Here is a 144,179-nt window from a genome sequence, read left to right as displayed (position 1 = left end):
AGAATGAATATCGTTTTCCATAGGCTGCCTAAACACTAACACATTAAAGACTTAAAAAGTAAAAATAAAAATATGTAATTAGCCTTGGCAGGTTTGATTCAGGGATTACAGCATCGGCCTGAGGACCAATGAGTCTCGTGTTCGATTCCGGTCAAGGGCACTTACCTCGGTTGCGGTTCGTCCCTGGCCCTGGTCGGGTTGTGTGGGAGGCAGCCAGTCAATGTGGCTCTATCACGTTGATGTTTCTCTCTGTCTCTCTCTCTCTCTCTCTCTCTCTCTCTCCCTCCCTCCCACTCTATCTGATGATAGATAGAAAAATATCCTCGGGTGAGAAATAAAAAATAAAATAAAATAAAAATACATAATTAGTTTTCATTACAGAACACAAAATAACTGATTTCTTTTGAATTGCCTAAGTTACTTTTTTCTTTTTTTTATTGTTGAAAGTATTACAGATGTCCCCCTTTATACTCCGCTGACCTCCCCCCTCCCCGCTTCCTCCCCCCTCCTGCTTTCCCCAACCTAATGTCTGTGTCCAAGGTCGTGCATATATACATATAAGTTCTATTTTTTTTTTTTAATTTTCACCTTTATTGATTTTAGAGAGAGAGAAAGTGAGAAGGAGAGAGAGATAGAAATATCAATGGGAGAGAACATCAATTGGCCGCCTCCTGCATGCCCCTCACTGGGGATCAGGCCCACAACCTGGGCATGTGTCCTGACCGGGAATTGAACCGGTGACCTCTTGGTGCATGGGTCAATGCTCAACCACTGAGCCACACCAGCTGGACTGCATATAAGTTCTTTGACTTATGTCTTCCCACCCCTCCCATCCCCCATCCCTCTGAGGTTTGTTAGTCTGTTCCCTACTTCCATGACTCTGGATCTCTTTTTGTCAACAGCTTATTTTGTTCATGATGTTCCATAAATAAGTGAGATCATGTGATATTTGTCTTCCTCTGACTGGCTTATTCTTCTCAGCATAATACTCTCCAGGTCCTTCCATGTCATCTCAAAGGGTAAGAGACCTTTCTTTCTTACAGCTGCATAGTACTGTTACTTTTTCTTTGGACTATACAGAATACACAGGGATAGAATTCTTGCTAAAAGGAATTTCTGCTTTTGCCTACTTAATTTCATGAATGTGCGTGTAATTGTACAGAAGGGTTATTTGTGGGGATGGGCTGGGAGAAGTGAAGATTTTGTGAATACCTTAAGATCTTTAATACTCTAACAGGATCTATGAAACAGCCTTGTGTTTTCCACTAACTCGTAGAAACTACATTTGCAATAGTGAATAAACCCAGAAAATTCTGTGAGGTTACTGGGCCAAGGGGCCACACACGTTCCTCCCAGGAGAGGCATATTACCAAGCTAAAGTCTTCATGCAGATCATGTTGTCTAAAGAAGGAAGCAGGTTGGTAGTCACTATCTGCAGGATGGAGAGCAAGGCGGAGACATGATATAACTACACTGTAAGCCCCCTTGCAATGTGCAAATATTGCGCTCTTTGCCCAGCGTGCAAACCGAAATGCCCAGGGGGACTAGAAACATTAAAAAGAAGAAGAGCAGGCGGTTATGAGAGAAGACTACAGCCCAAATGCTAATGTAGCTACTGACACTGCTTCAGTGTCTGGGGCCGCAGGGAGTCTGACGAGTGTGGAAACTGGCGTCCATGCTGCCGCGGGCCCTTGTTGGCTGTGCCACGTGAGAAAGTAGGTTCAGTAGCCCAAACGTCCAAGATTTGTAATGCCCTGATTTTTAAAATGTTAACAACTAACTTTAAAAGTTGAAAACAAGGCGCTCTAGTTACATCGTATGTGATACATTTTTTTTATCACATAATAACTCAATATTGTTCAGATTCCTTTATAGTGCTTTATAATGTCTGAAACTAAGCCCTTCACACATTGATCTTTTAAATGCAAACTAATACAGTTGACCCTTGAACAACATGGTTTTGAATTGCACAGGTCCACTTCTACAAGTGGACGAAGACATCTGAGGTTTTCTACCAGAAACTGGGGGGCTGTGGGTGTGGAAGGCTGATTATATGCATTGATCTAGCCATTTTCTGCAGGGGACCGGCGCATCCAGGATTTTGGTGTTCGCAAAGTGGTGCTGGAACCAAGCCCCTGCAGATCCCTAGGGACAACTTAAGTTTTGGGTGAGTTGCAAGTTAAATTCGGACTTTTCTCTGCCCGGGGCTCAGAGGACCTAACCCTCTGAGAGTCCATTGCTTATCGCACCACATTAACAACAAAAGGACTGAGTGTACATTTCACAGCTTACGTTTTCGCGTTTCGAGTAAAAATAATTGACATGTAAATAATTCTACATACCTGTCATGGATTTCTCTTCATTATATCCTAACCACCGAGAAGGCCCTGGAATGGAGACTGGCTCAAACAGGGCCTCGTCTGCCCTGATAAGATGAACGTGGAGAACTCGTGAACAGTTATGAAAATACTTCTGAAATCAGACCTATTTATCAGCTGCGCCTCTCGCTTCCTGCCCAACACTGCGTGAGTGGTGAGAAGTTCGTAGGCATTTGAGAACGATATAATCCACAATTTCTGAGAGTCGTGATATTGCCATCTCATTGTCTGAAGCCAAAACTCAAATGAGCCTGGCCGGTGTGGCTCACTGGTTGAGGGTCGACTCCTGTAACAAGAGGTCATGGGTTCGATTCCTGGTCAGGGCACGTGCCCAGGTTGTGGGCCCCATCCCCGGGGAGGGGGGGGCAGGGGGGGCAGGAGGCGGCCAATCGATGTTCTTTCTCATCCGTGTTTCTCTCTCCCTCTCTCTAAAATCAATAAAGAAAAAATTATTTTTAATTGTTTAAAAAACAAAACAAACAAAAAACTTGAATGAAGCAAGTTCACCCTTTCATAAAAGATCTATGAAGGCGACTCCCCTGAAAAAAACACCAAAAATCTTCCTCCCGCAGTGACTGAAATATCCCATTAGGTCCTCTTTCCCCTAAATTTTACCCATTTTAAGCTCTTTTGAAATAACAACAACAAATAGCAAATTATCTTTGAAAAGGATAATATATCAAATGCTAAATAATATAATATGGCCTAATTTCCCTGGATTCTCTGAGATGGTATATAAAACATTTACATTAGGTTACAGGAGGCTAGTGGGGCTGAGGGGGGAGAGTTGACGAGGTGAAGGTGCCTCTGAGAAAGGGAGGGACAAAGGTTAAAGGTATGTATTTCACTCTTTTTTTCTTTTTTAATTAAAGAAATGTAAAATGTATATTTGTATCTGCATCTGAATTATAAATGTATTAAATTTCATACAGTTAACCAAAAATTTGAGCAGTTCTGTGGACTATATTTAAATCAAAATAGGTTTCCCAATACATGATATAGTCCCACTGATGTTTATGATGTATTGAGCTCATAAGTTTTACCACTCTGCATCACCAGTAGCCTTTGCAAATACATAGTCTCTCCCTCCGAAACACAGAATGGCATCTTTCAAATAGAATGTCCATTTGTTCTTGCTTCGATGAATCTTGTCATACTGACAGACAATTATCCATGTCAAACAGGCCTGGCACATCCTGCTCACTGACTTCATCTCCAGAATTTAAAGGGTCCTCTTCCACAATGTCTATTTGAGGGTCTTCATTATCACTGCTATTAGCAGTTGAATCTCCATTTGATATATTGTCAGCTTCTCCCTCAGGTCTCCTGCATCAATAATCTCTAGAACTTCATTCTCACCTCCATCTCTTGTACTTCCTATGTCATCATTGGAAGATGTATCACCAGTTCTATCTATTTGAATTATTTCCTAAATATCATCATCAGTTACCTGAATGTTTAAACCCATCTGAGAATTATAATCCTTCTCTGAGACAGGCAGGCTGCTGGGCTCCTCTATATTTCTTGGCTGCTTTACAGAATCACATCCAAACATCTTATGTTTAAGAAAATGAAGCTGAACATCAGGCATGTGCTGGTGCTGAGCCCCCGAGGGCCCATGGAGATGGGCCCACATGCAGATTTTGAGTCCCTTTGAGAGACCTGTGGAAGACTGTTATACTGAGAGCTCTCTGGATGACTCAGCAAAGCTTCAGACTTCATTTTATGCTCATTTCCAGGACGTACAAGTGTATCCCTGGTGGCATTTTCTAACTGCTTCCTATCCACTGTCCCAGAATGAAGAATGGTGGGTTGTTGGAGCAGTTTCCATTCTCTGTGATTTTTCAATAGATGCTTGAAGAGAACATGGGTTCAATCGTGGAACATTGGTCTGTATTTTCAACAACCAATTTTACAACTCTTTAATTAAATGTATTTTTTAAGGTATTCGTAGAGATAGCATATACAGGAAAATTCCATTTTAAAAGTTTTTGTGGACTTCCCAAGTCATTTAATTATAATGGAATTGAATTATTGTGGCTATAATAAAATCAACATTAGAAGTAACCTTTTCCGTTTGGAGGTGAAATAGAATTGATATCCAGTTCCTGGAATGAACTAGTTCGCAAGTGTCTTGATCTCAGTAGGAAGTATAGAGAGCTCAAACCTTCCCCTTCCCAATAGCTGTCATTTCCCTAGGATTCAACACTGGTTTTGATGTGCTACTTTGGGTGTGGGGAGAGGACAGTTTCAGAGGTTTCCACTTGGCCTTCCCCTGGGCTGTTTGATAGGTCTGACCCCACAGGCAGCAGTCAGCCAGCTGCCAAGTGCATCTATTTCAGATATATATCTGGGGACCAGGGAAGTGACCACTGGATGGGTCCACAGTCCCAGTGGGCTCACTGGTGGCCAGACATGGGCCAGGACTCCATTTGTGATCTGTCCCCATGTGACCACATGTTAACAGGGGTCTCTGGGCGTGTGTTCCTTCGCCCTAGTAAAATGGCCTGGGTTTCCCTAAGGAAGATCCAGGGAATCGTTTGGTGCTCATTTACTGTGGGACTGCAGCGTCCTTCTTCCTGAGGACCTGACTCTTCTTCAGCCACTGGGTTCCAGGTTCAAAACCTGACTCAAGTTCAAAAACATTTTATGGGATGCCTGCTCTCAGTCTCCTTATCATCCATCCTTGATTTCTTTTGATTTTATGGATTGAGTAGTACCCTTCCTGGCTACCTATCTATTTTGCCCTTAGTGACTCTGTAGTCTATTCACAACATCCATAGTAGTCTGAATATAGACCTCTCTGTATGACTTCATGACTTTGCTCCTCATGACAATAATTGTGTCTACCTGGGGTTCCTATCACCTCCTTTGCTACTGGAGTTGGATTCTCCTACCATCAGCCCTGTCCCATAAGGTGACAGCCACCACTGGACTTCTTAGGGATGCTGGCACCCCTTTTACCAGCATGTCCCTGCTGCTGGGCAAAAGATGCTCCTCCTTTGTTTCTGTGGAACAAGGGCCTCTGGCAGTTTGGGGCCTTGCATAGCAAACCCTCTTCAACACTCCTATATCCCTGGGCGTTTCAGCTCCTCCCACTGTCTGTCAAGGCAGTTCCGGCATGTCTCGGGTCTGCTTCCATGTGCTCCACTGCTTCTTCTAGGGGGCATCTTAGATGTGTGTCTGTGCATGTCCCAGGGTCCTTGCCAGGGTGTTAAGTCCTACGTCCCGGATAAACCCTCCCTATACAGCCTTCCATTTCACTACCCTTCATCAAGCTGCTCCAGACCCAGACAGCTATACCACCATCTGCTCCTGCCCATTCACCAGCACCTCGAGGTCTGGCTCCTTTCCGCCCTTGTCAGAGCCAGTATGCCCTTGGCTGGTTAGGTTGTGACTGAATCCCAGCTATTGAACTCATAGCAAACAAGGGGAAGTGCTCGCCCTTCAGTGGGAACTGTGGGCCCCTTGTGCAGGCTCAATGGGTCCAGGGGAATCTGGGAATTCTTAATTATCATGCACATTAATCCAGCTTTCCTGTCCAGGCGTTGGGGTCACCCCAACCCCCCACCCCCTACCCCCACCCTCATACCCAGGCCAGGCCCTGAACTTGACATAAGAGATTTGCATTGTTTGGGAGTGGAACCTTCTTCTGAGTTCTGCTGCTGTTCTGGTTACTTCCTGGTCTGGTCCCCAGCTTTCTCTGTCTCCCTCCAGGAGGTGAGAGCCTCTTTATGCTACCAAGGAGGCTGTCTCTGATTTTCACTCTTCTCTTTTACAGTCTGTCACTCTTGTTTTTGTTGGTGGTGGTCATAATTGTTTTTTCTAGAGTGTCAGTTGAACTTAGCATTCCCCCATCCCCACAGTTTCTCTGTGTCACACATTCTCAAACTCCTACTACGCTGCATCTGTTAGTTCTTTCCCTTCCATCAGTCACTGCTATGCTATCCCAGTTCACCGCCGGCAAAGGTGGAAACAACCGCACTGCTACCTTGTTCTAGAGGTTACACGGGGATCCCCTACCCCCGTGATGGAATTGGAACTGCCAGCCAAGAGCTCCAAAATTTCATCCCAATCTGCTTTCTCACCCATTCCTGGAACTAATTGGAGCTGGCTGAGTTCCCCAGGAGGCAGACTGAGAGGGAGATTAGGGTTATTATTATGGAGCCTCTTGAGATGACTACCTGCTTTCTCTCTGCTCTTCTGCAGGCAGTGATCCCAAGAGGGTGAAGCCAACTGTGATACGGTTTCAACCAAGTCTGCAGCCAACCCAACAGGGACCTCTAAAGCCAGGACGGCCCTTCTGTGTTGTCCTGAGTTGAGATGAGAGGCCAGCCTTTATACCCCATCCCTGATTGTCATTGGATGCAGGTGACCTGGGAAAGGGTCATGACTGGGCGAGGCAGCTCTCTTCAGTGGTGGGACACAGTCCCCATGGTGGACTGACCACTACGAGTGCTCTGCTGGCAGCACCCCTTCTGAGATCCTTCACCCCTGAAAGGGTTCCAGGTTGTGCACCACAGTGTCCACCACACCCCACCTTCAAGGCTATGTTAGACAGTTCTTCCTGGCTCAATGGGTCACTCTTTGCAAAGGTGAATATTAATATTAAACATTTGCAGATATGAACTAAATAACACTGTGGTTCTGAGTTTTAATTCCGAGGTAATTGCCATTAACTTTTCAGCTTCATCTTGCAGAATGCTTTGTCATCGGTGGCGTTCTCGATTCACACAAGCATTCCTGAAACCCCCAACTCAGGGTCAGGACTCTGTGCCTTGGGAACACTCAATTTCCTTTTTCCTTTGTCCATCTGGCTAACTCCTGGTGACCCTTTTAAGTCCTGGCTCAAATGTCAGCTTCACTGTGACACTTTCCTCTAGTCCCCCAGACCAGAACTATTTCCAATCTTCTTTTCTTTCCTACAAGTATCTGGTAGTATAGCACTTAGCATGCCATGTTCATAATGATAAGAGCTAAACTTGGGAGCCAGACTCCCCTTCGATTTGAGTCCTAGCGCTGACATTTAGTCAGCTGTGTACCCCTGAGTGAGTTATTTAACTCCTTCCTATGTCAGTTTCCTTGTGTGTAGAAGAGGGATCTGTCCCATGGGGTTATTTGGGGGTGTGTGTGTAAATGAGTTAACATGCACAAAGAAGTTAGAACTGTGCAAGGCACATAGTTTATACTCTAGGTATTTGCTGTTACCTCATTGCAGCTTTTCCATGTTGTTGCTCATCGGAGCACTGTGCCCACGGGGCCTGGTACAGAAGAGAGTAATAAATACTCATTGACTAAATTTGACTATCTAAGGCCTAGAAACTTGTTATCTAGCACCAGGATAATAATGAATTGCTATCACCAAAGCTAACAATACTATATATTGTAATCCTGAAGAAATACATGTTTTTCTTTGTGATGGTAATGTTAAACCTGTGTGTCCTAAAGTGTCTCCAATGGAACATCAGTTCTGCAAAATAATCCACACAAAAAATGAGTTCAGTGGTCAAATAAGCTTGAGAAATGGTACACACACTATTGGATTCACATTAGAGTATGAACGGCTCTGAGAAGTTCTACAGTGATGCGTTATAGTTTTAACATATATTCACAAATCATCCGATACATTTCCCTTCAAGAAACAGAGGTTATTTCCCCTCTGGTTGCGTATGAACTTAGTGACTGAATTCTAATGAGTAGATTATAGCAGAAATGACAACATGTGTCTCCCTAGTCTTAAGATAGGTCCGAAAAAGTACCAAAGCCTTCTCCTTGTTCTCTCTCTTGGATCACGAGGTCTGGGCAAAATCAGTTAATATGTGTCAAAGAAAACCCCACATGGCAAAGAATTATTACATCCCTTCAGCAGCCGCATGAGTGAGCTTTCTTTTTTTTTTTTTATTGATTTTAGAGAGAGAGGAAAGGAGAGGGAGAGAGAGATAGAAACACTGATGAGAGAGAACATCAATTGGCTGCCTCCTGCATGCCCCCCACTGGGGATCAGGCTACAGCCTGGGCATGTGCCCTGACCGGGAATTGAACCAGTGACCTCTTGGTGCATGGATCGATGCTCAATCAGTGAGCCACTCTGGCTGGGTGAGTGAGCTGTCTTGAAAGTGGATCCAGTAGCCCCAGTCAATCCTTCAGATGACTGCAACTCTAGACAGCATCTTAACTGCAACCCACAAGAGACTTGGAGCCAGAATCACCCAGAGAAGCTGCAAGATTTGTTGTATAGCAATTGATAGTGCAGAATGAAAATGTTTAACTTTATGTAATCAGATGTTTGACACAGGACACTCATCCACACAATAATCCTTAACTTTGCATCCCACACTCTACTTGGAATGTTAAAAATCACTGCACAAGTACGTGTTATCAAGTTTCTCTGAAGTTCTGTTTTCACCATTTGCAAAGAAACAGTTTTTCTTTTTTAAAAAAAGTATTCTACAATTGATCCTTTTTTTTTTAAAATCCGCACCCAAGAATATGTTTATTGATTTTAAAGAGAGAGGAAGGAAGAGGGAGAGAGAAAGAAACATCAATGTGAGAGAGAAATACCAATCTATTGTCTCCTGTACCCCGTACCAAGGATCAAACAGTAACCTAGGTATGTACCCTGACCTGGAATTGAACCCCAGAGTTTTTGGTCCACAAGACAATGCTCCAACCAACTGAGCCACTCAGCTGGGGCTACAATTAATTCTTTATATAAGCCAACAACACTGTCATACCATTATTTCCAGGTTTTCTGAAAATCAGACTTAACATCTTTGCTTTGCTAAAATACCACCTTCTTCCCTGGCCAGTTTGGCTCAGCAGTTAGAGTGTGGGCCTGTGGACCAATGAGTTGCAGGTGCGATTCCGGTCAGGGCCACATATCTCGGTTGCGATTGGTCCCCGGCCCTGGTCGGGTTGTGCGGATGGCAACCAGCGAATGTGGCTCTATCACATGTATGTTTCTCTCTGTCTCTCTCTCCCTCCCACTCACTCTATCTGATAATAGTAAGAAAAATATTCTCAGATGAGGAATTAAAAAAAATAAAATAAAATACCACCTTCTTCTTTGGAGAATAGTTTATTTCACTTTTATCAGCAATAGATTCACGTGACTTTAAAAACACACTGTAGGTTTTATTATTAAAGTGCATTTTAATGTGTCTTATTTAAATTATTTTTATCAGATGGAAATCAAGCATTAAGTATTTTATCTAAAATAAAAGAATTTGAGAATTTTCTGGACGTGTCTTTCTAAAAAAAGATAGATATGTATATGTATATATGTATATCTTTCCAGATTAATGTTGTTATTATATCAACATATAGATGCTCACTTAAAAATAAATTAATACCTCTAAATAAATAATAAAATCAGTGGTGCAGGCTTTGTTTTAGTATATTCAGATCCATGCCTCATAAATATTCAAAGCACATGGAGGTTAATCAGCATTGTCCTTGGGTGGCTTAGCAGAACTCTAAGTTATCCATAATAAGCTTGCTTTCAAGTTCAATGCAGTTAGTATGGCATTTGCTTAATTATAGCTTTTTAGACATTTCAATTTTCTCTATTTAGTTTGCATGAAGAGAAGCCCTTTGAAGCTCAAATACTCAGCTACTTCCCTGCTTTAAGGAAGTTTTGAGCAAACACAGATTTTTCATCAGTTAAGAGAAAGCAGACATTTCCTACCACTGCACTAAGGGAAGAGCTGGGGATAGAGAAGATGGGTAGGGAGATGGCATGTTTCTCTGCGCCTGAACCATGTGTCCTCAACGTACCTTCCTCATTTTCTTTGAAGTGACTATCTAGACCACCAGATGCACCGATCTTCAAATGTAATAGCCAAACACATTCCAAAGCCAAATGTAAAGATTTTTTTAGTTTCATGGCTGTTTTATATTAACCTAATCTCTGATCTTCCCAAATAGTTTGAATAATTGAGAAGATCTAAATAACAGTTAAAGAGTACAATTTCTTCATAGTTGGGTAATTTATTGAGTTACTTTTCTTCAGTTTCACAACCAAAAGAGTAAAAATCAATGTACTATAACATGTATTTCGATTATTTGTGGCTCTGGGCTTTCAAGTCGTATGGGTTCCAAGATAACAGAGAGCAAGGAGTTATGTACACGTGTTAAACCATTTACATAAATCATTTGTCTTTATCCCCCAAACAAGAGATGAGATATAGTTCTAGCTCTGTTTTATAGGAAGAAAACCGAAGCTCAGAGAAGGAACTTGTATAAGAGCTCACAGATGAAAATAGATTTGCCATGACATCAAAATCACAAATAACTATTGGAATCATCCTTTTAACCTTATTACAATAATTTTTGTCCTTTTAAATAAAAAGAATTTGTTTATAGGAAGTCCTTTCAATGATAGAATCATTATATATAGCAACAGACTCCACTATAAAGACAGAAGGTGCAGTTTGCACAACAGATTGTATCTGCTTTCCTGTTATACCTTTGAGCACGTCAGGTATATCAGCTTCATAATCAACTATGATAATTAGAGAAACAACAAATGCCCAAGAGGGAGCATTTTCTAGTGATTATATCATAGATACATAATAAAATCTTTATAAGCCAAGCAGAAAAACATTCTCAGAAGCATATTGTTCAGGTCAGTGATTTTAAAAGAATTCCATAGGCTGAATAGATCCTCTGTCAGAATAAAAGTTGTGGAGCAAATTCCATTATAATTCTCTTTTCTCAGTCACTTGGAACTTTCTCAAAAAGTCTCTTTCCAAGTGAAACTGTCCCTGGTGGCTGCCTCTCAAATGTGATTTTTTTTTTTTTAAGTTAAAGGAAAATTTGTTTCTCCATCCAAGAAGGAAATAGTTATCCAACCACTTTTCCCCCCAAGCTTTTCAGTGTAAAATACCTCAAAACACAAACTTATTTAAGATTTTATATAAAATTAGGTATCACAATTATTCTTTTTGTTACATCATGTGAGAAATTAGAAACAAAATTCATCTAGAAGTTAAAAAGTTTAATCAATTGTTTGCTATATGCGAATCCGGAGTGAGCAGGACAGGTTCGCTGGCGCTACCGGTGGGCTGACCTTGACTAAACATTTGGCTGACATTTGATTCACAGTCGTTTATCCACACAACCAGTCATGAGGTCGAGATACAGCATCACAGGCTCCTCTGTGCAAGTGCCATCAGGCCTCTGGCAAAGCTGACAAGGCTATCCCTCTAATATTTGCCTCTGTGCCTTCACTGACTTGCCTCTTTTGAGGAGGGTCTTCCTCAAGGTGGGCTTGGCAGCTGCCTAGGAGCTCAGAGGCCAACATCTCCTTAGGCTTAAAATGTACCAACTAAACATCTCCACTCCGCCTACCAAACCTGAGAATGTGGAAGGCTGGTTCGTTCCATGAGAATTCATTCCCGGTTGTTCACAGAGTGTCATTTTAGAAAACTTTGTAAGGTAAGGACACACACATAGTTATTTATTTCCAGGAGCATGTCATCTGCATGATCTGTTGACTGGTCATTGTCAGATATTATTCAGAACAAAGGAAAATCACTTTGTAGCGTGTGAAGTACAAGGAGAGGAAGCCAGCCAGCACGTTCATAAGCGATGGAGCCTCAGCACTGTTCTGACCACCACGCTGTTGGCGTCTGCCTGCTATCGGAATGCTCGAACTGCACTGTGCCAGTCACTGTCATGGCACTTGTAAGCAATGATGACCAAATGTGATAGTGCATTGTATGTTGTTTTAGATACACTGATTTGGCTGTCAGTTACCCAAAACATGTAGAGTAGGCAGTCTGGAAATATTTCCTTTGTGTTTAAAATGTCTGAAGGCAATCCATCCTGGTTGGAATAGCATTCCCCTGTGGCAGGGACCACTCTCTTCCAGGTGGCTGCCTCGCTGTGTGAAGCCTCCATTTCAAGATCACTTCATGTTCAAAGATGCCTGGCAAAGCTTCAAATGCTATAGCTCCGTTTCAGTGGATGGGAAGAAAACACAAAAAGGGGCATGCATTGGCTCCTTACTTCCACGTACATGCCCTGGGCTAGAACTTACTTGCAAGGTCTCACCTAGCTGTGAGGGAAACTAAGAAACGTAGCCTTTACTCTGGAAAGTCACGCATGCAGCTAGGACTCAAGGTTTCTCTTTTTGAAGAAGATGGGAAGAATGGATATTTGAGGTAAAACTGTGATTAATGAATAAAATGAAATAGTAAAGTTGCAGCAATTACCAAAAAATGAGGAGAACCTGGAAAGAGGCATTTGAATCGAATTAAGCAAGAACATAAAAATCAATGACTATGGACTATTTATTTTAGGCATTGCTTTCACAAGGTCTTCTTGAGGTCTTGGAGGTCAAACATCTAGTCAAAATCTAGCTTCAAGATCTGCACATTCCAAACAAAAGTGGATATTTGGCAATTAATGAGAAATTCAGGTTGTGTAGCCAGCAATCTAAAGGTTGAGAAAATTCCACATTGAATCAAGAATTGTCTTGGCTGCCAATCTATGGTTCGTTTAGGTTTAAATATTTATGATCTCTCAGGAAGATTTTATTCCTAAGAAAATATGTGTAATGTCATCCTGGCTATTTAGTACTTGGCTTTAGTGTACATTGCTCAAATATTTTAACAACCTAAAATTCTAGTTTTTTCCTATATTTTTCTGTTTAAACAAGAGAAAATAACTTTGTTCAATTAAATATAAAAATAGAGTATATGATATTTAAGAATGCAAGTAATTTCCTTAGGAAATATATAATGAGTAATTTGAATCATCTTTAGAAGGCTGTGGTTAAGAATATAGATGCCATCATTTGCTAGATGGGATGTTGGACAATCAGACTTCTTTGAATTTCAGGGTTCTTTGTTTGAAATCTGCAAGATACCTATTTCAAAGGATTTTCATGAGGATTAATGAGCTTATGTATATATACTTGGCCTACGCCAAGAAGTCAGTAAAATTTAAAGATATATTACAAAACAATGTTGTCTGTTTCAATTGAACTACTCATAATTTTATGTTCATGCTCACCATTTTCTATAAAACATTTCAAAGAAGTAGATTAAGTGTTCTCAAACTGGTCTTATCTTTTTAAATTAAAAAAAAGATTATGAAACATTATGTAGATAATTATATACAAGAACATATATTGATATCCTTTAATGACAAATTAAACAAGTGGAGGTTAAAAGTATATTATTCTAGTGAAATCTATAAGTTATAGAACTACTAGAATATAAAAAATCAAAATAAACTTTACTTTTTTTCTTGTAAATCTCATTTAATTTTTAAAAGTGACATGTTTATAATTTTCTCTTTGCTGACAAAGATGTACCCTTCAAAGATATTTTAACAGTTAGTGCTTTGGAGTAAATCTACCTATGTTCACATCTACAGGGTGGGCAAAGTAGGGTTACAGTTGTTTGTATAAAAAATAATACAATCACTAATAAATAATAATACAGGAATAAACTATTTCGAGTACTCACAACTGTAAACCTACTTTTGCCCCATCCTGTATATCTATATCTACATCTATATATTTAAAATGTTTTGATACTTGCATGGAAATAATGTCTTTTAATAACTTATCAGGGGTCCAAGACCTACCCAAAGAGCCTTGTTCAAGATATAATGAACACATGTACAAAGACTGCTTTAGCTTCAGTTCCTGAGCCCAAGTCATAATGCATTTGCAAAAATGGAGCAATATATTATCTTGAAACGAACTAGGGAAGCACTCTTTTTTATTGCACTAACATAAAATTTTAGAGAATGAATATATCATAGTGAAAAACTGAAAAATGTGAAACATTGCATCATTTGTTTGCATTTCATATAAACATCAATATTACTATTTCCAAAGAAAATATGGAAGAATATTAATTCTGATAAAAAATAAGTATTGTTAATGAGCCAAGCACGACATATTTGTCTTACAGTTTTATTAAATAGAAAAGCCAACTAGTAGAACAATCTTGTTACCTTTGGGTCCTTTTTGCAATTTTAACGTAGGCAAACGTCCTCTGTTTTCTTGGGAATATGTTTCAATTAAGCATGATGAGCATATTTCAGTTAAGGTTTATATTGCTTATGTATTTTCACAGGTGTTGGTGCCTAGATCCATAAATATACTCAAGAGTCACATGATCATATAAGAGGGTCCCATTCTGTGTTTCTGATGTGCATATATATAACTCCAAATGTCTACGAAGCCAGTAGTTACAACTGACAAATTTTTCTTGTTGAGGTCATGTCAACAAAATGCCAAACTACTATATGTTCTTGTCAAACTGCTGCCAGTTTATCTAGTTCAAAAATCTGGGCAATGCCTCATCTTGAAAGTCACCTTTACATGGGAACTAACAGTAATGCATCAATTTAAATCATTTTCTGGATAATGGTTAGGGTTGAAATGTCCCTAGAGGTAAGTGCAAAGGTAAATTCATTTCTTAATAATTTACATTGTTGGAGGGATCCAGATGCATGGGTCTTCCCGAATGTCAGATGGTGGGAAAGTCACTTCAGTGACATGCATTGTTGTGGTCGTATTCAAATATGAACTGTAAGAATTCAATTCTAAGGTCCCATGAAGTATTTACCCAATGTCTCTCCATCTTCCAGACTGATCACAAGAAGTGCTCATTGAACCATCTCCCCGAAGTGTTTGCATTCCAAAAGACTTCTTTGCATACAAAGTCAATAGTAGAGATGTCAAAAAATATGTAGGGAAGTAAATGTGGGCTGTCACTCAAAAGTATCAAATGAGTTCCAGTGAGTGAATGTATTTAAATGTCAACAAAGTAGAGAAGACTGCAAACACAAGACTTGTCAGCAATCAGCAGAGCGCTGGCTGGTTTGCTTACCACAAAGGCTAACCTATCAGAGCCACTTGCTTATCTTTTTCTCTGCTCTGAGGCAGGGGTATAGCACCATCACAATATTAGAAACTTGATAAAGTTATGATCTATCAAAGGCTCTCTGATGATTAAATAAAACCTATCATTTGCATTTAGTTTAAGATTAAAACAATGAAGCTAACAGATTTTTTTTTGAAACTGATCATTTGACTTTTGTGTATGAGAACTGTTAAATCGAGGTAATCAATATCGGTCTTGACTTTGTCTGAATTGTGTCTCCTGAGAAATAGTCTCAGCTAATAGAGCATGGTTTCTTAACCCCACAATAATCTTTAGTAAAACCATCCACATGATTTTTCTCTTTGCAATCATTAATTTTTTTTTTCAGTAAAACATTTGGAAGTAACTTGGCAGCATTATTTGCCTCTATTGGGTTCCTGAAATGATTGTAAACATGACATCAGGGTTTAAGGAGAGCATTCTTTACAAAGCTCAACAGAAATCCTTCCAGGTAAAAAGATGGAGAGCAAAAATAGTTTGTTTTCTCTTTTGTTTGGTGACAAGTCTCAGACTAATCCTGGAGCTCAATGTTCCTTTTCCATTGGCCTAAATGTGGATTTGGTTTTGTAGAAGCTTTATAGATTTCGATCTTTGATATTTTAAGATACCAGTGTATAGTGGGTTGAATTTTGTCCCCTAAAAATGTATGTCCAAGTCCTAATGCCTGGTACCTGTGAATGTGAGTTGAGCTGGAAATATGAAAATATGGTCATTTCCCAGATTATTAAGGATCTCAGGATGAGATCATCCTGGATTTCGGTGGGCCCTAATTACAATGACTGCTGTCTTTTTTTTCCCCATTAAAAAAAAGTTTCAATTACAGTTGCAATTCAATATTATATTAGTTTCAGGTGTACAGCATAGTTGTTAGACATTTATATAACTTACGAAGTGATGCCCCCAATAAGTTTAGAATCCACCTGGCACCATGCATAGTGATTATAATATTCTTGACTATATTCCCTATGCTGTACTTTACATTTCTGGGACTGTTTTATAGCTTTCAATTTGTACTTTTTAATCGCTTCACTCCTTTCACCCAGTCTTCCAAACCCCTCCCATCTGGCAACCATCAGTTTGTTCTTTCTATCTATGAGTTTGTTTCTGTTTTGTTTGTTTATTTTGTTTTTAGATTCCACATAATATGGTATTTACCTTCTCTGTATAACTTATTTCACTTAGCACAATACCTTCTAGGTCCATCCATGTTGTTGCAAATGGTATGATTTCATTCTTTTTTATGGCCAAATAACATTCCCTTATAGATATGTACCACATCATCTTTATCCAATCATCTATTGATGGACACTTAGGTTGCTTCCGTATCTTAGCTATTGTAAATAATGCTGCAATGAACATAGGGGTGCACATGTTTTTTTCAGATTGGTGTTTTGGACTTCTTTGGATAAATACCCAGAGGTGGGATTGCTGGGTCATATGGTAGGCTCCTTAAAATATTAAAAATAGAACTATCATATGGCTGCTGTCTTTATAAAAGAAAAGAGAGGAAAATTTAAGACAGACACACAGAGGGGAAAACCATGTGAAGATGGAGACAGAAACCGGAGTGAGGACTCTACACGCCAATGATCACCAAGGATTGTCAGTGGTCTCCAGAAGCTAGAGAGGAAAGAACAGATTCTCCCTCAGAGCTTGCAGAAGAAACTAATCAGGCTGACATCTTGACTTCCGACTTCTGGCCTCCAGAACTGTGATAACGTATCTGTGTTGTTGTAAGCCAGCCAGTCTGTGGTAATTTGTTACAGCAGCCCTAGGAAATAAATACACAGTGTATGTTCCTTGTGTGGCTCTTGGTACAGTTCTTTGTCCCTACATGCCGTCAGAATATGTTACAATTGCAGCCGCAGAGGCAGAACACCCGATGCTTCACCACCAGCTACTGCAGTCGTGAAGATGGGTGCCTGTACAAGACAATCGTTGTTGGCATCAGTTGGTGGAAACAGGTAGCCAAGATCAAAGCCTGTGGTTTACTTGCACATATCAGTGTCCTACATACACCGCACACTTTCTCCTATGCCTTCAAACTACAGCTTCCCTTGACCAGGAATGCCCATGCCAATTGTCTACATTTGCAAACCTGACCAAGACAAACCTGTCTTCTGTGACAATGTAAGTCAGATGACATCTACCATTTCCTGAAGGCAGCACAGTGTTTCCTGAACATAATACAATTCCTCAATTTCTCTTAACATGCATAATATGAAATGACTTAATGCCCCCTCAAAAAGAAAAATAAAGGGTGAAAAGAAGGAAGGAGGGAGAGGAAGGATATAAGAGGAAAGGGAGGGAGGCAGGGAAGGAAGGAAGCACAGGGTGATGAAGAAAACAGAAGGAAAACAGAGAGGGAGGGGGAAAAGGAAGAACCCTATTGATATGTGGAATATGTCACATTAAGTATTAAAATCAGATTATTCTCTTGGCAATGCTCATCAGTAAAAATATTTGAATATGTTGTTAAACCTCGACTCTCTTCTTAGTTGACTACAGAAAGGTAAGGGAATAGACACAGTTGAGCAATATAAAATAGAGGACCCCCCAAAGGGAACACTGGGGAGGGCGGCCGGCAGCCCAGCCTCTTACGAACAGCAGCAAGTCATCACACACTTTAGCTCAGACCCAGCCCTGGGTAACAGAGCAGGTGGGCCACTTCCGTCAGCACATTAGGCTGAGATTTAGTGCCATCGCGAAGCGCTTCAGCGTGCTGTTGAAATTCGTGCAGTCCATATTTTTCATTGTATAGAAGAAGTGAACCAGTGCCAGGTACAACACTGAGGGCTTCTGGCTAATCAAAAGTTTTCTTTGTAGTGGTATTTACACTAACATAGTTTTCTTTTATTTTTGGATGAGGTCTTTAGTGGAACAGAAGAACTTCCTCTGCCTTTTCCTCTTCTCCCTCCACGCCCTTCCCCCTTTCTTCTACTCCCGAGAGGGCGGGAGGGGAAACCACAGGACAGGATATCTGGCCGTATGCCACTATGTCCTGCAATTGAACAGTCAGCAGATGAGTAGAATGATGGTATTTTTAAGAACAAACAAAAGGAAAATATAAATCCTTTAGGCAGCAGATATGTGTAATTTACTCTAGTTTTCTGTTTCAACTTTTGAAAGAATGCAAGATCTTAGACAATAGTGAATCAGAAATAGGCCAGCTACAGAACTAAATCTCTCTTGATTAGGGTCGTAACAAAAATGCTATTTATAAACAGATGGTGCACCTTGGTGGGATTAAAAGAATGGTGGATCCAATTTGCCATCTCCACCCATAATGTCCCAGGAGTGGTGAAAACTCTGCTCCTTGTAGAACTATCTTTTTTTTTTTTTTAATTTTTCAAAATATGTTTTTATTGATCTTAGAGAGAGAATAAGGGAGAGGGAGAGAGAGTTAGAAACATTGATCAGCTGCCTCCTGCATGTCCCCTAGTGGGGATTGAGCCCACAACTGGGGGCATGTGCCCTGACCGGGAATCAAACCTGTGACCTCGCAGTGCATGGGACGACGCTCAACCAACTGAGCCACGCCGGCTGGGCAAAGACCTGTCTTAAGCATTCTCAGCAAATCTTTCGGAATTCCTTGGTTCCGTGGAATGACTAGACCTGTGACAGCTGACTTGGCTTCCAGCATCATCTCTCCATTCTCTGCCGGCCCCAGTATGTATGCAGAAACGTTGTTTAGTGGTGCACCAACGTTGGTGGAAACTCTACATCTACGAGAATTTAAATATTTCGTACAACATCACCACAGTGCCTCTAGTTTGTAACCATTTGCATCCCATTCTGTATAATTTCTGTCAGATTTAAATCTCTAAACCCCAGATTCGATCCTTTGAGTCCCTACAAATAACCTCCGGCTTTTGTCAACCGTGAAATGCTCAGACTGGCTTCCAAGAGCCCCCGTGGTGGGGCTCAGTCTGCAGCTCTCTGCCTGTCCTGTTACTCTGCGCTTCGAACCTGCTCTGGATGAAAGGGTTTTAGGTCACACACACGCACCCTACGTTCCTGCTTCTCTCTTTGTTTGACCTGTACTTCTCTCTCCTTGCCTTATATTTAGTATCTCTACATTATTTATTTTATTTTATTTTTTTGTATGTTAAGTCTTGCTCCCAATCAACTATAAACTCTTTAGGGGAAGGGACTTTCACTTCTGTCCCCCTCTCTCCCCCTTTTCATCACCTAGCACAGTGCAGCTTTGCACAGAGCAGACGCTTCAAAGGTGTTCACTGCACATATGAGCTGATAACTGATGAGTGGATTAAAAGTCAGAAGATGACCACTAAATAATTGAAACAGTAATTTGGGAAAAATAAATTCGAATTACATGTAGTTAGTGTTTCATGAGAAAAATACTGTCCTCTGAATCATTCTATGTCTTCGCTTTGCATTAAAATTTAAACTGGAATGTTCTCACTTAAAATGTCTATGGATATTATATGTCCCAAGGGAAGTCAGATGAGCAATCAAGACTGTATTATATTCATAAAATGATATTTTATCATATCAACACGAACGTGATTTTTATGCTGTCTCCTGGTAATGAGAGTTTGGAGAAAGGTACATTTTAAGGCTGAGACGGCACCACACAAGAAATCTGATGCTGAGCCACGAAGAATCCAGTTGCCTCTTCTGTGAGGCCGTGCAAACACCTCAGTGGAATTCTTCCCTTGTGCTACATGACTACTCATCTGAACACAAGCGGAATACTTGCGCATTATAAGTATTTAATGGAAAGTTTTGTCTGAAAAGGAAAATACTGAAGCCAGTGTAAACCAGTCCAGACCCCTCAGCGAATGACTGAATCGACCGGGTGTGCATTCAGGGAACGTGGGAGCAGCTGTGCGCTTTCAGTGTGGTCAGATATGACTTTAACTTTTGATTATTGTTTGTTTATTAACAACAAAGTCTTTGGAGTCGCCTGACTCTACCAAGGTAGAAGAGAGAGAAACTAGTTTGAGTACAAGGCAGAAAGAGATCTAGCTGGGAAAGGCCTGAAAGGATGATCGTCCCCTTCCAGAGCCTCTCTCGCTGCTTCTGGACTGAGTCCTCCACCACTCTGGGCCCTGGGGAGGGAGAGGAGGAGAGGAAGATGATGTGATGCGGGAGAGGACAGGCAAGTGGGAAGGAAGGTGAGCAAGCCGCGGTGGCGCTCAGGAGCCGTTAAAACACGCAAAAAGGGGACTAGAATAAAAGCTACTGTGAGCATCGGAGACAGACAAGGCAAATGGGGGATTTGGGTATCATGTATGATGCCGTATACCTACTGCTTCTGCTACCATGATCTAATGGCTGCCATGTTTAGGCATGATCCTAAGCATTTACATGTATTGCACATTTAACTTCATGACAAACCCATGGGGTGGAAGTCAACAGAAAGCCGGACCTCTGTCTTAAACAAAACGGGAGATATGTTGGGCCACATAAATGAGCAGTCCTTCAGGCAGGGCTTTATCCGGGGCATGGAAAATGTGTCACTTGCTCCACTTCTTTGCTCTGTTGCACAATATTGACCCCAGGCCCTAGCAATATACTTATAATTTCATATATGTATATATCCATGTGCTTGTTTCTATACTGAATTGCAAGCAAGAGAACCTAACTTAGGCTAATTTAGACAGAAAGGGGGATTTGTTTTATTTTATTATTTTTATTTTTATCCTTACCCAAGGGTATTTTCCCATTTATCCTCAGATAGAGTGGGAGGGAGGGGGGAAGGGAGGAAAAGAGAGAGAGACACATCGATGGGTTGCCTCCTACACCACCCTGGGCACTGGGGATGAACCACAACCAAGGTACCTGCCCTTGGCTGGAGTCAAACCCAGAACTCTTTGGTCTGCCGGCCGACGCTCTATTTTTTTTTTTTTTATCCTCACCCGAGGACATTTTCCCATTTTTTTTGTTCAGGTAGAGTGGGAGGGAGAGAGAGGAACAGAGAGAGAGAGAGAAACATCGATGTGAAAGGAACACATCGAGTGGCTGCCACCCGCGCGACCAACCAGGGCCGGGGACAAACTGCAACCGAGGTACATGCCCTTAGCGGGAACCGAACCCGGGTCTCTCTGGACCGCAGGCCGACGCTCTAACCGCTGAGCCAAACCGGCCAGGGCTACACAGAAAGGGGGATTCAATAAAGGTTTGTCTGGTTCAGAGTGTCCAGGAAGCTGGCTGTCTTAGGTCAGGTTGCTGGGAAGTGGCCCCAGGAAGATGCATGAAGCCGGGAGAGTGGGGGAGCAGAGCAAGGAAGGGGAGGCGGCCCAGCCAGTGTGCAGTCTCCCGGGGTAGTTTCAGTCTGATCCCAGAGAACTCTACAGTATTGTCACTCCTCAGTGATGTCCCAACACAGGGCCTGGGGGCGGCCTCTAAGTCACTGGTTAGGGCTGCTTTCCGGACTTCTGGTCTCCAGGCAATCCAGCAAAACCTCGCTGCAGGAGCCGACGGGCAGCTATTGAGAAAGAAATGTACAGTAGTCCCCCACCCACTTATCCATGGTTTCACGTCCACAGCCCGAAAATATTAAATGGAAAATTCCAGAAATAAACAGTGTATAAGTTTTACATGCCTCCCGGTTCTGAGCAGTGTGGTGAAATTTCGCACTGTCCCGCACGGTCCCATCTGGCGTGAATCATCCCTTCGGCCGGCGCATCCAGGCTGTAGCTGCCCCCCCACCCCCCACCTGCTGTCCTGGCCGGGCTGTGCTTACATTCAAGCAACCCTAGTTCACTTCACAACGGCAGATTCACATAACCTTCATTAGAGTATATGTTATCATTGTTCTGTGTTCTATTATTCGTTTTGTTGTTAATCTCTTACTGTGCCAAATTTACAAATTAACCTTTACCATAGGTATGTATGTACATGAAAAACATACAGTATATATAGGGTTCGGTTCTATCTGAGGTTTCAGGCATCCACTGGGGGTCTTGGAACATGTCCCCCAAGGATAAGGGGGCACTGCTGGTTTTTGGAAGGGGGAGGGCCTTGAGCTGCTGGGGAGGAGAGGCACACAAAACAGTAAGCAGGGATGCAGTGAGACCCGGGCCATAGCAAACATGATGCACTACTTTGCAGCAACCAGTTTCGAGCTAAGTAGCAGTGACAAAGCTCCAGACCACACCAGGCAGCTGCCCTTGGAATCTGGGTGCTGCTGATCCCCCCCGCCAGCTCCATGAGCTCCCTGCTGCTTCCAGCTGCTGGCTGTAGCGTTGCCTCCGCGGCAGAGTCCTGGTGTTACGTGTCCGTGGAGTCTCTCTCTTCTAAATGCTACGGGGCGAAGTGAGGGATGCTCGATGTGTGCTTACACCTCTGCTGCAAGAGGGCCAGTAAAAGGAGCACCTGCCATTTTTACCTTCTATATTAAGAGACAAGACGTGCTCCATTACTTATTATGTCGGAATTTCCAAAACACAGGGAGAGGATGCTGATCTTGTGTGGCCAAAAAGAATTAGGAGGTGTTTATTATACATAGACTCACAAATGCAAAACAAACAAACAAACAAAACAAAACCACAAACAAACAAAAAAAACCCACTTAGAATGAGCAAAAAATTGTTAACAGAAATCACCGCTGGAAAGTGGAATCAGAGCTAGAGTTCAGGGAGTGGGGCAGAGAGACGCTTCTCATTTTGTATCTTTCCATAGTATTCCAGAATTTTATAAGGGACATGTATACATGTCCCCAATTTTAAAGAACTAGTTTGCTTTGTAAAAGATCTTTCTCTTTTTTAAAAATGTATTTTAGAGAGAGAAGAAGGGAGAGGTGGAGAGAGAGAGAGAAGCATCGATGAGAGAGAACATCGATTGACTGCCTCCTGCATGCCCCACACTGGGGATCAAGCCCACAACCTGGGCATGTGTCCTGACCGGGAATTGAAGTGGTGACCTCTTGGTGCATGGGTTGATGCTCAGCCACTGAGCCACACTGGCTGGATTGATCTTTCCCTTTTTGAAGAACTGCCTTTAGGAGGCCACAGTGTTTTAACTGAATTATTTACTCTCTGCTTTCAGATTTGGTGGCCATCATTTACTTTTTTTAACTCATTTATTAAAGATTTATTGAATTGTATGCAAGGCACAAGGGATATAAAGATGGAAGGCACAGCTTCAGCTCTCAAGGAAGAATAAATGGCTGTGACAAGAAGTGGGAATAAGATGTCTGTAACTGTTGGGGAGTTTTATTTTCTGAAATATTGACCAGACCTCAGCTTCCAATAATGAGTGCCCCAGCTATGCCGCTTTAACTGGCTTTGCCGATTTCTTTTCCTGTAAAATGGAATTGAGGACTATACGTTGTCTATGTTCAAGATAATGGCCAGGCTAACTAATGTTGGTGTCTTTGAAAGGAGTTGCTGTGGAAGTATTTTATGCTCTTGAACTTAATTTTTTAAAGATTTCACTTATGTTTTGTGTTGGCATGCAAAAGACTTATTGCTATCCAGATGTATTCCTTTAGCTGATGGTAATATAAGCATTCTAAGATGTTCATATTTCTAAGGCTGGGATTTAACACAGAACCATAGGTAAGAAAGATGTATAAAATCTAGCGTCCGAATTACTCTGTCGTCCTGACATCTAGTTTTGCTTCGTGAAACATTGACGATATGGTCAAGCCAAGTGGTAGCTTGAAAGGGACGCTTTATTCCCGCCCCTCCCCCACCCCCTCAGCTCCCAGAGCCACCTAGGCAGGCAGCTTGCTATGGGACACAGCAGCAGGGTCCAGCCCCTTCCTGCAGTCAGCTGGCCTCCCCCAGGCCCTTCTCTAGCAACTCTAGTCACCACTGGTTCTGCAAGTCATCCTGGTTGACAAGGGTCCAGCTGGTTGACGAAAACACAGAAGTAGCTAAAACTCTTTTATTTGGGATTAATTTGTTATACCAACCCTGCTTGAAAATCTATCGTTACATTCTGGAATAAACATGTCAACGGGGTTGATTAAAGCAATGTTCCCGACCTGAACTCTGGAACCTTGGGGCTCCGTGAAGGTGCCTTGGGCCCTGAAGGCAGAGGCTGAGAGGGAAGCTGAGGGGTTAGAGCTTCGGAGTCTGCTTTGCTGCCCCAGATCCATGATTCCTCTCTTAACTTTCTGTAGACTGGGCTTCCGTGGAAAGGTTAATTTGGAAAAGGTTTCTACCGATTAAAAAAAAAAGTGACTTACATTTAAGATGTGTATTCTCTTCAACTCAGAAATGTAACTTTTAGACACTTTCCTGCAGATATACTTGTACACGCATGTATGTCAAGAATTCCTTTATTATTGTTTTGCAATAGCAGTCAGTTGGGAACAATTTAATGTTCTAGTTGTTCAATAGGGGAAGGAACAATCAGCTACTGTATAAGCATACTATGAAAATACTACACAGGTGATACATATGCGTGGAAAGATCTTCAGGACGTGATACGTTTTTTAAAAACAAGTTTCAGGGCATTTTGCATAGTATAGTCCAACTTATGTAACACTGGGCTGTATATCTCCCTATATATTTATGCAAATGCTTAGAATAAAAAATTAGAACACTATACATCAGCTGTTTCCAGTGGTTACTTCTGGGAATGAGAATATGTAGAATTGGTAGGCTGGTAAAGAAAGATGTTCACACTTCTATGTTTTACTCCATAGATTTCTGACATGTTTGGGTGTTCTACAACTAGATTTTATTCAAGTATAGTTTGTGTGCATAATTAAAGGAAATAATTATTACAAGGGCTTGAAAACCACTGGGTTAGATAATGGTGCTACTGGTGAATATCTGCCTTGCTACTGCATCGGCAAGTTCGTGCCACATACAGAGAATATCTGTCTGACAGAGGGGTGCACACTAACCCCAGCCAGGTTTTGCAATCACAGATGCCGTTTGTCACAGTCACATCACGTGAGAGCAGGATTGGTTTTCTGCTCCCAGCTCCAGCATGTGTCTTATTGGCAGTTTTGTGGCGTTTCCCTTTGCTCTTTGTTTTAAACCATACCATACAACTTATCCATTTACAGAACACAATTCAGCGGTCTTTATATTGTAGGAGTTGTGAAACCATCACCACAATCAATTTTAGAACGTTTTTTTTATCACGCCAGAAGAAGTCCCTTGTCCATTAGCAGTCATTCCTCCTTCCTCCTCCCATCTTCTGCAAACCTCAAATCTATTTTGTTGTCTCTTTAGATTTACTTATTCCGGATATTTTATGGAAGTGGAATCATACAATCTGTGACCTTTTCTGGTCTGGCTTCTTTCATTTCACATAATGTCGTAGCATGCATCTGTACTCATTCCTTTTTGTTGCTGAGTAATATTCCGTTGTAGAACACAGCACATTTTGTTTGTCATTCATCCCTTGATGGACATCTGTGTTGTACCCACTACTTTTTGGCTATTGTGAGTAATGCTGCTGTCCACATTCACGCATACATTTTTGTGTAGACCTATGTTTTCATTTCTCTTGCTAATCTAGGTATGAAATTACAGGGTCATATGGAAAGTCTGCCTTTAATGATTCAAGGAACTACTAGACTGTTTTCCAAAGAGGCTATCCCATTTTACATTACCACTAGCAATATATGAGTGTTTCAATTTCTCCATGTCCTTGCCAAAACTCATTTTATCTGTCTTTGATCATAGTCATCCTAATGGGGGTGAAGCCGTTTCCATATTTCCTTGTGTCTTTGGAAATGACCAGCTGTACTAATTAGGCTTCCGCTACAATAGCATTGCATCACAAAACCACCTCAAACTTCAATGGCTTCAACCGCAAGCATCTATTTCTACCTCATGAGTTTGCACACTGACTGGGCTTGACTGGGCATTCGTCCTGATTTACTTCGTGAATCTTTGTCCTAGGATCAGGGAGTTCTCTTCTCATAAGGGAGCTTAGAATCTCAAACAGCAAGCAGAAATATTTCAGTCTAAAATCGGCACATGCCAGTTCTGCTCTCAAACCATTGCTCAAAAAATGTATGTCACCAAACCCAACTTTCATGGAGCTGGTGAGTAAACTTGGCTTGCCGTGGCAGAGGGCATGCGTGTATAATTTTATTAACTATAGAAGTAAAGAGTTAGAAACAATAATTCAATCTATCATACTACTCAATTCTTTATCTCCGGTCCTATCCTCTTTCCTGTTTTGCATCACGGCTTAGACATTATGTTACATGTTGCTGTCACTCCAAATTCAGTATGTGTCAAACCTCAGAAACCCTCTTCATTCTTTTTTTTATCCTCACCCGAGGACATTTTTCGATATTTTGTTCAGATAGAGTGGGAGGGAGAGAGAGGAATAGAGAGAGAGAGAGAAACATCGACGTGAAAGGGACACATCGAGTGGTTGCCACCCACACGACCCAACCAGTGCCGGGGACAAACTGCAACTGAGGTATGTGCCCTTAGCGGGAACCAAACCCGGGTCTCTCCAGACCGCAGGTCGACGCTCTAACTGCTGAGCCAAACCAGCCAGGGCTTCTTCATTCTTTAAATAACTCCTCCTCCCAACTTTTCCACTGAGGCAACAACACCCACATTTGGAATTACTAGAAGCTCAGAAAATTAATAGAGTGCTTTCTCCCATCAAGCTTTTTTTTCTCTTTTATGTCAATTGATGCTAACTTCCACCCAATAATATTTTTCTCTTTTTTCTTTAAAAGAAAACCCTAACCTAATTTTATTCAGAGTAACAATATGCTTTTCCCCAATTGAGGTTGACCCTGTGGTGAAAATTTGCTGTGGATCTGGGGAAAAGTTTGGTGTTTTCGTCATTTTCTTCTTCCTACTGTTGTCTAGAAGTGGAGATAAAAGGAGAGGTGGAGTGGACCTAGTTTAGCAATGAGGTGACTATAGAGGCGAAAGCCACATGGTAAGAACTGGGGTGCAAAATGGCAGAAGGAACAGTGAACACTGATAACAACATGGAGTTCTGCCCCTCTGGGCTTGCCCACTTCTGGAATTTGTGTTATATCACACGCTTGTTGATTAAGTATCAGTGTCTCTACATTAACTATCAGATCATGTAGAAACAGTTTAATTTCATCATTAAGATGATCCAAAGTCTTCTGTAAGCTTCCCATCTTTCATCTAATGGTATTCTGTGTCCTTCTCTGTCCTGTTCTGTGCCCTACCTGGAGGCTGATGCTGGTGGCCTAAGTCACCCAGGATCCCTTGCTTGTTGGCTTGTGAGCTTGGCTGATGGGCTGCACTGACATAAGAAAGCAGAGAAGCAGAGAAATCGGGGCATTTCTTCCAACTTTTGGCTTTGGTGCCTCTTCTTTGGCTGTGGTCATACACACCTCCCTGACCTCAGCTCTTATCAGATCACCCCTCCTCCAGGGCCCTCACTAGGGTCTTTAACAAGAAACCCTCTGTTTACCCCTTCATCCCTGGAGTGGTAATGGCTCCCCCATATTGCTGGGGTCTGGGTGCCTCAATGTGCCTGTTTATTCCTATAGCTCTGCCCAGCATCTATACGCGGTCCTCGCGGTAAAGCGCCTTCGAGAGAACATCTGCGGTGAATTGTTTCCAGCTGGCATCTGACTAGCGCAGTAAAACCTTTCTTGGTGTATGCGTTTCAGGTTTGCATTTCAGCAACTTCTCTCCTAATCCCTTTGCTTGAAATCCCTTTCCTCCCACCTCTGTGCCGAGCTGTCCTGCAGAGCCCTCTCAAACACCACTGCTCCCAAGTAGCCTCCCTAATCCCCACACCATGGAAAGCTCTTCTCTCCTTGAACTCACTCAGCACATACTTGAGAGTGATTATCTTTCTCTGCTTTAAATTATAGTGACTTATGTACATGTAACTCTGGCCAGTTTGTAAATTCTTTGAAGTCTGAACCCACACCCAGGTCTGGTTTGTTTTTGTTTTTCTCTTTCTCCTTTGGGCTCCTCCCTGAACTTTGCCTCTCTCCCCAAAACACTGGAAACAAGACCTGGTACCAAATGGTCATTCTGTCATTTATTCCTATTACTATTCATTGCTACTTATTACTGTTTCTTATTGTATTATAATAGATACCAGTTACTGATTTATTATAATATACAGTTTATAAAAAATTATCAAAATGATGGCACAGACTAAAATTTCACTTTTGTGATAATGTAGCTATTACCTTTAAAATATGCACTAGTCATTCACCTCCAATACATATATGACGGGGATTTTGTTTTTATTTAGAAGTTTTCTGGTGATCAACCTGGTTTTCTCCCAATACTTTTTTTTGAGTGTCAAAGAAAAAACATTCATATGTGGGCAAATAGTCACCTGTAACCAAGGCCATCTACAAATTGGAACCAGAGTTACAGAGTTATCTTCTAATCTGGTCTTTTTAAGCTCTGTTCCGGGAAGTTCTAGAGAGTCTCTCCAGGGATGGAGACAGACTGAGAAGTCCTCAGTAGGCTTTCACCTGAAGAAAGGGCTCCAGCCGTTCAAAAAAAGTGAGAACAACCCTGGCCGGTATGGCTCAGCGGTTAGAGCATCGGCCCTCCGACTGATGAGTCTCGGATTTGATTCCAGTCAAGGGCACGTACCTCAGTTGCTGTTTGTCGCCAGACCTGATTGTGGTCGTGCAGGAGGCAACCACTTGATGTGTGTCTCTCTTTCACGTCAATGTTTCTCTCTCTCTTCCTCTCTCTCTCTCCCACTCTATCTGAACCAAAAAAAAGAAAAAAGAAAAAATTTCCTTGGGTGAGAATTTAAAAAATAAATAAATAATAAATAAACAAATAAATAAAAAGAGTGAGAACACTTTCTCTAATCACATCTCCCACTCCAAACATCCCCACAATGTCCCTGTTTAGTTGCCAAGTCTCTGCCTAAACATCACTGACTGGAAACCCACTCGCTGCACAATACAATTACATAGTATGTTATAAAAAAAATTTTTTTTTTAAATCCTCCTCTGAGGATATTTTTCCATTTATCTTCAGACAGAGTGTGAAGAAGGGAGAGAGAGAGAGAGAACCATTGATGTGAGAGAGATACATCGATTGGTTGCCTCCTGCACGGCCCTGACAAGAGCGAGGGACAGAACCAGATCTGAGGCACGTACCCTTGACCAGAATTGAACCTGTGACTCTTTTGTCTGCAGGCCAATGCTCTAACCACTGAGCAACTGGCCAGCGCTACACAGTATTTTTTTTTTTTAATCCTCATCTGAGGACATTTTTGCATTTCTCTTCAGACAGAGCGGGAGGGAGAGAGGGAGGAAGAGAGAGAGAAACATCGACGTGACAGAGACACATCGAGCGGTACACAGTATTTTTTTAAACAACCCTAACTTTAGAATGTTCTAGCTTATATTTGGCTACAATCTGGCTACCCATCATTCTCCTACTTGAAACAAAGACTATATCCAAATGTACTTCCTCACATTGCAATACTTTAAGATGGTGATCATATTGCCACAAGTCTCTCTTTAGGCTAAAAACTCCATTTTCTTCAAATGGTCTTCATAGGACACATTTGGAACACCCACTTGGGTGACATGTTAGTTATCAAAATCCCTCTTAAAACACGATGCCTAGAACTGAAAATAATTTTCCTGATGTACATTGACAAGGGCACAATAGAATGATATTATTGCCTTCTTTATTCTGAGTATTTAAAAGCCAGTTACAGAGACAACAAGTTTCTAGTCTGGCATGTAAGGAGCTTACAAGTTGCCACTCTATCCTAACAAGTGAAAAGCTGAACAAGTTGAAAAAACAATTGTTCTCAGAGGCATCAGAGAAGGGAAGCCATAGGACAAGCCACTGCCTCAAAAACTGGAGAGACTGGTGAACACAGAGAATTATAATTTCCCAGAGCTAAAACCACCACAAGACCAGTGCTGGGATAAGGAAACCTAAACTGTAATTGTTAATGTAATAAGACAAGAAAAGGAAATAAAAGGTATATGTATTTGGAAGGAAAAAATAAAACTGTTTTTGTTCACATATGACATGATTATCTATGTAGAAAATCAAAAACAATTGACCAAAATACTCCTGGAACTAATAATTGATTATAGCAAGATTGCAGATACAAAATTAATATATAAAATTTAATCACTTTCCTATATACCAGCAAGGAACAATTTGAAATTAAAATATTTTACTATTTATAGTAGCACACCCCAAAATGAAATACTTAGGTATAAATCTAGCAAAACATTTACAAGATCTACATGAAGAAAGCCATAAAACTCAGCTGAAAGCTATCAAAGTAAATGAATGAAAAGGTATTCCATGCTCATGAAAAGGAAGAGTCAATACAGTCAATATGTCAGTGTTTCTAACTTGGTCTATAGATTCTACATAATGCGTCTCAAAATCACAGAAAGCTATTTTGTAGATATCAACATGCTTGTTCTAAAGTTTACATGGAGAGGCAAAACGCCCAGAATAACCAACTCAATATTGAGTGAAAAGTACAAAATCAGAGAACTGACACTACACATCTTCAAGATATACTACAAAGCTATGGTGATCAAGTCAGTGTGCTATTCACAAAAGAATAGACAAATAGATCAATGGAACAGAAAGGAGTATAGAAACAGACCCACACAAATATAGTCAGCTGAAGCAAAGCAAATATAATGAAGCAAAAACAGTCTTTTCAATACATGGTGCTGGAGCAACCAGACATCCACATACAAATGGAGAAGCCTCTCAGCTGAGTCGGTCCCCCGGCCAGGCTTTAAAAAGCTTCCTCAGAAGTACTTTCCAAAGACTTTTGCACGCACCTCATTGAGAACCCTAATCTCATCTAGAAGGGAGGCTGGGAAATGTAGTTTTATGGTTGGGCCATACTCAACACTGTAGGTGTTCTTTTACTAAATTACAAGGGCAGAATGGATATTAGGTGGGAACCTAGTAATACCTGCTTCTTAACTTTGTTTGTTTTTCTTCCGCTAAGTTTTTAAAACATTAAGGCATAGTTGACTTACAACATTGTATCAGTTTCAGGAGTACCACATAATGATTTGATATTTGTATCTGCTTCTTAATCATATATGTAATGTTAGGAATTATTTTTAAGTCAATTTTCTACTCTGTATTGGTATGACAGATTTTTTTTCCCCCTCTCTTGAAACTAATTACATACCTTATACTAATCTTTTAAAATTGTATTATAGTTTGTTGAGATCTTTTTGAATCTTAATTTGGGCATCAATAGAATAAATTATCCCTTCTACCTTTAGGATATCTGAAAATTTGAAAATTATGCCAAGATGCTGATAGAAGAGATCACCTTTGAAGTTAATGTCAGCAGAAAGGAATACATAACACCCAAGCCATATTTCTTCATCTTTTCATAAGGATGTCATAAAAATGTTTATCAAATGCTTACTTAATTTCAGGTGTTTTAATATCTAAATCTAAATCTATCTGCCATAAAAAACAATGGAATCATTAAAATATTCATTGACATGAAAAAATATTCATGATATATTATTTACATAAAATATAGGTTATAAAACAGAATGTGCAGCATGAACTTATACTTCATTTAAAGTCTAGAAGGATTAAAATGGTACAGGGTATCTATGACTGGTGTGATTACTGAGGGAGGGGGGAGAGAGAGAGAGAGAGAGAGAGAGAGAGAGACATCTATGTGAGAAAGAAACACCGATTGGCTGCCTTCTGTATGTGCCTCAACCAGAGATTGAACATGAAACCTTGGTATGTCCCCTGACCAGATTGAATTGGCAACTTTTTGGCACACAGGGCAAAGTTCAACCAACTGAACCCCTTTGGCCAGGCTACAATGCATTTTTTTTTTTTTTTTTAATCCTCATCCAAGGATATTTTTCCATTTTTTGTACAGACAGAGTGGGAGGGAGAGAGAGGAAGAGAGAGAGAGGGAAACATCGATGTGAAAGGGACACATCGAGTGGCTGCCACCGCACAACCAACCAGGGCCGGGGACAAATTGCAACCGAGGCACGTGCCCTTAGAGGGAACCGAACCCGGGTCTCTCCGGACCGCAGGTGGACGCTCTAACCGCTGAGCCAAACCGGCCAGGGCAACAATACATTTTATATCATATTTGTGACAAGAAAAAAGGATAATAAAGATAACATTAAAAAAAAAAAAAAAGGACATAGGCTCTTCTAGAAGCATTGTAGAGAATGGATTTTTTAAATGTAAGACCGAAGGCTAGGAAGCCAGGGAAAAAGATATTAGCATTATCCACATGACAAATGGAGAGAGCCCCACAGCGGTGACAGTGGAGGAGGAGAGCAGACAGGTTCAGGAAATATTTAGAAGGTAGAACTGGAAGGACTGATCATTGGATGTGGAAAGAGAATGAGGATTTAGTGAGTCCCAGCTAAGAGTGGTTTCTAGCTAAGCAAATCACTCATTTGACGTTATTAATTTGTATGAGGTAAAGAAAAAGAGAAACTAGTTTTTTTGGGGGGGGAGGTTGGGGGGCATGGGCCAGTTTCTATGGATATAAAAAACCATCCAACTCCTCAGTGGCTTAAGAACAAAAACAACATTTATTTTTTACTCATAAATCTGTAGTTAGGGCAGGGCTCAGCAGGAGTCTCTCCACTCTGATCTATTTCACATCAGTTTGGGGTGGTTTAGAGGCAGGGGGTTGGGGAACCTGGAATTATCTGAATGTGTGATCTCCCCATGTGTCTCCAGCATGGTGGTTTCGAGAATTCTAAGATACCGACACAGAAAGAAATGAGAGAGAGATAAATAGATGATAGATAGATAGATGATAGATAGATAGATAGATAGATAGATAGATGAGAGATAGGGAGAGAAGGAAAGAAGGATGAAAAGCAAGGTGATGTGTTGTCATGCTGGTCATTGCTTCACTACAAGCCCAAAGAGATACAGTGAGTGGCTTGGAAGGTAGGTGTGGTGCAACCACTGGGCACATCTCCAAACTGCGCGCGTAATTGTATTTTGGAAGCAGTCCATGAAGTGGAGAAAGGAGAGAAAGTTTTCTGACCAGATACCTCTTATATCAGTTTTCTATTGCTGTCTAACAAAATTATCATAAACTCAATGATTTAAAATACCAGTGAAATAACCCATTTAATAGCTCACAGGTTTGTAATTCAGAAGTCAGGTATGGCATGGCCGGGTCCTCGACTGGGGGTATCATAAGGCTGAAATCAAGGTGCTGCCCCAGCTGAGTTCTCTTCTGGAGACTCTGGAGAAGATTCCACTCTCAAGCTTATTCTTATCAGAATTCAGTTCCTTGTGGTTCTGAAAAAGAGGTCCCCGTTTCCTTGCTGGCTGTTCCCGGGGCTTCCCGCAGCTCCTAGAGGCTGCCACATTCCTTGCCATGACTCCTCTCTGTCTTCTCACCAACAATGCTGAGTCAGGTCCCCCTGAGCTCCAATCTCTAATGTCCTCCCCTAAAACCCACTAGAGAAAATTCTCTGCTTTTAAAAATAATAAAATAATAATAATAATAATAATAAATAAAAGCACACATATAGTTCTGTCAGGCTCCCCTGGATAATTTTTCTTATCTTAAGGCAAACTACCATCTAACATAGCCTAACCACAGGAGTAAAATCCATCACATTATAGTCCCAGGGGGTATGCACAGCAGGTACACCAGGTGGGGGGAGGCAGGAAATCTAGGGGCCATTTGAGCATTCTGCCTACCACCCCTCCTATTCCTAAATCTGATGTAGAAGCCACGTTTCTCCTGCTACTCAAAGCGGCTTGATAGTATATCTAGATCAAGGTTGTTTGGGGATGATTGTGTAATGGCAACAGCTGAGAGATGGAAATAAAATTATTCAATTTCTGCTCTGCTTCCATGACTTTCATCTGAAAGAATGTTCTGTGGATTCTAGCACACTTTGGGTACTCAATAAATATTTGCTGAATGAATTATGGATTGGATAGAGGAAAATAAATATTTGTAAGGGTAAATTAAATGCTTAACATAAGAGGTAAATAAATTTTAAATGATTACCTAGCTGTTTCAAAAGAGATTCTTTCCAGTTCTGAATGAATTGTATTACTGTGTCCTGAGACAGAGAGAATGGCAGATGAGATTACTGCAAGACCAACTCAATATATGTTTGTTGAATAAGTGAGCGGGCAAATTTATTTTGTTTGGTGATCTTCTGTCTAGGGAATGAGAAAGCCTGTCCACGTCACTTCCCTCCCACAAACCACCAAAAGGTTAAGTTGGCAGCATATATTCTTTCTTGGTTATACTGTAGGAAAGATTTTAGAGGTAATCTCTCCTACATTTCATTAAATATGAAGCATATTTTCTTCTTTTCTTTATTGATTTTAGAAAGAGAGGAAGGGAGAGGGAGAGAGAGATGAAACATCGATGACAGAGAACATTGATTGGCTACCTCCTACATGCCCCCCACTAGGGATCGGGCCCACAACCTGGGCATGTGCTCTGACTGGGAATTGAACCCACAACCTCTTGGTGCATGGGTCGGCGCTCAACTACTGAGCCACACTGGCTGGGCAATACTAAGCATATTTTAAAAGACACAATCTCTAAAATTGTGAGTTTGAGCAGTACAAATGAGTTCATGTTAAAACACTAGAAATATTTTTTAGAAATATATATTTACCTTGTACTATACTGAGCTTCTATATACTATACATTCATACATATGTGTGTGTGTATATGTATGTGTGTGTGTGTGTGTGTGTGTATAGCATTGTTCCATAAATATTAGTGGTAATTTTTTTCTGTGGCCTTATATAGATTCACTTCCAAAAATCTGGTTATAATCAATCTGTTTAAATACATATAAAATACATTAATTTAATCAGTTCCAATCTGAGAGAATTCTTAAATTATTCTTTAACTTGTGTATTATTAAAGTATAAATATAATATGATAAAGTGCAGTGTGAGAACTTCACCTCATCAGAGATACATCTTCCTTTAGCAAAAGGACTCTGAGGGTATTTCAGCACATGTAATGCTTTTATCCTCCTGTGGTACATTTGTAAAATGGCAACTTAGTAAGAGTAACTTTGTCACAGCAATAAATTAGTAAGGACCAAAAGTCTGTTATGAACACTACCAAAACAAAACTAGTACAAAGGACAGGCATTAGAAATATTGCCTATTTCCACAGAATTTATGTACAATTCACATATAAACAGGACACAGTTAGAGAACAAGAGAGTATATGTGTTAGAACTGAAAGAACCTTCAGAGAGTATACTGATCTTTCATTTTAGAGATGAGAACATTGAGATACAGGGAGGAGAAATGATTGACCGAAGGCCACAGAGCTGGTTTGGTGAAGTTGTAAGGAAACCAGTTCTCACAACAAAGTCAGCATCATTTATTCATGTGACACTGCAACCCATGCTAAGATACAGATTTCACATGCATATATTTCTCTGATCTTTGGTGCTATTGATTATAAAACACATCAGTATTATGTATGTTACTAAAATAGAAAAGATGCTGTCTAGAATGTGATAACACAGTGCTAAGATATCCTGAACTCTAAGATACATCCCAATTTCCAAAATGTGAAAAGGTGGAAAAAAGCATCTGGATACAACTTTTATACACATGTACTATATAACTTGGTACATGGGATATTATTTATTGCACTCAATTTATTGTTTCTAAATGATGTTATGGATTCACTGAGTTCACTTTACCACTCACTAATGAGGGGACCTAGTCTAAACATGAAATCATATATTGCAGATAATTAAAAACCTTTAACATATACAACCAAGGTGCTAACTGTTTGGTTTGATAGTAAGCGCAGAAGACAAGAAATAGTTTTATATGGAAAAAAAAACAAACAAAAAAAAACCCTACCTGGAAAGTTTTCAAATTAGAAATAAGAGTTTAGTCTTGAAGTATAATGAGATAAAGGAAAGGAAGTGAACAACTGAACAACTCAAACTGGAAAAAAAAATCCCTCAGATGTAAATGTAAAAAAAAAAAAAAAATCCATTCTTTAAATTAAAATATAACCATTTAACTTAATAAGATATATAATACCATTTTAAGGTCTCAAATAATTTCAAAGATGAAAATAAATTTTAATGTTTCCCTTACAGAAAATATACAGAAACCTAAAAAAATTAAATAAAAAACTAGACAAAACTGGATGAAATATATATTTTTATATTCTTGTTATAAATTCAGAAGGAGTCAAGTAGTCTGATATCTAAGTGACAGGGACCTGAAAACAATTGGCTAGACACTCTCCTAATCCCAGTTTTTCTGTGCTTTTCTTAGAGTTAAGGATTAATCCAAAAATAAAATTTTGGAATCTCCTCCTTGCTGGCCTCCGTGAATATTAAAAAAAAAAAAAAAAAAAATCAATCAAACAACAACAAAAATTCGAGGATATAATGCACCCAGTATAACACTTGCTGGCTGAAATCTTCAATGATTACCCTTAGATTGGATCTTAGAATTTTATGTGTAGTCCTTGCATAAAGGAAGCAAACAAAAACATACCCAGAAGCCCATTTGGTGTGTGTATGTAAAATGTGCACCACAGTGCGAATGTGATCACATGAAAAAACGTGCAAACTTGGCAGTTAGGCAGTGTCACTGCAATTGTTAGTAAGTGAAATTTCAAACCCTTTGATGAAGATACCATCTTTCAGCCAAGCCCTGGCAGAAAACCTTTCGTTCCTGTTAGACTCTCCCTCCCCAGTCAGCTGCTGGGCTCCATCCGGAGGGATGGGGGCTCTCCGTCTCTATCACAGCTAAGCGTTCCCAGACCCAGGAGAAACCCTGGGTTTCTGCAGGGCACTCAACGTGCAGCTAAGTGTCCCAGCTCTGCAAAGGGCAGCTGGAAATGGATTTAAAATGGCAACGCGGACCAATCAGCGCTGCCGTGCCGAAGCAGACATTTACACGCACCTCCTCCACAGGCTCAGCGGAACCTGGCGGTGCCTAACTCCCTGCTTAGGGCTGTAAAGTAGGCGTTTTTTATTCCACGGTGGTCTGTATTTTTTTGTGGAAAAAAATACTTCCTCGGGTGAAAGCTTTTATTTTGGAATTAATCCAAAATAATTTTGGGTTTGATGTGTGAAAATCTGAACCTAATTTTTTTTGAGTGTTTTGTTATTCAAGGATGAAAAGAGGCACATTTTAAAATGTACTCCACCTTTTTAAAACGGACTGTGGTCATTATAGTGTTCACATAACTCTGAAACAGCCCAAGCTATAAAATTAGGACTTGGCAGAAAGGGAGTTCCTAAGGAGAAGGTTAAATCGAGGTAAATTGAAGGGAGAGTTGGACAGTTGGCACAATTGTGATTTAGGAAGCTCAGGAGGTCCCCGCGCGGGGTAAACCCTCTACTCTGAAAGCGTCGGAACCGGGTGTTTAGCGCCAGCCGGTGGTGGGGGTGGGGTTTGGGGGAGCGGGGCGGGGGGTGGGGGGGAGACTTTACGTCGCCTCTAGTCTTTCCCCGAGAAAAATTTCAATGAAGAGACCGGCGCGCTCAGTGTGCGTGTGCACATTGTTTGCACGTGTGTATGTATCTGCTAATGTGCATGTATATCAACGTGCATGTGTGCGTGTAAGTTTGCGCATGTTTGTTTACGTGCGTGTTTATGCATGCATGTGCCTGTGCGAGTGTGCACGTGTATCTGCTTGCACTTGTGTGTCTGCGTGCATATCTGTGTGTGTGTGTGTGCGCGCGCGCGCGCCGCGTCCTGCGGTCTGTGATGAGGGCATTCCGAGGCAGAGCAGGGCTGCCGCAGGCTAGCTCCTACTCCTCTTCAGTTCCTTCCCACTCACAGGGACCTAGAACTCTGCCGCGCGTGCAGCTAAACGCTTCCTGCGGAGTGTTGGCTCCGCATCGTGGAGGTGCAGGTAAAGGCCAAGCCCCTAAAGGCGGCTCTGGGACCATCACATTCCCGCGCCTTCCTAGGACAACCGCCCAGGGGCGACCTCGGGCGGCGGGAGGGGCGAGGCCGGCGGCGAGCCGGCCGGGGATTCCCGGCCTGTCCCTTTAACCCCGCCGCCCGGCGGGAACACGTGAGTGGTGCTCCGGGTGGCACCCGGGCGCCGCCGCCGCCGAGGCAGTTGTATTTCGAACGCTGCCTCTGGCCCGAGGCCAGGCGCCTTGGCTCCGCGGTCCGCCTGGCCTCCCTCCTCCTCATACTTTTCCTCCTGCGCAGCCCCCTCCCCTTTATCCGCCCACGATTAGAGGTGGGCACTACCCCCCACCCCCACCCTACCGCCCCCTCCCCAAGCACGCACACACTCATCCCACTTGAATCCTGGGGCAGGAACTCAGAAAACTTCCAGCCGGGGCAGAGCGCACTTGGTGCAGGACGCAGGAGCGAGCAGCCCGTCCCCCTCCGACTCTTCGGTGCCGCTGCCGCCTGCTCAAGCCACCCGAGGAGGCGCGGTGCCACCCACTGCTCGTCCCTTGTCTGCGCTCAGTGCCCGACCCGGTCCCGGCAGAATCTCCCCATCCTCCCCGGCTTCCCGACTGCCCAAGGCGCTATTTGTTTTCTCTCTTTCTCTTTCTTGCTCTGCGAGAGCGGAGCGGGGGGGAAGAGGAGGAGGAATTCTTTCCCCGCCTAACGTTTCAAGGGACACAATTCAATCCAAGTCTCTTCCCTTTCCAAGCCGTCTCCGAAGTGCTCCCGGTGATCGCAACTCCTGATCCCAAACCGAAAGGGGAGCCTCCCAACTTCAAACCTTCTTTTTCTTCTCCCTTGCTTTCCTCCTCTCGCTACCTCCACCTCCACCGCCACCGCCACCGCCACCTCCACCTCCGGCACCCACCCACCGCTGCCGCCGCCACCAGCAGCGCCTCCTTCTCTCCTCCTCCTCCTCCCCTCTTCTCTCTTTTTGGCAGCCGCTGGACGTCCGGTGTTGATGGTGGCAGCGGCGGCAGCCTAAGCAGCAGCCCTCGCAGCACGCCAGCTTTCGCTCACCCTGCCTCATTCTCCAGCCCTATCAACCACTCTCCCGAAAGGTGCTGGGCCGATTGGGGGCAGCTGAGGCGAAGCGGCTGCAGCGGCGGTAGCAGCGGCGGCGGCAGCGGTAGCGGCGGCGGCGGCAGGCAGGATGAGCGCACGCGGTGAAGGCGCCGGGCAGCCGTCCACTTCAGCCCAGGGACAACCTGCCGCCCCGGCGCCTCAGAAGAGAGGACGCGGCCGACCCAGGAAGCAGCAGCAAGTCAGTACCCAGGCGGGGTGGGAGCACCAGCCCACCTCCGCGCCCTCTGCAAGGGCCCCGCGACGCGCAGCCACCCGAGCGCGGGAGTCCAGTCGCCGCGGCCGCCACACGCTGCCCGCCGGCCGGGGGGCGGGCTACGGAGTCCGGTGCACTGCTGAGCCCCGGGTCGCCCGCGCCTCTCGGGGCGGGGATGTGGGGACCCGAGGCGGGCGGCCGGGCAGAGGCGGGAGGTGGGGTCGGGAGAAGCGCGTCCTCGGACTTTCGCTATTGTGCACCGCCCTGCGTGTCGCGGTGGCTCCCGGTGACTGGAAGCGGCGGGGGTCCGACCATCCAGGGCTCGCCAGGCGCTTTCCTAACTGCTTTACAATTGCCCCGGAGGCAGGAAGTGCCGGGGGGGGTGGCGAGGGTGGAGGGGCAAGGGTGCTCCGGAGGGGCAGAGTTGGTGGGGCTGAAGTCCTGGGGGCAGTTCGTTGGCTCTTTCTCCCGCCAACCCGGGCTGCTAGCGGGCCCGGTCTGGCACGCCGCAGCCGCCCCCTTGGCGCCTTCTCCAAAGTTCTCTGTGGCTCGAGACTCGCGCCCTCCCGACAAAGAACTCGTGGGCCCGCTCGGTCCTCTCCGGGCTCTTTAAACGCGGCGGCGCCGCCGAGGTGTCCCGGAGAAGGGGCTACAGGAAAGTCTGGGTCCGCAAGGGACGGGATTAGCTCGTCTGGCCAGGGCGCGATGGAAAGTAATGTCCGAAAGGGTGCACCGTAGCTAGGATCACTTCCTCGCCAAGCGCCCCGGGTCCTTTTTGCCCCTGGATCCCGCGCCTCAGAGCTTCAGACATTAAGTGCGTTACTCCAGGGCCATTGGCTGGGGGTTGGGAGGGGACGATTGAGGGGCGCCCCGGACCCCGCGGAGTGGAGGGTTTTGTCTGCGGATGCAACCAATTAAGCGTGCAGCCGGCGCTTGCAGGGCTGCGCGCAGCGCCCAGGGCGGGGGTTTTGTTCGCTGCAATTTCCAAGCCTTGGCGGGCAGGGCTGGAGCCGGACATGTCCATTGAAAACATTTAAACTTCGCTTCCGCGGGCTTTTAAATTTTCTTCAGTCCTTAGCCTTAGAAGTGCTTCCTTCGTGGCAAATTGGCCGGTTAGAAAATTACCCTAGAGTCCCAAAGCTGCCCGAGAGCAAGGTGGGGATATCGAACAATGTTTGCTTGCCGGCGCGTTTTAGAAAAACTGAGAGGGTTGTACCTTTTTGAAATCATCAAAGGAAACAAGCCATCTAGAGGCCCCTGAGTTTTCCCGCTCTGCCCAAACGACACTTTATACCGCGTTAGGATCCTGTTTTACACCTCCCAGGAAGTCTCTGCCTGTCCCCCCGCCCTTGCTTCCCACCCGCCACCCAACTCTCTCTAGCTCTTCTTAATTGCCTCCCACCTCCAAAAAATAATCCAAAAGAAATTGCAGTGAGGTCTGGAGGTGATTGGAGGTTTTACCTTTGAGTTAAGGCAGAGTTCACAAAGAAAGGAAAATGTGTCTCCGACGTGTTTGCTCCGGGATATGCCCACTGGTGCTAGTGGCCCCACAGAAGCTTTTCAGTAACCTTCCCCAGATTCTCTAACTAGGATGCGAATTTTCATTGAAGACTTTCATGAGTTTTAAGTTAATTAGTCTCATTTAATCACCGAATCTGAATGAAATGTAATTCGATGATTCACTGGGTAAATATTTAGGAACTGGAAAATTAATCATCGCATTCTCTTAACCACTTGAGTATTTACTACTTGGCATAGAAGCCATTTAAAGTTTTGCTAAACCTATCGATAGTTTCAATTTCTCCTTCCCAGACACTTCCATTCCTCCCCACCCCCCCCACCCCCTTTAGTTTTCTCCAGTTCGCCCCCATAGAAGTTTTCTCAAAAGAAAGTTTTGGAGAAATTGTTCATTTTTATCAAGAGATATTTAAATTTAGACGAGAGACCATGTTTGAATCTCTAAGAGGAAGTGGAGAATTGAAGCAATTATCTAGATAATTCAAGCAAAACCTCCCACAACAGATTTACCATAATTATTTGGAAATTTTAAGGGGAATGGAGTTGTTTTAAGTTGAAGAACTTGGATAATTGCTCCAGTATTTCACTCAATGTATTGACCTACAATGCAGATATGTAGAGATGACTGAAAACCATCTTTCAGTGGGGAAGATTGTTGAAATATTTATGGTGTTAGCTTCGTATTTCTGTTTGAAATGCTAGTACAATGGTTAGTAGTATTTGTGTAAAATGCTTATTGCTGAGATGCCATGCAACATTTTCACCTTAATGTATGACTTTATTTTAGAACATGGAAACTTGTCACCCTGTGTTACCTTCATAGGGTTGAAATAGAATCTAGTTTTCATATGTAAAATACAATTTCTTCTTTGAATCTTTGGATTAAAAGTATAGTTATCTCCCCTTTCTGAAAACTCTGTACCATCATCACTATTTATGCTTGAACAGAGTGTGTTCCAACAGTTTGGTGGAGCAGCACATACAGAAAATGTAACCATAGAGTCAGGGTCAATTTCTTGCAGACATTTGCCACAACAGCATTTCTTTTTTTCCTCCACAATTAGGAGCCAACCGGTGAGCCCTCTCCTAAGAGACCCAGGGGAAGACCCAAAGGCAGCAAAAACAAGAGTCCTTCCAAAGCAGCTCAAAAGGTGAGATTTCTCAAGTCCTTCCAACTTTCTCAAAGACCACAGGGACCTCCCTATGATTTTCCCATTCTAGATCCACACTTAAGGATTTGTCCTAACTGGTTAACCCAAGACTCATTTTCTACCCCTAATATTAGTAAGATTTCTAAGCAAATGCTTAGCACAAAAAGTTCATGAAGAGGCTTCAGTGTTTTTAAATAATCACTAAAAGGAAACTTAGAATGGGGTTGGAAGGGTGGGAGTGGGAGGAGTGGAGAATGACACCATTAAGATTTGGGCCAGTTGTGAAATAGTTAAATATAAATCAAAACCATAGATTTTGCAGTTTTTGTTAAAAATAATAAAGATTAATTTATTTGTGCCTATTTACAAGACTACCAAATCCTCCTATTAAAGTACTTTGCTAAATAGATAATGATTAGAAGTAAATCCAATTTTGGGATACTGTAAAAAATTATGAATTTTATAGCTTTAGAAAATATACTATTTGTTTATAATAAGCTTGCAATATGCTATATCATAATCTCTCAGAAAGCCTTCCCATCAGGTGATAGAGAAATGCTCTAAATGATGCAGTGAGTTTTTTAAACAAATATTTGACTCACATTATATTTTTGGGGGTAGGATAGAACCCAGTCAGACACAACTTCAGTGTTACTCTTTATAACTTTAAATTACAGTGTAAAATAACTTAATGTTGCTTTTATTTGAGCCAGGAAAGAGGAAATATCTCAGGGTCAATGCATATATAGAAAAGTGAAGGTGACTATAAAATTCACATTTTTTTAGTTTATAAATAAATATGAAAAACTTTTTTTGTGTTTTATCTGTAGGTTTGTATGTTAGTTAAAAACAAAGGTTTAAAATTCAGGAGTAAATTTTGATATATCTTTTAAGTAGATCTGAATACACCATGTACAGGATTTGTTAGAAAGGACTATAAATGCTCATCTTTGGGGATTAATGTTTTATGTGGTTTTCTCTGTGATTATGGGCACTAACCATATTATATGTGATGGTTTTCATGTTGTAAACTGTCATAGCAACCAGTGATACATATAAAGTTATTTAGGGTGTAACTGTGATTTCTTGTCTGTTTTATTTTAACAGTCTTGAACAGAGTTGAAGGAGCAGGTTTCTAATATATTTATATGTAACTGCTTCTCAGAATGAAGATTCATGACTCACATTTAGTCAATAAACTTTCAAGTAGCTCTAAATTACCTTGTTACTTAAAAGTGACAATACATAATCTTATATTTCTGACATGAATACTTTCTGTGACATTTTACCTAATTTATTTAATTAACTAAAAAAGGCTAATTTAACAGGAGGTGGGGTTTTTTTGTTTGTTTGTTTGGTTTTTAATGTTGCATCGTGTGGGGTTTATTCAACTTAATTTTACTTTAGTGAGATGGCAAAGGGATATCTTGGTAGGTAGCTAACAAACATTTAGACTATGATGTAGTTCCTCTGAAAGATGCATCATTATAACATCTCCCAGGAAGAAATCTGTAAATTCGATCATAAATAAATTATTTAGAATTTAATACGGAAAAGGAATTGCCTTTCAGATTTCATAGTGTTACTTGTTTTCCAATGGGGAAGGAGATGCTTCCTTCAGCAGTTTACCACTGACTAACAAAATCTTTATGGACAAGGAGAGCTGAGGCTTGTGCCTAATTTACCACCTAAAACCAAATAATAAAAAAGTTTTATCTCTTCCCAAGTAAGGTTTGATTTCTTTTTAGTTACTTTTATGATAGGCATTTACAAGGACCCTAACCAGGCCACTCATCTCTCTGATAGTTCTGGCTACATACATATTACAGTTTCCAAAACACAAGGAGGCTTTCTTGTTCCCAAAGAAATACTTCCCTGAACTCTTCCATTCTTCCAGACAAAATTATTTCACACAATTGTTATAGAAGTCCCCCTTCTAATAAAAGTGAATAAACATATTTGCTAATAACATGACTGTTATATTTCTTCAGTTTTATAATTACGCTTCATTTGGAGAAGATAATACTTTGAAAAACAATGAGTGACATTGATGAATTGTTCATGGCATGTGTAAACTTAAAGTATTTTCACTTTCAAATCAGTATTTATTGAGTTTGCTACTACCCTATATAAACATGATTATCAAACATATTTAGCACACATATATGTATCAGACATAGATTGTATTCTACCAAAACATATGTTTGTAAGTATTTTGAAAAGGAATATTTTAAAAGAAATTGTTACATTGTTCAGAACATGTAAGGTAAACATACCCTGCTAGACTGAGCAGAATAGATATGAGAAGTCTTCTATGATTAATAAATTGGTGTGCTCCTGAAAACTGTGACTCATCAAAATGAAAACAATATAACAAAAACTGGTAAGTATATAAGAAAATAAAATTCTAAAATGAGAGGAGATGCAGTGAACACTGGAGTCCTGATGATGTTGTGTGTTTAAACGTTCTTGCTGCTTGGAGTTTCTTACAGAGTGGATGTTTGGTCTCAGTGACTGGCCTTGGGGCATTTGAAAACAAAACCTTGTTGGTAATGTGAAACAACAATGCATGCAAGGTGTTGCGAGACCAAGTGCTTGACTACTAAATTAACAATTACTTTAATTTCAGGCCATATTCAATATACAGTTGATTTGTGTAATATAAAAACAAACATTTCTAGAAACACAATTTGTTATGCTTGGAACTTTTGGGAGAGAAGATAATTATTCTTATGTGTGCTTCTGTTCCATTATGACAAATTCCCATAGATGACCATAATGGAGCTATTCTAGTCATGCCTTAGAATTCCATTCTGAGTACCCAAAATTTGTCCCTGAACCAGTTTCATATTGTTATCTTAATAAAAGAAACCAGAAGTTAATGTTTTCCTGAATAAATAAATTATTTATGTGTGTACGTGTGTGTGTGTGTGTGTGTGTGTGTGTGTTGACCCTTTTATTTATGTTTTAGTTTGAGATATACGTATGGCCAGTTGCCTCTTAATTTCCTTTTGGTTTGGTTTTGTTTTCCTCTCATGTTTGTGCTAGATGGAAATAGTTTGTATTTTCACATTACCCACATTTGGGGAAAAGAAAGAGACCCTCTCCTTAATGTTTGGTTTAAGGTTTTTGTTCTGGCTTTTTAATCATGAGAGAATACTAGAGGGGGTGTCATCAGCTCTCCAGTTTTTAAGGTCACAGCTCAAATTCATCTCTAATTCTCAAGCCAATCCTCATTCAGGCACTTTTAGGAGAAAAAATTTTATATTGAGTTACATTTTAATAGAAGGAAATTGCATAAAAAAGATCTCGTGTGTGAAGTAGCCCTATTCATAATGTCATAGATTTTCTTGAGCTTCATTTTGACCAGACCTAGAGAGCAAAGTGCAGAATGAAAATTATCTAGGTAAAGGATATATGATTCAACTAATGTGTTCAGGTAAAGATTTAAGGCATATCTTCTATTTGCCTGATACTAATTGGGTACTATAAAGGCAGATTTGTGCTTCTTCTAATCACATTCCCAGAAATGTCTTGATATTTCATAAATGATCACTAACACCAATGTTTTAGGATGAGAAAATGTGGGTTTTACTCATTATATCAGATAAATGTTAGAGCATAATGCTGAGTGAGGACAAGATTCTTTTCCAAACACAGTAGGCTCAATTAGAGGGAGTAACCAAAGGTATCATTATAGGTAAGTCGGGGAAAGATGGTTTTGGAAGCTATACAATTCCCACCTATGGTTTCTATGTTACTAGTTGTATGATTTAGTTTGATTCCTCTGTGTTTTTGTGGGAAGGTAATTTCCACTGGGATCTAGGGCCTATCTAAGTATGCAAATGAGTCCAGGCAGGTAGAATTAAGTAAAGCCCAGTTACTGTCTCCATTGTCTTGATATTTTAGGCCAGCGGTTCTCAACCTGTGGGTCGCCTAAGACCATCGGAAAACACATATTTCCAATGGCGATTCATAACAGTAGCAAAATTACAGTTATGAAGTAGCAACAAAAATAACTTTATGGTTGGGGTGGGGGGGTCACCACAACATGAACTGTATTCAAGGGTGGCGGCATTAGGAAGGTTGAGAACCACTGTTTTGGGCTGACTTACCTAAACAATTGACTTTTTTTTTTTTTCACTTCACTTTGCTAGAGAGAACCAGGCCTTACTGCATCAGTAAATTTTATCTGGCAATGCCTTTGAGTCATCATAGATTATGATCCAAATATAGAACATTTGAGTACATTTGAATTATTGAATGAAGTAACTTTATTTCAGAGGAGCCATAATTCCCATTCTCTGCAAACTATCGTTCTTCTCAACTTCTTTCACCAAATCTTCTTGATACTTTGACTGATCTACCACATTGGCTTGTTTTTTTTTGTTTTGTTTTTGGTACGTGCCCCTACCGGGAACTGAACCCAGGACACTCTGGTGCGCAGGCTGACACTCAAACTGCTGAGCCAAACTGGCCAGGGCCACCCTGGCTTGTTTTTATCTCCAAGTCTCAGCAGATCATTTTGCTAAGGAGGTAGAACATACCAGACTGGTATTCTATTGCATTCCATTTCTTTCTTGAGAATAGATGGATGCTAAAGAGCATTTTATGTCAGGTAAGTCATTCAAACCTATCTTGTCTTATTAGTGACTTTCTGCATTTTCCAGAGCTCACCTTGGGACAACATAACTTGGTACAGGGTAGAGCTATTCCCTGCCACTATTTCACATTCTGAAGATTTTAGTTATGAATCTTTGTTTTGCCAACTAGGAGGAGAAGGTGAATGGAGAACTTATTATATTTTGGGCTATCACTTTTTTTTCTTTATTGATTTTAGAGAGAGAGGAAGGGAGAGAGAGAGAGAGAGAGAAACATCAATGAGAGAGAACATCCATTGGCCACCTCCTGCATGCCCCCCACTGGGGATTTGGCCCACAACCTGGGCATGTGCCCTGACTGGGAATCGAACCAGCAACCTCTTGGGTCATGGGTTGGCACTCAACCACTGAGCCACACCTGCTGGGCTGGGCTATTGCTTTAATACACTGAACGGTTTTGAAAGGCATCTTCTAATTGATTTAGCGAGGAGTAATGCTGTCATTCTCTTTTCTCCAGGAGAAAAGTAAGGGGCAGTTTGCTCAGAAGGTAACCCCTGTGAACTCTGTATCACTGATATTGAATTTTCTGATTACAAAAGAGGTAGAGGGACAGTTTAAAGGAAGAGAATCTTAAACTTTGAAAATAACTTTTCTGGTCATTTTGACCTTGGCTTGAATTTAGAGTTTGAATAAGCGAAGACAGAGTGTGTAAATAATGGTATGGGAGCTGACAGTGAGGGCTTCCTTGGGTAAAGGGAGCACAAACTCCAGTGGAGGACAGAATTTACGTATAGCTCCTGTTGGAAAATCGAGTGCTGGCAAACTTGCAACATCTTTTTAAGACTGAAAATGGTTGCCCTTAAACTTTGGAAACCCATAGAACTGGATGATTAAAAAGGAAAAACGAGAGTTAGTCTAATGAATTAGTCCAGGTGATTTTGATGCCAGTGAACACTGACTTACACTGTTTATATTTGTAAGAGAACCACTGAAAGAAACAGAATGTGACTTTCTACACTTTGGATAGTTGGCTCCATAGGCTCTCAGGTCTGCAGGTCTTAGGCTGAAAATAGCTGTCTGTCTATGTATACAATTATACATACATAGAGATACAAGAAAAAAAAACAAGGTACTACTATGCCTAAATATTTTTCAAGCTCTTTTTGTTGTTGTTGCTGTTCAGATGCACTGATTGATTAAGGGGGTGGGGGATAATACTTTTATGCATTATCACAGTACATATAAAATATGATGAGAGTATTTAGATTAGCAACAAATGAATAGTTATCTAAATTTGACCCAGAAGTCAGACCTGGATAATTCTCTTGGGTCTCAATCTCAGCTCCTGTCGTGCCTTTATAGGAAACTTGGCAATGTTTTACTTTTAACTGTTCATTTGTTTCTCACCCTAGAAGGTTTTGATTTTTTAGAATTTGTCCGTGGCTATTGCATTTTATATGGGAACATCTCCCAGAAGAACAAACCCTTTATTGCCTTGAAATCAGATTGGGTCTCAGTTTCACTACTTGTGAATGTGGGCAGATGGCTTAACCTCCCATTTGTGAAACGGGAAGTAACAGCTGCCCCACTGAAGTAAGATGATGCTCAGAAAATCACTGTGGACACTGAGAGAATGGGGATGTCTTTTAAAAAAATTTTTTCTTAATTGATTTTAGAGAGAGAGGAAGGGAGACAGAGAGAGAGAGAGATAGAAACATCGATGAGAGAGAACATTGATTGGCTGCCTCCTGCATGCCCCCCACTGGGGATCGGGCCCACAACCAGGGCCTGTGTCCTGACTGGGAATCAAATTGGCGACCTCTTGGTACATGGGTCGATGCTCAACCACTGAGCCACACTGTCCAGGCTGGGAGGTATTTTTTAAGGGGAACATTTAAAAACGTGGAGGGAAGAAGTTACATTTGAGGACCTACTACATGCCGTTGCTTTTGCCAGGCACTTTATGTATACATTAGCTCATTCTATCCTCTGATGTAGGCATTTTGGTCTTTAGTCCATAGGTGAGAAACGGACATATCTAATGTTCAACTCTAGCAAATGGTGGTACGTGGATTTGGATTCAAATCTCATTCTAAAGCTTATGATCTTTCCTCTACTATATGCTGTCAGATGTTTTGTAGAATATTTGCTAGAAGGTGGAAGTTAGGATTTGAGAAGCCTTTGGAGGTTGCAGTGGGTGCCAGCTTCAGCCACTACCCCAGCCTTCTGCCCCCCAGTAAACCACCGGGCTCTGCTTTGGGAGATCATGAGACAGCCAGCCGTGTTCTTACTTGTTAAATGAAGGAGCTAGATGAAATGCTTTCTAAAGTCTTCCCCGGAAGTCCTACCAAGTTGTGGAATTCTGATAGCAAGAGGGAAACAAGACACACACATGATGTAAATAGCAGGATTCTTCCCTCCCTCCCTCCCTCCCTTCCTTTTTTCCTTCCTTCCTTCCTTCCTTCCTTCCTTCCTTCCTTCCTTCCTTCCTTCCTTCCTTCCTTCCTTCCTTCCTTCCTTCCTAAATATGTGGTGAGCATCTCTTGTGCACCAGGCAAAGCATTGGTTCCAAATTCAAGAGCTACATTTGCCACGTGAATTTTCTTTCCTAATCATTATTATTATTGTTATTGTTATTATTAAAGTGCAGAGTATATTTAAAAGACTGGGGTATCAGAACATCTTAAAAAGAAATGATTACATTTCCCATTTAACATTTCTCCCAGCCCTCATGAACTTGCTTTTAAGCATATTATAAAATTAACGATACAGTTCTGAATCTAAACTACTTCGAAAATCAATATAAATGAAGCAGTGACACTAAACAAGACATGATATGATAGCTGCAGATATTAGTATATCAGTGCCAGTCAGCCATAGTCTGAAATTTTGGTTCTTACAAATGTAGAACTTCTGCCTCCCACCGCCCCCACCCCCTGCCAGATAAGCAGGAACTTAGAATGAGTGTTTATTCACATATACATAGGTTTGCAGTGTAGAACCCAGTTCCATTCTGGCAAAGGAAAACCAAGTATACATCTCCACTGTGTGGATATGTTGACATTAAAAACAAAACAAGCCCCCAAAACATTTTGTTTGTCTTCTATGGAAAAATAGTAATCCGAAGAGCATTAAACACAGGAAAGGAAAGTTAAAGCCTGTGTTTTGCATATGGGAAAACCCCGGATCTATGCTGTTTACAAACTAAAATCCTAACTTGTTTTGCAGCCTTTGTGAAGTTTGATCAGAATGATTAAATAATGTGGGTTTTAAAGAACAATGAGAACCTCCCAGCTCGACCCCGCACGGCACAGCTAATGTGTTTCTTCTAGATGTAGTCTCAGAAGAGGGTTTCGGTTTACATGTAACACTGGCCCGAAGACCATGGAGCAAGTTTGCTTTTAACAAGTCCAAGTGACAGTCCTGATATTTTGCCCTTTAGATAATGGTGCAAATTTTGTTTTTGAATAGGCTTTTTGTAAATGAGATGCTTATTTTGAAATCCTCTTATTTGCAGGGCTTTCTCTCTCTTTGAGAGATTTGCTTTCTCTGACTTTGAAATGCAGTGAAACCCTTTTAGAAAACAACCCTCTCTTCAATAGAATTCTGATACACCCGGATCACATCATGGCCCCTGAAACATAACAGCCGTGCAGAGAAAGCCTGGTGTAGCACTGTTAGCCTTTAAGGTCAATAGCCTCCTCCCCTCAGCTCCGCCTATCATCCCCTGGCCCATTAGGAAGGATTTCTATCTTCCATGTTTGTGTAATTTACTGCTGGGTAAATTATGCTCCCAAAGGCTAAATCAGACACTGCTTCTGTTTTAGGCAATTTTGTACTTGTGTAACTCACTATGTACCAGCCAAAGGGTTTCTTAAAAGCTTCATTCTAAAGGTGACAGGTGGGTGTAATGGAATATTTGCATTGACCGAACCTTCTGTGAGACGGGACAAACCTGAAGGAAAACTTTCCCTTTAAGAGTTCCACCTTGTTAGGAGGGAAAGAACATTTCTCGAGCACCTCATTTATGGCGGGCACTTCACTCCTCACAGGAGGCATTATCTCCATTTCACATAGGAAAACAAATTGGAGTTTTCAGAGACCTGCCCAAAGTCCTAGAGCTGAAATGTCAGAGCAGGGGTTTGAGTCTAAGCTTTCCAAAGTGGAGCCTGTGTTGAGATACCTCCCTCTCTCTGAGACAACGTTCAAAGAGAGTGTGGCTTGCTGGGCACTCCCTGCTCTCAGTTTAATTCATGCCCTCAAGACTGAAGTTAAGACAATGCCACAGCCCCCTAACAAGACGTGATTTCTCTGTGCAGCCGCTGGAAGCTAAACAAGTAGTCTGAGCTCCTGATGACGGTGACAGGCAAAGGCTCCACCAGCTTTTCCTTCTGTTCTGGGAAATTCTCTGAATTGGTGATCATTTTAGTTCACTCAGATATCTCCTTATGGTAGCAAATGCCCATAGAAAGGCAGCAACACTACTAGGAGGGTAGGAGCCCCATCCTTAGAGCCCAACAGAACTAAGGAATCCCAGGTCTACTGTGTACCAGCTTTATGTGTGACCTTGAGTCATGTACCTCCCCCACCTAGAAGTTAGTTGCTTATCTGCAAAATAAGAGGGGAAAAAATAATACGTACCTTGCAAGGCTGTTGTGAGGATTAAAATAACATGTGAATGACTTTACCTGGGGTATTTTAAATGCTAAATAAATGTGAACTAACATTATAATTATACAAGGTTTGGGTTAATTCATGGGCCCTGATGGATACTAATGCCAGGCCCGGAAGATATTATTTGGTGAGAAATCTTGTGGCTTACTGTGTGTGTCTGTCTCTATCTATCTATCTATCTATCTATCTATCTATCTATCTATCTATCTATCATCTTTTATCTATCATTCATCTCCATCTATTTTTTACCAAACAAATTGAAGAGAGAAAGAGGAAATTCTCATTTGGCAGTGTAGACAGTTATAACAGGTAATTTTAGTATTATTGTATTAAGTACCCACTGGCTACTAACCCAGGTAACAAAAGCAAAATGCAAAACAAGTTATTCTGGCTCAGGTCACCTATATTTTGTGTTTATGCAGCCTTGGGATGATTCTCATACACAGAAGAGTATATACTAAGTTTTCTTTGTTTTGTTCTTATGGAGGGTGTATGAGATGTGTGCCTGTGTGTTGGTGTATTTGAGGACTTGAAAAGGGGTGATGAACACAGGGACATTATTTAATAGGAAAATTTAAATTTTGATTCAAAAGGGAAAAAAATATCGGTGATACCAGAAAAATCTCTGAAGTAAAGCAATGAAACAAACTCTCAAGGTAGTTAGAAAATATATTTATGTCACATCTGTGTTGAGTGTGGAATTATGGTTAATGTACATATTTATTACTTATTTTTTTTGATGTCCTTAGTTTCCATTTCAGGGACAAACACTGAAGATTTCTTCTGGTTTTTTTTTTCCCTCTGCTTTAGGTGAACTGATTGTTTTTTGGCAAGAAATAGGAAATTAACTACATAGAAATATGCAATTAAAAAAATCAGAATCCGCCCTGGCCAGTTTGGTTCAGCGGTTAGAGCGTCGGCCTGCGGTCCTGAGAGACCCGGGTTCGGTTCCCGCTAAGGGCATGTACCTCGGTTGCAGTTTGTCCCCGGCCCTGGTCGGTCGTGCGGGTGGCAGCCACTTGATGTGTTCCTTTCACATCGATGTTTCTCTCTCTCTCCCTCCCACTCTACCCGAACAAAAAAATGGAAAAATGTCCTCGGGTGAGGATAAAAAAAAAAAAAAATCAGAATCCTGTGTCTTTATGTCTAGACTTGTTTTGACTAGCAATGTAGTTAGAAGTACTTTGAAAATGATAAAGCTACATATCAATATTAACTTTTGTAACGTTAGTGACATGGAAGGAAATCACTTAAGAAACATTAATTTTCTAAAATACTTTATATAATTATGGATATGTAGGAATAATTTTTTTTAAATTATGGATAGAAATAAAAGAAAATCACTTTGAGGGAGTCTTTTGCGGTAAGGGCTGTATAGATATCTGTTTACATCATACAATGAAAAACAAAGGAGTCAAAAATGGAGAAGATAAACCTAAAAAGAGAGACTATTAAAATAGTCTTAATACGGCCTCTGCAAATCTGAGTGTGCTGACTTGAAATGTGACCCTCGATGCAGCACTTACATAACGTCAGGTAGGAAACCATATGACTTCCTTTTTCATTTTGCAGAAAGCAGAAGCCACTGGAGAAAAACGGCCAAGAGGCCGACCTAGGAAATGGGTGAGTAATAAGATACCATTTCTATTTTTGTTTTTCAATGAAAATTCTGTTTACTTAAATGAAAATGACTTTTATTTTATCAACTACACATGAATTTCTAACTTCTGGTTCCATGAATCTCTGAAAGGGTTAAGGCAAGTGAAAGATTATCACCACTCCTTACCATTAGGCTCCCGGTTGACTCAGAACACTTTTCTTTCCTGGGAGTGACTCCTTTTTCTATCTCTTATCAACATGAAAAGAGTCCCCACTCTTCCTTCCAGTGGGGTAACAATGAGATGACTTGTTCAGGGGGTTGTGTAACGGAGGTGAAAGGGCATTATGAAACATTAGAAGTTGATTACAAATGGTGATAAAGTTCAGATGAAATGTGTTTGAGATAACATCTTAACATTTTCTTTTTGTTGTTGTTGCTTTCGTGGTTTTGCTCCAGACACATCTCATTTTCTAGGTGGTTTGTCTGTCCCTCCACCCCCCACCCCCACCCCTGCATGGGCCTTGTTAGGAAACCAGGTTTTAATTTTCAGTTTTTCTTGCTTCCTTTCGTCATTCTTACATCCTGACGTGATCCACAGTGGCTTCCACGCAAGCGTGCTTGGCCCTATGGATCTACATGAGGTCAGAGCTTCAGTGATCGCTCGAGAGCTTCGCTCGTTTTACCACGTGAACCTTGTGCCCTTTGCTTCTACGCCACCGTGGTCTTTTGGTTTGTCTTTCCCATGGACAGAAGAGAACAGTCTTAAAATCCTCTTGTTTATGTGAACAAAGTTGTTCAGTACTTACAGCTCTAAAAATAAAAATAAATATGGGGGAATAAAAGAAGAAAACCATTTCTCAAGAAAGAGAAAGGCATCCTCTCTACCCAGCATCATCTGTGATGAGATCTTTTTCTCTTCCTTGGTTGATGCTTTATGCATCATTTTTTTAAAAAGTGTCTTTGCTGTTATGCTGGATTCTGTTTTCCTGTTAGTTTGCCATTTCTTCCTCCAAAGTTCTGCATCACTTTCTATTTATACCTGGGTATTGCTTTTCATTTAATTTATTCATCTTGTATTATTTTTCCTCTGCTCAACATGTGTTGGATTAGATTTCTTAGCACAAGGAAATAGGGTTGATCTTCAGATTAAACACATCTCAGTGTTACAGTGTAACCTTAAAGTAAGAGCATGTCATTCAAACTTCTGGTCAATAAATGAGTTCTCTCTAAAGTCTCGCTAAACCCACCTTCCAGGTGGTGATCATCTAGACCGTGATTGATTGTCTTAAATGTTAGGGAACTCACTACCTTCTAACACTGACTCTTCTCTCCTGGAAAGCTCTGAACATTCGAAAATTCTTCCACCTGATTGCTTCTGGCTTCTGCTCAGTCCCTAGTCCTCTATTCTGGGAATATACAGAATAGTTGTTTTCATTTTCACTCATGGTAGCCCTTCAAATATTTGAAGACAATTAACATATACCATTGTTCTCTCTCTCTTTTTTTCCATATCCTCACCTGAGGACATTTTTGCAATTATCTTCAGATAGACTGGAAGGGAGAGAGACAGAAACATCAATATGAGAGAGACACATTGACTGGTTGCTACCCACACAGCCCCAACCGGGGCTGGGAACAAACTGCAACTGAGGTACATTCCCCTAGTGGGAACCAAACCTGGGTCTCTCTGGTCCGCGGGCCAGCGCTCTAACCGCTGAGCCAAACTGGCCAAGGCCGTTGTTCTCTTTAGTGGTTTGAATATATCTCTCTCTAATCGTTCCATTTCCCCCCCCCATAAATGAACATTCTTGTTACTCTCTTCTGAATATGTTTGACTATTAGTCTTCTGAAATATGTTACCCAGACTTGTGTCCTATTCTAGATGTGGGCTCCACAAACAGCGATTTATCACCTTTCTGGTACATAGGGTTCTAGCCACCTATTGCTGTTTAATCAACCACCCCAAAACTTAATAATAAAAAATGGCCATTTTATTGTGCATGTGGTTTCTTTGGGTCAGGAATATGGGCTGGGCACAGCAGAAAGGCTTGTTTTTGCTTCATGATGTCTGGGACCTCAAGCTGGGAGGACTCAAGCCCTGGAGTCTAGAACGTGGAGGCCTCCTCCCTCACAGGTCTGGTGCTTTCATAGGATTGACTTGAAATCTGGGTGCATCTGGGAGGGACCGGAGCACCGACACGTGCCCTTCCAGCCCAGTGGTCTCAGGGTAGGCAGTCAGCCTTCCGACATGCACTTAGGCCTACTGGAGAGAGTTCTGACTAGTGAGGAGGAAGCTGCAAGGCCTTTTTTGACCTCGACCCAGTCATCAAAAACTGCTGCGTGCATTATACTCTACTGAGCACTCTGTTGACTAAGGTGCCATTGGCACACACATTAAATACAGGTCTGTCATTTTCAAGCATCAGAACTTTGAAAGGATATTCTATCTCACTGCACTAATCAATAACAAAGACCTGTATAAACTTTCTAATAGGCAACATAACAGAAAATAAGTAAGTTCCTTGAAGTCATGAGACTCATTTTGCTAAAACTCAATGAAATAAATGATAAGCAAATGCAATGAAAGTTAACCAGCACCACAGCTATCCAGTTCCCCCAGCTTTATTGAGATATAATTGACATATAACATTGTGTATGTTTAAGGAGTACAACATGTTGATTTGATACATTTTATACATATAAATGATTACCATAGTAACATTAGTTAATACCTCCATCACCTCATATAGTTACTATTTCTGTTTTTGTGGTGAGAACATTTAAGATCTACTCTCTTAACTTTAAAGGTATAATACAGTATTGTTAACTATAATCACCATGATAGATCCCCAGAACTCATCCTATAACCAAGTTTATACCTTTGGACGACTATCTCTTCATTTCCCCCACCCACCAGCCCTGACAACCACTATTCTACTCTCTGTTTCTAGAAGTTTAGCATTTCTAGATTCCACATATAAGTGATATCATACAATATTTGCCTTTCTCTATTTAACTTATTTCTCTTAGCACAATGTCCTCAAGTTCTACCCATGCAAATGGCAGGATTTCCTTCTTTCTCATGGCTGAGTAATATTCTATTCTCTCTCTCTATAGATAGATAGATAGATAGATAGATAGATAGATAGATAGATAGATAGATAGATCGATCGATCTATATATCTCACATCTCCTTTATGCATTAATCCATAGATGAACACTTAGGCTGTTTCCATATCTTACCTTTTAACTGGTCTTTCTACCTTTTATCTCTGCTACCTTTGAGCTATCCTATAATGTTTGCTGGTTAATCTTCATAGGTTATAGTCATGTCACTGCTCTTCTCAGAATCTTTCTGTGGTTCCCCAGCTGGCCACTGAATTAATAACAGCCTGGTAGCACTTTGAGATCCTTACAGTTTGTACCCACCTATCCTTACAGCTTTATTTCCTACTACTCATCTTCACACAATTGATGTGTCAGCCAAGCTGGAATAAAATATGGATTAATGAAAGGATCTATGCTTTTTGCCCCTCAATGGATTCTTGCCCACTTGGGGGGAGATCTGGATGGCAGGCAGTGATCTTCATGCGAGGCACCCACCACAGAAACCCTTGCCTTTCTGAGAATAATTGGGTCATCCTCATTGACTCTCATGGTTTCTCATTTTTACTGGCTGTCAGAATGGAAAATATTATGTAGTGAATTGCCATAAGCTCCTGATTTGTTCCCCAAAGAAGAGTTGTTCTACTAAGAAGAGGAAATAAAAGGAAATTGTATATTTTTTCTAGACAGCGTGTTTCCTCTTTGCTTGTATATATCCTGTTGGGTAGAGTCTGTAGCCAGTCACAGCAATGCATCCAGTTTAATGGCATTCTTTAGTGGAAAGCTTGTACTAAAGAAATAAATTATTGCATTTTCCATAGGAAATGGGTTTTGTACTTTATAGCAAGTTCAATCCTTTCCAACAATGTCCTTCACTGATTTCCTTATATTAGAGAGATATTTTTCAATTGACTGGATTTACTAAGTACCTGGCCCAGTAGCCAAATTGCTCCCCTGTTGTTCTTTTGGGTGGTTTGTTTTGTTTTAAAATTCTTTCGCTTTAAAAAAAAAGTCTTGTAAATCTTATAATGTCATGGAACGGGTCTGGAAAAACATATCTACAGTGTGACCCCCTCATCGCATGTGATTGGGATCTGTATTTGGTAGGTGATTCCAAGGCTCATTAACTAAAAGTGTGTAGATATAGAAGAGAAAGTTGTATAAAGTTGGAAGAGAGAAGTAGGACCTAACTTTTCTCCTGGCCTTAGTTGGGAGCTCAGAGTCTGCATTCAGATGGCTTGGGTTCAAATTCTAGCCCATCATTGGACTCACTGTGTGTAATCTTGAGCAAATTACATGACCTTGTAAAGGTCCAGTTTCTCATCTTTAAAAACGTGGTAAGATCAGTACATTTCTTATGGAGTTGTTTTGAGGATTAAATAAGAAAATGCATGCGAAAAAGGCTTAGTAAAAGGCACAGCACACAGTAGAACTCAATAAGTGCTCGAAATTATGCTTAACTCCACCATTCACTTTTATGTGGATACCACTGACAGCCTAAACCCTAATTATTTGTAGCTACCAGTAGTTGCACATGGAGTGAGGTAACAGTCATGCATCAAACTAACTAAGTACCTTGGTGGTATCATTATGTCATCAATATATGTATGCTGAATATTATCAAGTTTAAGAATTGCTAATGAATAATACGAAAGTACATTGTAGATCTCTTTATAGTTAAGGGAAACATTTTAAATTATAGCTTATAGGCCTTTCTTCTAACTGTAGAGGTTTGGTGTCCTGTGTTGTTTATCAGTTTGAAAAGTAAGGTTTCTGCTGTTTGCCTCAACATGCACACGAGAGATGTCCTGGTTCCTCAGAACATGCAGAGAGTTCCATTGGTCAGTCCTTCTTCCAGTTGAATCTAGGCATTTCATGTTTGCACTTCTCAATATTTGCCTAGGAAAGGAGCTCATCACATATCTGATTTAGTGATGGAAAATATTTGGAAAAAGTTTTAGAGAATGGAGCTACGGCTCAAGAATACGATGAAATAATAAAGATGTTAACCTCACCTATGAAATGCTCCATCCAGATGTTGCTTAGTGGAGCAACTGGTGCTTCTGGGTAAAAAGAAGCAAGGACAACATAATCAAGAATAAATCAATGGGAAAATGTGTTTTTAGATGTTTTGTTTTCAGAATATCTTTTGGGGGAAGGAAATGAACAACAAAAGAGAAATACTCTCCAATGTGAATTAATGATTTTTAAAGAAAAAAAATCATTCTGGAGATACTGAGATTGACCTAGAAATTGACCCAAGGACCAGATGCTGAAGCTTAACTTCAATTGGTCACTAGGAACTTACTAACAAACCCCAGCTGTTGTCTGGGGTTGCTGATTCTCTTTATTTGGTAATGGGGTGTGTGCGGTAGTACGTCGATTTAAAAATATGCAGCCCAGTCCATCTCTTTCTGGGGACAGTTGTCTTTTTATTAAAGAGCTTGTGATACACAGGAAAGTGATGTAATTTCATTTGTTAGTCAAACATATGAGGATTCTAGATAGACAACAAGGGCTTTTTGTTTTTCCAAGTTTGTAGGCATCTAGAAACTTAAGTGATGATTTGAAAATCAAGTAAGGGGACTAAATCAGAATTAAAACCTATTAAACTATACTGATTGAAGCACTGGGCTTCTTTTAAAGATCCCAACCATTAATGCTTTGAGAAACCTGGAAATCTAATGTGGAAGTTAAAACCTTAGGCCTTCATTTCCATTACTTGTTTCCTCCAGATGTTTGTTACTTTAATAACACACACACGCACACACACACAAACCTTCAGCAGTTTGGAATTTAACACTTGCCTTGTTTAAACTGAAATATAGCTTCGATGTTTAGAAAAGACTGTTCAATAGTGCATATTGCAGATAATTGTAACTTTTCACTGGAGTCAGAGGGAAAGAAATGACTTTAAATGAACATCAAAATTGTCTGCTAATGGAGTGTGTGAAGGCGAAATCATTTTCCCTTAGAAATCTGTAACCATAACATGCTTTAAGAAATGAAGATGATCCCTGAAGCACATATTCTGATATATGCGCTGCAAATAGAATATAAATTTTCTGATGCATATAACGTGTTCAAAATTAGTGAGCAATATTTTCTGAAAGTATCTCCTCCTTTGCAATAGTCTGTGATAAAATGGAATACTTTGTAGTACAGAACTCTGTGGGAGAAAAGAGACTTATTTATTCTGTTTTTTAAATAGCATACTATAAAATTCACTAAAATGATTATTTAAAATTATAAGATTAAATGTGAAGACACTAAGCCTGGCCAGTGTGGCTCAGTTGTTGAGAGTTGACCCATGCCCCAAGAGATTGCGGGTTCGATTCCCAGTCAGGGCACATGCCCAGGTTGTGGGCCTGATCCCCAGTGGGGGGGCATGCAGGAGGCGGCCAGTCGATGTTCTCTCTCATCGATGTTTCTATCTCTCCTTCTCCCTTCCTCTCTAAAAATCAATAAAGAAAAATAAATAAATAAATAAATGAATAAATAAATAAATAAATAAAATAAAAAATAAATGTGAAGACACTAATAAATCATACTCAAGAGGCAAGAATTGGGTTTGATCATTAATATTTTGTCTCCAGATTAATCCTTTTTGTTTGTTTAAATATTAAAGTGCTGTTCTTAATTATCCTGTTAAATGAAATCTTGAAAAAAGAGATTGATCACCTGCCCTGCTTGGTCATCCAGTTCAGTTTGGCATGGCCAGTTTCTACCACATCCTGTCCATTAAGGATTATCAGACATTGACCTTGCGGTCTGTGGTTTAAGTGACCTTGCCACAGTACCACAATAGCCATGTGGTCTTACTAAACTGTTATCAAGGAAGAACATGTGGTTGAGTGGCAAGTTATAGACAGAGCGTAGTTCAGATAAATGTCCTGTTTCTCTACAAAAGAATAATCAGATCGATAGAATCCTGGCCAAGAGAGTGATCTCAAGTTCATTCTAATTGGATGACAAGTATTGTGGAATTCAGTGAACATTTTATGTGACAATACATGTGTTTAAGACTTTATCTACACTACCATACACATATTTACCTATGCTTTCCCAAATCTGAGTATTCGTGGTAAATATTTCTAAAATATTGGACACCCTCATGTCCTATATAAATAAAATTAATATGTCATATAGATGTTTTAAATTAGGCAAGATAGGTAATACTATCACTTCATATTTAAGAGAACATTTTTGTTCTGTTTTTAAGAGTGGAGTCTGCTTTTATGTTAAGATTTTTTTTTAATCAAAAAATTTTTTATTCTAAACTCATCAGTATTTGACACAAACAGTTAATCATTTGTGACAAAATCTCAACCCCGTGGGATTTCATCAGGCCTTTCTCTAGTCTGACTGAAATAAGGGCCTCTGTGTTTTGATGAGCCGAGTACCTTTGGGCAGCTTGCTTAATCTACCTAAGCTTCCCTCCTGTTTAGGTGTCTGCCAGGCATGTTCTATCTGTAACTAATGGTGATCAAGAGTTGTAAAACACAAAAACTTTTCTCACCACAACCAGCTCTATCTATTATCCAGGGACTGATTATTGAGTTTGTAGATGATCCAGCCCCCTGTCCCCTTCTCTGCCCTGTTTTCCCTGCTCCCACCTGCTGCCTGCCCTTTGGCCATTTCACTGCTCATTAGCGCCTCCACCAGCTGTGGGCAGGGCCAGGAGCAGGGGGTCAACTCTGGTAAAATCTTTGCGGGGAAGGAGGCTGGGAGTAATGGCAGACATACGGTTTTCAGATTACCTGTGAATTTGATACATCCAGGTTCCCCCCAAACCCTGTCTTCAGGACTAAGTCAGTGCGGCCATGACACTGAAATGTGATTTTCATTTATTATTTATTCATTCTTATGATAAGTGCAATTTTAGACGATCAGATGTCTTTTTCAGGATGCTGTAGGAAGCAAAGTCTCAGTATTGACGAATGGCCGCAGAACAGGTGTGGTGTAGCAAGTCTTTGCCCGCTGTTCAGACCCAGAAGAATTGGACCAAGTTTGCTCTTATATGAGACTCAGGTTGTGGAATGCTAGTTCTTTAAATTCAGGCAAAGGAAGGTTGCCTTATGATGCTGAAAGAGGCCTATTTGGGTATTAAAAGATTATATAAGGCACTCTAGCTGTATGACCAAGGGGAGCCCATGTTATTGCTCTGTGCTGTGGTTTCTTTGCATTAACTCAGAAAGTTCACTTGGAGCGTCTCCTTGAACACAGTATTGTGCGGAAGGCTCAGCATGTAAGACAAACACCACAGATATGGAAGAAACTGCTCGAACACTTTTATTCACTTTGTTTGCTTCTCTCTTGCTTGACTGGACCAGGGAAACCCTAGGTCTCTAATTGCAAGACCCTTTGATTCTGTGATTTTCCATTTGTCTAAAGGTGTTGCAAATGTCTTCTGACAGTATTACGGATCAAGCCCTGTGGGAGGTCCTGGGGCTGCAGAGGCCAATGGGCTGCCTTTGGGGCGCTTACTGTCTTGGGATCTGAAGAGGAAAATCTGATACCAGCCCATGAGATTACTGCTCTGTGCTTTGGATGTTGTGAGGGTAAATTAAATTCCAGTTCTCAAGTACTCTTGAACTCTTTAGAATTTAACAGTCCTTCCATAGAAGTGGTGACGTTGCTTTCCAAATCCTAGTAACACTATTATTATTTGAATTCAGCTATATGTAAGTTATGAAATTGTTGTATTAATGGGCCTGAGGTTACATTTTCTTATTATTGCCATAGCAGATATCCAGGCAGATATCAAATGTATACATATTTGATTTATTGAAATCGGGAGCCAAATTTCATCTGGCTAAGAAAAGCTTAAAAGCCCTGGCTGGTTTTGCTCAGTGGTTAGATCACCAGCCTGTGGACTGAAGGGTTGTGGGTTTGAGTCCCAGTCAAGGGCACATATCTGGGTTGTAGGTTTGATCCCTGGCCTAGTCAGGGTCGTTGGGAAGGCAACCAATTGATGTCACATCAGTGTTTCTCTCTCTCTCTCTCACTCTCGCTCTCTCTTCCTTCCACCCTTTCACACTCTAGAAATCAGTGCAAAAAGAAGTATCCTTGGGTGAGGATTAACAACAACAACAAAAAGCTTAAAAAGATAGGTGTTTAAGTGTCAGATATTAAAGTGTCCGCTTCAAAGAGGAGTTGACTGGGAATCAGGGAGACCAGGATAGTTCTGTTGTGCCACCACCTCAACATACGTTAATCTTATTTTTTCTCTTTGTTCACGCTGTATATATTCTATGTGCATCAAATAACATTAAAATCACTAGGTGTTAAAGCAGCTAATTATATACTTTAATATTTCTGGAGAGTGCTACCCTTTGTGTTGAGAATGAACTCTTGGAGGGTAGAAAGCATATCATTTATTTTTTTACTCAGCCAATAGGACGGAGGAGGGAATTCAGCAGAGTGATTAAGAGCTCAAACTGCCTGGGTTCAGTTATCAGCTTATCAAGGCAACTCGCTTATTGTCGCCAGCTCCAGGCTCCCTGTGCGTAAAACAAAGGGTAATAATAGTTTTCATTTCATAGGATTATTTTGTAAGAACTAAATGACAAGTCATCAAAAAATGTTATTCAACATGTAGCAGGCACTCAATAGATCATACTTGTTGATGTCAGTACCGTTCCAGGCTCATAGCAGGATTTAATAAATGTTTGGCGAACGGAATAGTATTGCTGTCGTGTATATAAAGTGTGGTCCTTGAATTTTTGTTTTCTGGTAGTGACTGTGGATTTGAATTGCATTCTTTGGCCTTTCTTTTGAATCTCATGATTTGTACGCTACTCAGGGGTTAAAAGCACAACCTGTAGGCAGTCAAAGCCGCGCCTGTAAAAATTCTGAATTCTAGCTCACGTCTTTCCACTTCAGAAGCACGCCGTGAGCCACTATCACCCAGGCCCAGTACCGGCTTTGAATGCCTTGCCCTATATTCATGTTTCCATTCCCTCACTCCTGGAAATAGCATTCTGCTTTCCAAAATAGACTCTAGTTCTGTACCTTGAAAGAATTTTTGTCACAGCTTTGGGTCATCACAGAAACAGAAGAGAGCCTTGTTGGCAAAAAAATAATCTTCTAAGGTCGTTTCTAATTTTTTCCCCGACAATCACACATTTTCATTGCTTGTCTTCCATTTCCTTTACTCCCAGTCTTAGTATCTACATAGAAATCAAGAAAGGAGGAAAGTCAGTTCGTGGCTCTGTTGCTTCTGTGACTTCTTTTGAAGGCATCCCCAAGCCTCTCGCGGGGTGCCAAAGGCAGCGGGTGGACAAGTGGGGATTCACTGAGGGAAAAACCCAACGTCCTAGGTTTATGTCGCTGCGGGAATGAGGACTTCACGGTCAGACCCACATAGGTAGCAGTGTCGGATACCTCAGAAGTGAAAACATTAACATTACCAATAAAGGAAGTGCGGATCTGCCAAGTTCCCAGAACATCCAATGTTTTCAGTCTTGAGGGAGCCCCTACAGGAAGCACCAAAGCCCAGGGAGGTGAGGAAATTACCCTCTGGAAGACCAGGAAGTCGTAAGATTATAGCTGATAATGTTCTATAAAGTACCATTTGCTTGGTATTCTTTTATCATTTCCTGTTCCAAATGACTCTGATGTCAGACAAGACACCTATCAGCACCTGATGCTGGAGCAGAATTTCCTTATTACAGAATCTCAGCCCTGACATTCTTTTTCCTATGATTCTCTCCGGCGGTCCAGTTTTAATGCTCTTTAAATTCCCTGTTGGGATTTGATGCAGCATTTGCAGGCCTGGGCCCACTCTGCGTGGATAGATCGGGGTGGAGCTGGAATGTATGGACATGGCCCTCTCTGTGGGCTCCTGTGCTCCTGAGAGACGGACGTTCAGCAAGTAGTGCTGTTTGTGCCACTGGGCATGTGCCACTGGGCGTGTGCCACTGGGCATGTGCCACTGGGCGTGTGCCACTGGGCATGCCCGTATGAGTTTCCCGGAAGACATGGAAAGGCAGCGTGTGGTAATGCTGTCCATCCTGTAATGTTTCCATGTTTGTATGCGCTTACTAAATTTTACATTTCTGTTTTTAGGAGTAATTAAAGTTTGGTTTTTATATTCTTCATTCCTCTTTCTTGTCTTTGGACCCTATTATTTCCTTCATGCATAAAGTGAAAATGACCTTATTCCATCCCTAACACTCCTCCCCACAATTCCTTTCAGAGCAGTGCACAGAGTCTAACGATGTTCCTTTTGGATCGGCCATTTGGAGTGTTTTTACTCAGCCATGCCCTTCTTCCAGTAATGGCCTGTTTTTCTGGTGGACATAACATTTATCAGTGACCAAGCCAGGCTTATGGTTTCGTGTGTTGCTTTGCATCCTGTTGAGACCATTGATGAGCTACATGAAGTCATTTAAAATCCGTAATTTTATAAACAAGAAAATGGTGACTTTTTCTAATACATAGTCTTAATCTTCTTTTGCTGTTAAATCACTAATCTCAATGGATATCAATTGGGACCCCTTTTCAATCGTTAGCACCTAGAGGAACAAAACAAAATCGTGTGTTGTTGAAACCTCTTAGGGGTTCCTTGGGATTCACGGGGAACTGAGTCATGCCATAGTAACTTGTACCATGTCGTTTTCAGCTGTGATAAAGCGAGTGGACTTAAGTACATTGTGGGATTAATTGGATGCTCAGTGTACAGAGATTGTATAGTGGGGCAGGGCTTGGCCATACATGGTCACAGTATGAAGAATTCCCTTGTGACTGAAATTTTTTTGCTAAAAAAAGAGTTTTCTGCCAAGGATCATTATAATGTGGTATGCATTCAGCATTACTATTTGTAATTCTTTTAAGTAAATATGTTAAAATAAAAAATTAGACACGCCCCCTTCCCCCCACCGCATTTGGGAAGCTGACATTTTATATCCACAGGCAAACACACATGTAAAATTTATGTGAAAACTTAGGTGGCATATTTTATGGTTTTATCTTTTTATGAATTTTTTTAGTCTGAGAAAATGTTTAGATTGATTTACTTACAGTTTTGAAAGTATCTTTGTTAGAAAAATCTACTTATATAAAAATACCCTTAAACATTATAGAGAAATTTCCTATACATCTAGAGAGGAGATTTCATTGGTACCCTTGGTAATGGTGTGACAGGAGGGTCTTAATACATTCAAACTGAATTTATCCTTATATGGTTTTCAGTCCATTTCCTCTTGTCTTGTTCTTAATTGTGATAGAGAACATCTGGTATGTCCCTCTTCAAAATAAATTTCCTCCTTGGGGTAAAGTGTACACACTTTGGGTCCTAACTGATCCGAGTTTGAGTCTGGGCCTTATCACTAACTAGCCTGAGGCCGTTATTACCTCTCTGAACCCAAATTTCTTCTTTTGTGTAATGAGGCTGATAATTTTTCCCTTGCAGTTTTAACCTCAGTGTCCAGTTCCTAGTAAACGCTCAAAATAGGGTACTTTGTATCATTATTGCTTAAATCTGTGAAAATTTATTAAGTCAGCTTTTCCATAATAACATTCCCAGATCTTCCTGACTGCGTCCTGTTTTTCTAATCCCCCAAAAGGGTTCTAAATGAGATTTCAGGTGGTGTGGTAGATGGAACCCTACGTTTGTAATGAAAGGCCTCTCTGACTTGCTCTCTGACTAATGAATTTCTTCCGGGTGACCATGGACAAGGCACCCCACATCCTCAAGCCTGCTTGTTCACGTGCAAGATGGGGATGATGATTATCATCTCTTCTGTGCCTTTCTCTCCGGGTTGTAGTGAGGATACGTAAGAGAGTTATTTATAAGTCATGAAGCACTGTCCCATCATAAGGTGATAGCAGTAAATATAATCAGCAATTAAAATGTAACACTTTTATAATAGGGTTAATGGAATTGGACTTATTATTTATATGACTTTTAAAACGTTGCTCACCATCTTCAGCCTCACTCTTGTCCTACACGGCCGTTACAAGGCATTTACTCTTTTTTTTTTTCTTTATTTCCATTTCCACCTGCTTGTATGGTTGGAAGGCTGAAACCTACAACTTTCAGAGATGTGACAGACACCTATTAAAACAGTTCCAACATTAAAGGTATTGACTTTGTGGGCGGAGAGTGAGTCAATAGCAGATGTGGGTGAAGTTAAGAGAGGGCCAGGTGGTCTAAGTGGGGGAGGGGCCCAGGAGAGGTAGATGAGCAAAGCGATCTCTCCAGTGATGGACATGAACAGAGAGTATTGTAGACCTCTATTTCCTGGGGTAGTCATTGCCAAGTTCCAAACAGAAGCATGGCGTGGCCAAAACACATCTGAGCAAGAAGGGAACTTCAGGGCATTGGGCATTACTTAGCATGGAAGTGACCTTGGAGGTTACAGTGATGCCAGGCAGTGTAGGATGATGGCCATGTCTGCAGAGATACGCTGTGAGGGGGAAGGACGGGCCAGCCGACGTATGTGGGGAAGTGAGAATGAGGTACTGGAGAAGACCAGTGGGAAAGTTGGGTGTCCCATCTGTGTGAGGGGAACCATGGCAACTGTTCACAAGTGCTGAAATGGAGGGGAAAGAAAGTAGAGTGGATATAGTCATGTGTAAAAAGAGTCTTTATCTGTGCGGTGGGTTTTTGTTTTTAACACTATCGAATGGAGTGACTGCAGAAGCAAGATGCTTTCCCTGTATGTGTACTATGTTTTTGTTGCTGTTTGGTTGCTGCTATTCAGTTTGTTTTCATGTTTAATTGTAGGGCTGAAAGAGCTTAACTTTGAGTGTGGAGAGTGGAGTTTGATTAAATATCCCCATTGATCACTTTATATGTTTCTATGTTCTAAAATAACGATTCACAGTGATCCAACTGTCCATTTGGGATCTGCAGATGCTGCTTTCCTGGGGCCCTTTCCTCCTTGGCTGTCTGTGACCTTAGCCATTGAATCATGTAACCGTCGTTGGCCTCCTAAGTCAGTGATTCTGAGTGGGCAGAGTGGTAGCGTGATGTCATGTCTGGAGCACGGGCCTGCACCCTCACCACACATGGCCCCCGCCCTTCCTGGTCTGGGCAGCTCAATACACAGTGCTTGGCCCATAGTGGGTGCTCAATAAATTTAGTTGTTTTTCCTGTCTCTCTCTGGATTTCAAACAGGAATGTCCAAATTTGAGAATACCACCATAGGATTAGTTTCCCCAATTAAAATCTGTAGCGAAAGCTGAGGAAGAAGTGTGGGAAAGCAATTCCAGACTCTTGTTAGTCGAGGAAAGATGATCGCACTGGGTTTACAACTAGGCTTCCCGTGCTAATGAATCATAATATCTTTTATGGGGTTAATGACTTTTAACTTAATGCAACACGGATAAACTGTGTGTAATACTGTGATATTCGAAAGTGTTCAGTATGAAAAGTAGCGGATGGGGGTATGTATTTTGAGATACTTTGTGTTCTACCAAGATTGTTTGCATTTTATTGAACCTCCCCGCCACCCCCCCAAAATGGTCAGAAGAAAGATCCTCCACATTATTCCCAAATTCCTAGATGGGAAAAATATCGAAGTATTGATAGTCTTACACATTTATATTTTTTTAAAATAAAAGGTGTCTTTCTTGCCTTTTCTCTGGGAGAGAGAAAAGTTAGACTCCCTTTCTTTCTCCTTTACCTCAAATTCCAGAAACTATATCCATATTTTTCTTTTTAATTCAGATAATTGGAGGTTCACATGCAGTTGTAAAAAAATCATGCTGAAAAATCTCCTGTACATTTTGCCCAATTTCCCCTCAATGGTGGCATTTCGTAAAACTATATAGTGAGGTCTCTCAAATAGGATATGGTATGAATACAATCCAGCCACCGTCTTCAGATTTCCCCCGTTATGTACCTGTGTGTGTGCCTTACATTCTGTCCAGTTTCACTACCTCAGTAGATTCGTGTCCACCACAAGACGTATGTCCTTTTAAGACTATGAGTTTGGGCACATTGAGAACCGGGACTATTAAGATGGGTCTTCTCTAAGTACACAAGAGCTTTGCATGGCTGGAGAAAGCTGGAGAGTGGAAATCTGGCCCATGCTTCTGTCTGTGGCTGTGTGGTAACTCTTCCACGGCCCCTCATTAGAAAGGGCTGGCTGGCCCCGGCTAAACCATAGGTGGGCTTGGCACACAGCTCACTACTCGCCTGGAGTAACTTATGCTTTTGTACTGTGTTAAGCGTTCTGCCAATTTCAGACACCGGGAAGCCAAGAGTTGGCCTAGGCATGTAACACACCTGCTTTTCCCGAGGCCACTTACAGCAGGCAGATTGGAGGACCTGTTTGCCTTCCTGGGATATATTGAAACATGTCTCCAGAGTCCTGATGGTGTGGAAGAGACTCTGCCCCCCAAAATTTGTTTCACACAGATTTTAAAAGCCCACAAGGACAGATATTTATTGGGGAGAAATGTCCTGTTAATTGTACTTTGGCTATCTGGTCCAGCCTCTAAGATGAACTTTAGTAGAATTCTGCTACTTTGAGACCTTTGGGAATATACACATTTGGCAATGCCACAGTAACATTAGGTTCCCGAATTGAAAATACATTTGCAACTGTCTGTTGCACACGCGTGTGCACACACACACACACCCCCCAAAGCTGTGCTGAGGTGCAAACACTTGGAGATGACCACGCTGCCTCACCAGCTGACTATCTCAGTCCTGTGCTACAGTCTATAAGAAAAACTGGATTTGCAAATAGCTTAAACTGTGAATATTAAAATTTGAGAATGACAAAGGTCTGTTGCGTACCACTCATCACTCCTAGAATCTGTTTAATTAGATGACCCAAATTTATGATGATGATGTTTGGGCATATTAACCCGTGAGCAAAAACTTATAAATTTTGATCAGTGTGGGATCCTTTTAGAGAATAAGTTTAGTAAATTTATTACCACCATCATATTGGATCCTAAATCTCAACTGTGCCTTGGTTATTGTATAAAGCATTTCTTTCCCTCTTTGGCCTAATACTTTTCCTATTAACACTTTCAAAATTCATGCTTTACAAATGACTGTTTTATTTTTGCTGTTGACAGTTATCTTTTTTAAACAAAAGCTTACTTTTAGTCAGCTAGAGACATTCTGAAAATCTGGGAAGTGTGGGGAAAACTGTGTATTAAAGGGAAGGTTATAAAAGATCAGGGCAGGCTGCTATTACTTCCATAGCACACTTCCTCGGGTCTTACTGGGTCCACGTAGATGTGGTTGAACTGCTGGTGCGGTCATGGAAGTGGAGAATGGAAACCCGAAGTTCTGCCCCCTGCGTCCCGCCGTCTGTCACTGGGGCCTGTCTGAGCCATGCCACAGCAGTGACTTTTGTAACTATGAAAATATTCATCTATTTGGCATTTGATCTTTCCAACGATAACCCTAGACTTAGTTTAGAGATTATGTAGTTGAATTCTCTCAATATTCTGCTGGTGACAAAATGAACACTGAGGGCAATTAAATGTGCTCAGTCCAAGGTCACCCAACCGCATTTGCTAGGACGAGAACCAGGTTTCCTGACTTCTAGTCCATCGCCTTTCCGTTCTAGGGAGCAGCTTCCTGCCACCCCACCAGTCTTTCCTCACTTTTCCATTTGTAATTTGATAGTTCTTTTGACAACCTCTTCCTTCAGGTCCTGTATTAGTGTCCTGGCGCAGCTGTAACAAAGTAAGGCGAACTTGGGTGCCTTAACACAACGGAAATGTATTCTCTAATAATTCTGGCAACCAGAAGGTCTAATCAAGGTGTAGACAGGGCCATGCTGTCTCCAAAGGCTCAGAGGGGAGTCTGTTCCATACCTTTTCCTTGGCTTCTGGTGTTGCTGAGAATCCTTGATGTCTCTTGGCTTTTAAATATATTTTTCTTTATTGATTTTTAGAGAGAGCAGAAAGGAGAAAGAGAGAGAGAAACATCGATGAGAGAGAACATCCATTGGCCGCCTCCTGCATACCCCCCACTGGGCTTTGGGCCCACAACCTGGGCATGTGCCCTGACTGGAAATCAAACTGGCGACCTCTTGGAGCATGGGTTGAATTTTTTATAAATATTTTTTTCCATTTCTTGGCTTTTGGATGCATCACTTTAGTTTCTCCCTTTGTCACCAGGTGACAGTCTTCCTGTGTGTCTGTGTGTCTCTTCTTTTAAAAGAACACCCGTCATATTGGTTCAGGGCCTACCCTAAGGACCTCATTTTAACTTGATTACATCTTCAAAGAACCTACTTCCAAATAAGGTCACATTCATAAATACGCAGAGGATTAGGACTCCAACGTCTTTTTAGGGAACACCCTTCAACCTGTAACAGGTCTCATTAGCTTCCAAACCATTTTTAGAACCAGACAGGTATTTCTAACACACAATGAGAACCTGCAATGAATTTCATTAAATGTAAAGCATCATATCCAACATTTGTAGTTTGTTACAATAACACATTGAAAAGATTTATAGACTGTTTTGGGTGTGATTTTTGGATTAATTCCCTGCTTTGAAACCATTTGTTGGACCCCGTTTATTTAAAGGAAGGAATGAATAGACCTGAAAACACCTCATTTTCATTTTCATTTCAGCCTGGAAGCCAGTAAAAAAATTTTTTTAGAGAATTGAAAACTGTTACAGAATACCAGCACAGTAGTTTTTTTTTTTTATCATTTTGATCTTCAGTTATTGATCCTTGTTTGCATGTGCTAAGCCCCTAGCTAAGATAATACAGAACTTACAAACATTTTTTTGTAGTCAGAAAGTCTAGAACAAAATATTTGCTATATAATATTTAACGGTGTGTATACAGTTGAAAAAGCAAGAAATCCTGCTCTCACTGAGCACTTTAAACTGTGTGCATTCCCCTAGTGGAACAGAGTAATTGTGTTCACAAACAATCTTTCTGTCCTCGTTCTCTTTAATATGATTTGATCAGTTTGGGAGGAAATGTCCATATAACCTTAATTTGTATCTTAAAAAAAATTTTTTAAAACAAAGTAATGGGAATGGATGCCATGTCTTTTATTAACTGTTATATATGTGATTCCAAATCTCCCTTAAAATTAATGTCTTTTAGCTTCAAATACACTTCTTCCCATAAGGCTAGTCCCCATTTCCTATAACCTCACGGACCTGGGAGAACAATATTTTCCCTTCTGTCGTTTTGATAATTACGTCCTCTGTGCTCAGTGGTGGCCTGTTAACTAACATGAATACCATGGGCTTGCATAATAGCCTCAAATTTCCATATATTGGAACTGTGAGAATTTTCTATAATGGTGCTTTAGCAATAATGATGGAGGTACAGGCATTTCCTGAGGATTAATGACCAGCTGGGAGGAACCAGTGGCCCTTGGCTCTGCCTCCCAGCCAGCCATTAATGCTAAAGAAATGTCTTTTGCTGAGGTCGTTATTGCTATTACAAGCTTAAAATGGAAAAACATAATAGGTGTATGAGTTATTTTTACGGGTTGATGCAGTTTCCAATGGTATGGACTAATTCGAGAAAATGAATGTGTATACATACAGTAGTAAGTCAGATTGTTTGAATCATCCCTCAGTATTCCATGTTTTATGACTAACTTTACAGTTCCCTACCTTTACCACTTAAAAAAAAAAAGAAGAAAATTTGATTCAGCAATTTCTGCCTTGGCTCAAGGCTTAAAAGTGTTGTATTCAGTGACATATTTGGAAACACCAATTTCTATTATCAACTTCAAATAATATTCAGGTTTTACGTATGCTCTGAATAGAAAAATGTACGTGTTAGCCCTGGCCGGTTTGGCTCAGCGGTTAGAGCGTTGGCCTGCGATCCGGAGAGACCTGGGTTCGGTTCCCCCTAAGGGCACGTACCTCAGTTGCATTTGTCCCCGGCCCTGGTTGGATCATGCGGGTGGCAATCACTCGATGTGTCCCTTTCACATCGATTTTTCCCTCTCTCTCTCTCTCTCTCCCCCTCCCGTTCTATCTGAACAAAATATTGAAAAATGTCCTTGAGTGAGGATTAAAAGAAAAGAAAAAAGTATGTGTTATATTTTTGTAAACGTTTTTTATGTTATAATAAAATGTTGCACGAGTTTTTGAAAAAAAACCTGTAATAATTTTGCTGTGCTGCTTTGATTTTTCCCTGTCATTATTTGTATAACAGGTAGCCTTAGATTTATACCTTTACATACTAAAGAGAAAGCAATGCATAGCTTAGGTAGCCAACATTCCAGGGTGTTTTAAAAAATTTTTTTCTTGATTGATTTTAGAGAGAGAGGAAGGGAGAGGGAGAGAGAGATGGAAGCATCGATGAGAGAGAACATCAATTGGCCGCCTCCTGCATGCCCCCCACTGGGGATTTGGTCCACAACCTGGGCATGTACCCTGACTGGGAATCGAACTGGCGACCTCTTGACACATAGGTCAATGCTCCACCACTGAGCCACGCTGACTGGGCTCCAGGGTGTTTATAATGTACCTTAACTATTGCAAAAATGGGGATCCCTTTAACACGTGCATGCGCACACACACACCCCCCTCTTAAAAAAGAAGCCAAAGTGTCAAAATGTTGCTCATCATACTCCTTTCTTATTCTTTGAACAAGCTAGCCCTTGTTGTATTTCTAATTATGATCTTAATCAACCGACCCGTTGCATATGTTTAGTCTGCATTTTTAACACAGCTAACCTAGAAAACATTCTTAAAAGTCATAAACGGGAGAACCTTGAGAATCCTGGAAGTTGCCGTCCTTGACCTGGTAGATATGGAGAGCCACCCACGTGAGATCTCGTGGGCATTTGTCTCTCTCTCACCGGTTAGTGACTCCGCACTTCTCAGGCCTCAGATGTAGAGACCAGCCCCGGTGGAGGATATGAAAAATTCCGGGACACAGCTCTGCACCCAAAGAAACAGAGGAGTCGAGCTAAAAGGTCTCATTTGCTGGGCCCTCGGGTTCTGGTTTCACTTCTTTCCTTGTTCAGCAAACTCACTCCAAGTAGTTGTTCACTTTGGCAAATTCATTTGCAATCAAGCTTTCTTGAGCCTGCCCTGTCAAAGGTCCTTAAGTGTCCCCAGCTGGCTTCTCCGTTCCCTCTCGGCTTCTGACATCCATGGACGGCTTAGGCGCTGCTCTGCCTCTCAGACCCGCCCTCCACTTTCTGTCACTCTTGTCGAAAGTGCTGGGATTCTCCCTGTCCCCCGAGCGACGGCCCAGGACTTCCTGCGGTGCTCTGCATTGGCGCCATCCCGTGTGGGAGCCGCCAGCCACGTGGAGCAACCTGAACGCTTACAGAGCGATGAGTGCGACTGAGAGACTGAATATTTGGTTTTATTTTCTTTTGATTAATTTGAATTTAAATAGCTACACGTGGCCAGTGACAACTGTCCTGGCTCGTGCAGTCATCTTTGGATCCGTTGTGTCTCTGTCTTCCCTTCATAGCTGTCCTTTTCACCTTCGTAGCACTTTATATCAACTCCGTTCTGAGTGTCACTGGCCCCTGGAGGAGACCCTAATGTCCTTCAACTCAGGTCTTGCCACACGCTGCCTTTGGTGTTTTGCCTAATTCAATATAACAGAAATCAAGTATGCAAGCCAGGGTGCCTCGTCCTGGAGGAAGAGCAGAGATGTCCTCAAAGAGCTCACAGCATAGGAGGAACCAAGGTTTTCTTTGTGGCAGGAAGTAGATTTAGCAGTGACCCCGAGGAAGCCAAATGCAGACTGTCGTGAGGGTAGGGCTTGGAGATGGGAGGTACTGCGAAAAGTATGCTAGTGGTACTTTTTTTTTTATTTTTTTTTATCCTCATCCCAGGACATTTTTCCATTTTTTTTGTTCAGATAGAGTGGGAGGGAAAGAGAGGAAGAGAGAGAGAAACATCGATGTGAAAGGAACACATCGAGCGGCTGCCACCCGCACGACCCAACCAGGGCCGGGGACAAACTGCAACCGAGGTACGTGCCCTTAGCGGGAACTGAACCCGTGTCTCTCAGGACCACAGGCCGACGCTCTAACCGCTGAGCCAAACCAGCCAGGGCTGCTAGTGGTACTTCTAAAGGCGTTCGTTAATTTGCAAACCATTTTAAAATGAAGTACTTTGTACAGTGTAAAACTATTATCTCTGAAAATGTCACACTGGAGCCTCATAGTTCAGACGAGCAGGTGTCACAGATTTATCAGGACAGCCCCAGTTTATGCCCATTGTTCAGTGTAACTGGGAGCCGCACCCCTCCCACTCCCCGGAGTGTCCCATTTGGGGGACGGTAAAGTCTGTGATCACCCTGCCTTCAGTGCGCCTAGTTTTCACACACTCCCTGCACCTCCCTCAATCCTGTGCATTTGTGTTCTTTGTCCACTTCCAGCTATTCTTTCCGGTCTTTTTACTGTCAGGTCTTTTCTCTGCTCGGGAACTGCCAAGGGCTCCTCCTTAGTGATTGAATAAATTATACATTATAAATTATAAATAGAATTATTTAGTGCTCTGTTTACCATTTTGAGATGTATCCATGTAAAACGTATACGTATGAGGCCGAGTGAGTAAACTTTCTAATTTATAAACAGGACAGAGAATTTCTCACCATCACTTTTACATGGAATTTCTCTGTCTCACATCAACTGCTTAAAATCTTTAATCTGCAGCATCCAGTTTAGACACAACTCTTATGACTCCAAGTCAGGAGGGGGGACTGTCTCACCCCTGGGACATGAGAACACACACTGTTAATGCCTTGCTTATAACTTGCTGTCCCTTTTCTCTTGTACTGATAATTTTTGAACATTTTTTTTTAATCTTTGTTTACCAGTTATATAAACTTTGAGAAAAGTTACCACATGTTTTGAATTTTCTTCGAAATCCAGGACAGTGGTATACAGTAGTTGCTTAACACACATACTTGTCGAATGAAGGGGGGAAAGTATGTGGCCAGGCTACCTAGGTCATTCCTGCAAGATGATTTCTTAAAACTGTAATTGGAAGCTTTTTAAAAAAAAGTATTTCCACTGTATTATGTCATTAATTACTGTACCCTGAGGAATTACTGCTGCTGCTAATCTCTTGGATCCAATACTTAGAGGCATAAATATAAGTGACATTAGCTCTGCTACTGTGTTCAACAAGATTACAAAAGAGAAAGTAGACTTAGAAGCAGATGTTGGAAAAATACCTTAAAAGATAACAAAATGTAGACTCTTTTGCTAGGGGTTAGTTCAGGGACACCGTCAAGGTGAAGCTACTGGTGTGGTATCGACAACGTGCCGGCATGTTGGACAACCGGAAAGAGTTGTGTCTATTTGGGGAGCTTTCCTCCAAATTAAAAAGGAAACCCACAATGTGTTCTGTGATTGATTTTTAAAAGGATCATTTAAAGAACAATACTTGCTGATCAGGATGGAAAAAACAGAGTTCGCATGCAAGGCAAACGTTGTATGTGATGTATTTCTCATTTTGTTAAAATCATCTTTCTGTGTGTGTGGATCACTGTGAAGACCGAGTTCAGAAAATAAATTAATTTTCTTTTTCTTAATATCATATCAGTAGTTTCATCTCTTTCTGGGTTATGTTGACTTCTCTTAAATTGGTAATAGTCTAGATTCTCTATATGTTTAATTTAACCAGCTTGTGTGTCCGTGGTAAACAAAATGATATACTAGAGTAAATTTAGAAAATAAATATTGCAACTATTTTCTAATAGACTATACTTTAAATTTGAACATACCAATACATTTTTTTGAAAGAAAATCAATTTATACCTGGGCCTGTTTCTAATTCCACAGCGTGACTTTAGATCTTAAAGGGTGATAACAAAAGAATAAGCATTGGGTATGTTTACTTTTTCTTAGAATCTTACAACAAACTTTCCAAAATACACACACACACACACACACACACACATACACACTACAACCTTAAAAAAATAGAAAATGGCTCTTTCTTTACCCATTTCTCTCCCTTCTTCCTACAATCAGCATCACTGCCACAACTACCAACAGGCTTAAATATTTTAAGTACTTTTACATTTTTATATTACATAGGAATTGAGGAAAAACTAAAAATGGCCCTGCTGATATGGCTCAGTTGGTTGAGCCCTGTCCCATACACTGAAAGGTTGGCAGTTCCATTTCTGGTCAGGGAACATGCCCAGGTTGCAGGTTCGATCCCCGGTCCGGGCATGTCCAAAAGGCTACCAATTTATGTTTCTTTCTCACATTGATGTTTCTCTCTCCCTCTCCCTTCCTCTCTCTCTAAAACCAGTTAAGAAAAACTGTGACAATTAAAAAAAAAACACAATGAAATATGTCTGAAAGCATATTTAAAATACTGTTTTAAAACAATTCATTTGCTTGGTTGTATAAAGATGGAAGCCGGTTGTTAGAAATCTCTTGTACTCCAAACATTTAGAAAGTGGTGTCAAGGACTAGAAGCATGGGTCACTTGGAGGATGGCCACGTCCTCAACTAGGAGGAAAACAACAGGTCAGAGAAGAATGGTTTTAGAGTTCCAGGTGGAAATGACACACTCACATTCTTAGTTAGGTGTGCATGATGTTCAGGAGAAGGAGACGGTGCTGAGCTGCAGGTAAACATGTAGGAGCCGTTGGGAGTAGAAATTGCAGCCATGGCTGTGAACCGAAGATCTTACGAAAATGTGGGACAAGGAAAGTGACGCAGAAAGTAGAGAAGAAAGGGAATATGGGGATCCCCACACACAAAGGAGATAAAACAGGTGGTCAGGTGCTAGTAATGGTACGTGGGCCAGTGGTCACCACTGCATCCCCCCCCCCCCCACATTGTCCCACCATACAAAGAACCTACGCAGGGTTCCCCTGGCCTCTCCTCCCCCATGCTCAGCTCCTGAGAATTGGCCTGGTTGTTACTTCTCCACTAGCTCACTAGACGGAGCTGAGGGAGGCACGCCTTGGACAGCAGTGAACCCTACATCCTGGCCATGCTATCAGCACTCAAGGAGCACAGGGAAATGAAACCAAGGAGAGTCCTTCTGGGGCCAGATCATTAACTCATATTGAGTGACATCCCGTTTCCCATCTGAAAAAGTTAAAGTTTTATTGGGCAGTTGCCTTACAGAAGGGAGCATTTCTGGTTTCCTAAAACTGTTTAGCAAAATAGGACCCAGTTGCAAGACCTGTTCCCAGCACCTGACTGCACCGTCCTTTCTGGGGAACAAAGCGAACATCTGTAATGAAGAGTGAAATGTCCCTGGTGTGTGTAAACTGACGACCTTGATTTCAAGGATCATTAGATTTCAAAGCCAGACCAAAAAAAATCAAGGTGATACTCATTGCATGGATCAAATGATGAGAAACGGAGTTGTAATTTGGAATTCATTCACAAGAAAAAGTCTGAAAGGTTTTTACGTGAATAAATGAGACTGTCAGAGTCAGGAACTCCAGGCTCTGTGCCCAGCTCGTCCACGCTGACGTGCTGGAGGACTTGATCTTCAGGCCACTCTGGTTGCCTCCTCCACATCAAACAGAAAAGGTGAAGTTTTTTTTTTTAATCCTCACCTGAGGAAATTTTTCCGGTTTTTTATTCAGATAGAGTAGGAGGGAGAGAGAGAGAGAAACATCGACCTGAAAGGGACACATCGAGTAGCTGCCATCCACACGACCCAACCAGGGCCAGGGACAAACTGCAACCGAGGTACGTGCCCTTAGCGGGAACCGAACCCGGGTCTCTCAGGCCGACGCTCTAACCACTGAGCCAAACTGGCCAGGGCAAAACGGTGAAGTTTTTAAAGCCTTGAAAGGGTGTGGTGTCTCTAGGTAAGCTGGCTGGTCTCTGGATCTGTACGTGTACCCGATTTTGGCTAAGCAGTCATGGTAATCAAACAAAAATGTGCCACTCTCTAAAGCTGATCACAGAACAAAACTTGAACATCTCCAGATGGAAACAGGGATCAGCAAATCCGTGGAAGGAAAGAAACATTGTTTCCTGAGCCGTGGCCCTGCCCTCTTAGAATAGTTCCATGAATATTGTGCAGGCGCAGTAAACATTTATGACCATATTTAGGTCCAAGCAGCATGTGCGATTTGTGCTGGTAGTTGATGATGAGTACCACAAATAGGAATCCTTTATATCTACGTGTCCATGGTAACTAACCAGGCCCATTTCCATCATGCTTATTAACTTTCAGCCTCCTGCCCATGCTTAGGCATTGTGGGCTCCAGGAGTCTTAATTCATAAAACACCCCAGAGACGTGGGCAAGTGCTTGTCAGGAGAGCAAACTTAAAGCAAGGGATTCTTTTTTTTTTTTTAATCCTTACCTGAGGATATTTTTCCATTTATCTTTAGATAGAGTGTGAAAGGGGGAGGGAGGGAGAGAAGGAGGAAAGGGGGAGGAGAGAGAAAGAGAGAGAAACATCGATGTGAGAGAGGCATATCGATCAGTTGTCCCCCACACAACCCCAACCAGGGCTGGAGACGATCTGCAACCAAGGCACATGGCCTTGACCAGAATAGAACCCGAGACTCTCTGGTCCTCGGGCCAATGCTCCGACCACTGAGCAAACCAGCCAGGGCACAAGGGTGAACTTTTTATGCTATATGTTTGAAAGGTAGAAATTGAAACATTTCATAATAATTAAATGTATAGGCATGGAAAATATAGCTGCTGCTTTCAAGAATTGTTATATTTAAATCTAAGTTAGTCCTCAGACCTTCTGACATTTTCCTATTTAAATAGAATACACCAGAGTGACATTTCCATCTCTCCACTGTCAGGATGGGAAGGCATTTGTTCTAAGCATCTGTGTTCCCATCTATTTTCCACTAATAGTCAAGCTATAGTTCCTGGCTAAAATGATGGAGAATCAAATTTGCAAACTCTAGGGATCATACCAAATATATCATTTCTATGTGTCCAAAGTTGGTGGGCCTGTATGTTGGAGAGGAAACAGTTCACAAACATAGGAAAAAGAATGGAAACTGAGAATTAGCCCTACGGAGACATCTGTTTGTTCACTCAGCTAACACGTGTCACATCCACGCTAACGGCGGGCAGTGTGTCAGATATGGGAGATATGCTGGCGAGCAGGTCAAGGCCCCTGCTCTCGTCGATCTTACAGTCTAGAGAGGAATTTGAGCAATAGCCTCGTTACTGAAAAATAAAGATGACCATTTCCAACAGTGATAAGAGTTGTGAATTAAAGTAAACCAAGATAATGTGATAGAGAGACCTGGAGTGGGAGAAGTGCTTTACTTCGGACAGTCTGGGTGGGCTTCATGGAGGAGGTGCTGTGTGAACTTAGAGCTCCAGATGACAAGAAGGTAGATCTGTTGGCTGGCATTAACAGCAGATGGGAGGAAGGAGTTAAGAGGAGCTAACTGAGCATTCAATTTCATTTTTCTTATCCCCTGGGTTAGGAAAAATGTGACTGGGTAGAACCCCAAGGATATGTTTCAAGTATCATAAGAGGCAGGTAAAAGGTAAAAGAATTCCTTATATCTGTTCTTCTTGGGATACCTATATGACTGCAAGCTTCAAAGTGAAATAAAATAAATACTGCCTCTGCCATCTCAGGCCACCTTACATTCTTCAGCACAGATTTAAGAAAACCATTGAAGTAGTCATTAATAAAAATAGTCGTTCTTTTTAACAGTGCCAACCTAGAAAATAATAACTGCACTTAGCTGAGAGGTAGCCAACTTGTATCAACACTACTTGGCACGGTGCCCTCTTGACCCATTGGAGTCATATTGTTTGTGTTGCTGCGCTCCCTGCAGAAATGAAAAGAGGGAGAGTGTGTGTAGGCAGCGGGGGAAGAGAAATCAGTTCTGGTTTTCTGGTTTCTAAACGCTGCAGAACAATACAGTAGAGAACAGAATTTGTGAAGAAAGGTGGGAAGAGATGCATGTGTCTCCTTAGTTGTGGGTTGAATTACTGGTTCATGTAACAAAATGATGTCGACACGGCGAATTGAGGACCCGCCCTTGGTAACCGGTGCTCCTGGATGTAGTTGACGGCGCAAAGGAGGTAGCAGCAGCCACTTGTCTTGCTGTTTTGATGAGCCGAAGTCTAGCGCACTGAGGTCCTGAGCTCTGTTTGCTCTGCTGAGAACCTCTTTGGTTTTGGACACAAAGGCGGCATGCAAACCCGGAGACCTTGTCAGGGAGGGGAACCTCTTGGAACTCAATCTGTCACCGGGAGAGCCAAGTCCTCTGAGCGAGAGGACTCGGAATTGGCTGGCCCACCCTCCTTAAGCGAGCGTTTATTTTGTTTAAGCCACAGAACTAATTATTGCGAAAGGACATGAAGGAAAGAAAAAACCCAAACCCTATCCTCTTGACACTGACAGACCCGCTGGACTGAGCACACAGGACTCAAGAACAGCCACCCTGCCAAGGTCAGCTGTGTAAAAGTCGAGGCTGGGTTTGTTAGTGACGCAGGAGCGAGTGATTAGTCAGGACGCATGGCTGCCCCAGGAGAAGAACGCTGGGTGACGTTTTGAAGGGAGTCAGGAAAAGACTTGAGTTAACGTACATAAAGCTTGTCACCTAAACAAGCGGAGGCACCTGGAGGGCAAGGATGTGGCTTCTGTTCCTTACACGTTTCCTGAAGTCCCTTGTTACTCTGCAGCAGTCTTTACCGAGAGCCTGAATGAGTGGACATGGGCACCGTGCCTCTAAATTGATCGAGGCTGGCCTTCCACGCCGCCACCCGCAGGCCGCAGCACAGAATGCAAACAGATGTCACAGGCACCTGTAGACCGGTCCCTTTTGTTTTCCAATGTCGACTCCCCTTTGAGCTCTCTCCTTCCAACATGGCTCACAAAAGAACCTCTCCTTCTGAGAGGGAACCCAACACCCGGTAACCTTGTGCCCGGCCTCCCTGAAAGGGGAGACCTGTTGAATGCCACTGGAAATGTAAGGCTCTCGTGTGACAGTCAGGTCTCAGGAGAAAACGAGTGGTTAAAGTGCTAAGTTCTTTGAGTCCGAAGCCTTTTTCACTCGCGGCGCAGATAAGTGCCTGATCTCGCAGTATCTGGTTTCCGACTTTGTTCTGGCTTCATTTCTTTCTTTCTTTCTTTCCTTTTCTTTTTTTTTTCCAAAATGCCATTTTCATTTGTTGTTAGAGTTCAGAACATGTCGAAGAGCTTCTCTGAGTGGTAGGTGGTTTTGCAGAGCACACGGAGGATGAAAACTCAATATCATCCTGGAGGCGGTCCGCTCCCATCGGGGGGAGTCGGGTTACTTTCCAGTCCATCCGACCGGGAAACAGGAAAGGGAGAACTGAGGCCATGCGGCACCTCGTTCGGGCCCAGAGCACCGTTTACCTTGAATATGGAGAAAAATTGAAGCAGAGTTTCTTTGCTATTTTCTCCGTGGTTCTTGTCCAATTCCGTACGTCTTCAATGACGGCTTAGGGAATGGAGATACGGCAGGAAAGCCCAGGTGGTGTCACTCAGTCTTGCTGGTTCTCACATAACTCTTCCGCCTAAACCCGCATCAGGGTCCATGGGGATGCCAGCATCGATTCTAATAAGTTTCAACTAGGTGATTAATGGTTTTCATCGGTTGTTCTTGATATAATAATGGAATTGTGGTGTTTTGAGATTGAAAAGTCAATTAAGAATTTGTGCCCAAACCCAAAATATAGACACTATCATATTAAAAAACACCAACGCTGCCCCAAACCACCAGCATAACGTGAACAAGTGAGGCTAATCGATGACCATTGACTTTCCTATAACAGATTTGAAGAGACAGGCATTAGTCAGCTGCTGTACTTCCTTCATCAAGGAGGCAGAGGCCTTTGCAGAACACTCGGCTGATGGAATGGTTAGCTGGAAGGAGTCTGGGCACCGTGTCTTAGGGCCCTGCTCATTCAACTCAATACCAGGCCGACTGATTTCATTTTTGTGTGACATTCCCTGGGCCAATTTAGTTTGGAATATATATATATAAAATTTGAAGTAGGGTACTGTGACCACTATCATCATGTACATACATAAGTTAAAGCAAGACAGGAGAAGGGATATGGCGGGTCACAGAGCAGCTCAGAAAGATGACCAGGGGGAGCAGGAAGTGAAACGCAGTGGGCGTGTTTCAGGGCTCCAACGAGAGCTCTGCTCTTCAAGTTCCACCTTATAAGTTGATGGGTCCCCAGGTCTGATCGGACACCATGGTCCATACTCCCCTCTGCTCTCCGCTGAGGCTGTCGGAGAAGCCAGGGAGGGTGCTGTCAGTAGATCATAGTAAACTACCTTCATTGTCCAGTTCCTCCCCACAGAGGGATTAGACCTTGCTGCTTCTCTTTATGTATTTAAGAAAGAATGGTCAAGAAATATAGTTGCTACCCGGCCAGCATGGCTCAGTGCTTGAACATCGACCATGCACCAAGAAGTCGCCGGTTCTATGCCTGGTCAGAGCACATGCCCAGGTTGTGGGCCCGATCCCTAGTGGGGGCATGTGGGAGGTGGCCAGTGGACCTTCTCCTTAATCGATGTTTCTATCTCTCCCTCCCCCTTCCTCTCTCTCTCAAATCAATAAAGAAAAAAAATTTAAAAAGAAAAGAAATATAGTTGCCATTTTATTCTGGTTTATACTATTTGAGCATCATTTCTCAATGCAGGTAATATAAACGGGGCAGCTAAACACAGTCCTGCTTAATATTTATAATCAATACTTATTAAATGCCTGCAAAGTAGCAGGAAGTTTTTTAGAGACCTCAGAATTAACCTTCAAAGCCTACTTGATTGACATAATTTTATAAATGGAGAATTCAAGTCTCAAAAACTTTAAGTACCTTGCACAGATGCACAGAGGGTGATTAATAAAAGTAATAAAACTGAGTCTGGAACCCAGGTTTGTCATACTCCAAAACCCATAGTTTTTGCGTACCATGAGGTCAATCCAATTAGAAAGGTTATGGAAACCTTAGTTTTTCAGTCCTTTTGACACTTGGCTTTAGGATTAAAAGCATGCTTTACAAAAATGTAGTGTTCAATATTCTAGTAATATTTAATACATATTTATTATGCACTTAGCAGAATAGATTTGTGTGTAAGTAAATAAAATGCGGTTTTTAGCTTTAAGAACTTACAGTCTAAGGGTAAATATACATAACACGAAACTTCTGCTTGTTTTGAACCCCAATTGAAAACATTATCTTGCTTTAATTTTTGTTGTTGTTAATTCTTACACAAAAATATTTTTCTATTGAATTTCATGAGTGGAAGGGAGGGAGGGAGAGACAGAGAAACATCAATGTGAGAGAGACACATTGATTGGTTGTCTCCCACACCACCCTGAGCGGGGCTGGGGATCGAACCTGCAACCCAGGCATGTGCCCTTGATCAGAATCAAACCCACAACCCTTTGGTCCGAGGGCCAACGCTCTAACCACTGAGCAAAACCAGCCAGGGGAACTTGCTTTAGTATTTAATCCTTATGAGCTTTATACAGTAGGTATTTTATAAATATTTTGCCTAAGTGTAAATCATAAATCATGAGGCGTTTATTCCCACTAGACAAAATAAGGAAGGCTTTATGAAGAAGATGGCACTTTTGCTGAGCCCTACGGGATGAATAGGATTTTAATAGGAGAGCAGGAAGGGGAAGATCCTGGAGAGAGCCTGTCATGCTGTGTGAAAAGTAGGAACAAATCAACGAGGCAGGGAAGTGTGGGGCGTGTTCCCGAGACAGCACCTAGCTTGGGTTGCATAGTGTAGATTCGGGCCATAGCCTGGGGAAGAGGTGGATGTGGACCAGGACCTGAGCAGTGAGACCAGGTCTGAGGCCATGCGTAGCGTGCCTGAGGAGCCTGGGCACCGCAGGAAATGGGAAGCTATGAAAGATTTCTGAGTAAGAGAAAGACTGATCAGATCTGATTTGACTTATAAAAAATGTAGGCTCACTCGGAAGCCTGCACCACTAGCCGTAGACGTTCTCACGACAGATGCAGCAGACACACACCGCATAGCAACATTCGATCAACAAGGGACCGTATATTCGACAGTTCCATATGATTATAATGGAGCTTCATTTCCTGTAAGAAATGGGAGGTATGTGGTCCAAGAGGAATTATTTTTTTCTGATGGGAGCAGTATCTGTGGGGCAATAGATTGACTGTCACTCACAGCACCTCGATTTTGAGTGTACGAGTTACATCCCAGTCCGTCAGCTACTGGCCTGTTTGAGCACCGAGGAGCCTGACCCCCAGCGCTGCATAGTCAGAGGGAGCTACGCCCCCAGGTCTAGCTTGATGGTCTTCAGAGTACGCTGCTGTCAGTTCTTTGTCAAGGACCTAAGATCCTGTACAGGGACACAGGTCCACAGGAGTTACCTTGACAAATAATAGGGGTCACTGCTGCTTTAGTAAAAGCTTTTCGTGGTAGTGTGGTGCCAGCCTGCACCTGTGCTTTGGAAATATTTTCAGGTCAGAATAATGTCAAGCACAGATGAGTTGTATTTCTTCTACCCATTCAGTGCCAGAGAGAGCCCTTTGTGCCAGACAGGGTCAGTGGAAACAAAAACAAACTTCCAAAGTCAAATTATTCAGCCCTCAGTTCTATAACCTTTCCATGTTAAACACCCTTTTAAAAAATGAATACAACAAAGTTCCTTAATCTGACTATGGCTCCAACATGCGAGAGCCAACACCACGTTGCCGTGGCCATCCCGTATTCCTCCCTCTCTCCGTCTTGATTTCCTATTCCCACTGATCTCAGGCCACCCTCGCGCCCTCCTGGCAGTCACGGCTGGTGATCTGCACCTTACCCACCCAGTTTTTCAATATTTCCAGTCACTCCAGCCCACATCCCTGTTCCTGGAGCAGCTTTGACAACCTCAGTGTTCTGTTTCTGACCCTGTCAGAAGGAAAGCAGGGCATGGGCTTGTGGGACAGTGTTTACAATGTCTACAGGGGTGCACAGTAATGTCCTGGGCCTTCACATTCACTCACACGCACTCACTGACCCGCCCAGAACAACCTCCAGTCCTGCGAGCTCCGTTCATCCTAAGTGCCCTGTACACCCGTGCCCTTTTTCCTTCATACTGTATTTCCACTGTACCTTTTCAATGATTAGATACACAAACACTTACCATTATGTTTCAGTTGCCTACAATATGCAATAAATCAACATGCTGTATAGGTTTGTAGCCTAGGAGCAATAGGCTGTACCATATAGCCTAGGTGTATGGGGGCTGTACCATCTCCGTTCGTGTAAGTGCACTCTGGGGTGTTGGCATAGTGATGAAGTAGCCTAACAATGCATTTCTCAGTCTTCCCACCATTAAACAATGCATGACTGTATTCGCAACAATAATTTTCTTCTTTAAAACATCAGCTTTAAAAATAGGTATTTATAATACAGTTAATTAGCACTTTATAAGATGATTTTTATACTTTCTTAATACTCGGAGCTGCTAATCATCACGTGCCTCGATTAACTTGACAGCGAAAAGATTTACTTCTGTCTAGCAATCTAGTTTAAGTATTAGCAGCCTGAGAACGCTCCCTTTAATGACATGAACTTGTATAGAAATTGTACCGCTAGCTCAATGCATGAGTCTACGTCTCAAACAGATGTCGACTCCTGGAGGGTGTGGATCCCACTTTGCTGTCTTTACTATCTCCCGCAGCCCTGGAGGAAGTGTTACTCAATGAATGCTTGCTGAGTGAATGAAGAATTGAATGAATAGCCCCTAGGTTAACTAGAACTCTCACTCTTTTTTTTTTATCCTCACCCAAGGCCATTTTTTTCCATTTTTTGTTCAGATAGAGTGGGAGGGAGAGAGAGGAAGAGAGAGAGACATCAACGTGAAAGTGACACATGGAGTGGCTGCCACCTGCACGACCAACCAGGGCCGGGGACAAACTGCAACCAAGGTACGTGCCCTTAGCGGGAACCGAACCCGTGACTCCCTGGAGAACAGGCCGATGTTCTAACCGCTGAGCCAAACTGGCCAGGGCAACTCTCACTCATATATCAGGGAGAGTGGTTAGCCTAGGTCACAGTGGAAAGGACTTTGAGACTTCTAAAGAACCATATTTCTATAAATTGCCAAATATATAAATTTCATGGTTTCTAAAGTAGTGAGTCTGGGCTGATGGGAGAGGTTGAACTGGGCGGGGCTCTTCTAGCATAGGAGCCAGCAGACTCTGGTGCACAGGCCACATCCAGTCCGCCACCTGTTTCTGTCTGACCAGCAAGCTCAGTACAGTTTATACAGCTTTTAATGGTTGGGAAAAATCAAAAGAGTAGCAAAATTTTGTGACATGTAAAAGTGATAATGAGATACACATTTCAGTATCCGTAAATAAAGTTTTGCTGGGACGCAGCCGCACTGATTTATTCACGGACTGTTCATGGCTCTTTCATACTACAGTGGCAGGGTCTAATCGTTGTCACAGGCCACCTGGCCTGCAAAGCCTAAAATATTTGCTGTCTGGCCCTTTGCAGGAAAAGTTTGCTGACCCCTGCATGAGTGTGTCTTTCTGGCCCTTTAAATCCATTTTTATGCATTTCTTCCTTTAGTGTGCAAATGGAAAATGAATTTAAGTTCATTAATAGAAGCAAAACACCTTTAGCTTTGCCTCCAGATGTTATTTTTTTCCTTCTCTTGAGAATCTTGAATGTTCTGTATCTAGATCCTCAAAGCTAAAGAATAATGAGGTAGAATATGTTTTATCCATTATCATATCCCTTGACGATGGGGATCCTGAAAGTGTGGTTTTCCCTTTAGGATAGAGGCTACATTCCTTTCCTGGTCACACTCCATTTTTAGTTCACACTCACGCTGTCAGCTCCGCAGAACAATGCCAAATGAGCTTCTTAGGATCTCTCAAAAATCTCTCCTGGTTTGGTTTCTGTCCATATCTCGTTCAGAGAGTTTTCCTCAAAGGCCCAGGAAGAGTGGAATAACCTTTGGTTGTGAACAGTGCATTTAACTTCTCTGGTTGGTGTGTTAATGTCACAGTAACCTGCCAGTTGCCTCCTGCACACTGTGGCTTTGTCTGTGCTTGGCAGCACCGTGGCTTTGTTGGGTTTAGGGCTCTTCAGGCAAAGCAAAAGGAGGGGGACAGCCTGTCCTTGTAGGCTGAAGCCTTTCTGAAATGGCAGGGAGGCAACTGGATGCAAAGTGAAATAGTCTCCCCTCTTCATGACATTCATTCACTCGTGAGCCCTATGTGCTCTGGCCTCCAAACCCTTCATCCCAGGGAAAGTACTCTAAACAAGGTTACTGATAACTTCCCGACCTCCAAATCCAGGGAACCCGTCTCTGTCATCATGCCGATGTCGATTCTGAAATAATCCCACACACTGACCACTCTTCCCTCTTTCAAGCTCTCCCTCCTTGGATCCCAGGACAAAAAAACAGTCCTGATGTTTATTCTCTTGTCTGAAAGCCCCTTTTACCTGGTAGGCTCTTCTACCTACATTTCAGTGACTGTATTCTTAGCTTTCTTGAGAGTGCCGTAATCCAGCCATTCTTCTTCTTTTATAAAAATACTTTTTATAGATTTTTTTATTTTTTTTTTGAGAGAGAGAGAAACATTGATGTGAGAAAGAAACACCAATTGGCTGCCTCCTGCATGCCCCCCTACAGGGATCGAGCCCACAACCCAGGCATGGTTGGCCGGGAAAGGAACTGGTACCTCTCCGTCAACGGGACAATGCTCAGTCCACTGAACCACACTGGCTGGGCCACCTGGTCATCCTTAACTCCCTTGCTTCTCCATTTTCAACACTCACAAACTGTTGTTTCAACTGTCGTTTGTTGCTCCATATGTTTTGAGTATTTTTTTCCCCTCTGTTCCTGCTGCTACTGCCTCTTTTCCGGCCGTTAGCATCCCTCATGAAACCATTTGAGCTGGTCTCCTGCTAGTTTCCCTACTGTCTCTGGTCTTCTCTCTTTATCCAACCTCAATGTTATTGCAAGTGCTGTGTCACCACAGAAACCTCAGCACTCTCCTGCCAGGAGCCTTCAGTGGCAACTATTTACTCAAGTGACAAAGTCCCAATTTCTTCTTATCTTGATTATCACATTAGGTCTTGTTTTTATCTTGCCCACTATCATTCGCCAGTTGTAGTCTTCACTTCATTAGTACAGAAGGACTATTTTTTCTGAAACCCCACGCCTCTGCTCTGATTGTCATATTCTTTACCTGTATCTCCATCTGGACAAATCTCAACACATCCCCCAAGCCCTAATTCAAAACTGGTGCCCCTGCCTCCTGAAATTAGTTACCCCTCCTCTGCCACTATGGGAGTTTGCACACCCCTTGAAAAGATCACATTTCCTAGTGTACTGTGATTGTTTATGTTTTTCACACAACAGACCATGTCTTCTTCCTCTCTATATTTTCAGTGCATACCACAGTATTTATAATATCGCAAGTTTCCAAGGAATGAATGTGTCCAACCTATAAGTCTGTACCTACACCAGGGGCCTTCTAGATTATGTTATGAGGAACATTACAAATGAATGGTGTGCCCTGGCCAGTTTGGCTCAGCGGTTAGAGCGTCGGCCTGCGGTCCGGAGAGACCCGGGTTCGGTTCCCGCTAAGGGCATGTACCTCGGTTGCAGTTTGTCCCCGGCCCTGGTTGGTCGTGCGGGTGGCAGCCACTCGATGTGTCCTTTTCACGTCGATGTTTCTCTCTCTCTCTCTCTCTCTCTCTCTCTCTCTCTCTCTCTCTCTCTTCCTCCCACTCTATCTGAATAAAAAATGGAAAAGTGTCCTCGGGTGAGGATAAAAAAAAAGAAATGAATGGTGTTCCCTGACCGGTGTGGCTCAGTTAGTTGGAGCATCGTCCACTACACCTAAAAGTGGTGGGTTCGTTCCCGGTCAGGGCACAAACCCAGGTTGTGGGTGCAATCCCTGGTCAGGTGTGTGTGGGAGGCAGCTGATGGATGTTTCTCTCCCACATCAATGTCCTCGTACAACAAAGGCTAGGTTCCCAGTAGGAAGGAAAGCATCTGAAGATGTGCATCCTTCTAGAAGTTGTTTCAGAGTCTCTCCACAGGAGGTATAGATGATTCCAGACGCCTCTTCAGTTTCACTGTGGTGGAATACAGGTGACCTGTGTGTCATCTTTCTTTGGACCGATTTATAATTATAACATGCACCTGGCTGCCCAGATTTACTCACAGAGCCTCCTTAAAGCTTAGCAAGATATCTTTTTCTTTTTTTTGACAAAAGAATGGATTATCATGATTCTAACTCATCTGTTGTTTTTGTTTTTGTTTTTTTGTATCTATATATGAAGATTAATATTTTCACAAGTTTGCTTAAAAGTATCAGAAGATTTTAAGCGGTGCTCCCTGACACCTTCCTCCTTTGCCTTTTCCGATGTAGGGCTTCATCTCAGGAAAATAGTCACATTTTGAAGCAGGTGTAGATCTTTCTACAGGTTTTTCCAGTGCAAGAAAATTACAGTCTCACGGATCTGTATGTACTTATTCTGTCTTCTCTTCTCCCTTTCTGCAGCCAGAAAGTTTTTATTCCCCCAATAATTTTCTTGTAGTATTAGTACCATGTACCTTCTTGACACTATGGCCATAATGAGTTTTGTGTTTTTCAAAATCACACGTACGTAAAAATAAATGAAGTGTTTATATTCAAATAGGGTCAATGCAATAGGTAATTCTTGCAAGGTAGTCACAAATGGAATGTTTATTCCTCCATTCTCATCTTGGAAGATACACCGGCAGTGGCTCAGTACACACTTTGTTCAGTGGTCTTATTGGCAGCAGTGCTGCATGTACCTCAGTTCGCTGGTAGCTGTGTCTTGAATGAGTAGATGACGTTATTCAGAGCTGACCTATTTACGTGCGCTAGAAGAATTTGTCATTTATAACAACCTTAGATTATTATTTCAAAGATCATACTGCAAATAATCCTTTATTTGCATTTTCGTGTATTTAGTGGGTTGTTTTTTTTGTTTTGTAAATACCAATTCTTATGTCAGAAGTCAACTAAGTTTGTATGAATTTGAACTACCAATTTGGTAGATATTGCTTTCTTTTTAAATTTGCTTTTTTTTTTTAAATTATTTTTTACCATCATGAGAGAATTAACCAAGTTAGTAGATAATGAGCTCGTTTCACTGCTCCAGCTATTTTCAGAAACTTTGATTTTTAAAAAAGCAGTTGGAAGGAAGAAATGGACCTGCTTTCAACTAGGCTGACCGTGGTCTGCATTAGCACAGGCATTGGTGAGTTTATTCTCTTTTGTTTATGCCTCTCATTTTAAATAAAATGATTTCTTTTGAAGTTTGTTCTTTTCCTTCTGAACGTGCAGTAGCTACAGATCAGCCTGTCATATGAATACATGTTCATAAATGATTTACTTGGCTGTTCTGGTCTGTTAGTTAAATATGCATTAAAGACTTTTTTTTTTTTTTTTTAATAGATGTTTTGTATCATGTTTTTCACGGAATGGATTCAAATTTAGTCATTCATTTGTAATTAAACATTTTCAGGAGTTTTTGCATTAGGAGTTTACACTGTGTACTCTTGCCTAAATCATGGTGTAAAGTATAAATCAGTTAGATACATTAAAACAGTGTTGGAAACTGTCTTACTTGGTACTTTTATGTTTGCCAATAAGTTACTTTGCATAAGGATACGTTAAATACTCCCATTCCCTTCCTAGTTTTAGTATGTATACAACTGTGTATCCAAATTTTCTTTCAAGAAGGCCACATCTTAGGAAGGCAGAGAGGAATTCTAGATTGGTAATTCTGTTTATCTTAGTATCCTTTATATAGCTGACAAAACAATTTCTGGCATTCGATTTTTGAAAACCATAAAGTCATTTCACCACTGAAGCCCAAACTTTCTAAATAAAATTTTGACCTAAGAACAAATACTTTTGCCATTTATAAACCTTTGAAATTAGGGTTTCATGCGGAACTTTCCAGAGAGCCCTCAACAAAGCCATGTCAACACACATCCCTAAGACACTTTGAATCATATAGCACTCCACCATGGAGGAGATGAAGAGGGAAACGAACATAACCCTTGAGCAGGCCAGTTTGTTGCTGGAAGGGTGACAGGTGCAATCCAGCCTGGGTGCTGGAGGAGGGTAGACGTGGGTAGTGCACGTTTGAGGGTGCAGGGAGCTGGCATTCTGGACTCTGGGTTGCAGGGCTCATTCTTTGCAACTCTGGTTTGTGAAGTGATTTATGGGAGCTGCAGCCCATGGGCCATACATCACCTTCCTGGTTGGCTTTGTTGACACCTTGTCACATTCTTGCAGGGCTTGAGGAATTCATTGTTCTCGTTTGAACTGATAAGAAAAAAAAGGGTGGGGGAGAGTTTCTCACTAAGACCTTGGGAAAGGCAGAGGGGGTGGAATGTTGATGTGGGGCCGCCGGCTGCACTTTCCCAAGCAATGCAGCCTTTGCATCTGCCTCATTCCTCCGTCCCAGGGACGCCTTGCCCACTAGGTGTGGCAGCTGCAGCTCTCTGCCCTCTGAAAGGAGGTTTCTGTTTGCGAGGTGTTGGCACTGTGGAGAGGGGCTTTGGGAGGAGCAAAGAAAGAGGGAGTTTTCTTCAAGGAGTGGGAGATAGAATGGCTGTGAGGAGATTCCAGTGGAAGGTAAAACGACCCTGGTCACTGGGGGAATGTAAAACATGCGGTGACGTTTGATGTGAGCCCGTCTCCTGGAAGTTCATCCTTTGTACAGCATGCTTTTCGGGCATGGCGCCATGCTGACCCCTGCCCTTTAATGTGTAGTGCCCCATGCCTCACTTAGTCTTTTGGCAGCCTGCATGCAGAAGCTGGCATCTGAGCCCAGCACTCGAAGACAGCAAAGCTGCAGAATGAGAGCTCATCAGGCCACTAGTGAAAGGTTTGTGTGATGTATACGTAGGGTCTTATCTTACACGTCAATGGAGCAAATGAATGATCTGCCTGTTTTTACATGTTTTAGAATAATATCTCTGATATCTTTGCTTCAAAAAATAATGGATTAAACTCCTTTTTCTAATCAAATGTATTGGAGTGACATTGGTTAATAGCATTATGTAAGTTTCAAGTGTATGATTCTATAGTACGTCATCTGCATATTACATTGTGTGCTCACCAACCAAGTCTAGTCTCCTGTCACCATGTATTTGACCCCCTCTACCCTCTTCAGCCTCTTCTTACTCCTCCCCTCCAGTAACCACCATACTGTTGTCTGTGTCTAAGTTTGTTTGTTAAACTCCTTTCCATCTAAGAAAGGTAACAGGTCAGATCATATGTGGCATGTGGGATTGTAAATGCTCATACTTTGTTGGTGAAAATCTGTGTTTTCTTTGAGAACAGTTTAGTACCATGTTCCATTTACCAATGTTCTGTCATCAGTTTTGTTCGTTGGAAGGAGAAGAACCCATTCACACCCCAGGGCCGGGTATCAAGGAGTTTCTGCATTTCTATGTTATACTGTTAACAAGTTCACGTGTACCCACATAAATCCCTTTACCTGGAAGCGACATTCACACATCCCCGCCACGAACCTCATTTTAAACTGGAGCCATGGAAGCCCCATTTTCAAGCTTCTTAAAGCAGCCCTGGGCAGCCTCGCTCCTGTGGACTACATCGCACACGCCGCCCTGCGCTGGCTTACCCCGCAGTTCCCGTGCTGCAGACAAGGGGAGCCGAGGCAGGAGGCCTAGAACGGCATTCACGAGCTCACCTGGTGGTGGTACTGAGTGCAGGTGACTTAGTAAATGTACAGTAGGTTCGTGATTAAAATAAGAAACTCGTTTTTGGAAAGTAAGTAATCTTTCTTTGCTGACATCTGTCTTGCTACAAAGTGCCGTTTTGACAACATTTCAATACCAAAGAGAATGCAATGCTGTCAATATCGGCATCAAACTTCTAAGCCCAGGTTTCCCCGTGCTTTGCAATTCTGATGAGCCTCCCAGTTCTGTTTTTGCCTTTTTTTTAGCGTGAGGCTACTCTAGTCTCCAGAGTTAAGTGCATTGACAGTGTTTCACTGCTCTCTGCTGGAGGAGCCCAGAGCCCGGCCCAGCCTCCGAGCTCCAGTCACTTGCAAGGAATGCAGGTGAGATGGCTGGGCTGATACACCGAGTTCAGCTCCACACAAGGCTCATGCATGCCCGTCACAGATCACAGCTGAAGAGCCGTGTTGTGCCGACCAGAGACGGGTTTCTTAGAGAGGAGGGTGGTTCAGATGGAATGAAACACTGCCCTTCAACTCCTTCCTTCCGATGTTGTCCTATGTAAAGATATCCTGTGTAACGGTGCACGGAGACTGCCGTTGCCCTGGTCAGCCTGCATCATTCTGTTTTGACACCTACACACACGTTTTATTCTGTTATGTACACCTGCAAGTACAATCCCCAGTTGCCCAACAGAAAGGCAGGGAATCTCTTTTGATCAAACATTATATGTTTCTTTCTAAACTTACTCCTTAGTATGTGTGTGACTGGAGAAAAAAGATCAAGGGTATTTACCAAATAAGTTATGAATTAGGACATTAAAAAAAAACCCACTTTCCTAGGCAGGAATAAATATTACTGTACATCTCCATTTCCATAAGCACAAAACTGCCTACTTCTCAAGTAGGAAACAAAAGTACAAGTAAAAAAGAAAACCAGCAGACACTTTAGATGAGTATTGTTTTTAATATATGTATGTATGTACCGAGTACACATGTGTATGTGTGGTTATACATACATTACACGCATATATATTTTGAAGGAATCAGGAGAGCCGATATAAGCATAACACATCTCCAAAGTGTTTCATGGGCTTTTCAGTCTGGCATCTTTTAACGGAAAACAACAAAACAAAACAAAGAGTACAAACAAACAACTTGATGAACAGAAATCATAAAAAGCTGGTTTTACAATAGCATTCAAGTGCCGTTCTGTGCTGCAGCATTCCAAGTGAATTACTGCTGTGCTGTCAAAGAAAACAAAAACATTTGGGAAAGACTGTTTATTTTACAGTGGTTGACCAAAAGTATGCAAGCGGTTATAAAAAAATGTAGACAGCTAACGATGGGAGGTGCCACTTGCACATTCTGAAATCCATTCACAAACCTTCAACACCAGCTCTCGATCACTGGAGATCATGTTAGAGGTGAAAGCATTTTCCATGGGGAAAATCCCAGCACTTTCAAAGCGTTTCAGTTTAAAGCAAGTAAATGAAGCCTCTATCCCCTGCATTGCCGCCCTCACAGAGCCTGATGCGTGATTTTCTCCCCTCTAAGAAGAGCAAGGAAAATTTTGCAAAAATATTTCTCTCAGAGGCTAGGGCAATGAGATATTTTTGTGCTACACAGCATGTATTGCCCTTTGTGTATAAAGATTAAAATTACAAACCGCCATCAACAGCATTAATAGATTCTTTCATTAAACAAATATTTCACTTTAGAACTAGAGGAGAAATTAGAGATCCCTAACACAGTCCTTTCATAGTAAAGATAATAAAATGTACACTCAGAGAAGATAAATGACTTGCTTAAGTTGCGTAGCGACAAAATATGGAGGGATCAGAGTTAGAAATAGAAGGTTACTGTCTGTGTTGTAGTGTTTTGCCTGAGAATCAGACTATATATAGTCAAGACCTCACTGATATCTCCTGGTAAATGCTTATTTCATTGGTGAAGAGAGCCTTTCTCTAAGAGTCTAGGTCTTGAGTTTTAGGCTTCTTTTACTTTTAAAAAAACAAGTCCACTGATAAATCAGGATCTCTTTAACTTTCTGGTAGATCATTGAATACATTTTTGAGAAATAGCTCTGTTTATCCTTATCATGGGGTGAAAGATGTGAAAAGCTCCTTGATCTGTCTAGCATGATTGTAACACACACCACCACCCAGTAGACGTTGGTTGAAAGAATGACTTTAGGGAAATGCTTCAGATGGTCTTTCCTCGATGCTGCGCAGCTTGTTTTCTGGATGGTGTGTGAACTGGGCGGAAGGCATGATCGTGTAAGTGTCTCCTTACGGTACCGCAAACTGACAGTTTACCACCGTCCACACGTATTAGATGCTTGGGCAGTGGCTGTCCTAAAGCTTTGCCCCCACGGTGGAGAGAGGGAAAGGAAGGGAAAGCAACAGAAGCAGGACTGGACGGATCTGTACCCCTACCTCAGCAGCTCCTTCTTGTCTCGGAGGGTCTCCAGAGTCTGCGAGTTCTGTGTGGTGTTGGCCCCGGAGACCGTCGTCCTTTAGACAGCTCAGCTGTGTGTGTCTCCCAAACGAGAGAGCATCAGCGCTTTTTCAGATGTAACATCTGCCTTCCCTCCCTGACATCCTTGGGTCAGTCACATGTTTGCTGGCCAGGATATGCAAATAGAACTTGGCTAAAAAACACTTAAAGGATTATGAAGCCATCTTGCTTAATCGTAGCGGAAACAAAACAAAACAAAACACCACTCCAGCAAATCCTCTTGTGTGCTACTAAGCAAGTGGAAAGATTCAGCTATGACTGGAACTGTCCTGGCCTTGAGTATTGTCCTAGACCCGGAAAGAGCTAGAAAGAATGACGGGGAGAGGAGAAACCGCTGAAGGACAGAGCTTGGCTCACTGGCTGCCCCGGCTCCCTGCAGACCGCCGCGCATGTTCCCTCCTGGCTGTTGCTAATGAGAACAGCCTGCTGGTGAAGCCAGCCTGCTGATCCAGGAACCCGCCTCTCACATGAGTGCTGGGCTGGCTGGCTCGCTGCTGCTCACACATCCTTGAACTGTGCACTCTGTCCCCTGCGCTCAGAGGTGGCCCGAGCCTTTGGCAGGGCCCTGAAGAGGTTCCAGGCTGCAGAATGCGTTGAGAGATTCAGATTGTGGGGTTCCCATGTGGCCTTTGCAGTTGAATCTCTCCATCTCCTGTCCCTGGACAGCCAGTTGCTGGTCTGCCTCGGAGCTGTCCATCACCAGATCTGTCTGCTCTGACCGGAGGGAAATGAGCGTGGAAACCCCCTGTGCCTGTGCGTGCCAAAAGCAACCGTAGTCAATGAAAGAGCTCGGCAGACGGCGGGGTCCTGCGAGCAGACCTTTCCTCTGCTCCTGTGAGAATCATGCGCTGCTATTTCTGTGGCTTCTGCCAGTTGGCCCCTGCCCACCTTTTCTGCTCTTACTAAAGCGGCCAGGAACTGAGGGAAAGAGGAAGCCTCGGCTGTGCTCTGGCTGCTCTGCCAGGAGCGCGTCTGTAGTAGGTCCAGCAGCAAAAACAAAACAGGGCAGAGCCCAGGGAGGCCAGCCAGCCGCCCAGCCTAGAGACAAAGGGGCCTGCAGCGGCGGCCAGCATCCTCTCAAAGACGGGAAACTGAGGCCGGGAGAGGATGTGCCATATCTGAGCAGGGGCCCAGACAGATCTCTGAGAGCTGAGTGATTTTAGTAGCTCTGCTATTAGTGATGTGGCTCGGGACAGCTTATTCTCCCTAGTATCAAGTTATCGCATCTGTAAAATGGGGATGAGAGTAATACCGCCCTTCCTCTAAGGACTGTTGTTAGAATTAAAGGAGAAAGAGTAAATGAAGGCTGGCACTTAGGAAGCCCTTAGTAAATGCTGGCTTGTCTTATTTGCAAACTTGAGATGTCAGCGAAGCAGGAAAGGTTGGGAGTTGATTTGTTAGCAAAATGTTTTTTCAAACAGGGCTACTTTTCATGAGGAGGGGTAAGCGCCCTTGAATTACGATCAGGTTGATTATACGATTTTGTTTACTTCTGATGTTATTGGCATGTTTAATCAAGTAGTAGACACCCCTCCCCCTTTCAGGAAGAGCCCGGCTTGAATAAGGAGGAAGCGGGTATGTGAGCCGCGGAATCGTTGCCGGTCAGACTTCCGGAATCTGTGCTTATCCCTCTGTGAACGCGTGTTCGGAACCTTCCTGCCGGAGAGTTGAGCATGTTCAACTTAGAACTTATATTCTGGCGGAAAACACTTCCTAAAGGCTGAGAGGTTGTTCCGGGGGTAAAAGGAGAGAGGAGGTGGTGAGTGATACCACATTTGGGTACACACTAATGATATATTATTTCCCCCGCCTGGGCCCAGGTATATGGTAAAGATAAGGAGCCAGCAGTAACACTCATTCCAACAGCATTTTACATGCAGTTTGGACACTAACTGGTCGTCAATCACTCCATAAAATGATACAACACCAATGACTATTTATGGAGCCCTTACTGGGTGTCAGGTGTTGTGTGAGGTGCTCTAATATTTGGTATTTCACTTAATTTACACAATGAACTCATGAAATATTTCCCACTTAGCAGTGAGGAAAATGAGGCTGAGAGAAGTTAGATAACTTGCCCAAGGTCACTCAGCTGAGTGTTCCTAGGCTCCTAGCCACGGGGCAGTGGCCCGCTTCCCCCTTAAGGTTAACCCCTAACCTCTTAATGTACTCCTAACCTGAGCTTAATCTCTGTGGGTCATTGTTTTCTCCCCTGTAAATAAAGGCTGGAAGATATTATTGCAAAGGCCATTTCTTCCAAAATTCTAAGCATTTCCAGAAGGAGGCGCGGTTTATAATAAGCAATCCTGCTTTCCAAATAAATGCTACTCTATTAAAATCAAAGAGCCAGTTGTCGTTTTCATATGTATGTATCTTTTAAGTTAGAATTCAGGAAGGGATTAAAAACTGGGAAAAATAATGTCACATGGTGTTTTGATATAGATGCATGCGCAGTAACCAGCATGCTGGTTGCTCCGTTGATAATCACTGTGTACTGTGATAAACCAGTACTGTGGCTGCTCTGTTGACAATCACTGATCAATATTAATGCACAAATGTATCTTCTTTTGCTGTCAAGGGCAAAATTTAACCTTTCTTTGTGCTGGCTTTTACTCTGTTTCTCAGGAAGGCTGTGCATTTATGTACACAGGGTGAGGCAACAGAGGTTTGCAGTTGTGAGTATGTGAAAGTTTATTCTCACACTATTATTTATTAATTATTGTATTATTTTCCATTCAAACAACTGTAAATCTACTTTTGTTCCACCCTGTATAATTTGTGTCCTCAAGGTGAGTAGTCCAAATAGTTCAGCGTTATTACTTTACTAAGTGAAATGTCTCTATCAAGATTTTCATGTCTTAATGGAATGATGCTTCTAAATTATCAGCATTTATTAATATCTTTGAAATATTGTTAGTTAACCTCATTTGGGTTAATATGTGGCAATAATCCCTACCTGTGTGACTGGGAGTGGAATCATCATATTATTATAATGGTTGTTGAGAACATTAAATGAGTTAATTATGTAAAATGCTGCACATTGTGCCCAACACCATAGTAAGTGCTAAGTGTTAACTAAGATTGTTAATCACTGATGATTTCCTAACTGGAATTTTCTTACAGTTGTGCCCAATGAGTTTTAAATTATAATAAGCCTTCCAACACATTCTATTTTGAATTAATATTCATCATTATATGCCCTGGCCAGGTGGCATAGTTGGTTGGAGCATCCTCCCACACACCCAAAGGAGGCGGGTTCAATTCCCGGTCAGGGCACATACCTGGGTTTTGGGTTTGATCCCTGGTCGGGGTGTGTACAAGAGGCAACCAATTAATGTTTCTCATGTTGACGTTTCTCTCTCTCCTTTAATTAATTTTTTTTAAAAGCGTATCCTTGGGTGAGGATTACAAAATATATATATTATTCAACCTTATAAAGTGCGTTATTTTCATCTCTCTCTGGTGACTATACATTATATTCGCATAGGCAGTCTTTTTAAAGAAATTTTCATCTACTTCATCTTCTCTTTAGCACTACAATAAGTAGTGACTTACTGTTTATTTTTTCTTTAGAATTTTATCTAGAGAAGCTTTTGATTGTAAGCTGTGACATACAATGAGTCAAATTACTCTCACTGAATTGATTTACTTGGAATTGCAGATTATTTTTAGGTAGAATTTGTCCTCAAGTTTTTTCTTAGTGTCTAAGTTTCAGAGAAACATGTTTCCAGCCCTAGTCAGGGTAAATGACATCACGAGATACATATTCTCAGATACAAAAGTTTGTTATGTTCTTTTGGCCAGAAGAGACTCTTCTTCCTGGGAAATGCAGCCACAGAATGCTGCGTTGGAGTTTTATTAATATCCTTGTAGACTGAAAACAAAATGTTTTCCCTCCCTGTTTTTGTTCTTTTCCATTTGGTAAACCTGGTGCTTGGCCACATGAGCCAATGTGTGTTTCATTTGCTTATTTTCTTGTGCACTCACAGCCCTGGTGATGTCATCTGGAATGTGTGCAATCTCTGGGAATAAATAACATGCTGGAAAATGGCTTGTTTTGAGGCAGCAGGATCATTCATGCACCTTACAGCACACTCCAAATATCTCAAACCAATTTTCTTTTCCAAAAAATAATGTCAAGGCAGGCCACCTCTCCCATAGTTCTTGGTTCAAGTGATAATAATCACAACAATGACATAAAAGGTTTTTATAACTGATGACTATGATCTGAGTGTCACATTTTCATAATGATTTTTAAATTTGGCTTGATAATATCAAATATCTCTGCCATGAAAATGTCTTTTTTTTTTTTTTTAAGACATTTAAGAGCAGATTACTCGGTTAAAAAACCAGACTTCTTAAACCTGGTTTACATTAATACTTTTGCTCTATTGTCACCATTCTTTTTTTTTTATAAATCCTCATTTGAGGATATTTTTCCATTAATCTTCAGACAGAGTATGAGGGGGGGAGAGAGAGAGAGACATAGACACAAGAGACACATCAACCAGCTGCCTCCCACATGATCCCGACCAAGGCTGGGTACCAAACTGCAACTGAGGTACGTGCCCTTGACCAGAATCGAACCTGTGACTCTTTGGTCCCCGGATTGACACTCCAACCACTGAACCAAACTAGCCAGGGCTATTGTCAGCAATTCTTTAAAAAAAAATTATTGACTAAAAAGAGTGTGGATTTTAAGAGATAGGACGCTGAGCAGAATTAAAAGTGGACTGTTCTCAGAATGCTTTCAAGCTGACCTCAAGTTCACTTGAGGTTAAAGATTCTCTAGAACCCTTGGTCCTTTTGTCTCCTCCTGGTGCGGAGCAACTTCTGATCCATCATTCTTGCAAGGAATTCCTGAGAAGGACATTGATCCAAAGACAACACAGAGGTGTTCTGGGAAGGAGGCATACATCCAACCAAGGCATACCATTGAATTCAAGGGAAACTTCCAGACGAAGCTTCTCAGTCTCCCAGCCAGGAGCCAACTGGCAGTGGTCACTTCCACCCTCTGCCTTATCTTCAACACACCTTTGCTATGTGAAGGCACAGTTCATTGAATTCCTCATTTCCTCTTTTATTCATTGCCTTCCTGCACCGCCCCTTAACGAGTAATAATAAGTAACAAGACTCTCGAACTATAGGATGGATTATGAAATTCTTAGGCTTTTTAATGACTTTGAAGTCTTTTAGAAAGTAATGTACGTTCCTTGTGGCCCAGAATTGGAGAAGGCCAGTTACCTCGCTCTATTTATTTGGCAATTTGAATGATGCCTTTTCTATAAAGAGCTCATCACACAAATGGGCCCCTGTGCAATCGGTGTTATTTTAGTAGGAAGATAATGGTAGTCAGCATAGCCTGCCATAGACCAGCTTTTTTTTTTATCCTCACCCGAGGACATTTTTTTTCATTTTTTGTTCAAGTGGAAGGGAGAGAAAGAAACATCGGCGTGAAAGGGACACATCAAGTGGTTGCCACCTGCACGACCAACCAGGGCCAGGGGACAAACTGCAACCGAGGTACATGCCCTTAGTGGGAACCGAACCCGGGTCTCTTGGGACCGCAGGCTGATGCTCGAACTGCTGAGCCAAACCGGCCAGGGGTAGACTAGCTTTTTAAAGAAAACAACTACTTCTGAGTTTATTGTTCGATTGTGTTTCCTTGCCCTTTGCCCCAAGGCATCATGTGTCTGTTGACCTCCCTCCCTCACACAAACACACGCAGATACAACCCGCTCACACCTTCACAAAGTGGTTTTCCTGAGGTTAGCAATGCCCTTTCCCTCAACAGTTTAGGGGCACAGGCTGTCCTTTGTGAGTTAGGCAAGCACAGGTATTTTCTTAAAAGGAAACCTTTGAATAAAGCTTAGTGTACGCCATTGACTCATTGATTCATTCACCAGTAGGACAGTACCTAGAGTTGCTAGCCATTTTGATTAGATTATATCCCTTAACTCTTTTTTTTTTTTTTCAATCTTCACCCAAGGATATTTTCCCATTTATCTTCAGATAGAGTAGGAGGGACCCAACCAGGACTGGGGACGAACTGCAACCAAGGTACCTACCCTTGGCTGGAATCGACCTGGAAACTCATTGGTCCACAGGCCAATGCTCTACTGCTGAGCCAAACCGGCCAGGGCTATCACTTAACTCTTATAACAAAGATGGCTCAGGACCCAGGAGGACCATCACCCACCCCCTTTCAGAGATGCGTGTCTGATTCGGAGCCTGTGTTTTTCTGCCCGTAGTGAGCTGCCTTTCAGGTGCATACTGACAAGAAGGGTTACACGCTTGATACCTCGTTGTATTATACTTTTGAATTGTACAGTCACCCTACTCCAACCAAACTATCCGAAGTCCTAAACATTTCTTCAAAGAAATATTAATTGTGCTCATTTTAATCTCCTAAACCTCTTGATTGCTCTTGTCACATAAACTCCAGTATCCAGCTAGATATTTAAGACTCCTTTCATTTTGATTTTGATAAGACTTATTGTTGTAATTAATACAGTATCAACCATTGTTGTTGGTTTTCTTTTCTCACGTTTCAAGAAAGAAAGGGGATTTTTTTTCTTAAGCCACAGGTCATCACAAGCTGCCTTTGTTACCTGGCGTTTGTTCCTTCTTTCCCCACAAGAAGATCTGAGCACTGAGATGAGGGCGCTCCGGGGACTGCAGACCTCCAGACACCTGCGAGAGCAGACGTGTACATGACTGTATGTCACACAGGGCAGTGGGTGCGTGCCCGAGAGTTCCCATTGTAAGAATGCTAACTGACAACCTAGTACCCAGGGCCGACAAGGTGCGGGACGGAATAGTCCAGCTTTGCCAAGTGGGGAATGAATCAGGGTAGGACTTAAAAGAGGAAGGTGGGTAGCGGTGGACGTGTCTTAGTTTGAATGTGGCTGAGGTCACGGAAAAGAACACATCAGGGATGTCAGGAGGATTATCTCATTTCTTTCTCATCATGACTCAACGAGGCAGTACTACTACCATCCCCATTTTACTGATGAAGAAACCAAAGTACAGGTTGAAAAGTCCTCTGCTGGAGGATTCAAAAGCTAACAAACAAGGGGCAAGGCCAGGTAGGGCATGTGGCCGGAGGTGGTGTACTTGACTACCTATTCCCCCAAGTCCCTGCCCACCTCCATGGCACGCCACTCTGACGAATTCTTCTGGCTTCTTCACTAAAGAAGATTCAAGCTGTCTTCCCACTAATCCGTATCCATTTTTATTTCTTGCATAATTATTACAGGTTACGGATACATACAGCAACATCACCACCAACTCACAGAGTAGTTAAGTAGCAAAAAAATCTTAGAAATTTCTCTGGCCTAATTTTATCAGGAAAATGCTACGGTGAGAGTTGCCCAAATCCTGAAAAATGTTATACCACAAAAATTAGTATTTACCAAGTACAGGCCACTATTTAAGTGTAGCACTTTCAACATTGTTTTATCCGGCTATATTCAACTCCAGTAGGGCAGAGACCTTGTTTTATGTGTTTTTTGTTTATCGAACCCTTAGCACAGTGTATGGGATATAATAGCTGCATAGTTCATGCTTGTGAATGATGGACCAAATAAAGTAATAGGCCTTGGTTTTGAGTCCTTTAAAAATCCTGCTTAGTCTTTCATTAATAGATTCCTGTGATTTGATCACTGCAAGGGAGAGCGAGACTATCACCTGTATTATTCTAAATATTACTGTTCTAGTCTGGCCAGTGTGGCTCAGTGGTTGAGTGTTAACCCATGCACCAAGAGGTCACTGGTTCGATTCCCTGTCAGGGCACACGCCCAGGTGGTGGGCCCGATCCCCAGTGAGGGGCAGGCAGGAGGCGGCCAGTCGATATTCTCTCTCATTGATGTTTCCATCTCTTTCTCTCTCTTCCTTCCTCTCTCTCTAAAAATCCATTTTGCCCTGGCCGATTTGGCTCAGCGTTAGAGCGTCAGCCTGCGGTCCGGAGAGACCTGGGTTCGGTTCCCGCTAAGGGCACGTACTTCGGTTGCAGTTTGTCCCCAGCCCTGGTTGGTCGTGCGGTGGCGGCCACTCGGTGTGTCCCTTTCACATCGATGTTTCTCTCTCTCTATCTCTTCCTCTCTCTCCCTCCCACTCTATCTGTACAAAAAATGGAAAAATGTCCTCGGGTGAGGATAAAAAAAATAAATAAATAAAATAAAATAAAAATCTATTTTAAAAAATTGTTTTTTATAGTTCTATAATGTTGCCTGAGATGTAAGTCCTTTCTTTTTTTGGCAGTCATATTACACTACTGACTCAAGCCAGCTACATATGCCATGAAAATCCATATTCCCATCCCACCCCACCCCCACTCTGCTTTCAGGCAGATGGGGACTCCTTTCTTTACCTCCTCTTCCATGTCTTCCTCTTCCCAGCCACCGGAACAGGTTGTCCTTTGCCTGTGACACACGGAAACTTAGCCCCTCCCACACTGTTTTATTCCAAACCCTTATACCTAACAGGCCATTTACAAGACTGGGATAAACAAGCATTGTAACTCCAGGGAGTTTCCTGATTTCACGATCTGTTTCAGCCTCTTAGGGGCCAGACAATACTCGGCTTATGGGAAACTCAGCCAGAAAACTGGCAAGTGGATTAATCTGTAGTTAACCACAGCAGTAAATGAACACAAAGGAAATGCAGATGTAAGGAGGGGATAAACTTTGAGTGGTTCTACCAACAGTGATTCATGATGTCGCACTACAATACTATTTCCCTCCATACACTCTCCCAGAACCCTTTCTGACCCAAGCAGCAGCTGAGGATGACTGGTAGGCTTGGGTGGGTTCTGTGGTCATGACTATGGGAGATGAGTCCTATGGATGTTAATCTGACAAATATTTTAATAAACATGTCTTTATTTGGGGACATGTGCACATTTCGGGGACAGCAGACGAGTAGTTTCTGTCTTCTCCAAGTTTAGCTGCCAGTCGGAGGTGGCCGGGGAAAGAGGGGGCAGTGAGAGGGACACCTGTTGGGTTCCAGCCTCAGGGCAGCGCCTTTGGCTATGCAGTGCAGCAGGCCCTGCTCTAATGCGGGCCTCAGTTTCCTCACCCGTCGCATCGCATCGGCAGTATCAGCTGGGATCGTTTCTCAGGGGCACGAATTTAAAGGGCCAACCTCACGCCGGGCCCAGAGGCTCCCCGCCAGAAGTGGTGGTCTGTTTTCCCGGTGTCTCCTCCTCTCTCCAGCCTCTCTGCTTCATCTCTCAGCTGCCTTTCCCCCTCCTGCCCCACTCAGCAGCGCAGTGATTACAGTTTCACGATAATGTGCCTCCTTGTTTCCATGTCGGTGAGCGTGGAGCCGCGAGCCCTGCCTGTCCACAGACGCTCGCTCGCACCCCGGTCCTGGCGGGCGACCCGGCTGCTGGCAGAAGCCCGAGAGGGAAAGCGCCATGGTAGCAGCAGGAAAGAATTTGGCAGGAGGTGGTCGCCACATGACTGTGATTCATACTGTACTCTCGAAATGTGGCAGGAGGGCTAGGAGGCTTCCAATGCCAGCACACAGAGAGCAGAGACACTAATTTTCAAACATCACATTCTTTTTATAGTCCAGGCATGCCTCATAGGGAAAATATTGAGCTTGGCCTGCCAGCACCAGAGAGTCGTCCCAACTGTGATTTTATTGCTTGAGTCACTCGCTGAATCAGAGACTGTCTGCGTGGAGGAAGTCTTCTATTAGAGATGCTTCGGAATGGTTTTTAATTCATTAACACCAACTCGGGGCCAGTGTTTCACGGACTCCTCGCTGACTTTTTTTTTTTTTTTTTTTTTTCTTGTCTGAAATTGTTTGAGGCATTTCCTCAGAGTTTCAGTCAGATCATTTTTAAGTGTCTTGGTGAAAGAGTCATCTGTGCTGGGTGAACAATGCAAGGGAACTCTTCAAAGTGGGTTCGTCATCTCTGAATGAATCTGATCCATGGGAACAGTGGAGTCAGGGAAGGGTCTCTCCAAGTCTGGCATAATGCTTTTTGATCCCTTCAGCAGTCCTCAATCCATTCATCCTGTTGTTAAAACTTAAAACTGGAGCTGCCCAGCTGGTGGGGAAAAGTCCTCAGTTTTATTTTAACCAAATGGTGCTGCCTCCTGGGGCTGGAAGGGGGCTGACTTCAGGCACAATTATAAATGTGTAGCTCTTTGGAGCCGCAGAAACCTACAAAATGGCCTTGATTCACAGGCCCCTCTGGCTCAAAGGCTCTCAGTTTCCCGTGTGCCATAAATCTGTATCTGCATCAAAAAGTGTACAGGCTGCAATGTATGGAAGTCCCTCTTCCTCTGCGAGTGTGTCTGTGACAGATTTATACTGATGGCTACGCCGCTCCACAGCCGCAGACTCCTTCGCTAGTCACGCCCCACTAACTCAGCCCCCATTTCCTGTGGAAGGGGAGCGGGGTCCTGTGCCAGGAGGGGTGAAGGAGCGCGGCCTCTCATTGCTGTCAGTACAGGAGGACTTTGAAGGGCCACAGCAGCACCGCTGCCTCTCCGCGTGGGTGCAGCGACAGCCGGGGTCCCAGGCACCTCGTCTCAGATCAAGACCTGCATGACAGGGCACTCCAGAAGTCAAGGCTGCACGGTCCTGGCCCAACGTGTGCATTCGAAAAGAACAAATAACCGATCTGGGTGTAGGTTTGCTATTGTCAATGTGATTCTCTTCCTCCCGAGAGCGCACGTTTAAAATGGAAAGAAGAGAAAGGCGGCCTTGAGTCCCCCGAGAGGTGGTGTGTTCATTTGTTCGTTTGTAAATGGACGCAGAGCAGAGCTCCCTGGTTCGCGATGTCCATCCTTAGTGGACATTGTTCTGGCACACTGGCTGGTTCGAACCTCGTCTGCGTGGTCTCCACCTCCTGGTTCATAGCTGGCCCGAGAGTCCCTGTGACAAAGCTAAACCAGACCTGTGGGCATGCAGAGCTGTGTACGCAATGAAATGACAAACGGTTTCATTCATCTACTTTTGGGGGACAAGAATCAAAAAGCAAAGATGTCAGAATGGTTTGAGTCTTCTAAGAGGAGAAAAAGCAAGGCTGATGTCTGACTTCCGGACTCTAGTCCAGTCTACCCAGGCTAGCCGTTCCTTACTGTGTGTGTTTCCCTCCGGGCGCCCGAACAGGCCACTGGCTGAAGGAGCATGTTCGCGATGGGATTTCTTAATTCACGTGGTTTGAGAGTGGGCTCCTACAAAGAAATGATGTGAGGGGATGAAAAGTTACATAGCTAAAAAATTAGTGTCATGTGTTTAAATTCACAGTTCATGTTAACGTTTCTTCTCTTCCATTGACCTCCCTGCTAGGAGCGTGGTTGTGTGGCCCTGGTGTTTGCGTTAGACCCACCGCATCTTCCTTTTCACATGCTCAGGGTTCTGGTTTAAATAGAAAGTCAAATTTCAGTTTGAAAAACATAGTTTTCAAACCCTACCATCTGCTAGATTTTTGAAAAGGATCTGGCAAATGAAAATTGTGTGTGTATGTGTGTGGTTTATTTTATAGGCACTGCATATTTCTTTGATGATCTATTTTCCAAGCTCATTCTTATCTTTTAGAAGATGTTTCCAGGATTTGTGCACTTGGCAAGATTTCAGAGAACTCGACAGTGGTGGAGAGGTACACTCCACTTATAGGGAGTCCTGAGTCAGGGTCAGTGAGAGCGTTTATTTTGTTCTGTGCTTAAATTTATTTCTGCTCTGGACATTTCTTGCAAATGGATCCTTTTATTTCCTCTTTTGCATTGGCAAAACTAAGCATTTCATTCATAAGAATTCTAATAATAAAGCTTTTCAGTCCAGACAGAGGAGGAAATTTGCAAAATGCATCAGGAAAGTATGCCAATTGTTTTTCAAGCCATCATGTATGTTGAAATACTATTGTATTTATTAGTGTTTGCAAAACTATATATTTAATGATGCAAAAGTAAAATTGACCTCTCCCTTTTGGTGCACAGATGTATAAATTTTATGGGAGTACACCCCAAGGTAGAGACTTATTGAAATAACTCTTAGAAAAGAGCAAGGTTGGTCATAAACAGTGATGCCATAACCCCACAATTATGCATGCTCAATTATTTGGAAGGGACGTCTGGGAGAAGTGTTTTATATGGTTCCACAGGCAAACAGAAGTGAGTGTGGAGAAGCACAATCCAAGCGTTTACTTTGTTGTGTATCCCCCCAAATAACATCCTCATGCAGCTTTATAATGTAAGTCCGCTGGTATCAGTAAAATGGCATTTAAAACAAATAATAAAATGAACAACATTTGCAAAGCAATAAAGATACCACCTCTGCAACCACTTTACTACAGTTTTGAAAAATGTTAGTAGATAGCTCTCCAAAGATGCAAATAAATAATATTTTATTAGATTTCAGCCCAGGAGAAAAGGGAGGAAAACCTTCAACTAGAATTACATGATTACTACTTTGCTCCTCCCTCAACCCGGCAGACATTAAAATGGAACATAAAATAAGTCTGTAACAAGATTTATGAGGAAAGGTATTACACTTAGGGGCACATTGGGTAGAAAAGTCATTAAAATTGTTTGGGTCTTGGGAAAGAGGGGGGACACCTTTTTAGAAAAATGAGAAATTCAGATGTACCCAACGCCTGCCGACGCCCTGAAATTGAAGGCTTAAGGCCCTGCTTCACATTCTATTATGTTAGCTTCTTTTCCCCACACAAAACCGAATGACTCTGTTTTTTCCAGGAAAACATGTGAAAAGAACTATATTAGGCCTGGTGTTCCTTTTACATGCACTGGTAGACCCAGGCCATTGAGTGTTAAAACAATATAAGGCATGTTGTTTCCGCCATGTTGTAGTTAGGGAGGGGCGTCCGTGCACAGAAGAGGTGAGAACAACACTTTCCGATGTCCAGGGTCCTTGCCTTCGCCTCCCTCCTGCATCCTATTTAGTCTGCCCGACAGACCTGCACTCCTGTTGGTTGTGCACATGTTTTAATAATGGTGAGAGCTCAGCATGTTCTTTATGCTCTGTTCTGGTCTGAGTTTGGTTAATATACTCAACTCAGTATTTTATACCATTCTATTTCCTTGACCCATGATTTTATGTTATGTTAAATCTCAGTTGATTCTTTCAGTACTTTTGAGGTGAATGAGAGAGAGAGAGAGAGAGAGTGTGTGTGTGTGTGTGTTTTCTTATCTGTAATGTTTTAACTTTGGCTTAATGTTTAACCAGGAAACCCAGCAGGACAAAGGAGATTGAACTAAAACTATATTCCTATTGAGAATCTCCCAGGTTATGCAATACTATGAAATGGTGGTTTGGGTAAAAGTTCTGTAGTTCATCTTTATCAGAGTAATAGCTTTTGGGGGTTTCTTAAAAGAAATGTTTCAAGGAGGTCTTTGAAAAACATTTTCTTCAAATGTTCATTGCATCTAAGATCCCATTTTTGTCCCTTTATTTGCTCCAGAATACCGCCAGACTGCCAACAAAGGAGAGCCTGTGCTCCCAGGAATTTTCTGCATTCCTCTCTGGAGTAGGCATTTTTCTCGGCTACAAAGGCCCTTTGGCAAATTCCTTCTAATCATTGGATTTACCCTGGGCTCTGATAGGTGCCATTCATGGACTGGGTCTGCTGTTTGATGGGGCTGAGACATTAATGGGATCTTTTCATGATAAACAAAACTGGGTAACATTACCAGTGGGGTCACAAAGCTGCTGCTGTCGGTGGTGTAGTGCTTTCTCTCTCTCTTTCTCCTTCCATTTTTCCTTCTTCCTCTTAAGCTTTTCCTCCCCTTTCTTTTTATCAGTGTACGCGTCTCTGGGTGTGCCGCATGGCCATGGACAGGAGCAGGTCTGACCTTGGCCGCTGTCCGAAAGGCAACGGCCAATTACAGGCCTTTGTTGGAACGAAGATGATTCTATAAACTGGTCTACAGTCGTTTCACAGCCTGTGGGGAGGTCTGTGTTTTAGTAATTGGTTAAACATTGAAGGAACACTGCATGAAGAATCCCTCTCACATGCTGGCATTCAATTACCAAGAATATCTGGTAGTTGTGATGAATGAGTCCGTGGGAACAGACACTTAGCATAAGAACCCGACTTCGCGGGGCTGCTCTGCCCCGTGCGTCTCTGTGGTCACTGTTGTTCCCTATTTGCTTTTGAGAATGTAGACTTCGTTAGTTGTAGGCTTGGTTAGGTGGGGCCTGATCCCTGCAATAGCAAAAAAATGGAAGCGTGGGGTTCAGAATGATCATAGGCGGCATAACACTAGTTTTTGTGTGTTTTGTTTTGTTTTTATCCTCATCCGAGGACATTTTTCCATTTTTTGTTCAGGTAGAGTGGGAGGAAGAGAGAGAAACATCGATGTGACAGAGACACATCGAGTGGTTGCCACCCGCACGACCAACCAGGGCCGGGTACAAACTGCAACCGAGGCACGTGCCCCTATTGGGAACCGAACCCGGGTCTCTCTGGACCGCAGGCCAACACTCTAACCGCTGAACCAAACCAACCAGGACATAACACTAGTTTTTTATGAAAATAAACTGTCATACAAACTAGCGCGCATACAGTTCTTTTAACGACATCATTTTATGAGTGTCCAGGAAAATTAAAGAAAAAAATCTTATTTTAAATGGAAATCATTGTGCTGTAATTTGGGAATAATCGAATAGAGATAATCCATTTAGTTTCCACTCATTTCCTTATGTTCATCTTTTTTTTAATTATTTTTTTTTTTTATCCTCACCCGAGGATATTTTTCCATTTTTTGTACAGATAGAGTGGGAGGGAAAGGGAGGAAGGGAGAGAGAGAGAGAAACATCGACGTGAAGGGACACACCGAGTGGCTGCCACCCGCACGACCAACCAGGGCCGGGGACAAACCGCAACCGAAGTACGTGCCCTTAGCGGGAACCGAACCCGGGTCTCTCCGGACCACAGGCCGACGCTCTAACCGCTGAGCCAAACTGGCCAGGGCTCCTTATGTTCATCTTAATACGGCGGTCCAGGTAAAAGGACAGACACAGATGGTTAGGGTGAGCAGAGAGGGGAAAAAGGTGCAGAGCAATGTATTGACATTCAAAAGGGATATTCAGGTGAGTGATGGAGGGTACGGAACAATGCTTATCACTGCTTCTGGAGAAATAACAAATAAATGATTCATCCATAGGCAAGGATAGCACAATGGTTTCATGTGCCCAGAAGCCATTGATGTTAATTTCTTATTTTAATTATTTTTCATTGTATTGATTTTAGAGAGAGAGGTGGAGGGAGTGAGAGAGAGAAACATCAAAGTGAGAGGGAAACAGAAATCGGTTGCCTCTGCTATGTACCCCAACCAGGGATCGAGTTCATAACCTGGGTATGTGCCCTGACCTGGAATTAAACCTGCAAGGTTTTGGTGTACGGGACAATGTTCCAACCCACAGAGCCACGTGGCAAGGGCCCTACAACCTATTTTAATGTTGCTGTGACCTGGTTTAGCCTGTGTTTTTCAGTATGAGTTTCAGTCTCTAGTAGGGAACAAACTTGACGCTACTAGGCTGAACGGATACAACCAGTTCAGTGTGATCTGCTGTAAATCATGGACCAGTGTTCAGATCTTTTTAGGGATTGATGCAGCTCTAGAAGGTGGCGCTTCCCTGTCTCAAGGGAACCTGCCGGGGCTAGTGTTTCCTGCAGAGCACCAGACCAAGAAGGTGCTACCGAGGCACTGTTACTTTTCTGTTAGGAAACCTTCCTTAAGAAAGTTTTAAAAGATCTGTGTTATGTAACAGTCTTGTGTTTCACATATATGGATATTGAGTGCATCTGACATCTTTCCAGGACTAAATTTCATTTATATGTACCATGATCTCAGTGACAGCAACTAGATATTGAGCACCCACTATGTCAAGCACTTGACTTGAGTTATATTTAATCCTCCTAGAAACCCTGCAAAATAGTGTTGTGGTTATTCCCATTTTGCAGATGAGGACACTGAGGCTTGGGGAGGTTGTAGGGTTAGAGAGTAATGGAGCCAGATTCCAGCTGTGATAGGGACATTGCAATGGCTGTGTTCTCTCTCTTCTGCCCTTGTCTGGTTATGTCATGCTTCGAAACAAATGCAAACTTAAAGGTTTCCAACTGTTTCCAAATATCCTTATATTTCATAGCTTGTACTTTTATGGTACATTTGGGAACAAGTGCTTTTCAGTGTTTATTTATTCTCTATAGTCCCTACATTTACTTCCTTCCACCCATAATGCTTTCAGATCCTGCTTTGCCCTGCTTCCGAATTCATGCCGTTATTTCATTGGCTTTCTTACTTATCATCACAGGACGTACACACTTTGTAAATTCTGCCTTATGATGTGATAATCTCAAGATAGTTTCTGAATTGCAAAAAGTTTTAGTAGAGGAAGACGAGGGTTTGAATCAAGTGTGTCTCTGAATGAGAAGGATTCTGGCTGAGGGTAATTCAATGGCATCCTTCTGGCCAAGCGTTTGAGTACCTGTTGAGGAGAAGCCTAGTTCACTCTAGACTGTTCCGCAGCATTTTACCATCGTCTGTACCCTTTAAGATTTTCTATTCCAGGAAGTGATTTTCCAGATTGTGTTATTTTTATGATGAAAATGGAAGGATTTTCTTCTCTGGGTCTTTTTTGTTTTAATTGACAAATACCTCATTGCATTGCAAGAAAGCTGAAAGGTACAATCCCATTTTATCTACCAACACTTTGCCACCTACTCATTTCCTGTTGCTCGGGTTTTTCTGCTCACCAGGTCAGACATGGAGGTAGCTGTGTGAGAAATTTAATAAAATAATAAATAAATATTAAAATTGAATGAGGGGGAAAAACCCTTTGTCACAGTCACTGATTACTTTGTATTTTCCAAGACCCTGACTTATAGGATTACTTCACTCTTTTAGAATATTTTGTTGATGCAGTTTATTTTGCTAATTACTAGTAGCCAGTTAGGTTACGTTTACTCTGTTGACAATGAAAACGATTTGTTTGACTTCAGATCCCCTTGGATTATTTTAATCATAGCGACCTGTCAGAGAGAAAGGACAGTAATTGTCAGTCTCCGTTGCTGTAGTAGGGCCTTACCACCCTCCGGATTTCTATACAATGAGACGTGGTGACGAAGCTGTAGGTCTGAAGTTACTGAATGGCTGGGCTTTCCCACACCACTATTCCGAGGACTCGTGTTTGTTCTCAACCCCAGAGTATAGTTGGTCTCGTCTTCACAAGATTCCTTCCGGGATGTTCTCAAGCTAAGTAGAATCTGTTCCTAGTTCAGAACATAGGTAAGTGCCAGAGAGCAGAGCTTGTCAGACTGCAGTCTGGTACACAATCCAGGGAGGACCAGACCCTGGAATAACTTTTCCAGTGAGCTCACATGAGCCGCTGGTCAAGGACCACCTCTCTCGGAGGCTGACCGACTCTGGGAATGGTAAGAAATGCACAGAGCAGGGTGCGGAGACCACGGTAACACCTGTCTGGTCTGCTCTCCAAAAGACACGACAACAACTGAGAACCAAAGTAGCCCAATTTTTTGTGTTATAGAAGCTCTGGTCGTTTGTGAAGACTCACTCAATTCACCTGTGTACAGATAAAGAGCTGTGGACCCAAACTTGCCAGCGTTGTTAAAGCAGACTGTGTGGTGTGCAGGAGCTCGTTCGGAGTGGATTAGGTTTTCAGAAATTTTGTGAGCTGGATGTTAAACATAACAATTATCAAAACTTCAAGTCTGTAAGTTTATAATTAAATTATGAGTGACAAAACTAATCATTTCCAAATGATTTTACTAGATTTTACTATTATTTATGTTCTTAAAGCTTATGTGTGTTGCATCTGTCTGGAGAAAGTAGGATATGATGTGTGCCACTCCGCCTCTTTCCAACTCTCTTCAGAGATGACGCGCTGGGCTTGAAGACGACCGTGGTGGGAGGAGCATGTCTGCCGCAGAAATTGGCAAATGCTACAAGTAGAGCTTGACGTACTGTTTTGATGATTGTCCAGACTTAAGAAAGTTACTGAGGACATTTTAAAAATTCAGGTTAAACTTAAGAATGTTGTAGCTTTTACATTGGGAATAGCACATACAGTTTTGAGGAAGTAGCCTGTGAGTATCCAAACACTATTATCCAGGTCAGCAAAGAAGCCACTCACATTATCGATGAGTGAGTGAAGTGTTGACTTCCTTGTTTCACTTTGGTCTTACTTTTTAATGTAAAGGAAAAGGTCAATCCATGTTCATATTGGCACTGCACTCATTTCTTAATGACCTAGTTATTTCTTTGCTGAATAAATAATAATCAAGCATTGATTTGTAACCTGATTTTGTGACACTAGATTTGGTGAGAGAATTATAAATAACTGATAGTGAATTTTGCAAAAAAGAGCAAGTCAAACAGAAATTACAGATGTTTCAAATTTACAAATAGAGTATTGTATATTTTATTATTATTTAACATTGTTTGCTATAAGTCTTGATATCACAAAATTTATAATAACTCATGTAAGCATATATATGAATACACTTTTTTCTCTGAGAACCAGGTGTAAATCATTTACTAGATAATTGAAGACAATGAAAACCTTATACCCTGAGTCCTTAAAACCTCTACAAATTTTTTTTTTACTCCTATTTTTTAAGTCCTTATTCCAAAGACATAGCAGACCTTTTCAAACAGCATGAAAAGTCTCTCTCTCACACACACACACACACACACACACGCACACGCGCGCCTAAGAAAAGTCAGAACTACTAACCTACTTTGTTTGAAAATCTATGTGAAGAACTTATATCTGACATATACTGAAGTATATCAGAAAATGAAATCTTTTATGTTAGATCCATGGAAGTCTGCTTCAAGTATAGCAAAAAATGATTGTGTTGATTAACTTACTTTTTTAAAAAAAAAACTCAGTTTATTTTTTGAGAACCGGCTTTGTGCCAAGCTTTGTCTCTGGCTCCACACAGAGATAGGTAACACTTGATAACCTGTTCTCCCGGTCAAGTTCAAACGTTTGTTCACAATACGGAGCATCCCACTTTAAAGATATATGGTTTGTTTGTTTTTTTCATTCCGAACAAGAAGTAAGATTAAAGAACCAATCTCAGTTTCTTAGGGAGAATTGATATAAATTTGTAAAGGTCGATGATACTCTGAATTTGTTTCTGTAGAATGATAGTACTAAACCAACAGCATTGAACATCAGCTGTGAACTACATTTTGTACCAGGCACATTTCTGAAAACTAATATTGTAAAGAAGTCTGTGAGCTAGGTTCTAATATCTCCATTTTACACCAAAATGAGACATTTTTACCAAAATTAAGGATCATTCTGGTAATAAATGGTGGAGGGGAGATTTGAGTTCAGGTATTTCTGATTCAAAAATTCTCTGTCTTTCTGAAAAGATTTTTTTTTTTTTACCCCAAAAGCCCCTAAGAAGTGAAGCAAAATATGCAAACAAAAATGATGTTCTTTTGTACATCATCACCGAACACACACTGAGTCTGGAGAAATGCCTTTCCAACAAGTGTGAGAACAAAACTAAGTGACCGCTGGGTGCCCAGAGCCATTTCAGCAGGTGTTAGCCTGGGACGAGAGGACAGCTGCCAGGGACTGAGCGGGGAACAGACGACAGGGTGTTTCAGTGTCTGTCACATGCAGACGGAAGGAGAGAATCATATCCTGATCTTTTGGTCATCTTCGATACAACCCAGCTTTTGACTTGCACATGGCGTAGGATTTAATTATTAAACTCATAGTGCAGCCTAATGTAATTCCGACTTCCTCACTCTGCTCTTGTCCCATGTAAAAGGACAATGTGCTACTTACAGCTATTAATTCAATATTTTATATCTCAACTGTGTAGAGTAAGATGGTCATGTAACACAGGTACTGTGATTAGTAAGAAAATAAAACAAGCTGAAGTGAAATATAAAAGAAGAGAGAATACATTATAAATATTGGTCCAACAGTGTGTGTGTGTATGTGTGTGTGTGTGTTTCAAAGCACCAGGACATGAGGTAGATTGATCCAGGACTTACATACATATATATGTTTTCCACAAAACACACAATTCAGAGCTAGTGGCTTTATTGGTAAAAAAAAAAAAGACTGAAACCTGGGACACTTTACTAAAGCAGTGCCTGAAAAATCATGCTGCAGAGTTAAATATATAAATGGCCAATGTGCCCTAGAAAGTGAAGGGAATTATAAGATGTTAAAAATTAATTGGTTTATTTTAAGTCATCAGTTTGAGGCCATTTAAATGACAGTCTATCAGGGAACTGGAGAAATGCCGAAACACACGGTGCCGTGATCTGAGCGGGGAAACACCTTGAGGGAAGCTGCAGACCGCAGTCCCAGCACACACCAAGCAGGCTGAGACATCGGCGGGTGGTCAGGGCAGAGCAAGGTCCCTGGTCAGCCGGAGCCACTGTAAAAAGGATCAAATATTAAAGGTTCCAAGTGTCACAGTGAATATTTATTTAGGTCAAATGTTAGCAAAATGTTTCTGACAGCCCTGTCAAACACTGCCTTGGTGGGCCCACAGCGACTGTTCGCATTCCAAGGGCAGTGCTCCTTCATCTTGCGGATGAATAGGGATGAAATCACAGAATACGCGAGCCCACAGTTACCTCAGATCTTCTGGTTGCTTGGTTGGTGAGGCGGAGGCTGCTGTGGGCAATCAGCAGATCCCAGACAGTGTTCATTTTCGTTGCTGGAATGAGACAAGCCTCAACACGGACAAGTTCACAGTCATGATCACCGCCTGGAGCAGCTTGATTTCCTGGTGGAAATAGAGAGGAAATGTTTTATTTGGGGGAGGTGGAGTTACATTTGCCAGTAATCGTCCGTTACCAGGCCAAAGACAGCACGCAGCGATTATCGCACGTCGTAATTATAATATCTTGAATTTGTCATTTACAAAGCACCATTTCATTCCACGCATAAATTACTGGCTTTATTTTCAGGAGGATCCCAGGCCAGGGAGGTTTGGGAGGTTTGTCCGAGGTCATAGACTGCATGGCTTGAGAGGCTCGGACTAGAACCTGGATTTGCTGCTTCTGCCCAAGGCTCTCCTTTGGCTCAAGCCGTCTACTGAGTGATCAAAGCATTGAAGTCTGCTTCTAGACTATAACACTTTCTGATCATTTCAAGTTGCAGAACAGTTTATTTTAAAATTACTTTAATATCAAGCACTGTACAATTACCAGATACTGTCTTTCAAGGTGTAATTGTGGCATTTTTTTCACAATAGGAAGCAAGCAAAATCAAGACAACAGTGCAAGCCGCTCCCATCCCCCTGATCCTTAGCAATTGTTCTTTAACCAATTTGTTGTTGTTGCAGTTTTACAGGTATAGTATTGCCTTTTGTAAATGAACAAAGCAAGGTGCTTGCAGAATGGTTCCGATGTCCCCGACTGATTGCTCTGATGATTCTGAAGGATGCTATCTATTCATTCAAACAATTATTTTGATATTTGGGGACTTCAACTGCCTGCCAATTTGACTACTTATTTTAAAGCATCTCTAGTCAAGTCAGCTTTTGATTTAGATGAACTGTGGCGTGAAGCAGCATTTAAAAAGTTCAAAAACTTGCAGAGAAATAGAAAAAATTTTTATGTCAGACTTTGCAATTTATGTCCTAATTTTCATTCTTCTCAGAGGTTTGACTTTCTGATTATTTTGGGAATAGATTACAACAAATGGACTTTATCACCTAAAAACATACCCAACACAGGGGAATAAGGACAAATACTACAATCAGTAGTAGTTATTATCTATAATGTGATACTGATATACATTGCTCAGTAAACCTAATGAAATTACTATTTTTGTAAGACAAAATCTATTGCATATTGTCTATTTTGTTTGCTTCAGCCTTGCCCAATTCTGTTTAAATCTTCATCAGTCTTTAACAGCATTCCACTAGATTCTTAAACCAATTCCTCTTCCAGGAAAATAAAAATATATATTACCACTATCCTAATACTTTGGTTGTTTAATTACAGTTTTCTAGGTTGAGAAATAGAAAGAAGAATAAAAGCTAAATTAAATACTTCATATCAAAACCTGTCCTGTATGTGGACACTGCCCATAGGCCTCAGGCATTAAACCCTCAACACACTTACTCCGAGAATAGCCAGCGTTGCCAGTACTGTGCACAGAAATGCTCCTCTCTGTTCGTGCACACTCTTCTTGGAAGATTTCCACTTACATAAGGAATATTTTCCTTTAAAAAATGTATTTTCCTTAAAAACGCTTATGTTCTTTTCTGATTATTAAAGTAATAGTGCTCTTTAGCAATTTTGGAAAATTTGTAAGAGGACAAGAAATAAATTTCCCTTAATCCTACCACCCAGAGGAAGTCAGCATGAATATTTTGGCTTAATTCTTTAATTTATGAAGTAAAATTAGGAGAAAAAAAAAATCTATAATGTAGATCCTAGCTTAGAAAACTTAGATTATACTTTACATATAATTTCTATTAGAAAATTTGGATCATACCTTACAGATCATTTCTCTTCAGCTTTTCACTCTTGACAGCATATTGTGAGCATTTCCCATGTCATTAAATATTCTTCTAAGTAACCAGACTAGACTGGCATTAGTTAACTTAAAACCGAACAAGCCGCATTAGAAACCAGCCAGGGCCTTACCAAAGAGCTGATGCTATGAATACCAATCATAGCTTAGTTGCTGTTCCATATGTTAATTTAATTTGACAGAGTAAGAGTCTTTGAAGTCCTGATTCTTTTTTGCATCCAATAAACCAGTTTTTATAGCGCCTCCTGAACCTTTAGACATCAGCCTGCAGAGAAACTCATGTTGGGAAGTTGCCATGAGGTCACATGTAACAATCGAGGGAGGAGGATTCCTTTGGAAGTCTTGTGAGAAAGGCGAGAAGGCCGGTGGGGTCACTGGGGGGGGGGGGGGGCCGTGCCTCCGGAGAGAGCGTCCTGTAGGCATACAGATTGGTTGCCATTTTCTGTGAGCCCTGGAAGATTGATTCCTGCAGAAGCGGGTGCGCAAGCCCCGGCAGCACCCCCTGGAAAGTGTTGACACACATCCTTGTGTTTATTAGTGGGTTCTGTGGCTTCACATGGGAAAAGCTGAGCAGAAGTCAGAATGGTGTGTGGTTTTGCTTCCCATACTTGAGTGAGAAGGCGACTCTAGGGTGTCCCCACCCTCAGTGCTTAGCATTTGGATGTGAGTTGGTTCAGGCACAAAAGGGGTTTTGGAGATACTTTTGTTTGACTCTAACTAAACTTGGTGGCACTGGTTAGAGGGGTGGGGAAGAGAAGGGCAAGGGCACTGGAGAAGAGGATCAAAAGGAAGGAGGTTAAAAATTATGCTGGCCTTGGCCAGTTTGGCTCAGCGGTTAGAGCGTCGGCCTGCGGTCCAGAGAGACCCGGGTTCGGTTTCCGCTAAGGGCACGTACCTCGGTTGCAGTTTGTCCCCGGCCCTGGTTGGGTTGTGCAGGTGGCAGCCACTCGATGTGTCCCTTTCATATTGATGTTTCTCTCTCTCTCTCCCTCCCACTCTATCTGAACAAAATATGAAAAAAATGTCCTCGGGTGAGCATTAAGAAAAAAAAAATTATGCTGAACATTAAGTCCTATAGAGTAAGGATTTTGAATTTTCTTTCGATAATTTTTGTTTAGATTGGAAGTTTTTTGAGGGCAGAAAACCATGATTATAAGGTATCACAAGCTTAGGAGTCTTAATAGTTATTCCAGTGGCTCAGTATCAAATATAATGCCATTGCTACCAACATTAAAGATCAAGACCGTGTTAAATTGGGTTTCATTCACAACTACCGATCATCTACAAATGCGTCAGACCTACACAAGGTTACACCGTGTTCCCAAGGCCAGTGGGCAGTCCTGGTGCTCAAGACAAGCGGCAACCGAATATGTGCACAGGTAACTGAATGAAAAGGGAAAGTACTCCTGTGCAGTCCTGTGCTGTGAGTTCTGGGCCTCATAGCCTTTGTCCGAAGTTAGAAGATCACCTAAAATGACGGGGACATTTACAAAGGAGTCTGTGTCCCTCTTTGGAAGCACCTGGGCGGTCTCTGCTTCCTCATTAATGACAGCGATTTGGGAACAGGGAGCAGAAAGATGGAGTGGCCACTTAGGAGACGCACAAGCCAACATTGAGAGAAATGTGTCATTAACGGGAAATTACAGGACAAGTGTTTAGTTTCTCCAATAAGGATGTTTCTAGGTAACAGTCCTTTTGTGGCCGAGTGGTTCTGGGATGTGTAGATGTGAGATTAAACAGCTGCAGACAATAATGGGGTAATGATGTTTCCAACCTAATTTCCAGTCCTACTGCTGCTGGGTGGTATCAGCCGCTACTGTGACCACGTTCCAGTTCGCAATCCATTCCAGCTCCTCCCACTGCTTTCCAGTCCCGACAAAGGTAGCTTGGCTAGCTGTCTTCTTTACACCAAAGAGTACATCTGTACTCCTGTAAATAAAACTGACACCATTCCCGTCGTAGTCTGTTTGGGCTGCTGGAACACGGGGCCTCAGACCGGGGAGCTCACAGTCAACAGAAATTTATTTCCAGTTCTAGAGACTGGAAATCTGAGATCAGGGCACCAGCATGGGTGGGTGAGGGCCCTCTTTTCGGTTGCAGACTTTTTGTTGTATCTTAAAGTGGAGGAGGGGGAAGCAAGCTCTCTGGGGTCTCTTTTATTAAGGCACTAATCCCATTTATGAGGGTTCTGCCTGATGACCTAATCACTCCCCAAGGCCCCACCTCCTAATACCATCACTCCGGGGGTTAGGATTTCAACATATGGGGGGAGGGGGATATTCAGACCATAGCAATATCTATAGAGTCTGCCAATTAAGCATTTAGAGGAAACTAAATACTTGTGGAAATGGCCAAATTAGACCATCAAGTGGACCGAGAATTTGCCTAAGATTTGGTCTAAATGTACAGGAGCTTCCCTTATTTTTATGGTGCATCACAGTGACTATAAAAGGCACTCTGGATTCCCGTGCTGGACTTGGTAACAGACATCACACACTGCCGAGGACAGCCCATATATGGCCCCGGCTTCCTCCTGCCCCAGGGAACAGGCACAGGAACTGCTGGCACGAGACACGAGCCTTTAGCCCCGACTTGGAAAATCTCCCACACACACTGCAGTTCTCTTCCTCAGCTGTCTGTCCTCCTGCTCTGCGATCTCTTACTCAGACATCCCGACGTGTTTCTTTAGACCTTTTCTCATCTCCTTCAAGTCTTGTTCACTGTCTTCTCCTAATGTTTCTCCCTTCTTTTCCTTCCTCTGTCTCGCTGTTCTTTCCCCCTTTGCATTCTCAGGGTGAGGTGAATCTGGTCAGCTCTTCCTGAGAAGCTGAGTTCGAGGTTCCTCTCTCGGTTCCTCTCTCGGTTCATCCACAGCACCTCTCTCCCGAGGCACAGGGTCACTGTGTTGCAGCTGATTATGCATCTGTCTCTGCCGTGAAGGGACTTTCCTGGCATCTAATGGGGACCTAATAAATGTCCTGTTATTAACCATCATAATTTCAATAAGAAAGTTTATTCTGCTTTCTAGATAGTCAATTTACAAACAGAGTTTTGGAACCCAACTCCTGTGTAGGTTGAGGACTTACCACAACACAAACTATAGCAAAAGGCTTCTTGTTATGGACAGTAACCTTTGTTTGTTTGTTTTTTAACCCTCACCCAAGGATATTTTCACATTTTATCTTCAGATGGAGTGGGAGGGAGAGAGAGAGAGAAACATCAATGTGAGAGAGACACATCGATTGGTTGCCAACCACACGACCCCAACCAGGGCCGGGGACAAACCACAACCAAGATACGTGCTCTTGGTCAGAATCGAACCCGAGACTCTTTGGTCCTCAGGCCGACACTCAAACTGCTGAGCCAAACCGGCCAAGGCATGGACAGTAATCTCGATGAACTTTGGCCCCACCTGAATCCCTCTGTGATTACCTTTACAACAGAGATCCTGCCATCATTTTTAAAGGCTTCGCTCTGAACACATCCACTGGCAGAGGGTTTGTTTTGCTTTCTTTTCTAGGAAACTGTAGCTTAGTGCCTAGCAAACTATTGGACTGTCTGACTTTAATTTTTCTTACCTTTTAACCGTTGATTACTTTTTTTTAGAAAACAGCTAAATAGATTACTTCTGTTTGTATATTATACTCAATAATTACCTGTTAGCAATTTAATAATTTTAATAGCAGAATGTACATCTAAAGCGTCTACCGTTTGTCTCCATGGAAACCCTCACCTGGGAGCTGCATTGCTCTCAGAAGAGCACATCAAAGTGAGGGTTTTACCTGGCACCATGACAGCGTTCTGCTGGGACATGTCCCATTTCATATAAATTATATTACCTGTGGAATTTAAGAGGATGTAAGGTGTAGCATGTCCTGCAGGCAGGAAATTTAAACTATGGATTGCTTTAAAAAGAAATAAATACTCCCCTTTGTTCCTGTAATATGGGGTATTTAGCATGCCTAATTTCTGTTTAATCTTTTCACAGGCATATTTTGAATTTTGTGTTCATATGGAAGACAAGTTCAAAGTTCTGGTTATTCGCTCAAGTTAACTTGAGACTGGAAACCATGTAGAGCTGGTGGTGTGCAGGCTTTGCCTGACCGTGGTGATGTGGGACAGAGATGCCATTAGCTGGATAAGTCTATTTAGAAACAGGATGCCCCCCACCCCCACCAAAAAAGAATAATGAGCAAAAGTACAGGGCTTCGTCCTAATTTAACCAAATCACCATGCTTCAAGCCCGATGTCATGCCTCTGTATATACATATGAATGTAGAACTAGAGCATCCATGGGCAGGCATATGGAGACACAAACCTCATGTGTTTAAATCCATTAAACACAATTTTACACCTTGCTGATAGGACCTAGATGTGAGACTTTGAACACATGGCAGAGACACATGCCAGCTCAGGTGTTCGGATGGAGAGCCCCTTGCACGTGCATGCACACCTGTGACTGTTCTCCCAGCGACATCCCTGATGGCCTGTGCTCAGCCCCTGTGGCCCTTAGGGTTCGCGGATATAAGATTGCTACATAAGTATCATCTTGGGTGTTGAATGTATAGAAGAAACACTTTCGCTAGGACAGAAAAAAAGAGCTAGATGAAAGTTAATAGCACCAAAGAGAATATATTGAAAAAAGGTAGAGAGGAAGGGAGGAGGTAGAGAGAGAAACAGAGATGGGGGGTGGGGGAGGAGAACAGACTCGAGGAGTTCAGAGCAAAACAAAAGGAAACTCTGATCCATCTTCCCTCTTTGTGCTCCTGATGCTTCTTACATTCAGTTATGCTCAGGCCATCGCCTGGCCTTGTGCACTTATCCGTGGGACACCGCAGCTGAGAAAATGCTCCGCTCCCTGTCCCAGCAGGAAGGAGGGGCCTCTGCTCAATCTTTTAATTCAGCAGTTGTCTTACCATTCTTGTAAGATAGGCTCCATCCCCAGGAACAGATATTTTCTTGAAAGCTTTTTTTTTTTTTTTTTAATCCAGTAATCCAAATATTCTTTGAAAGACAAATATTACAATATTGAACAATAGTTACCACTTACCAAAGTACTGTGTTAAATCTCTTCTCTTACTTAAGAAGCCTTTCTATGTACTCAAGCTGCACTCCTGTTAGATCGTCCCAGTTTTACAGATTATTGATGAAGACGTTTTATGGCTCCAGACACGAACAGAAACACATAGAGTGGTAATTCTACATGAGACCTTCCTGTTTTCCCTTTGCACCTGCATGTATTTCTGTCTTTTCTTCTGTGGTCCCTGATTCCCATCGATATCAGGTAGAAACTTTGGGTCCTGGATCCTGGGCCAGTTTTTACAGTTTCTTCCTTTTTTTTTCTTTATAAAATAATTCCTTTGTAGTTCTCAGAGCACTATCCAAATTAAACCAAAATGCACACCCCCATGGTTTTCTTTTGCTTTCTTAAATGCTTCCCTTTTTCTTAAAAAAAAAGGGGGGGGCCAAGTTCCCCCTTTGTTCTAAAGATTGACTGAATTCACAGGCCCAAATTCGGCTCTTAAGTTTTTGAACTATACAGACTAAGAAGTAGCAGTTGGTAGTCACTAAATGTCAGTAGCTAAGAGGCCTGATTTTCAGCCTTCCCTTGTCCCCATACCCCACTTAAGTTTATTCCTTTTAGCATTGGAGCCCCTATAGACGGCAACAGTGATCAAGACTCTTATGAGCCATTACATTAAGAAATAAGCCTTCAGAAGTCCGAGGGATGTTTTCTAGTCCTAAAAACTGATAGGTATTGCATAGACACTTCCGTCACTCCAAACAAGACTCTGTGTACCCAGATCGCTCGGAACACTTCAGTAGCTCCTGTGAGCGAGCTGAAAAGCACGAGCGGGTTTGGAAGATGCCACTGTGCTCCAGGGTTGGGTCTGGGAAAGAGCCGGGGTTGTTGTTAGAAAAACAGATTTTCAAAGGTTGGGGTAGCAGACACACTATCTCTATCTCTTGACTTTAAAGTTGGTTTCAGATAAAAGGACAGCTTAATAATAGGGCTGGTTGTTGGGAGGATCAGGCTTCTAAAAACCTTAATATGCTTTCAGCCTTCCCCGGAAGCAGGTGACAGGGTAGTTAGCGTCCACATCCTCTGCTGGCACACTGCTGGGCAGAGCTCCAAGGAAAGCTGTGTGATGACAGCAAGATTAGGGTGCAGGAAGCAGGGCTGGGTCACATGCTGTCAGTTGTCGTTTTCTCCTGTTCCCTTAGCATGTTGATTCTGCTATCACGGGTTATCGCCAAGTCCCCTAGTCAGCGGTTGTTCATTTGAATTCCCATGATATCAAACTATTTCAATGGAGACCCCTGTCCATCTTCTTTGTCACACATGCGTTGATGTCATTCCTTACACTGTACCTTCCGTCAGTCCGTTCAAAGACCAGGGCACCTGTGCGGAAATAATGCCACACCGAGGTGACGGTTCAGTGTCACTGAATCTGCAGTGTCTGGACGCACCACATTGAGCTGTACGTTTTCAACAATTTTGTGCTTGAAATGATCTTGCAAGCATGTCCAAACAGGAGTGAGGCCATTCTGGTGGTATCTCTGTACTCAATTCTGCTCTCAATGGATCTGGGAATATCCACATTTAGAGATAATATATCCTATGGAGTCGCTAGTGCCTAAGTTAGGGCTACTAGACGGGTGCGCTCAGTTTTAGACACTGTAACTTCTTTACACTTTATTATCTATAACTATGCTTTCTTCCCATTAGTTCCCCTGTTTCTGTTCTCTTTACAACTGCAAAACGCCCAACTGTTGAAGTCCTTACCCCATTTCCCAGAACCGGTCTTAAAGTAAATTATAAATGTTTAAAAATTTCTTTAAATTGTTGATTATTATTTTGGCAAGACAAATAATGAAAACTTTTTTAAATGTTGAAGTAAACTGGATACATGTCTTTATATTTTGCCATTGATTTCTCTATAGGACACAAAAATTTTCAGTGCCGCAAAAATAAATAAGTGTGGCCTCATCTGTTTTAAATTGTAGTAAGTGAATGAATAAACAAATGAAGGGAAGGGTGCTCTGAGTGCGGTCTTCGTCGTGAGCTTCAACAGCATAAAGAACAAAAGCTTTTCGACATTGACCCCCACTGTCTACAGCCATTATAACACTGGTCTCATCAATGTGTATATAGAGGGATATGGTGTTTTAGATACTTGGGTGTTTTGTTTTGTTTTTTTAATTGTTGTCTCCTTCTGAATTATCCGTTCTATTTAGCGGTTCTTCTCCAGAGTGATTCGTATTGAAGTGAAGGGAACAACCTGCAGTGGTATGGCGACTGAGAGCCAACTGTCAGAATGTGTTGGAAATGCAGGTTAAGATTCTGGGAAGACTCCTGGATTTGGGATTTGTTCAAGGAGTTAATGTCAAGTCTTAGCTCTGTCAGTTATCATTATTATTATTTTTAATCCTCACCCAAGGATATTTTCCCATTTATCTTCAGCTAGAGTGGGGGGGTGGGGAGAGAGAGAGAGAGAGAAACATTGATGTGAAAATCGACTGGTTGCCTCCCGCACAACCCTGACCAGGGCCATGGTCGAACCGCAACTGAGGTACGTACGTGCCCTTGACCAGAATTAAACCCTCGACTCATTGGTCTGCAGGCCGACGCTCTAACTGCTGAGCCAAACCGGCCTGGGCGAGTTCTGTCAGTTACCAACTGAGTAAGTCCCTTAGCCTCTCCAAGCCTCAGTTTTCATGACTCTAAAATGTTAATTGTCACAGGAAGATAATGCCCAGGTTATGGGTCAATATGAGAATTAAATGGGGCATTATATTTTTAAACTGCGATCACTATTAAATCTATACAAAGTTAAAAAAATAAATTGCCTTGCCCTGGCCACTGTGGCTCGGTTGGCTAGAGCATCGTCCCGCGCACCAAAGGGTCATGAGTTCAGTTCCTGGTTAGGGCACATACCCAGGTTTCGGGTTCCATCCGCTGTCGGGGCGCATCCGGGAAGCAACCCATCCATGTCTCTCTTTCACATCGATGTCTCTCTCTCTCCCTCTCTCTTCCTCTCTTGCTAGAATTAATGAAAAACATATCCTCAAATGAGAATTTTATTTTATTTTTTTGGTATGTGCCCCTAGCGGGAACCGAACCCAGGACTCTCTGGTCCGCAGGCTGATGCTCCAACCGCTGAGCCAAACCTGCCAGGGCTGGATTTTAGAAATAAGTAAATAAATATGCTGCTTTGAGGATTGCAAAGGCCCCCGGTGGTCCTTTAGCTCCTGTGTATTCCTGCTGTGAGGTAGGGCCACACTTAAATTCTTCCAGTTGGGTCAAAGTCTGTATCGCTTGGAAAGACTTGCAGAGACAGAGATGCTGTAGGACTTTGCGCCACAAAGATAGTTACAAAGATGAGACATTAAAACTAAATTGTTTTCCTTCATTATTTCTAATCACAATTCTCTTGTTTCTGATGTATTCCCCACCCTCCCTTCCTGGGGCCATTTCGGAGCAGGCCCTTCTGCGGTGGTCCTCCCTTCCTTCCCTGCAGGCAACTCCTCGAGTGGTTCCCTCATCTTAAACAAACTCCACTTTTCATCTCCTGATGGGGGTCATTTGTCTTAAGTTCTGCACAGGAAGAAGATTCCACAGTGCTCCTTGGCTACTCGCTCCGATCCAGGGCCCTTGTGCTGAGGAAACTGTTCCTTCATGTCGCAGCTGAAGGCCATTTCCTAGTCTTACTTCTTCAGAACAAGTTTCAGAAACAGCTGGTCACCATCCTTTCGGTCCGTCCTTCCTCGACAGTACTTCAAAAACGTTCTATCCCTTTTCAGTCTCTTTTGTCAAGCGTGAGTTATAGAACTTCCTCTAGCTTTTTCTCATCAGGCGTGATGTTCAGCCCTTTGGTAAGCAGCACGGGGTAATTGAAAGAAGATGGGCTCTGCAGTCAGCCCTGGGTTTGCACTGAAGCTGTGGAACTCACCAGCTGTGGGACCCCAGTCCGAGCACCTACCTTCTCGACCTGCCGTTTCCTCCTCCGTCGGGTGGGGTCAGTGGTCCTCGCCCACAGGGTCCCTGTCAGAATCAGTGATGCATGTGACATTCCTGGTATGTAAGCAGTGCTGTCCCAAATGCTATTTCTCTGTCCCTCTCCCTGCCTTTGAGACTCTCTTCCTACTAGTTGTGGGGCCTAGAATTGAACACAGTGGGAAGAATTTTACATTATTCTGCTACCCATCCCCCTCTCTGTGTTCTCCCTCTGTTATGCTGTTCCTTCACCAGAGCTCTCCCGGGGTATTCATGCCATTTCCATACGCCTTCTGACATTACATCCACAGGGACAAGCTCCTTCCGTGAACCAGCTCTGTGAAGAGACCATCCAGAGGCAACCGTCTCAGAAGGAGTGAGTTAGTTGGAATTGGAGGAGTCCGGGATAGCTCTTAACCTCATTGTCACCTTGAGGAATTTCCCAAGTCACCTCTATGTGGCTTTATCTGTGACTCCCTCCAATATAGGACCCATGAGATGTCCTTCTGTTCATTTCAAAACACTGAGTTACTCCTGCCTAGATTTCCGCCGCAGATCTAGATGAACCCTGGTGCAGTTTCGGGGCTGACCTCTGTGGCACCGTTGTGCCGATCAGAGACAGGCGCCAGTCCCAGCAGGCGCAGTGCCACGCTGGGAGGACAGCGTGGGAAGTGCGGGGTAGGCTGAGCTCGACACCCTCGGATGGGATTAACCTTTCTGTAGGAGCCAGTGTTGGCTCTGGTGTGGTTTAATTTCATAAAATAGATGCTCAAAAGTACTCATTGTCTTCATCTCTCTGGTGTCATCTAATATCAACCCTTTGTCATTCCATTGGCCTCCTTTTCCTGTATCTCTTACCCCTATACAGTTTATAAATAGCGCTGTATTCTCTGCTTCAGATTTGCTCCCACTGCTTCTGGTGGTTGTAGCTGTTTCTTTACATGCACCTTCGATTACCTGCCTTGACTTAGCATTTATTTGTGGAGTTACTTTGTGTTTCAACTTTGGGCAATTTGGGATTAAGCCAAACAGATTTTCCTAAAAATTTTAGCATTCTAGTAACAGATTCTTATTAAAAGCAAATTGACAAGATTTATATAATTCATTCGTTACAGTGTTGCTTCCCTTCCCCTCTGGAGATGACTTCAGTAAGCATTTACGTGGCCTCAGCTGGGGTAGTGGAGAGAAAGGAGAGGGTTGCTAAGAGATTGGATAATCCTCACACTGACTTTCACAGGAAGTGAGGGTTCAGAGTTCTAAGAGGAGTACCATGGATGTTCTCATCCTTTACAGGCAAGAAAATCCTTTCATACTAAGCTCATACTTTGGACAAATCCCACGAAGAACAGTAAGGGAGGTGCGTGAACAATTAGATTTCCCTCAGCTCAGCCACGTCTCCGCCAGCTTGTTTTCATGCCCAGTAACTGGTCGTTATGCTTACATTCGTCTCAGGGAGGTGGAAGAATACTGTAATGCACACACACAGTTTGTGTAAAAAGGCATAAAATTAATAAATGAGAAACCTGAAGATGAACCAGAGGCAAGATTTCCTGACATCATGATGTACTGGGCAGCAGATGAGTCTTGGTAATGGATACAGTTGGAATGTCATTATTAAATTCACCTTGTCTCCATTTTTCTTCATCTATTTCTAATCTGCCTGTTCGGTCAGAGCCTCCCTGGGAACATAACAATAAAACAACCATGGAGTTAAGTAAATAGAAAAACCTAATAAATATTCCTCTAACTCCAGCTTGAATCATTTCTTTCATGCTCTATCAATCATTTGCAAACATGTGACAGGACCCCTCCTAATCTGTTATGACATGCACGGTACCCCGAGAAAGCTTTCCTGTTTATTTCTTCTTTGAGTGCATGTATACATATTACATTGAGATACGTAATATCTGGAATAGTCCTTGGCTGGGGACAAGTGTGGGTCTGAGGAAACAAGGCCGAAGAAGAGTAAATGGGGCTTAGGTGAAGGAGGCGGGGGCAAAGGGCACGGTGAATGGGAGAGGAGACTAGTGGCAGACGACCTGGGGCCCTGGGGCCCTGGCATTTCCACAGCTCTGGGGAGTAGGCAGCAGAGGCGGTTTTCAGGGAGAGATAATAAAATCTGGTTTGGACATGTTTGCTTTAGATGGCAGTAAAATATCAGGTGTGTATATTCTGTAGACATTGAGAAATATGTGACTGAAGAGAAGGTGAGAGGTCAGGCTGGAGACAGGGATCTGGGCTCATCGCTGCACAGGTGCTAATTGAATCCAGGTGCACTCAGGACAGGCGGAGACAAGGGAAAGGGGAGCAAGGCCCCCCAGGCTGAGCCTGGGGCACTCGGTGATCCGGCCTGGAGGGAACTGGGGGCGGGGCTGAAGGAGAAGCAAGTGACGATATATGAGCATTCCTGTGGCCTGAGTCCCTTGCCACCAAGGCCTTGAGCATGCTGGGAAGCATGCTGCAAGGTGGCCCAGATCCCTAGAACCAGGAAGCCACTAAGAAGTTCCATGAAGACAATGGGGGGAAAAGGAGAAACACCTGTAACACAAATAACTAACTAACTAACTAAAGAAGTTCTATAAAGAGCTGCAGTGTTTGATGGCTCTCAGAAAAGCATCGAACAAAAGTGAGGACTGCAGCCCTGGCCAGTGTTCCCAGTGGTTAGAGCATCGACCCGCAACCAAAGGGTTGCGGGTTCGATCCCTGGTCAAAGGCATGTGTACCTGGGTTGTAGGTTCAATCTCTGGCCCTGGTTGGGGCACGTGTAGGAGGCAACCAATTGATGTGTCTCTCTTACACTGATATTTCTCTCTCTGTCCTGCTCCTCCCCTCCCTTCTACTCTCTCTAAAAATCAATGGGAAAAATATCCTCCGATGAAGAGGCAACACTGGGGCAGAATTCGGTCTGGTTACCCTGTTCCTCCAGGTTGTCTGGCACAGTGCTCTGTAAGACAGCATCTGTCGAATGAATGAATGAGTGGGTGATGGAGCAGATGAATCCGTCAAGTAAGCAGACGTAGGTAATCATGACATTCTCCCATGAAAGAGAGGATGATAGCATAGGACTGAAGAGGACCTATGAATATTGCTAATAAGTCTAACCATTAAAACAGGCAGGAAGGAGAAAAGGAGTGGAGAAGACAGAGGAGAAGGCAGAGCCTGGGAAGAGAGGAGACAGGAGTAACGAGTGAAGAAGGCCAGGGTTTCCTGGAGTGTGGAGTCAGAGAGGTAAATGACCTAAGTTGACAAGCTTGGCCTTTCATTTGCTGGTGTCTCCAGCCGTTTCCCAAACATTCATCTTGTCCCTCTGCTGGAACGTCACGCTTCGTGGCAAAGACAGGAACTACTTTTGTGGATCTCTTTAGTACCTCAGAGTTCTACAAGCCTTTACTCTATACCGTATGGCAGCCTGAAAAAAAGGAAGGCACGTTTTCAGTGATTTCTAAAAGTGTGTAAGTATCTAGAAATTTACTCAGGGAAAATGTTCTGTTTTGATAGACCAAACTAAAACATCCCTTCTCCACTCAGAGGAGGCTTTTAAACAAAGATTTTCTAAATAATTTACTCAAAGCCCTACCTCTGGAAGGGTGTCTAGATGCACTGCTTGTGAAATTTCCTTCCAAGCCGGCTATGCAAACATCCTTCCTACTCTTAGCAAAACGAAGAAATGGGCCTAAAAGATGTGAACCAGGTTTCTCTCTCTCACTCCGTTTTTGTTCTGTTTTCATAAGAATATCTGTAAATAATGATCTGAACAAGAAAAATGGCTGTGGACGCATCAAAAATGTCATTTTCAACTTCTTATGATTTAAAAAACTGAACACATTTTTCTCAAACTTTTAAGCAAATGAAATTCACCTCTTGGTGGAGATCAAGATGAAAGTGTTGACGAATATCAGGAGGCTGAATGACATCTGTCTCTGACTTTATACTTTTCTACCGCAAACCCTCCTATAAGGGCAATGAAGAGATAATCAAAGGGCAACAATGTTACTTGTTTTGTTAAATGTATAAGGGTTGTTTGCATATGTTTCCTAGCAGTAAGCTTCTATTTTTAGAAGTGATGTTGATACCGTGAAGCATACCAGGGGGTTAGCCACACGCTTCAGAGCACCTCTGGGTGTAACAAGGTTTCTGCAGGAGGGAAGGGGTACTGCTCTGGTAACTCTCTCAGCGGGGTGAAAAGGACAGGGAGGTCCAGACAGTCTTGAATCATCTGCTAGAACTTTCCCACCGTTAAAGGACAAATATCAGATGAGCACATTTATCAGACCTCGGAGACAGTACATTATGCAACATGGACTTGCTGATCCCAAACAAGAAAGATGAGGAGTACCATGAAAATATAGACTGGTGCCCTGCACACAGCAATAGCCAGGTCTTCATTTTTCACACAGATCTGCATGTTAGGCACTTTGGTGTGCTTGTTACATGGTACATCAGACAGTGCCCCAATGAAAATACAGCAGTGGGCCATGAGTTCCTGGCCCAAAAGAAAGCTAAGGTGAATTAGGGGAAGATGTCTAGTAAAAAGATGGCAGTGGTCCCAATGGAAAGCCATATGGAGGCTGATGCACTTTTCTGTTTCCACTGCTGTCTGATTTTCTGAAGGATGGGTTACTGCTGCAGAGGAGTCGTGAGCATGATGACAGGAGGCAGGTCCCTATAGTCAGTTCATTTAGAAGCAAACTCTAGGAGGTGTTTTAGTTAATAAGGGCAGGTATTTCCAATGCAGGTCTTTGAAGCTGAAATGGAATTTAAGTAACAGAAACTGAATATTATTTCAAAGGTGAATGCAATCATCCTTATGTAAGTCTGCCTTTTTTCCAACTCTGGAAAGACAGAGAGCAGTGTAGAAAGGTGTGGCATGTTCTGTTACCTGCCATTAAGTTGAATGAATTAAAATGTCTGTGAATCCATCAACACCACTAAAAGACACGCCATAGAGTCAGTAGGTGGTAGACTATGTATACAAATGACAAAGCATAACAAAAAAAATTCACCAGAAGGTGTTCAGACCTGCAATCTATTTCATTTGTGGCCTTAGTGTTTTTCTGTTTTACCTCAATCCATAAGGGAATCAAGGCAGCCTTGAGTTTTCAGTGACCAAAGATGTGACACTTAGTTGCTGGTCATTGCCCTTGGGCACAGAGTTGAATTCTGGCTCCTGGGAGCTGGTGTTAGGGAGACAACCATTTAGTTTGTGAATGACGGGGGCCAACACTGCCAGTAGTCACATCCCAGTGTGACCACATTGCTTCCTCACCTGAGCTTACATAGTAACTGTCTTTAAGAGACTAAGCAGTGGTTTTAGTTTCTTTGTGAAAATAGCCATCCAGTGAGACAGGAGCCCTTGGTAAAGGTTGGAGATGGAGTCAGCCTTGGTGGGAGGATGTGCACAGAAAGCTCTTGCCTCTGGATAGTAATAGTCTCCGGAGAAATCTCCAAACCTAAGCAAAATGTTTCCTGGATTCCCAGATTTTGAGACCGAATTTGGGGGTTTGCAAAATCCTCCAAGTTATCAGGGGACTGCTAAAATATAATAGGGAATTAGAGAGGAAAGAAAAAAAGACAAGGACAATGTGAAAGATTTACTCATAGTGTATGGTGTAGATCCAGTTTTCCTACGGCTAACCCGGTGCTACTCCTGAACCCGTGGTACTCCTAACCCCGTGGTACTCCTAACCCCGGGGCCTTGGGAACAGTCTGTCTGACCATTGCTTTGGTGCTGCCCGTTGGAAACAAGGTGAACCTGCTCCTCCTCACGAAAGATAACTCACTCCTCTGGCTGATTTCAATGGTAAATGTGGGCCCAGTGAAGTAAAAGAGAAGGAAAAAGTCCTTATGGCCATACTTATAAAAAAAAAAAACCCCAGGGAATCAGAGGACAAAATTCTGGGTCCTTTCCCACTCTCAAACCAGAGCAGCTCTGTTTTTATCATTTATATAAATAGGTTCTGAAGACTGGGGGTGGGGGTTGGTGGGTGGAGTAGAAGGATTCTTGCCCTGGCCAATTTGGCTCAGCAGTTAGGGTGTCAGCCCTCGGACCAGTGAGTCGTGAGTTCGATTCTGGTCAAGGGTAGCACGTACCTCTGTTGCAGTTTGGTCCCTGGCCCTGGTCACGGTCGTGCAGGAGGCAACCGCTCGATGTTTCCCCCCCCACACACACACACACACACTCTGTCTGAAAATAAATTGAAAAATATCCTCGGGTGAGGATTTTTTTTTACAAAAAAGAAGGATTCTCTGATGAAAAAACACTCGTCACCCACTATGGGCTTCCCAGTATTCCAGGCTTCCGGGGAATAAGCTGGAGTAGGAGTGGGCTCCGCTTGCCAGCTCGGGCACTGGACAAAATAAATACGTTACGATGCTGAAGATCAAACAACTCCCTCGTGTGCTTACTGAATACCTCAAGTTCCTGTAGGTTCCTATACACAGCGGAAGCCCGGAATCGCCTGTTAGGATGCTGATATAGGGGCCGTTTTATGACTTCAAACGGGAGCTCCAGATAACAGATGCCAAACTTTTATGCCCTGAAGAAACCTCTCCCCAGCCTGCCTTGGAAAGGATATTTCCTAATACCAACTGAAATTCCTTTTGCCATAATTAAGGTCTATTTTGTCTTGGTTTATTTGGGGCAATGGATGCACTACCCATGTCCTACTCTTTTTGTGACTGAAGCTAGTTTATAAGTGAACCTACTCAAATTAAGTAAAAAATTAACATACCTCCGTCTCATCTGCTTCTAACCCCATTTCTCCCTTTGCTATACCTGAGGGTAGTCTTCAGCTTCTCCAAGATGTTAATTTCTGGCTGTACATTGGGTATAGAACAGGCACTTGATGTTTGTAAATTTTTGTAAAATTTTACAAATTGCAGTCGCCCTCCCTCTTGGCTCCGCCTCCCACAACACACACACGCACCTTCAGAAGTCACTCCAGAGAGTGGTCACTGTGCAGTTTGGGGCAGAAGGTACTTTGCTGTAGACTGGAACAGAGTGTTAGGTGGCTCAGAGATTTCTCCAGCCTTTACATCCTCTCAAGATAATGGTCTCACATAGACTTTCATACACACCAATACCAATTTACTCCCCTTTTCCTTCTCCCCACTCTGTCCAGGTCTTCCAGGACATGTCCTCCAATTTTCTTCTGTGCCACTTTTATCTACCATTTCGTCATGTTGCTAGAGTGGCCCTAGAAATACATGTATCAGAGAGGAGAGAAACCATATGTTTTGAGGTAAAATTTAATAGAATAAAGAAAGAATGCCATTAATCTCCAGCCCCTGAAAATGCCCAGAAGCTCCCATTCAGACCCTCCTTAAAAGTTTCCATCCACTGTCTTTTATTAAACCCTGGTCTTTCTCAAATGTCAAATTCCAATTTTTAAAATGTTTCTTGCAAACTTTTGTTTAACTCTTTTAATTAACTATGATTAGCTCAAAAGTATTTTTTTCTCTATAATTTCTGTTTATATATGTGCCACATTTTAGCTTATAGGTTTTTGTCACCCAGCCTGAGCATCTAACCACCATCGATACCTTTTCTCCCTCAAGGGAAAACATCTTCCAAGTGTGAAGAAACGGCTACCCCATCACCTTTTGGACTGCTTCTCTTCTAGTAAGGACTGGGCTGGCCCTGAGAAATACAGCTAAGGAAGACCCCATAGAGAGAGCAAGGACATTTCACTTCTGGGACCTTGGAAAGTCACCTGACTTGCCATTTAGGTGTGGGATTTGGACTGACAGAGAGCAGTCTGGCCGCCAGCATTCAGGGGCTCCAGAGGCCATCTTTATCTTTGGGGGTGCTGTCTGCTTGCAGCTGACCATTATTCATAACACTGTCCCTGATTTGCCTCAGTGTCCAATACAGGGCTTCATAGCAGGGCACTTAGTAACTGCTTCCTGAACTGAATATAACCCAAGGCTAATGAATTGTTCTTCACCATCAGATGTGGAGGGAAAATGAAATGAAATGAAAACCACTGTAAAGGACTCAGGTTAAATGGCATCAATTAATGCCTGACTTTTCGACAGGGCGGGGGGGGGGGGCATCCGACCTCGGCATTTTCTGTTGTGTGCGCCTAGAGGTGAATGTGTGTGTCCTCACACACGATCTTACATGGCAGAAGGAAGGAAGTTGTGAAAGGGGAGAAAATAGAGCTATTGACTGAAGAGTCATAAAGCTGTTTTTAGAATGACTGCTTCTGTTGTATTGGGGAAGGCTTCCTTTGAGAAGGGGTATACTATGCATCCTCTTTCCATTAAGTCTATTTTGGGAAAAAATTACGAGGATAATATATTACCATCTCCCAGGGATCTCTTATCAGCACAGCCGCTATTCTCATCACACACCTGCTTCGAGCAAAATAAATTAAACTTTCTGTTCTCGGGGATACCAGCCCAAGACAATCAAAATCTCCACTAAATCATGCCGTTTATTAGGGAAGCTGCTGGTTTTTGAAAAGTGTCAACTCTGCCCCCAAAGCAGTGAGAGCATGGACAAGGAGTGGGGCCTGGGGTCCGAGCAGTCAGTCATTTTCAACAGGGGCAGAGTCTGGGAATTGTTTTCGAAACAGCGTAGGGGCTTCCCACTCGGGGTGCAGACTTATCTGCATTTGGCAACCACTTTGGTTGCTGTGGGACATGAAGTTTACTTCTCAGTCATTTTACAAATTATGTGCTTAGCTTCTTCTCTGTAGAATGAATGCCTGGGAGGTGTGTGCCGTGGCGGGGGAGCTTTTCAAGTCTAGCTTACACATTTGCGTGCTAAAGTGAGAGTTTCCCCCAAAGCACAACAGTGTGGTAAAGTCCTGTTTCAGCCCATGGGAAGTTTGCATCCTGCATGTATATTGATTTAAACATTAAAATAAAAGAACTTAAATGTTTCGCAGTAAAAAAGGGGGGGGGGCGTTTAATCATTAAACGACCGTCGTTTTCTTTCGCCCTTGAAACCTGCATTCAATCAGCTCGGATGCTGGTTTACAGTCTCCTTTACTGCACGGACCGAGGGAAGGTTAGCAGGATTACCACCAGCAGCAGGAAGCTCTGAAACACCCCCATTGTCACAGGAAACACGCCGCAGAGGCTCCTTCAGCTGTCTCCCTGCTCACTCTCTGCTCCAGGGCAGGGATGTGGTGAGAAAAATGCAAACTCTAATTCCAGAAGCAGCCCTGTGTTCATTCAAAGAAAGAAAGAAAGACAAAAGTGTTCTTGCACTTAATCTTCCGCAGGGCCAGGCTGATCACTGTTGACTGTGGAGGAAGTGGGGTTGCTGCTAAAGAGAAACCAGGGAGAGCCTGTCACGAGGACTCCAAGGCACAGGCCGGGGATGTTCCCCTCATGTAAAGGAAGGAGAAGTTGCTGTATTTTATGGCTGTCTTTCAACACATGGGAGGTTTTTATCATTCATTTGAAAATCACAATTTAGCACCATTTCCAACCAGCCTGAGTTCTAGCCCTGGGTTGTTTTTACTAAATGGTCCCTTTCCCCTCCCATCAGGATGGACACAGGTGCCCATTAATTGCTATGTTTGTAAGAAGTGAATGTATTCCCTTCATGGTAGGAAAAGCAGGAGTGTTTTCTGGAAGTTAATTCGATGAACTGTTATTAATCTGGGGTCACATCAGGCTCTAGGAAGAGATCACAGATTTCTGAAAATTGCTGATTCTTTAAGCCACAGACTGGTTGCCTTTTGATTTCTTATTCTACCTCTGTTGGGCGTTCCTTTTTATTGCCAAGTGTACAAACCATACTGGAAAAGACAATCCTGCCCTTAAGTGGCCAGGTTATGGACAAAATGGGTCATTATTTCAGTGTGGAAGGAGGCAAAGATCAGCAGTTCTTGGTGTGTTATAGGATGGCCAACTTGGACCGTGGAGATGGAGGCACAGAAACCTAGAGAGTCCAGACGATGTGCCCAAGGCCTTGTAGCCAGTTGAAAGCAGAAAATGGGTTCGAAGCCAGAATCTCGACATACAGTTCATTGTGCTTTTGGCTGTCCAGATGGCTTTGCTAAGTTAATACAAATGTTTCTTGATTTGCCACTGTGGAAGATAAAGGCTTGTTGGTTCTGTCATATGTATACATGGGGATATATTTATCCCCAAGACAGCTCTTCAGTCACCAGCTTCCCCACCTTCCTCACACCAAACAATCCAATGCTTTTTTTCATTTACTTTGGGGTCTCTCTTTTCCCATCTTTTCACCATTTTTAACTGGGTCAGTACACAACAAGCTTTTGGAATCTGGACCAAAACGTTTAGGGAATCGGCCAAGTGTTCACACAGATACTTGGTTATCATGTAGACAAGTTCTGCACATCTCTGCTGTCGGAGCTGCTGCTTAGACACAGGCTGGCGCTCTTGGACCAGTTTGTTGGACCATGTCTCTCAGTAGCAAAACTGCCTCATGTTTTTCATTCTTGTGTTTCAGTGTGGCGTTTTAACACATTTGATTTTTTAGGCAGTGTTTTGTGTTGCTAGCTGGGTAGTGTGTCATGGCCACAAGATTTAAGTAATTTTCATCTCTGAAGATGAGAAAGGAAGCTATTGCTCATTTTAAAGACGTGTATCAATTCATCCTTGTTTAAAAAAAATTTGAAGAGGTTGCCTGGCCAGTGTGGCTCACTGGTTGAACATCGACTCATGCACCAAGAGGTCACCAGTTCAGTTCCCGGTCAGGGCACATGCCCAGGTTATGGGCCCACTTACCAGTGGGGGGCATGGCATGTAGGAGGTGGCTCTCTTATCAATGTTTTCTCTCTCTCTCCCTCTCCCTTCCTCTCTCTCTAAAATCAGTAAAAGAAAAAAAACTTTTTTGATTTGACAGGCTTATGAACTTGATCCTTCCTGAACAGATATATATTTACGCAGCTAATTTACACAGGCAGATAACGGAATAAACCTCAGTTCTTTCAGTAAAGTACTTCAACAAATACCCATTTCTACTCGATTTTAAATGAAATTCAATGGAAAATATCCCTACACTTTCAAGAGCATAGTCAACTCAGGGAGGAAAAATGATTGATTAAGCTAGTTGCTTGCCCTTGGCCAGATAAAAACCACTGACTTAATGTATAGGTTGCTTTAACTACCATGCACATTACGTATGGGCTATATGGCAAAGAATAGCAGGGTGTTCTTATATAGTAAGAAGAACCGTGGAGAAAGAAAACCCGTGGAAGACAGAAAAGAATGAGGGGAAAGGAGAGAGATGATGTACTCACAAGAGCTGAATCAACACGGATTGTCCGAGTCGAGTCTGTTGTACGAAGTGTACATCCCTAGAGCTGAATGCGGCTGAGCGGCGATGCTTTCACACCCCCTTTGCTCCCCAATGTACGCACGGCACCTGCGCATAATGCTTCTTCCCTGGGAGCTGGACAGTAGGAAGTCATCTGTCTTCAACCTTGTTTAGTTTGTAAGTAACACTGCAGGAAAGGTCGGTTGAACTGTGGAAAGACTGTCTCCATGCCCTCTCACTCTTGGAGGTCGGTAAAGGGCACCTTTATCCTACAGGGACTGTTTACAAAAGACTGAAACATGCGCCCAGGGCTCAGCTGCCCCTCTGTGGAACTAGCCCCACTCAAGTGAGCTGGCAAGCAAGCCTCGCTTTAATGAAAACAAGAGAGAGTTTGGGGGAGCCTGGCATCTTTCAATGCAAGCTTTTTGCCCTCTCCTACTGAATTTTTTATTTCCATAAAATGTCAGTAGGGAAAATGGACACTGGCCTTCTTTCTTTTTCTCTGCTGCTTTGGAGCTATTGGGATGCTGTGCTTCATCGGGATGATGAAGTAAGTTGTCATTTCCTCCCCCAAATAATGCATTACAAAGTTGGAAATGCAAATTTCCTGTGGAAGCTCTAAGTAGCAGGTGGTATTTCCTTAATATATTGTTTTTAACCTTTGGGGAAATTGGTATTATGAGCTGACTTTGGAAAATTAAAATAGCATCAAGGTCCTACATTTTAAATAAAACAATCAATATCTCAGATAAATTGAAAAAAATTAGAATGGAGTACTACACCAGGAAAAGACGTAACACATTTTACTTTTATGTATTCTTCTAAGGTTTGTAATTCACAAAGGACAAGAGAAAGACCACAGCTAGATTTCCTAATTCATTAAGAGAGAGAGAGAAAGGAAAACTATGTATTTTAAAGTTTTCCTTTAAACCTTTGCTGCTAATTGATGCTTTGATACAGCCAGTGAGTGGTACAAAGAGTTAAGCATGGGAGTGTTCAGACAGCAAATCTGAGGCGAGCTGAAGGTAAAGACATCTGTATTTTTTATTCATTTGCTCGGCAGCCCTAAATTTGAAGCTTGTTTTTTTGTTCACCATCAAAGAAAAACTTGTTTTATGGTTATTGGATTTTTTTTTTTTTTAACTCACATATTTCATGAAAGGGACTCAAGTCACTGGGTCTTTGTATTCTTTTTAGTTACTTTTCTGCCCAGCAGCCCTTCTGCATGCCATCTTGTTGAATAAGGAAAACATAATTTTATTCTCTTTCTCTTCCTTTGAAGAAAAATTTAGGAGGTTTAAATACCATTCACATTTTGGAATTTCCTTTTTTACTTCCTCCCAAAACCATCATCTCACAACCACACATAAAGCGATTCAATGTTGAAAGACTTAAGAGATTTTCAATCCTATAAATATCCTTTATATGAGAATAACTCCTGTGTTTATCAAGGGCAACCAAAAAGGAGCTTGAGCTAACAAAGTTTATAGATATAGGTGTGTGTGTGTCGTATATATCCAAAACTCTCTGTACACAGTGTTTTTAAGCATACTAATTGCTGATTAGGTATCTATAGTCTTTTTAGCTCTAGAAATTCTGAGTGTGCGGACATATTCGTTGCCCAGGGTCAGATGGTCACAACCAGTGGAAGACTAAAATATTGAACAAATCCAAGACATGGAGATTGTTTGAGGAATTTAAACTTGGCTAGTTTAAACTATTGAAACAGATTATTTTAAATAATTATCTTCATTCTTTCATTGTTTTCTAGCATAAATTTGTCTTTCAAGTGCAAGAAAGCTACAGTTTTATCCTTAGGGAGATAAAGCAAGATACTTACATTTCACTCAAGGTTCGCCTTTATCATCACTGCACCTCCTCTTCCCAGGAGAGGACAGTGAGCTCAAAACCAGATGCAGGGAAAGTTCAGCTCAGGCTGGGCCCTCAGAAAGTAATAATTTTCCAGATAGTTGAATATTAACATCTTTACATTTTACCTTTAATTTTGATATTGTTTGAAAATCTCACTAATGTGTATGGTACATGTGTCTCTGGCTACGTTTATAAATGCGTTAAATGTACTGTTATGTGGTTTTGATGATATTTGGTCCTTGGCATATGCATCACTAGACTTGTCAGGTGGCAAAGAACGTACTATTTCTTCTCATTTCTTGGGTGCTTACCATATGAGAGATGCACTCAATGGAAGTATGTTAAAGCAAAGTATGTTAAAGGATAAACAAGCTCAATGAGTTGTAAGAGTCGATTCAGTTCAGTAAACCTTGTTTGGGGTGTAGGGCCAGGCACAGAGCTCGCGGAACGATAGGCAGAGCTATGTGTTCATAGATGGGATGGACTGGAGGGTGGATGTGTTCCCCAGCAGGCCAGTGGTGCCCTGTCCCTCCTTGAAAAGTACATCAAACATGCGAGTGCCTTTTTGATCATTGGCTACTTTCTCATGACACTGGAAGAAACCTTTGCAGCTGCAGGACTCTCTGGGCATGTGACAGGCCTGTTGCCTGCAAAATGCACGTTCAAGTCAAAGCCTAAAGCAACCCTTGCCCCAAAGGTTTTTCTCCCTTTTTGAAAAACTGTTGTTGTAATGACTCCAGTCAGTGAACTTGTCCTTACCACTGCCATTCAGAACATCCATGATTTTCGATCTGGAGCATACGTCCCAGATACCAACTTGCCGGTTTGCTTACCATGCCTCTGACCCAAGGACACTAGGTTTGTCCTTGGGCCGAGATAGAGGCACATTCCTCACCACTTTGAGAATTTGGGCTAGGATATTCGGAGGGTGAACTGATTGCATTCATACAAATACTTTTCCATCATTATGTTCCCATTCAGCATAATCTGGAAGCAAAATGTGGCCTTGGGAATAAACAAGCATAGGTTGGAACATTTGCTTCATTCTTTATTAGCTGCTTGGATAACCTTGGAGAGCAGAGGTCCCCCTGTCTGTCCTCATAATCATGTGCTATATAGAAAAGACCTTTGCAGAGGTTTATAAAAGCTTGTTATTTTTATTATTGCCACCTTTAAATGATGACATACACCTGACAACACACCAGGCTAGAAGTTTTTTTTAAAACTTTCCTTAATATTTGTCCTTTAAGTATAAGCAATACAGCAGAGTTCCCCTTTATTTATCCCATCTGAACAATCTCTATGAAGTCTGAGAAATAGATTTAATTTCTCCTGTAATCCAATTTTAATAACATTTTATGTACTGAGTGGTTCATACAGTGAATTGGAGGTATTAATGCTAAGGGATAAAAAGATAGTCACTGCTTCTTCAGGTAGCCTTTCAGCGGTTAGTCTATTGTTCTGAAATGGTTGTTTACTGAAACAATAGATACAGAAGATGGGGACTAACCATCAAATGAGTCTTTATCCTTTTTAATAATATTAGGTTATACTCTGTAAGCAAGAGGAAAAGCGAGAATATTTTCCTCATCACCAAATTTTGACTTACCTGCTCTAGGGAGATAGCCTGTCCTTACTCTCTTGTGCACATGGGGGCGTGGTCTGCGAGCGCAGGAAAACTGTCTGGGCGTGGAGCATGCGCAGAAATGAGTTCTCAGAGGCAGCCACAGAAATCCTCTGTAAACTCCCCGATCAACCGTATCTCCCCTCCTTTCTGCCTCCGTTTGCAATGGCATCGACTCTCTTTTGTAAGATACACTTGTCTGAACACTTCAGAAAAGGTTTGTATTTGTTTGTGCATTGTCCGGACAAGAGAATTCTCACGTCCTTTTAAGACGAGACCCTTGAAGAGACTGTGGTGTAAGCAGTGCGCTCGTTCGCGTTCAGATGGGCGCACTGAGAGTACCCACCCGGTTTGCGTCTTCGAGAATGTATCTAGATTTTCGACGGCGGAGCTTTAAGTACAAGGCAGGTCAACCCGTCCTGCCTCGGTCCAGTGTCATTTGCTGTGTGCTCTCTTTCCACTCGTACCGCAACAACGTATTCTTGAACAACAAGAGCATTTTTTACGCTTTGATCTTTTGCTTTTCATGTGAGGCTATTGGATTCACGCTGTGGCATGGCCCCTTTTAAGCCCTAGCCCACCCGCGCCCGTCCGCGCCCATGATCTTACCCTCTGCTGTGTTGTGGCTAGAGCTGAAGGACGCGAATTGGCCTTCACGACAGACTCGTCCTCTATGTTTTCTGCCAATTCAGGGTGCAGTCCGCCTCCGTTTTCTCCATAAAAGTCACTGGAGCGCGACATCCCGTAGTGATGAGCAGAACTGAGGTGCTTTTGTTCTGATGCTCACCTGTGTGTGTATAAATGAAACTTTATAAATTGAGAGTAAACTGCAAAGAAGCAGAGGGACTGGGATTGTAAATACTCAACGTAGAGGTTGGCCTTCTTGGCTCAGGCAGTTGTCTCTTGGTTTCCTCACCTTTTCCCTGAAGACCTTGAATGTGTGGTGCGTATCCATAACGTGATTGGAGACCGTCTTGGGCACTTCCCTGGCAGCCAGGCAGGTGTCACCCTGCAGGACTGGCAGAGCTCTGAGAGCAAGAGAAGGAAGGAGGGGTCCTCTCACCAGCAGTCAGAGCAGACAGAGCAGAGACAGCAAGTTACAGGTTCCAGCCGAAATGGAAGGGCGGCTTCTAAACTGAGGAGCAACCAAACTGTCTCCTTCCCGTGGTTCTTCTACCCCTGTCACCATAGCTAGAAGTGTTAGCTTGACTGCCTCCTAGGAGAAGGGAACTTAACAATGTGTATGGCTTAACATCCTGCAGGTTTTGCAGTTGTTTGCATCTTTGGGGGGACATTGAAAAAGCAGATTGTTCAAATATCCAAGCTTTCACATTAGCTCTATTGTCAAACTCTAGGTTGGAAATTTAGCTTAGTTTTATTTACTTGTTTATTTACTTATTTTCCCCATTCTCACGCGAGGATATTTTTGCACTTATCTTCAGTTATAGCAGGAGAGAGAGAGAAAAAAAACATCAACATGAGAGAGAGAAACATCAACATGAGAGAGACACATCAAGTGGTTGCCACAACCCCAACTGGGCCAGGGACAAACTGCAGCCGAGGTACGTGCCCTTAGTGGGAACCAAGCCCGGGACTCTCTGATCTGTGGGCCGATGCTCTAGCCACTGAGCCAAACTGGCCAGGGAAATTTAGCTTAATATTAAAACTATATTTATACAGGGAGTATTACCAATTATTAGAACTATCAAAAGTGTTGCTAAGCAGTGAATGTATAGTCTTATGTCATCGGTGACTAGAGGGCTGCTTAACAGTTGTTCCAAAAGAATCCATTAATCATCTCAGCACAAAGAAGTGACTCAAAAATTTGGTGACTGAATGAAATCTCTTTGACAGAAATATTGGCATAATTGCAGTGTATTATACATGCTCATTATAGCGTAAGGGTATCATGGGGTGAATACTTACTGCTGTTATCTTAAAGGAAAGTGTGTCTCTTCACTCTTACAGCCTAGGCATCCTGGACATAGTTTGCAAGCAACAAATAACTTAGAAGATTTAAAATTGCTTGTATTGAAATTCTAATTTCATAACTTCCTGAAAGTAATTTTTGGAGAGAGGGCATGTTGGAAGAAAATAAAGAGGGTTTTTAAAATTCTGCAATCTAATTGGTAGTCATTAATTCAATTTAATAAAATATGGGTTCCTTTTGAAAGAAATCCCTGACAATAGTACATTTAATGTCTGGCTTCCTCTCCCAGCAACCCAGGGTGTTTTGAAGACAGGGGAACAAGGGAAGTACTTTGAGCTGTGAAGTCTTGCAGGGTTACAGTTAGTGCTTTAGGTTCTGCATGTTTGATGCAGCATCATATTACAGGAGTATTATGAGAAAAAGCTACAGGGACTCCTCATACATGCCTAACACACGTAGCTCTAATGTTCACGTGGCTGGATCCATTCAACAGATGGGATCTGTGGGTCAGGCGCAGTTTGCAAGCCACTATTATTAAGCTGTTTTACCATTACGTAAGTAATGGTGCCTTGTTAATATGTGGATGTGTGTGTTCTTTGCTCTCTGTAAATCTTTTTTTTGTTGTTGTTGTTGTTAAAAGAATGTGCAGGGAGGACATCCCTATCCACAAATCAAGTGCTTTAAATAGCCAGGCTGAACCTGAATGAAGGAAATCAGGCTAGATAACATCTTTGTAAAGTGCATGCCTATGAACTCTACATCACACCATCACACAATGCAAAGGAAATTGCCACTCTGCTGTGCGAGTTAGTGAACGAAGCCCGTA

At 42.3% G+C, this 144,179-nt stretch overlaps 1 protein-coding gene and 1 pseudogene across 1 annotated transcript; one reads left to right on the top strand and one right to left on the bottom strand.

Moving 5' to 3' along the window:
• Positions 1 to 3,417: 3,417 nt before the first annotated feature.
• On the bottom strand, positions 3,418 to 4,275 carry LOC118623733 (annotated as a pseudogene).
• Positions 4,276 to 39,259: 34,984 nt separating this feature from the next.
• Positions 39,260 to 127,062, top strand: HMGA2 (high mobility group AT-hook 2). The gene is made up of 4 exons (XM_036251530.1): positions 39,260 to 39,391; positions 41,989 to 42,075; positions 52,923 to 52,973; positions 126,994 to 127,062. Exons 1-4 carry the CDS (start codon positions 39,281 to 39,283, stop codon positions 127,060 to 127,062), a joined length of 318 nt encoding a protein of 105 aa, XP_036107423.1. The 5' UTR covers positions 39,260 to 39,280.
• The last annotated feature ends 17,117 nt before the right edge of the window (positions 127,063 to 144,179 follow it).

The sequence above is a fragment of the Molossus molossus genome, unplaced genomic scaffold (genome assembly GCF_014108415.1).
Source record: "Molossus molossus isolate mMolMol1 unplaced genomic scaffold, mMolMol1.p scaffold_m16_p_10, whole genome shotgun sequence".
Lineage (NCBI taxonomy): Eukaryota > Metazoa > Chordata > Mammalia > Chiroptera > Molossidae > Molossus > Molossus molossus.
Note: the sequence above shows the minus strand (reverse complement) of the source record. Positions and strands in the feature narration are given on the sequence as shown.

Excerpts from the sequence above, each read along its gene's own strand:
- HMGA2 (XM_036251530.1), top strand. The coding sequence starts at position 39,281 with ATGAGCGCACGCGGTGAAGGCGCCGGGCAGCCGTCCACTTCAGCCCAG. Across the intron at positions 39,392-41,988 it reads GACCCAGGAAGCAGCAGCAA|GAGCCAACCGGTGAGCCCTC; the intron begins GTCAGTACCCAG and ends CTCCACAATTAG. Across the intron at positions 42,076-52,922 it reads CTTCCAAAGCAGCTCAAAAG|AAAGCAGAAGCCACTGGAGA; the intron begins GTGAGATTTCTC and ends TTCATTTTGCAG.